A 144,179-nucleotide genomic window follows, 5' to 3' on the forward strand; every position below is an offset into this window, starting at 1 on the left:
GGTATGTATCTGTTTTTTAAAAATAAAATAAGAATCTACTGAAGATTTGATATGATAAGAAAGAATTTCAGTTAGATCCCAAATAATATAAAAGTAGGAAAAATTTGAAATTATAAGTGAAGGATTATTAGAAAAATATCAGCTGTCTATTTTAAACCATATCACAGTTTTAGGTATGTATCTATTTTTTAAAAATAAAATAAGAATCTACTGAAGATTTGATATGATAAGAAAGAATTTCAGTTAGATCCCAAATAATATAAAAGTAGGAAAAATTTGAAATTATAAGTGAAGGATTATTAGAAAAATATCAGCTGTCTATTTTAAACCATGACACAGTTTTAGGTATGTATCTATTTTTTAAAAATAAAATAAGAATCTACTGAAGATTTAATATGATAAGAAAGAATTTCAGTTAGATCCCAAATAATATAAAAGTAGGAAAAATTTGAAATTATAAGTGAAGGGTTATTAGAAAAATATCAGCTGTCTATTTTAAACCATGACACAATTATAGGTATGTCTATTATTTAAAAATAAAATAAAGAATCTACTGAAGATTTGATATGATAAGGAAGATTTTCAGTTAGATCTCAAATAATGTAAAAGTAGGAAAAATTTGAAATTATAAGTGAAGGATCATATTTTTACTAGTATATCAGCTATCTCTTATACCATAACACAATATTAGGTATGTATCTATTATTTAAAGATAAAAAAGAATCTAGAAGATTTGATATCATAAGCAATTCATAGAAGAATTTTAGTTAGATCCCAATTCACAAGATATTATATATTATTAATTTTTACTCATTTAATTTTATATATGCTTATTATTTGATTTGGGTATACGCATTGTTCAAAATCTTAATAAGAATTAAACTTTGATTGATTGCTTTTGATTGAAAATCCATCATTTCTCCTTTTATATTATGATGAATCTATGAGGGAGATTTTATGTTATCCTAAAGATTTGTTGATAGATAATAACGGTAATTCACAATCTTTTGAGGAATTCAAGGCATTATCTTATGATAAGTAAAAGACTTGTTTTTATTTAAAATGTTAATTTTATATGTAAAATTATTTCAATCAATTTTAGCCCTTAGAGGGTATTTGAGACCACTTAAAAAATATGATTTCATATGTAACAAACTTCTTATTTTTAGGTTAAATGAACAACTGGAGTTTCAAAATTTTGAAGATGCTTACAATAAATATCTTAACACTTGTATAGAAAAAATAGAAGAATTAAAAAATCCAACTGCACTTGTTAATATTATTAATAAAAATGTTCACGAATTTATACCACAATACATTAAAAATTCAGAAATTCAAAATAATTTTGAAAATTTTCTTAGAACCAAGCTCTTTACATTAAAAAACAACACAAATCAAGATTTTGAAAAAAAACAAATTATTGACTTATTCCTTAAAAATTTTAACATTGGAGCAAAAATTAAGTGAATAACTATTTCTTTTATATCATATATTTAAAAATTTATAAGTGATGCCATTAATCAAGTATGCAATGAGAGACAGAAAGAAATCACTGATGCAATACTGCTATCCACTCATATATTATCTCCCAAAGAATATCTAGATAAATATGAAGCCAGAGACAAAAGTGCATCTTTGTCTTTAATGTTAATTTTAAATAATAATTAAAGTTTTTTGAAAACTTTTAATACAAATAAACATGAGATGGAAATTTCCTGCTACCCTCATAAGCTAATGACTTACCTTCTTTAAAGTTTTTACCTCCCCTACCTTCCTCTAAAAATTAATCCCCTCCTATCAAATAAAAATTAGCAAGAAAAGGATCAAAATTACCAAAATAAAAATTCCTCATGCTAAAGGTCTACAAGCCTATCCCTTTATAATTTTTTAGAAAATAAAAGTGGTCCGGCTCATTAAAATTTTATGAAAAGGTCTGCCCCTAGCCATTAAAGTTTTTTATTGACTCACATGAATTAGATGCTGGGAAAATTGAACTTTTTTTTAACAAGCTGGTAAATTTGTATATAAAAAATTATTGAGCCAGGTTGGATAATTTTTATATAAAAAATCAGGCAGGGCCTAGCAATTTGATTTATCAATTTTAATAGGCTAGCACTAACATTAATTTTGAATTATAACTTAATATTTTGATGTTAATTATTACTGTTTGAAATAAATGCAATATGCTTATTTCTTTGTGTTTTAAGAGATATCTTACTAAAATACTAAATCTATTAGTAATATAATAAATTTATAAAAAATTTAACAAGTTATTTATCATATAATACAATTACAAATACAATATGTTATAAGACAGTTTTTATAGTCAGAAATAGATATTCAAAGAGGAGAGATATAGAAATGCTATATTAGACATAGAAATTGAAAATTAATTGCAGGAAAATTCATATAAGAAAATTTAATAGGCTGGGTGCACTTTTTATAAATTTTGTTGAGCCAACAACTTGTGCAAAAATTTTAACCAGGCTTTGCAGATCTCTAACTGCAATGCTTAAATTTTATCAAATTAGATTTTTTAAATCTGATAAAAGATCTTTTAATCTCTCTGTATTCCTTTTTTAATGCATAATTTATTTTATTAGTTTTGGGGCAAATGGATTCTGTCTCCAACGATTTAACTTGCCTCCGATATTTGTTGAATGAGAAACCTACACCTACAGTCAAACACTTTATGAATGATTAATAACTTTTATTATATTATTTTTTAATTTGGGAAATGAATATTTAAATAAAACAAAAGTAATATTGATAAATTGGGTTGATTTAATAAATGAAAGAAAGAATATAAGGAAATGAGGAAAAATAAAAGAAAGTAAAAAAAGGAAAGGATCAATTACAGCATTTTTCCATTTAAGAAATCAGTGGTCCAGAATTGCATTGCTTCATTCAAAATTTTGAATTACCAACAAATATTAAGTTATTTTAAGGCTACTAGAAATTTAGGAGAGGCATATTTAGGCTATTATCTATAAATCTTGTTTTTGGTTACAGTTTGAGTGCTAATCTTTTATTTTATATATAATTTGTTTAGAAAACATTTGTTCACTTTCAAAGTGGATAGTGTTGTTAAATGGAGCCGATTTTTTAAAAACGGCTAGCTTAATATTTTATTAGGAAAAATATTATGCAAGCCTCAAGATGCTCATAGATGGCACAAAGGTTTGAACATCTATTGAAAAAATTTCAAAGACAATATTTTGGCGAAAATATTGTGCTAGCCTTTTATTAAACGGCTCGTTTTTTAAAAATCGGCTCATATCGAGCCGTTTAATAAAATTAAAAGAGAATAATATCCTATAACATCATGCCTTATTGCATCTATCAATTATTTACCAAAACGCCTACTCTGGAATAATTTAATAATAGTCTCATATATTTAATAAACTTTAGAATTAATTATATACATGAGTGTTTAATTTTCTTCGCTTCCATTTTGTTTTTATTAAATAATTCTCTTATATAAATTTATTAACGTATATTTTTTCTCTATCTCTTTATTTGTAGGTATTTGCCGTTATCCCGTTTAAGGAAAACCTTCCAACTGACGACATTCATAAAAGACCTGGTATATTTTTTTTAAACTGGAATGTTCCTAATTAAATTTTACCTTTAAAATAATCGAGCATGAAACTTTGTTATTTTTATTACACCTTCTATAGAAACCGAAAGGAGTTAAGTTTAGAAAAATAGTTCAAGTAATTTTTTTACATGTTACAAGATTGAATGAATGAATGCAATGACGAAAAAATTACAAATCAACCAGTGTTTCGGACGACCATCTTAAAAATGAGTGGGGCATGTTAGCTATTTTTGTTGTAAATTTTAATTAAAATTTTAGAGCCCACCCAGATTTAAAGATATACGCCTTCAAAATCGAAAATCGCGTAATGTGTGATTTCATTAAATCTTGTTTTTTAAAGAATACTTACGATAGAGTTACAAATTATATATCATTTTATAGCCCTTAAAATTTTACATTGGAAAATATCAAAAAAAATCCATTTTCAGTAAAGATAAAAAAGTAGCTTTGTTGAGAAGGGAATTTTTGGGTGTTGATATTCTTTAGGAATGTTTATTACCTATAATAACTGTTTAATCAAAAAATCCATAGCGTTTTTATAATTTTAATTAAATTTTTATTATTTCTATGAAAAATATTATATAAATGGCTTTATATTTAAAAATCATATAATATAATATATATAAAAAAAAAATATGTAGTATTGGTTTTGGAATGAAAAATGCATTGATATAACCAATATGATGTCCTGGGGCATTTATATGATTATTATTAGTTTGCTATATTTTAAAATAAACATATTTAAATATACAAATTATTAGTTAAAAAAAACCTCTTGTTTTTATCGTATTCACATCATTCTTAAAATATTTTATAATAAATCTTAAATATAACAAACTATTAAACGTAATAATTTTTATTATAAAATTTTTTATATGGAGCAAATTTCATCTTGTTATTAAACTTCTAAAATTTCATTATCAGAAATATCTTTTTCATGCAATTAACAGGATTTATAATTTCATTGGTTGGCATTTCAGAATCCTAAAATATAAATTATTAGATAGTTCTAATTTCATGTTATAATACTTGTGGTGATGTTTGTTTATTATTAGCATCTTACATTCCAAACATAATGAAAGCAGATAATTCTAATAGTAATTAGTTCAATGATAGAAATACAGCAAAAGAAAAATCAATATGAAACATGATTCAGAATGCTTACAAATATCCTCCACATTATCTTTCAACCAGAAATAATCTTCCACAAATTTGAGATGTTTGCTATTGATCATAGCAGCACCAGACCAGAACTATTTATAAAAATAGATTCATAATATTTATATATACTATTAATATAAACCTGATTTCTTGAATAGAGCATAATATTTGTTGAATTTAGATTTAATAGCAACAAATTTTTTCTTAATTTATTCATAATTAAGATCAAAATTTTTCCCATATGACTTTACTAGCTGCTGTATCTATATAGTTTAGGTCGCTGTTGCATCACAAATATCTATGTGGTTTAATATTTTCTATTAATTGGTATTCATTCGCCATATTTGTTGCAATAATTACACAAATTACATAAGTTTAATGATAAAAAGGTTAAAGTTTTACGAATCGTTAAATTTTTAATAATCACGTCATATGCACGAAATAGAAAAAATCATTTAGGCCAACAGTTCAATTTTCCATTAAAATGACTTCTTTTTTTTCGCTAGATTCGAGCAAATTGCGCGATTTAATATTTTGATATTTAGGACATAGCCTATAAGAAATAATAAGAAAATGTACATTTATATAAAATAATTATAAAAAGGTTTTATACAAATAAGAATAAAAATAAATTAATTTATCCTTGTTTCTTTATTTGATGCAATATGTTTTATTTTCATAGCGTCTGATAATTTTTTCTTTGTATTTATGAATATTGTGAACATTTCCTTTTAAAATATTAAATTTTTAGGGCATTCTTTTTGAGTTTGAGTATGATAATGAAATTTAATAACCTAAATTTTTTTGAATTAACTATAAATCTTATTCTTTTTATTTGTTAAATTTGTTATTTGACTTGAATAAGTTTAAAAGGATGAATTTTATATTATACTATGAAACAAAAAACAACAAATGGCCACTTTATAGAGGTCTTATACAAATGGACAAAAAATTAAAAAATGCCCACTTTTGAAAGCAGACATTGCCTAATTTATCAAGATATTTTAAGAAGTGGAATTTGATTGGGACTAAAATTTTGTTCAAATTAGGAAGTTGCACGAATTATTCATAGCTCAAATTAGACAGGGTTACTGTATATTGTCAGACCTACGTGGAGGTCTCAATGATGATATTTTAGAAGATATTATAATATTTCGCTTAAATATAATTTTTAAAATAGACATATAATATTTTATAATAATTATTTTATCACTGAACCCTTTTTTTAGAGGGAGGGTTCACAGCTGATATATAGCTTAAATACATGATACAAAAATATTTAATAGGGGTTACCACTTTTTGGAGGCCGATCCGATATCCCGATATTAAATTGATATCGCCGATTACCGATCCGATATCATATCTAATTTTGTATTCTGTAAAGATACCAATGGTTTTAATTTTAATATAATTTTTATTAGTATAACATCTATAATTTAACTATACCATAACTTATGTCATTTAAATATATTATACAGTTATAGTTTATATTCAATTCAATTGCAATTCTAAAAGTATATAAAATATTTTTATTGTTAAATCACTTTTATATAATATGTAATAACATTAATCTACATACATAATAAGTAATAAACAAATATATTTTGAAATAAATATTTAAAATAATATTTAACATTAATACATCGAAGATTTCTTTTTAGAAATACCAAAATTTCCAATTTATCAGAGGTCAGCCTGTGGGGATGGTAACTGTCAATATCACCAGCTTCACTAAAAACAGATTCTGAAGAGATTATCACACACTTTTATAAATAGAATGCGCAAAAAAATCAATATGGCAGTTTGTTTATTAATTAATTATTATTTGGATTTCGATTTTATTTATAAAAATAAATGATTTTAGATATAACTTTTTTTAAATTTTATAACATTTTATTTGTTAAAGACGCCATTTTATATCGGATCGGCAAATTTTATAATATTGGCCGATTGCCGAATTTTAAAATGGGTGAAATATCGGCCCGATCCAATCCTAGTACATCTCTAATTTAAAAGATGCATGAAAATTAGAGTGAGTTAGGAAAATAGTAAATTCAAAGAATGTATTGATTTATAAGAATAATCCATCAATGATTTTTTTAATTTCTACTTTAAAAAATTATTCAGATTTAAACCAACTTAAGACTATCAATGCTACTGAAAAATCTTCAAAAAAGAAAAACGATAACCACTTGAGCATCATTTACGAAGAAAATTGTAATTATAAAAAACAAAAGAAAGGAATTTTTTTAAGAAAAATGGAAAGAATAAAATAATTGAAATAGGGATATTATAAAAGAAAAGGAAAAGATGAATAAGAATAGTAAGAAAGAACTAGATAAAAAAAAAAGTCTAATTAATGAATTCTAGATGATTTCAAAAATGGATAGTTAGAATGAATAATTGAGAAGATAGATATTAATAAATAAGAAAAATAACAGAGTGAATTAAACGATAAAGAATAAAAGAAAAGATAAATTATAATAAATTAAAAGAAGTGAAGAGATGATTAGAAAAGAAAGAAATACGGGAAAGTAAAATTGAAATTTTTTATTTGAAAAATATATAACCAAATAATTTTGAAAGTAATTAGGAAAATATTTATATAAATATACAAAAAAATTTTTAAATTTGTTTCTAAACCTTAAACATAAATATCTCAGTTTAAAAAAATGTGATATTCTACTCCAACCAATAAACTAATTACTTGTTTCTTGTATGATTGAAAAGGATAACAATTAAATGCTACCTACTAAATTATATCATAAAATAAAAAAAATTGATAATAACTATGTTAGATTTTATGCAAGTTTTATGATGTATCGTCAACATATTTTTTAAAATAGAGTTATTATATATAAAAATAAATCTTAATTATTTTTTATTTTGAAAATATTAAAAGCTTCGCACGGTAGCAATAATACAACTACTTTATTAGCCTCTTACAACAATAAATCATTGGCTAATACTCAAAACGAGGAAAGCTAAGAACAATTATAATTTTTATTATAAATGATGAGCGGGGATATTTATTATAACTTTATATATGTTCCTTATATATAAGTATTATATCAATAAAAATAAGAAATGTATAATTTCTTTCTTTTAACAATATGTGATATATTTTATTGGTTTGGAAACATTTTACACAACACTTTATCATGATATACTTAAAACTGAATTTATATGTTATATTTCGATAATATCTAACTTTTTGACTCCCTTTTAAATTTCAATATTTTAAAAAAATTTTAATTAATTTTTTGAAAATTTTTTTTATTGAAAAATAACGAATATTTTTATTTTCATAAGTATTATCTTTAGTGTTGATTTAATGTGAGTAATAGAACCTTTTGTATGAGAGCATTTATTGCAAGATGGCGCAAATGTCTGACTTTTGAGTATCTGCAATATAATGAATGGTGGCCTTAACTATCGACCTGAATCTTGCATAAACTGCAGATGTGTGGGGTGACTATATTTGTGTTGAAATATGGAGGCCAATTGAGATCCGTAGTTCTTCTAGGGAGATAAGTGCCCAGATTCTTACTTAATTATCATCTATCTAATAACAACCAATTAGACAATTTAATTTATACTCTTTATTAGATCAAACAGTATATCACAAATATAAAATATAGGCAATTACTTTTAAAAATGTGAAAAAATCTGAAATTCCATATTTATACACATCAATGACCTAGCATATTTCTCTGAGAGGTAATAGTTTTCCCCATTACGCCTTGGAAATATATAGTCTTATGCTTGTGCATGCCTTTATGACCCCCCTTTAAAAATTTATAAAACGTCAGGTGAGAACATTGTCATAGGGATTTAATTCCATAATGTCAACGCAATTTGTTGTTCTGGTGGCACCATTTAACGTATAATTGTGCTCCAAAATTTTGCATTATAAATGAGCTGCAAAATTATTTAGTTGCCTTATAATTTATAACAAAAAATATATTTCTTGTCTTCATATATAGGTCTTCTCAATAGGAAATAAGCTCAGAGAAGCCATTTTCTGCAAATATTTCTGTCAATGTTTTAAATGCATTTCCAGATCATCCGCTGGGACATATGCATGATTCGATAAGCACTTGCTTTACAATGAAGTTATCTTTAGTTTCAGAGACTTCTTTTAGTCCCAAATCATTTGTTATTATATTCACGCTTTACTTAAGATGGGAATTGTATTTTTCGGTACCTCTTCAAAATCCACCAATATCTTCCCCGGAAGTGGGGCTGGTGATAACTGTTTTGCCTCTCAAAATATTGAATTTTATCTAATAAAATATATTATATGTTTATGTTTATCATCCTTGCATATAACTCATTCGCTTATTCAAATCAACAAATCTTATCAATAAAGTCCGCCGCTACTTCGAATTAGGGATACACTGTTTATATTAAAAAAAATTAATTTGAAACATCTAATAAAAGGAAAATATTTTTTAAAATATAGCATCTTTAACACATATAAACTAATCCCTATCATTGTAATGCAACATAATTTTAAGCTAACTACTAATGAGATCCATAAGCTTTGTATATTTTACATATCTTGTCCAAAAATATCGTTATCCTGGCCGTATTTCGATTTCCATTTTAATTTCTTCGCGTATCCTTGTCTTTTTCTTTACATCTCGCATTCCTTTTTTAAAAAATCTTGTTCCATTTTTTTTAATATTCAGTTATTTTATTCCATTTTTTATAAAAAAAATCTACTTTTTCTTTTAATTTTTATTTTAATCCTATAATTTTGAGATTACAATATATATCATGTTAAGGACCATAATATACATAAGCAAAATCTAAGTAATACAAATTTTAAATTCTATTTTTATCTTTAAAAAAACTGTTGAATAATGTAATAATCATTCATGCCAAAAAATAATTTATGGTCACCGCCCAATAAAATAAAGCATTTAATATATTTTGACTTATAATGTATATATGTATTCAGTTACATCTTATATATCATCTTTATTAACGATTACTTTTACCAAATGTCAAAAATATTTCCTATCACAAATTACATTAAATAAACCTGTAATTCTTAATTCAAACAGGTATTTTATTAACCGGCAAAAATTTAAATATATAATTAAAGGAAACTTTATATCATCCACTTCCCAAAAGATTTACCAATTTCAAAATCACAAAAATCTTTATATAAAAATCAACCAATCCTTCATGTACAACTGTGCTGGATTTGTATATATTTTTGATACTGAATTTATATTTAGTTTTCTTTTGAGGTCAATAAGGTCCATGATGGTTTAGTATAAATTCTAAGTCTAAGATATTTTCTTTATCTTTATTCAGCAATCAAAGTTCTACAAAATATATTGGTTAATGATGCCTACTACCTTAAGGTATTACCTATCAAATTTGTATTTTGTTTATTTTTCATTTGGATAGGCACTACCAAATATATTTAGAATATATATTTGAAAAATCGTGATTTTTGGAAAGCGGCTATGGCCTAGTCGGCAAGAGCGTTTCTTACCAATCCGATGGTTATGGGTTCGAATCCCAGCAATGATCATTTTTTTTCTTCTTAAACTAGCTTGGTGGTTCCGTCCTTGGGGGGATCATATATAGGAGGCTGGACTCGACCACGTGTTTCCATTATAATATATATGTTAAATAATAAGCGTCTTATTACATTTTAATATATTTTGTTATTTGGCAGTATGTATCAAATAAAATTGTAAAATCACGATTTGCTTACTATTGCCTTTGGTAGTAAGCATCATTATCCAAATATATTCATATAAACATATGTTTTTTCTTTAACAAAAAATTGTTCTTTATACATCCATAAAAAGATAAATAATAACAATCAATCGCAAAATGAAAAAATAAAATGTTCATGGTTTGAAATAAATCTCACTTAAGTTATAACAAAAAATGTCAATTTTAACGAAAATATAAAACGATAATATAAATTGATTTTTTAAGTTAAGAAACAACAAAAAAGATTTAACAAAATATATGAATTTCAAAGATAAAAAAATAAAAAGATTTTGTTATTGCCTTTAACATTTTTAAACGATTATATCTAACATTCCACCCTCTAATAAACCCCGCCTAGGTTCTCCTCGGACATAAAAAAACGTTCTATTTTCTTGATCTTGTACACAAGTTGTTCTCTTTGCTTAGGGGTTTGCTTGCTTGTCCATTTTGTCCAAACGTTAACGTTGTCATTGTAGTCATCCTTCCATAGTAAGTATCCTATATGTTCTCGTTATATATTATTAATCTTTGTTATCGTATAAGCACAATTTGAAAGGGGGCATATTTTTCGAAAGTGGATTATTCAAACGCATATTTGCAATTGCGCATAATCGAAGATTGGAGGGGGTATCTCAGAGTATCCGGGAGAAGGGATTGCGAACAAGTAGAGAGAAAATTTACTGGGAGTAAGTTGTTATTCAGGACACGGAATAACTGAGTAGAAGTGCTGCCACTGGATAAGAATATATTGGATTTGAAAATATGGTGAAACCACAGCGGTGGTATAATCTTTTGTAGAGATCATCGTAAATTTTTACCATCAGTTTGTTGATAATCTTGCTGAAGTGGAGCGTCGTTGTGCAAGTTGTTGAAAACGGGAGTGAGATTTGAGGGGGAGACGATCAAGGTGCTACGTTTGAATGTCTGAAGAGGAAAATTGGGGAAGAATCAATTTTGGTATGTTTTAACAATGAGTTGGAAGTGGTCTTGGCGGTACCGGTGTTGTTTTCTCGAGATTATTCCGGAATGCTGAAACAAGGTATTCGGTGATCGAACAAGAGTCCTTGACGGTAATTTTTGGGTTGATTTAATGCAGAAAATATTTGATTGGGCGGCGGTTTGTGGTGTAAACGGATCACAAGCAATTGATATATTTGTTTAAAAAATATAACAGAGTTGATGATATCTCTGAGGTTACAGAGATGGTTGTTGGTAGGGAGTTTTGATTTAATATGAAATATCGAAGAGGGCCAGAGAATTATTTGCTGGACATATGGCGGACAAAGGTGTGCTGGTGAGGGAAGAGATGATTATGATGAGAGAAAAGGTAGCCCGGTGAACTGGGAAGAAATATGCGTGGCGATGATGAAAGATAGAGATTTGAATCAAATAAAGGAATGCATAATGGGGTGTCGGCCATGGTGAGATGAAAATAAAGGGTACAAGAGCGTGGGAAAACAATTAACTGTATTGGAAAATTGTGTAGTGCGGGGGAATAGAAAGGTAGTTCCTAATAGGCTGTGAGAATCTGTGATGGTCATGTTGCATGCTGAACATCAGGAAGTTGAACGGATAAAACAATATGACCGCTAATATGCGTAATGGCCGGGAATTAATGAAGAAATTGAGAGGCTGGCTTGGCAATGTGTATTGTGCAATACCTAGGCCAGTATACCAACGAAGATTTCAAAGAACTTGACCGAAAGCATCGGGGTCTTGGGTGAGAATACATGTGAACTTTTTTGAGTTTGAAAGGAAAGAATATTTTCTCATGGTAGATGCATACTTCAAATGGGTGGAGTTTGAAAATGTGGGTGTATTGACAATGAAAATTGTGGTCAGAAATTCGAAAAATTTATGAGCAAAATTCGGAGTGGCAAAGGTAATCGTATCCAATGGGGCGGCCTTTAATAGTGAAGGGTTCTAGAAGTTTGTGTGGAAAATGGGGCGAAACATGTGCTGGCGCCACCTTATCATCCGAGCTCCAATGGACAGGCAGAGCGGATGGTTGGATTGATGAAGAATTGGTTAAGGAAGGCCAGGTATGTAAAAGGAGAAATATGGGTGTCTGTGGCGTATTATAATGATAGGTGGGGAGAAAAAATGTCTCCATCATAAAATGAATTATGACGTAGATCTAGAATTGGATTGCCTTGAAGCCGGATAGTCAAGAAAAAGAACGAGTGGATAATGGTACTGTAAAGTTTAATGTGGGACAGATAGTGTGGGCAAGAGTGTATGGCGGAGAAAAGAAGTGGCAGTCGGGAGTGGTAATTAAAAGTATTTGGAAAAGATTGAGTAGAATACGGTTTCAAGATGGGAAGGTGGGTGAACGGCATGAAAATCAAGTGCGTAGAGGAGTAAACATGAGACAACAATGATGTTGGAGCAAGAAGGCAGGAGAACAACAGAAGACTTAAAATATTTTAATGAGGTCTAGGTCACGAGAATGGGCGTCCCAAAATGGGAAAAAAGAGTGTGTGGGTTTACATGAGAATTTTATCAAGTCCAATGTGGATCGGGTCAAAAAAAGGGGGAAGTTGAGTTTGAATTGTTTTTTTTAGTATAGTAAAATAAAAAGAAAAGTTATGTAAAATAAGTGGAAAAAAAATGGATGCAAAGAGGAAAATAATTTTACAGAGGAAGAATTTATCATTATACCGGTTCTGAAAGTAAAGCCACTGTGAAGTAGAAAGAAGGATGGAATGGTTTAAATACTGAATGGCGTATTATGAGGATGAGGGATACTGATGACCAAGATCGAGCTTGCGTTAGAATAGAAGAGTGTTGAAATTGAAAAGAATGTGCGTGGGAATGAATGAGATTTTTTTTAATCTTGTAGAAATGTTATAATATTATTGTTAAAAAAAATAAATGGTATGGTTGATATTTATAAAATAAAATAGTAGTAATAGAAATTTTAAAAAACAACTAAATGAGGTCAAGAAAAATTGTTGTTTTATTTTTGTTAAAAGTAAGTAATGAAATAAATCATAATGTTTTGGATAAATAAATATCATTAAGTTTTTGTAAGTAAACAGTAAAGTAAAAAAAGATGGAAAATAGAAATAGTGTCAAGAGTAACATGTAAGAAGCTGAATTAAAATCAAAACGATTAATGATATAACGGAAAGTTTTTGGTAGAAAGTGATAGAAGAAATAGGAATAAATAAGATATTTGTGTTATAAAAGTTTTGCATAAAGGAAAATTTTTATAATTAAATTGAATTCTAATGTCCATAGTTACCAAGTATGTATATTTTTTTTGTTTTTCTTGGTAGAATAATAACATGGGGAGAAGGAAGAAGGGTAAAAAAAAGAGATTATTGGAAGAAAATAGATATTTGATATTATCGTTTAAATCGTGCGCAGATATGTGGAGGAACGCATTTGACCCGGACCACCTTTATCAGTTGGTTTATGGAGCCGTTGGCTAGTGAGTGGAGATCGTTGGCCAGGAAGATGCTTTAGGGTTACTAGCAGTCCGAGTGCGGCAGCGATCTAAAAGTTAACACAAAGAAGCAAGAAGAGAGGCCCAGTATATAAATGTGTGTTATGGATGCGGGATGGAGGGACACTTTCGACGATGGTGTTCCAGGGAGCATTATGGAAGACCGACAATGCAAGCGCGGAATATGGAAGTGGAAACAACAAAAAGTAGAAGCCCTGATCCAGGAACCACTTCACCTTTCTTACGATCTTTGAGGGTGGGGAAGCAAAAGTATCAGAAGCTAGGCATCGGTTAAAGGGAGAAAATGTCGTGATTAAAGATGAATATTTTAGTGTAATCATTATTTGTAAGCATTTTTAAGTTATAGTTATATTTTTAGATTTATAAAATTTAGTTTTTATACAATAACGATGTTTTGCGATTTATGAGTTATTTTTATTTTATAATTATGATTTTTCAACTTATGCTGGGGGATTTGTAATTTAAAAAAAATGTATTTATAACTTATTATTTTTTTGGATAATTTTTTTACAATTAGTAGCTACTCTATATTAGAGAAGTGGATTGTAATGTAAAATAATTCATTTTATTTTATTTTCTCTTTAATTTTATTATTGAAATATTGTTAAATATAAGTATCAATTTTATTAATGGATTTTTTATTGTAGAAGACTTAAGGCTAGAAACGTTATACTATATTATATTTATAATATTAAATTGATGTTTGAAAAGTTATATACATTGATTTTTATTTAATATTAAATTGATGTTAATTTTGTATATATACCAAGATGATAATGATTATTTCCACCTTTTGTTTTTTTGATTTTAGTCGAAAATAAAATCATCATTCCTCCTTAATTATTCAATACAATCGCACACAATTTATTCTACCATTCTATATTATTTATAATAAAGGATTATTGAAATTATTGCGGCGCAACAATATGTTTGGGTCCAACTTCCGAAAATTGCCGTTTGCACATCTGATTTAAACTTTCTATTGATCGTATAAATATATTAAAAATATCACTACGCTTACAAAAAAATATATTATTTTATTTAGTGGGCAAGTGATATTTTCTTTTTATTTACAATAAAGCTGTGAATTTGACCAAGGAGGCTGGTTCTGCTATTAGGTTCTCTATCAACCCTGAGAAATCTGAATTCATCCCTATCAATTTAATCGAACCAAATTCAAACAACTTCAAACTGACCACCCTTGATGTACTATTTCATTTAGGTGCTCCCGTGGTGGTAACTTAGCAATATCTTCCTTCCTTCGGTCACACTTATTGAGTTGGCTAATTTATTTTTCCTTCTCCCCTACTATAGAGCCTTTTTCCTCTTGAAATATTTTTTCAATATTCCTCGTATCCTATAAGCGCTTCGATCAACTCCCATTTTTAAATTCCCCATTCCTCTTATGAAAATGGGATTCTAATCGAAAATATTCTAAACCTTAAATTCGATGAAATTGCATGGACACAAGCCTCTTTACCCACTAAGATGGGAAAACTTGGTATCAAATCTTCGTCCGATATTGCCTTAATAGCCTTCATATCCATTTGTCTTTTAACACAAAATATAGTAAATTCTCATTTGATAAAACCCGACTCTTCCTATAATAATGCTATCATAGAGGTGGAAAGCACGTATTGCTGATAACCCTCTTCTTGAAACGAATAAACAGAAGGACTGGGATAGGCCTATTATTGCAATCTGCGTTGAATCACTTCTTTCCAGAATGCAATTATCTGACCGTCCCTAATTCTCCTCACTGCTTAATGGTTCAGGGCATGTGTTCCTTGAAGCTATTCCCTCAGTTAATTTGCAATAACTAAATCAAAATGAGCTCACTCTCGCGATTGGTATTCGTTTAAAATGCCTAACTCTTCTCTTCTCTTCTCTTCTCTTCTCTCCACACATGTTCAGGATGAAGTTCAGTCGTTTGGGTAATGGACAGGGTTGCCATGTCTCCCCACATCAACGGGAGACTCCCGCAATTTTTTAGTTTACACGCAGACATCTCTCTTCCGTAAAACTACAACAATTGGAAATCTCCCGCAAAAATCTACCGCAATTTTTTAATTTCTCCCGCAATTTTTTTAATAGTATTTTAACGTTTTTAATATATAAATAATAATTTTGAGAGACATTAATTGATTATTTTTATATTTTTTAAATAAATTTTAAATTTTTATTCGAATAACATGTCTAGCTTTTAAATTTCTTTCTATCCTGTTTTATTTATATCCAACAATAAATCAACATCATTTCATTCATATAAGTCAGTACAGGGGAGTATAACAACATCGATTGCAATACAAAAATATTCTCAAAAATAATAAATAATACAGATGCGACTATCATGTAGTTCAACATTCACAGAGCTATATAATCACAATGTGGGTCGAATCTTTTTCTCGTGATATTTAACGACTCCAATACAAATGCAAACCTTACTTGTGGCAGAATAAAAATGAGCAAGGCTATCACAAGTGTTTTAGTACCTGAATCCTAGAGGTCAATTCTAGACCATTTGAAATATGGGCATCCATATTCAATTCTAACAGATGCATCTAATAAGGGAAATATTAAAACATTTCCCTTGATCCTCCGCTATTTCAACAAGAATAAGAACATTTCCATAAAACTGTTAAAATTTTTTCCTCGGATAGTGAAAAATCCAACGATGTAGCTAGCCAAATAATGGTAAATATAATTGATTCAGGGTTATCAATGATTTGCATGTCAGCTTTCTGCTCTGATAATGCCTCTGTAAATTTTGGCAAAAACCAAAGTTACCGAATTGAGGCAGCACAATAATGAATTAATACCAATTGGCTGTATATGCCAAATACTACATAATTCTTGCAAGAAGGCAATAAATGTACTATCTGTGGATGTTGAAATAATTGTGATGAAATGTTTTAACGAATTTAGTCATCAACTAAAAGAGTTAATGAATTAAAAGAGTTGGTGAAGTGGTCTGACTTGGAATGGTGTGAGTTGTTGCGATATATACCTATCAGGTTGTCATTAATACCTGCCATCGATAGAATTTTAAAATTTTACAAACCCTTAAAAAAAATACTTTTCTTAAATAAAGATTTTAAAAGCTGTCCTAAAATTTTGAAAAATTTTTTCGAGTATTAAATGGCAGAAGCATATTTGGGATTAGTTTCACATGTAGAAAATCTACTTCATGCAGTTAATATTCAGTTGCAATCAGAATATTCTTTATAAAAAAGATTAACAAAATCATGCTACAGCTCTGTTCATCTCTAGAGTTAAAAATTGATAATAAATTTTATGGCGCTATTGCTAAAAATATTATATTAAAATGTTCAAATAATACTTTAATTAATACATTTTTAAATGAAGCAGATATTTTTATTAAGACAATTTTAAAATATTAACAATCAAAATTTGATTTTAATAACTCTATTTACAAATGTATAAATATTATGACCTTGGAACAGAAACTATCAATTGATGGTTTTTATAATTTAATATTAAAAATACCGAAAGACATTGATGTCTTGTTTGAGGAGATTGTAATTCTCTCTATTTTTTATGATTAGCTTAAATACTTAGTTAGATGGTCGAAAAGCAGAAGAGAAATGGGTAGAATTTTTTCGTAATAAAGATAAATCCCCATGCTTGGAAAAAATATGCGAGTATGTCTTTTACCTCATTCTAATGCCTCATCTGAGCGCATTTTTAGCCCGATGAGGACTGCCTGGAAAAAGAAGAGAAATCGGATTGCTTTAACAACATTAGACGCCGAGTTAATGTTAAACAAATATATAATATGTCATGCCCAGGAATTTTATAAATATCTCAATAACAACGGTAAACATTTAGTTGTATTATTTAAATTTCAAATAAAATATAATAAATTTTAGCAATGGCGCCATAAAATTTATTATCAATTTTTAACTGTAAAGATGAACACATCTTCAGCATAATTTTGTGAATCTTTGTTAAGATTCTTCTGATTGCAACTACACATTAACAGCATGTAGTAGATTTCCTACATGTGAAATCATTCATAAATATACCTCTGCCCTTCATTATTGAAAAACTTTTCAAAATGTTAGGACCACTTTTTATAATCTTTATTTAAGAAATATTTTTTTAAAGGTTTATAAAATTTTAAGATTCAGATGGCGGGTATTAGGAACATATCGCAACCAACATTGCGCTGACTCAATTCTGTAAATACACTATGTTTTACCAAATTCACTGAGGCATTACCAGATCAGAAAGCTGACATGCAATTTATTGATAATCTCGAACCTGCTATATTTACCATTATATGGTTAGCTGTCTTTAAATTTTTCACTATTTGAGGGGAAAAAATTTAATAGTTTTATTGAAACGACCTTAATTTTGTTGAAATAGCGGAGGATCAAGGGAAATATTTTATAAATGCATCTGTTAGAATTGCATATGTATGCCCATCTTTCAAAACGTCAAGAATTGACCTCCTAGATTTAGGTCCTAAAACATTAGCCTTGCTCATTTTTGTTCTACAAGTATAGTTTTCATTTATATTAGAGTAGCACTATATTATGGGAAAAAGATTCTACCAACATTGTGATGTTAAGTATCTCTTTGAATGTTGTACTACAAGATAAGTGATTACAATTGCCGCAACTCTAGTTGCATCTATATTATTTCTTATTTTTGGAGTACCTTATAATGTATTTAAACGTGATACGTGATAATTAAGCGCCTATCCCTATAATGTTATACACACACACGGTAGATTTCCGTTTTTTTTATAAAATTTTTATCTTGTTTACATTCTTATATATTTAAAAAAGATCGTTGGTTTTTTTATAAATTAATATATTTTAATAAATAAAGATGTTATTTTATTTTGAAAAATAGTTGTCGACGTTGTATTTATATAAACTAATTATAAAAAATAATAGGCAGATGATTAAGTCAACAAAATCCCGGCCGAAGGCCCGCAAATAAAAAAATTTCAGCAATTTTCGTATTTCTCCCGCATAATACCAAATTTCTCCCGCAATTTGAAATATTTGACCTGACAACCCTGGTAATGGAAGACATAGCCTCCACTGCCATACATGTAAAGGTCGTATCGTTAGCCGTAATCTATGCATTCAATCATCCTTAGAGCTTTGAGATCTGCTCAAATTCCCTTTATTCTTGAACCTTCCAGTTTTTCAGATCCGATTGGAAAGATCCTGAAGAGATTTCTCAAATTCTTTGGAGGCGTAAATTCTTGGTCTTACTCGTGAATTGATCCACTTGCATTATCCAATTAAACCATTAATATTCTTGGGAAAAAGGAGTCACTTAAAATAGCTAAATATTTAGAAATTTCTCAAGAATACATATTCATTCCCATCATTTCCACAACCTTAAATCTTTTGGGAAATGTGCTTTATCTTTTTTTAAAAAATTGGCTCTCACATACGCAAACTTACGGATGAACTTCGCGAAGGCTTCTTCTTAAGACAAAGACTTGCCATAGCGATACACAAGGCTAATTACATAAGCTTCATAGGCAGCCTCATCTCATCCCACAAGATGATTAGTTTTAACTCCAATATTTTTTGTGCCCCTCCCCTACTTTTTTTTCTCTTTGTTTTTTCTTATTACTAATATATGTATATTGTTCATTGTATATTATATGTAATATTATATATATTTGTTTATATGATAATACTTACTGTTATTTTTTTTAAAAATTCCCTTTTTATATTACTAATTATTTAGATAAATCATGCTATTATTAGTTTTTATTGTATTTTTTTGTCAAAAAAGGCGAAATTTATTGTATTTTACTTATAATTAGGATTCTATAAAATATTCTTAAATTAAAAAAAACTATTCAGAAAAAAGGAATATTATATATAATTAATTGTTTTCCATAAGTTTTTATAGAAATTTCAATGATCACCTTAAATAGGAAAACATTTTATCGCAACCTTTCTATTGCAAAATATTAATTTTAATAAAATTACCTATTGGGTGGTGTGGGTGGCAGCAATATGGTTTTCATAGATGTCAACCATTTTATAACAGGTGAGATACATTGAAAGAACATATGCTTTTTCGCCATATTGTGTACAGCTTATTTCTTTACATTCCTCTCCTATCCCATAACATAATATAATTTTATTTTGTAATTAAGATGTAAATGATACTATTCTATTCCTTTTAATATTCCTCACTATTAATTCGCAAATGTCGCAATTCATAAAATTGATCAAACATAAATCCAATCTCTTAGAATTTGAAAGAAATAGAATTCAAAATGAGTTATTTTTATTTCCAAATGAGGGAAGTATAGGTTATTTATCTAAACCTTATATTATAGTTAGCGATCATATTTTAAATCTCATTGGGATTGGAACAAAATTTGGGAATATTCAAATGTATAAAATTTTCAATAATTAATATAAACGTTTTTATATGCACCATATATCTATCTTATTTTGACTCTTATAAATATATTTTTTTCAAATTAATTAACATTAGATGTGGTTCACCAGGTGTTGAATACAATGGTATGTTAACAAGTGAGAATGGTATAAACCATATGTTTTTCATTCCTGGAAAAGTATAAATCAATCAAATTATGTGATAATTTCTATAAATTATAGGGAAGAATTATTGTGATATCTGAAGATGAAGTCATAAATCTGTATGAGTTTTATCAAGACAATTTCATAGGCAAAATAAGGCTACTGAATTCATTTAACATAAAGAATAGCATGTATATAATTTTAAAATTTTCTAATATATAAAATTATCTCTTTAGCATGATAAATAAGAATTCTGCTACCATTATGAAAAATTATAAGAATTCTAACAATTTTATCATTTCTGCTATTGGTAAAACAGACGATTTGATTACATTAAAAGAAATCTTTTACATTGGAACTCCTTCAGGAGATTTACACTCTTTTAATATAGATACATTCCAAATTAACTCCAAAAATTTTATCATGTCAAAAAGTTCATTCCAAAAAATTTTAAAGTATTTTTTTTTAATATAATGATATCATAATAAAAAAAAATTTCCTAATATTAGCTCTCATAAAAATATAGATAAATCTTCTTCGAGTGTTATAAAAAATATTATTCCACTTAATCATCTTGATAATTCAAATCAAGCTTTATTATTAGTTGGGCTCAAGAAGTACTTTATTTTGGTATGTGACTTTGCACAGCAGAAGATTCTATTCTATTTTGAACATGAGAAGGTATACATATTTATTATTTTAATAAAATTCAAAATAAGAAAAAGAAAATATTAAATATATTTAAAGAACATGAAAATTAAATTGAAAATATTACATTTAGACATTAATATTCTGAATTTGACCAAAAAATTTTATTTGGGAAAGCCCTGTATTAGGCAAATTTTTAAACCAATTGGCTTGGTCATAACAGGCCTATATATATGTATTATAAGTTTTATAAGTAGAGCTGTGCCAATATTATCATAGAATTTAATTGGAGAAAATATTTACTGTTCTTCAAATAATATAATTGGGCATATTGTAATTTATTTTCAAATAGTATTCATCATAGCTTGAAATAAAAAATATAGCAAAATTTTAATGCCAAGATTGGCCCATTAAAATTTTATGAAAAATCAGAGATTTATAACACCCTGTCTGATTTTTTTTGTATAAATTGTCCAGTCTGGTCCATAAATTTTTTATATACAAATTTCCTAGCCCAAAATTATTTACAAATTGACTGGCCTGTTATTAAAAATTATTCAATCCACTAGCTGGTATGGATGAGCCATACTTTGCATACCTCTGTTATAGAGTAATTCCATGTCAAATACAGGGTTGCCAGGTCAAAATTTTGAAATTGCGGGAGAAATTTGGTATTATGTGGGAGAAATATAAAAATTGCAGTAGAAATATAAAAATTGCAGTAGAAATATAAAAATTGCTAAAAAAAAATTTTTGCGGGTTGGAGGCACGCAAAGTGCCGGCCTTCGGCCGGGATTTTGAATTGACTTAATTATCCGCGTATTATTTTTTATTTAGTTTATATAAATACAAAGTCCGTAACTAATTTTCAAAATAAAATAGCATCTTGATTTATTAAAATATATTAATTTATAAAAAAAACCAATGATATTTTTTAAATATAAAAGAATGTAAACAAGATAAAATTTTATAAAAAAAAACGATTTTAATTTTACAATTAAAAATATATTTTATGTGAATGTCCCGCAAAACGACCGCAATTGGAAATCTACCGTGTGTGTGTATAACATTATAGGGATAGGCGCTTAATTATCATGTATCACTTTAAATACATATTAAGGTACTCCAAAAATAAGAAATAATACAGATGAAACTACAGTTGTGGCAATTGTAATCACTTATCTTGTAGTACAACATTCACAGAGATACTTATCATCACAATGTTGTTAGAATCTTTTTCCCATAATATTTAAGGACTCTAATATAAATTAATACTATACTTGTAGAACAAAAATGAGCAAGGCTAATGTTTTAGGACCTAAATCTAGGAGGTCAATTCTTGACGTTTTGAAAGATGGGTATACATATGCAATTCTAACAGATTCATTTAATAAGGGAAATATTAATATTAAAATATTTCCCTTGATCCTCTGCTATTTCATCAAAATTAAGGTCGTTTCAATAAAACTATTAAATTTTTTCCCCTCAAATAGTGAAAAATCCAAAGACCTAGCTAACCATATAATGGTAAATATAACAGATTCGAGATTAACAATAAATTGCATGTCAGTTTTCTGATCTGATAATGCCTCAGTGAATTTGGTAAAAACAGAGTGTATTTACAGAATTGGGTCAGCACAATGTTGGTTGCGATATGTTCCTAATACCTGCCATCGGAATTTTAGAATTTTATAAACCTTTAAAAAAATATTTCTTAAATAAAGATTATAAAAGCTGTCCTAATATTTTGAAAATTTTTTCCAATAATGAATGGCAGAGGTATATTTAGGAATGATTTCACATGTAGGAAATCTACTACATGCTGTTAATGTGTAGTTGCAATCAGAAGAATCTTAACAAAGATTCACAAAATTATGCTGCAGATGTGTTCATCTTTACAGTTAAAAATTGACAATAAATTTTATGGGGCCATTGCTAAAACTTAATTATATTTTATTTGAGATTTAAATAATAGAACTAAATGTTTACTGTCGATATTGAGATAATTCATTATTGTGCTGCCTCAATTCGGTAACTTTGGTTTTTGCCAAAATTTACAGAGGCATTATCAGAGCAGAAAGCTGACATGCAAATCATTGATAACCCTGAATCAGTTATATTTACCATTATGTGGCTAGCTACATTGTTGGATTTTTCACTATCCGAGGAAAAAATTTTAACAGTTTTATGGAAATGTTCTTATTCTTGTTGAAATAGCGAAGGATCAAGGGAAATGTTTTAATATTTCCCTTATTAGATGCATCTGTTAGAATTGAATATGGATGCCCATATTTCAAATCGTCTAGAATTGACCTCTAGTATTCAGGTACTTAAAACACTTGTGATAGTCTTGCTCATTTTTGTTCTGCCACAAGTAAGGTTTGCATTTATATTGGAGTCGTTAAATATCATGAAAAAAAATATGACCCACATTGTGATGATATAGCTCTGTGAATGTTGAACTACAGATAGATATATACGATTTCCGCAAATGTAGTTGCATCTGTAATATTTATTATTTGAGAATATTTTTGTATTGCAATCGATGTTGATATACTCCCCTGTAGGGCTGGGAACCAATAGTAAAAACCCAATATTAACAAAATATTGTATTGGTATTGGTATTGGGTCTAAAATATTGGTATTGGTTTAAACAATATTTTCTATTTCTTGTATTGGTATTGGTTTATATTGGTAACTATTGGTATTGGTTTAAATTCAAATTACTAAAGAATAGAAATAGTGATTATAAAACCCTTAATTTCTAATTTTAAATAAACATGGGAAAAAAATCATGATACCATAAAATCAGGGCTAAGAACCAACTCTCAAAATTTTACTGAATTCAAATTCTTTTTTTAAACTAGGAATTTATTAGGTGATGTGAATATAAAAAATTTTGATTTAATCATGTATTTTTTGTATCAACAATAATAAACGTATTGATTTTGAACCATTTTATTTATCACAAAGAACATAGCAAAATAAGTAAACTAAAAATGTAACATAACTGTCTATTTATACAAAATATAATGCAAAAGAATGATATAATTTTAATATAAGAAGAGGAAATAATTTTATGTATTTAAGAAGAATCTTGCATGTGCATCCAACTTTTTAGGCACAGGCAAGCTTGTATAGTATGCTCATCTAGTGAACAACGTTGGTCTGTTATAACATACTATCCTTCTGGAAAAGCCCTTTCAGAACTAGATGAGGTGGCCGGAATTGCTAGATAATCTGACAATTTTTGATAATACTGGATATCTATTTTTATTTAATTTCCACCAATCTAATGGATTTGTATCATTAGAAATTGTGGCTTCATCTACGTATTTACTTATTTCTAAGTTGTTATTATTATGAGGTTTCACCTGATAAATTTTGTCATAAGAGGACAATTTTTTGTTATTTTGTGCTTCATTTGTAAGTTCCGCTGAATTGTTTTTATTTATTTTATAAATATTGTATTCATTAGTAAGATATCCAATAAGAGTTTCCATATTATTATGTTTTAATAAATGACTTGATAGTTTAAATCTTGGGTCAATCATTGTTGAAATAATAAAAAGGTGTTTATTATAATTATAGTATTTATTAAGTTTTGTTAAGGCAGCTAAAGAAGCTGTCTTTAAAATAGCATTAGGATTATTATTATAACTCTCTACATGCTCAAAAATACTGGAATATAAAGGAATAATTGTTGAAATTGTTGGAGTATTAGCACATGAGGTCATCTTTGTAGCAAAATTAAATGGTTCCAGAAATTCTCGGTATATTTCTATATTATTCCAGGCTAAGGCACTAATATAATTTTCTTGATTGGTATTTTGTAAATGATTGGTATATGTTGTCAAATAGGGTTTGAGCAATATTGCTCTTTCAAGCATTTGGTATGTTGAATTCCAACGTGTTGGTATATCCAAAATTGGGTGAGGAAATTTTAAGTGTGGATTTTTTTCAAGATATATTTTTTCGAGTTTATTAAATTTAGATATAGAAAGTTTAAAAATTTCTTATTTTTTTTAAAGTTGTATTTAAGGGTCCCAATGCAGCCATGACAGCCAAATGTATAATATGGCAAAAGCATTTGCACACATTATCAAAATTATCTTTTTGTTTTAAAATTTTTAGAAATGCTAAATTATTACTTGCATTGTCTAATGTAATGCAAAAAAAAATCAATTTCAAATTTTACTTTTAATACAGAATTAAAAATATTAAAAATATTAATAGAATTATGTGCTGATTTAAAAGGAATAAAATCTAATAAATGATTATTTAATTTAAAATCATTATCAATATAATGAATTGTTCTGCCCATAAAGGGTATTTTATTTGGAGAGGACCAAATGTCCATTGTTAAGGAAAATTTAGATGTAATGTTAGAAAGTACAGATTTTAAATTGATAAAAGAACTATGATAATGTTTCATAATTTCTATTTTTAGTGTTTTTCTAGAAACTAATGTTAGTGAAGGGTTACAATATGCTATTAAATTTTTAAAAGTGATATCCTCAACTATTGAAAAGGCTAAATTATTTTGAATGAAAAAGTTTATAATTAAATTATTTAAATTAGCTTTATTATTTATATTATTAAGTAAAAATGATTTTATTGTCTTAATTTTTTTACTGCCAATATTTATTTGCTCACATTTCTTATATAATATTGGGTGGATGGATTTAAGATGTGTCCATAATCCTGAGGTTCCAAAATTGGGAAGTGATATTTTTTTTTACATTTATTACAAATTGCCTTTTTTTTATTATCACAAGTAGTATAAAATTCCCAGATTTTTGCTGACTTTCATTTTTTATTAGATATTGATAATTTTTCTTGTTCCTTATCGCTATTATTATTAGTACCAATATCATCTATATTTATTAACTCTATTTGGTCTTCATTTATTATAATATCGTAAATAAATAGATAAAATTGATAGATATCATGTAAAAAATTTACTTCCACAATAAAAATAAACTATAATTATAAATAACAGAAATATTGATGTCACAGTAGTATTTGGAAGAAATAACAGATGTAATCAGTTTTTGCAATGAAAGTAAAAAAAATACCACGATATAATTATCCACGATAAACCCAAATAATTATGTTATTTTTAATATTGGTATTGGTATTGGTTAAAATTGTATTTAAACAATATATCAAAACCAATATATTTAGGTAATTGGTATTGGTTGTAAAAGCAATACCAATATTTAAATATATATTGGTTTATATTGGTATTGGTATTGTAAACCAATATTATATTGGTATTGGTCCCACCCCTACCCCTGTACTGACTTATATGAATGAAATGATGTTAATTTATTATTGGATAAAAATAAAACAGGATAGAAAGAAATTTACAAACTAGACATGTTTTTCGAATAAATATTTAAAATTATTTTAAAAATATAAAAATCAACTATTAATGTCTCTCAAAATTATTATTTATATATTAAAAATGTTAAAATACTTTAAAAAAAATGCGGGAGAAATTAAAAAATTGCAGGAGATTTCCAATTGCGGTAGTTTTGCGGGAGAGAAATGTCTGCGTGTACGGGAGTCTCCCGCTGATGGGGGAAGGCATGGCAACCTTGGTCAAATAAAAGAGGATTTTTGGCCCATTGATCTCAATGAAAATTTATATGATGGTTACATATGTTCTAATTAAATCAAACGAAGTTTCAACTTTTATATTTCTTAAGTAATAGGAGGTTCAAAGTGCAAAAATCGACTATATTTACTTTGCTTATCATATTAATCGTTATATATTAGTAAATTAATAAATTAAACTAAATATATTATTTACTAGTAGATAGGCCGTTAAGACTGATGGGAACTGAGAATTTTATCCTTAATTTTTATGATGGACGTTAACTTTTATTTGATACCCTTATAAATATTTTGTTATTAAAATATTCCTGACCTCCCAAGACCTATACCAGCTCACTTAGAGTGATAATTATCATTAATTAAAAAATATTTTAATTACCTTTTTTTTATTACCCATATTTATATTTTTTTATTTCCCCACCCACCCTCCCAGACCAATTATAACCCATTAAGACCAAGAGTGAATACTTTCAATCAAAAGAATTTAAAAATTTATCGATATTTTGTTTTGATTAAAGACAACTTTAAAAATAAATAAATAACAATAAAATTTGAGAACCCGTGAAGGCATAACGCTAAGCCTTTACGATGAAAATGTAACGAATGCTAAGCTGCTGCGATAAATGTTCAGTTATAGTATTTTGTCGTGAGTTCGATTCCAAATCCGGATATTATTGCACTTCGTCACAAAATATGACAAAAAATTGTAATAAAATATGTCAAGCTTTTTATTAAATAAAAGATAATTAAGCAAGTGATGACTCATTAAGATGAGGGAGAAAGAAATGAAAATGATTTCTTAATGTGTCCTTCAATAATTTGCATGACAAATAAAAAATATACGAATATGTCTAAAAATATTAAAGATTGCCAAGTAAATTATTAAAGGAAACATTAGGTAATCAGTTAATAAGCACAGAAAAATTTGCCGAACTTGGGAGTCTTAGTCACTAAAAAAATTATTTTTCAACCTCTTGGGGGTATAAAATGACCATGTTATAACAAACAATATTATTTTCGCTTTTTCACCTTAATTAACAATCTTTTACTTAGTAATTTTTGTTAAATTTAATATTCATAATTATTGAATATCCTTTAACACTTAATATCTTTTGGTAATATAGAAGCTACCGGATACAAATTTCTTTTCTAATCTTACTTTATCATTTAATCTTCATATTAATTTTTATCGAAATATAAAGAGTACTCAAGAATGCCTTTTTTTGTCAATTTGTCATGGAATGACTTATTGTCCATCTTTGAAAAGATTAATTTTTGTGGAATAAAAAAAATTAACCTAATCATTCACGATAATACCCCAATTTTCAAAGCGATTTCCGATCCTTCTAAACTTTTTATATTATTTTCAATATTGTTCGAAAGGAAATAGAAGATATCTCATTACATCATTCTACTCTTCACCAAAAAAAATTCCCTGAATTTGTTTCTTCGCATCAGGATGGCTCCCTCCTTATTTGGGAATATGATTCCGAATCTGCTAATCAGCTCTTGTCACATGTCAATCAAAAATTATTTCCTGAAAATTTAAATGAACGCAACGAGGAGTGTGAAGATTTGATAACATCCTTGCAAATTGACCAATCACCGATCAAAATTTGCTTCAACAAAAATGGCATCTACCCATTTGGTATAATTTGTAAAATATAAAAATACTAATATCTTTACAATTTTTGATTTGACTTATCATAATATGAAATGCAAATGATAGACAAGGCAAATTAACTAATATATCCAATTTTAATTAGGAAGCCGATTTTATTTATAGTCAAATGTTTTAAAACAATTATCCTAAAACGCAAAATATGGACTCGGTCCAAAAGTATTCAAGCCAATTAATTTTAATTTTGATATATTTTTAAATAAGGGTGATAGTGATGATTTATTTTAAACATCTTTTTTAGAACAATAGAGGAAAAGGAACGAGGTTACTTATAAAACTGTCCTCGCCGTCTCTATTTTTTTAATTAAAGTTTATTCCTCAAATATACATTATTATAAAATTAATTCAATATATTAATTGGAATATATAAATCATTTTAATTATCCTTTTGTAAACTATATATTATTAATGTAATTAATTGTTATGGCAATGGTTTTGAAAATGCGAATATATTGTAATTATGAATGAGCCGCCAGTCAATTGTTATCTTATTTTTAATATTCAATTTAAGATAATAATTGTCCACCCTCCATTTTTCCCTTTTCTTTTTTTTATATAGTTAATAATCATGATATTTTTTTTAAATGAATATAATATGTATAATCATTTATCATAGGGACCAAGAACAACAAACCGATAACTAAAGTATTATGGAAAGATTCAGGATTACTCAGGTATCGGATAATAGTTTTAAAATATTCATTTAACCAAAAAAGGATAAAGAAAAGGGAAAATATATAAAATAACCAGTAGAATTAAAATAATTTTTCGATTTAATTTTGTTTGTTAATCCACAGATTCATTTATAAATTGACGTGAATAAATATTTTTTTCTAATAAAAAAAAAGGGAATATGTTATGTGGAGGATTTAATAAGATTTCTTGGCGTCTATGTAAATTAATAGCGTTATAAAAGTAGGATTTTCAACCTCGACAAATTTTAGAAACGGCCGTTATGTAAAGCGTTATATTTTCCTTACCTTGCAAAAAAGGAACGCGTTGTTACTCCTTATTTTTTAAAAATAAAATAGATATAACGCCGAAAATTGGAGTTTACCCATTCTAATTTTAAAAATTCAATATGAAAGAATGCATTTTAAAAAAATACAACTTTATCTCCCATTATATGGGGATCAGATCGACATAAAGAGTAGATCCGATGTTAAAAAACACTGTATCCTTATTTTTTTTATAAACAAAAATTCTTATTGATTGTGATGTAATTTTTGAATTTAGTTAAGAAATCCATATTGATTGATAACGTTTTTAATAATAGGTATTCCTTCATAGGAAAAGAGTAATAAAACATAAAAAATTTATAAATTAAATTAACAAAAAATTTAGAAGTGGTTAGATCTAGTATTCATGTAACTTAAAGAAAAATTTAAAAATAAAAATGTAAATATGTGAATACAAATTTTAAACTAGGAACTTATAGTTTATAATAGTAATTTCATTTTTATAGCTTAATAAATAGTAATTTGAATTTATAATTTTTCTGGTTAAAGAATAATTATTTAATATTCCTATTTTAAATGGATAGCTTAATAGAAAACTATTTAAATTTATTAGTGTCTTTTAAACTTGATAACTACTAGAGCCCTTAAGATAAAAAAATTTTGATAGATCCGATTATTTTTTCTAAGATGTGTTTTAGTTCCAATCCGAACTCTTATTTTAGAAATAGCGAAAAATATTGGATTGAGATTTTAAAGTTCAAGAGAAAAAAATCCAAAATTTTGCTGAGATCAACCCAGCCCTGTCATTAAATTAAGATCCGGCCCGACCTAGTTCGAGATAATGTTTGACAGGTGTAGGGTTCTAATAATTTAACTTTATAAAACTGATATCAGCAGGCTATAAGTAATAAATAATTATTTATTTATTTTTCGATTGAAAAAAAAACGCGCCAAAGACCCAACGAATCGTTTTTAATTTTTTTGGGCGGAATGCCAAAAGATGGTGATCACGTTGATAAATACACTCTCACCATTTTGAAGGCGGAATCACCTGCTTCTAAAAAAGAGGCCGACGATTATATTAATATTGTTAATAATGATTGTAAGAAAATTACCACTTCCCTTCAAAACATTTTCGAAGTCACGAATAAAATAGAGGATTTCTTATTCTTGGATATTAATAACAAAGGTTAAATTAAATTACTTTTAAGATAGTTATATTTATTTAAGAAAGTAAATAAATATGAATGCTAGAAATTTAGGAAAGAACAATAGGTAGTTCGTTAGGAAAGTAGGAAATATAAGTGAGAGAAAAAAATATATGTTAACATATAAACGTCGTAGATTATATTGAAGTCTTTAAAAGTGATCATAAAAACTTATTTTATTAAATTGACGTGCGTAATAATACAATGGCACTAACCCCTGAGAACATTTAATGGGGTTCGAGTTTTAAATAATGTTATTACTTAAAATCGTAAGTATAAGATCTGGATTTTTCAATGATTTCATAATTTTGACTAAACAACTTGCATGCAAAATTTAGTTTATTTTTGACTACTGCTTTCTTTTTGAATTATCAAGGATTTTTAATCAATTTTGATCATCTCATTTTTTTAAAAAATACTATGATTTCTTTATAATTCTAAATTTTGGTCTCTACATTTTATGCTAAACTAATTTTTTAATATGGAAAATTAATTATTATTTTTTGATCTAATAATTAATATCATGACGAAAAATAAATTAATGACAGGGATATCACCCTTTAAAATTTGGGTACTATTCGCTCAACGAATTCTCTTGCATTATTTTTTATAAAGAATGTTCTCAAGGCTTATTAATGTTAGTCGACGATTCAGAAGTATACATACATTTAAGTCAGTTATTGTCGCTGCCATTAGCTGTATTAGATGCCATTGAAAGGCATTTCGTTTAAATGTCTAAATTTTATCTAAATGCCTTTAAATGGCAGACTTCAAAGTATGTTTCCCTTTAAATAAATGCCATTGATATATTTGGAAATTAAAAAATATTTATCTATATTCAAATTTACTCTATTCCATCTATGAAGTACATATCCTTTAATATACCTAGGTGAATATCTCTTTATATTGGCAGAAGAGGAGTGGATCGCTCTCGTAAATAAGATCTTGACAAACCCCGATTTACCAGAAAAGAAAAACGAAGAGATAAAATATTCATCCATATCGTTGAAAAATGAGAGCTCCGAAATCGCTAAGAGCGAAACTCACTTTCGACCTATACAGACTCCTTATATGACTTGTTTGCATCGTTCGGCTATAACTGCTTGCCATATGGTAGACGATCCACTATTTTGTAATAGGATTGCTAAAGAATTTGCTCATCTAGGCACAGAGCCTTTAAGCGAATGGCCTATATATGGCACCTATGATTTTTGTCATTCTATTTCTTTTTATAGCGATAAAGGTGGTAAAGACGGAATTAAAATACTAGATCCTATCAAAGGCCAACACGATTATCAAATTTGCATTACTGGGTAAATTATGATAAGATTTTTCTTTTTATGGTAAGTTGTAAGTTTAAGCCCCTTTTATCTGAGTTATTGCCCAAATTGAAACAAAATTTTGCCTGATTTAAAATGAATTATATCATTTTAAAATTGAAAAAAGTGAACTAAGGAATCGGTTGAAGACAGGGTTGTCAGGTTAACATTTTTTAATTATGATAGATATTTTAATTATATATTTTTATATGGGGGCGTCCCATTCTTTTGCGGTTAATTATTATATAAGGCTGTGCCGATATTGAATATCGGATCGGATTGGTACCGATATTTAGCGTTTTCCAAAAATATCGGAAGGGGCCAATACCTGTAAAAAACCGATCCGATCTTTTTACTTTTCTTTTTTTTTGTTATTTTATGTATATTTATTTTACATTAATAATTTCTAAATTATTTTTTTTAAACAATGCAAATGCACAACACCCCTTAAATTTATAGTATTTTTAAAGTTTTTTTATAAAAATAGAAAGGAACACCTTAAGTTTTATTTATTTTAAATCTTTTTAAACAATAACGCCAATTTTATTATTTATACTTTAAATAAAAGAATATTTTTAAGATGCGAATTATTGAAATATTTTACAAAAGACTAATAATTTTGCAAAATGCGTTATTTGCGGAATTCTAATTTCACGGGGAGGAATAATGAAAAATTCATTTAATACTACCAATATCCGTAAACTTTTTTTAATTATTGTAGAAATAAAAAATAAATTAAATGCATAATTCTATTTTTTGCATAAAAATATTGATTTCTTAATTACATTTGGTTCAAGGGGTGGGGGTTGAAAAATCAATAGAAATATCGGAATCGGATCAGTTTTGAACCAATATGGATCGGATCGGTGAAAAATATATGAATCGGCACAGCCCTACTATAAAATAACAAATTATAAGAAATAGTACAAAATTTTACATAAAAAAATTATTTTACGACACTTTTAAATCATAAAAAAATTATTTAATAAAATCTCTGTTTTGATATTATTCGTTGCAACTCATTTCCATTTATTTTTTAAAACTTTCTTGTGGAAATGCACAGATATTTATGGTGTAGTGACCGATAATTTAAATTTTAACCAATAATAGTGGCCAATAATTAAATTTGATAATTAACCTTCATGAAAAAAAATTTGTCAACATAATGCTATGAAATTATAGTAAATTGGAATATTTAGATAGTAAATAAATCTTCTAAAATGAATTACACAAAATTTTGAACAAGATTATATAAATTATTTGCACAATTGTTAGAGCCATTTCCTGGAAATTTCAAAATAGGTTCTGCTTCCAGTAAATTTTAGGTTACTAGATTTGTGATTCCGACTCCAAACTCTTATTTTAATTTCCTTTTATAATTCAAAAAAAAGTGAGATGGATAAGTGGCTGTTTATGCCTTAAACGTTTTAGAGAGAGACATTCAAGCAAACGATTTATATCCATTTAAAGATAGATTCATTGTTGGGATGAGGGGATAGATTCGAGGGATTATCATCTGGCGTCAAAGATTAAAGGGGTTTCAGGGGGTTTTATACATTTTAATTTCGTCTTTTTAACTCAAATGTTTTTTTATTACAAATAAAGTCATGAAGATGGAAGTGTGAGATTTTGGCTTCTCTTTACTACTCTTCCGAACGTCTCTCTCCTTATATCGACCCTCTACACTGCTCATTTCATCCCATCCTTCCCTGGTCCTTCTCACATACCTGAACCCGAAAAGCTATTATTCGAAAAATCGGAATTGAGAATCGATCCTATAGGTTTATTCGATCCATTTTCTGACGACCCCAGGTTGGCCATTCACAAGTTTGAGTTGCTGCCTAATAGTGAAAAAACAAAATGGTCCTTCGCTATCGGTGGAGCAGCTGGCCAATGTTTTGTTATATCCGATCTCTTCAAATTGCTCTCTCTGAACGCTGGAGCTCATTTTGGTATTCATTTATCAATAAAGAAATTAATTATTCAAACTACCTAGTTAAAATCAATGGTTCGATTTCAGCCTGCTCCACAAGCTAGAACCCTGCTTCGGACTTATTTTTTCAGGTTTGACCCTATCTTAGTAAAAATTTTGTCTTAAAGATCTGAAAATTGTTTTCTAAGATCCGATCCAACTTGAAATTTTATTTTAGAACTATAAGTCCGAGTCGATTTTTTTTTTAACTGTTGAAAAAAGTACAATATTTTAGCAAAATCAATTTTTTTAAAGGCTAAAGGATAATAGACAATTTTTTGGTTTTTCTTGAAAATAATATTCATAAAAAACATTAGTAAAACAAAGTAATTTAAAATTTTCTCGAAGTCCTAATGCGGTCCGAAATAAATTATAAAATCAAGGTCAGAATCAGAGAAAATGTTTGTTTATGACCTGTCCGTGCAGGGCTCCGTTATAAAATTTAGCTGACATTATAGCGAGATTCCAGTTGGTTTCTAAACTTGATCTGTAGTGCAGCCGACTTTTTTTGAAAAAGAAATTCGGTTTATGGAACGCACTTTTACTAAAACTATTAAATTTATTAATACAATTTGAAATAAATATCTGTTACCTAATGGCTCGTTTTGGAGAAGCCATCTTTAAAATCATAATTGATTAATGTATAGAATTACCAAATCGTAACCTAGGTAACCTCTTATCAGATGAACATTTAAGAGTTGCCATAGGCCGAAATGGTTACAACATAGTTCAACCACATACATGTATAAAATGTAAAATATTAGTTGATTCCAAAGGGAAATATGGTCTTAATTGTATATAGTGTCAAGGCAGATATGCAAGACAAGCAGGGCCCGAATTATAAACATCCTGGAACCTGCTAATTTATTATTAGGTGATGGCCTAAGACCAGATGGTTTAACTTTGCCTTGATCTTTAGGTAAATCCTTAATTGGGACTTCACATGCGTCTCTTCATTTCCAAAAAAATTTAAATGACCCGGTTGTTATAGCCAAAAATAATTAAATATTACAAATTAACAAATTATATTTTTTTACCAATCGTTATCTTTTCCTTGGACATATGTCAAGCGGAACTTTAAAAATTTTAAAAACTATAGGCGGTAAAATAAAAGCCCTTACATCAGAACCTAAAGAATATTATATTTTAAAACAAAATATACAAATGACAATTTTAAAATACAATTATTCATGTTTTTTGGGAACTTGTAGTCCCACATCCGTTTTTATATAATGAGTTTTTTTTTATATTAATATAGTTTTATATATTATGATATTTTTTTAAATATTTTTATTTTTTTAAACTATGTTAAGTATTTAATATATTAAAAATCGTTGTAATGATATCAAGATATGAATATATAAACAATATTTTTAATAAAAATAACTATAAATTATTAAATATATAATATTTGTAAGAAAACACCATAAAATAATAAAATATAATTTTAAACATTAATATGTAATCCAATTTTACACGCTTAAGTATATGAATAAATTTTGGTCTAAAAGAATAATAATGATTTATTTTATAAAAGAGTTTTAAAAATTATTATATCAATCGTATCACGTCAGTACCGTGAAACTTTTTGCGCGAAATGCATTACCGCGAATGTTAATTACCGCAAAAAGATATTATAGCGAATGCATTACCGCGAATGCATCATAGCGAAAACAGTATCGCGAATGCATTATCGTGAATGCATTACAGCGAATGTATGACCGCGAAAGCATCATAACGAATGTATTAGAGCGAAGATATTATCGCGAATACATTATAGCGAATGTATTAGCGCGAATGCATAGCGAAAACAGTATCGCGAATGCATTACAGCAAATGTATGACCGTGAATGCATTATCGCGAATGTATGACCGCGAATGCATTATCGCGAATGTATTAGAGCGAAGACATTATCGCGAATGCATCATAGCGAATGTATTAGAGCGAAGACATTATCGCGAATGCATTATCGCGAATGCATCATAGCGAAAACAGTATCGCGAATGCATTACAGCAAATGTATGACCGCGGAATGCATTATAGCGAATGTATTAACGCGAATGCAATACCGCGAAATTATTATCGCAAATGCATTACAGCGAATATATTATCGCGAATGCAATATCGCGAAAGCATTACAGCAAATTTATTATCGCGAATGTAATATCATGAATTAATTATCACGTATGCAATACTGATTTATATTTGACAAATGATCTATATAATTAATATAAAGTATTAAAATTCTTTACTACTTATCCAATTACTTCTTAATAAATAGTTTATCTTTATTATGTTTTTATATTTTAAATATATTGGGGACAATAAATTTGTCATCTTTTGGAAATTCCTAGCTGATAATATTTTTCCCGATCTCTATTTTTCTAAAGAAATTCTTTAAACTCACTAATTAATATTGTAACTCATTTAGCAAGTTGAGACTTTTTTCAAAAAACGAGAAAACCAGCCTAATTGACGTTTCTATATTTATTTAACGTAGCGTTTTTTAAATTTTTATAACTCTAAAACACGTCACTTGCTATTTATGAAGTTTCGTATCCTAAAATTTTTTTAATAATTAGATTAAATCGTTTTTTAAAAAATTTGAAATACTAATATTGGACAAAAAATAACTTAAGACCCTCATTTATTTTTATTTATTTAAATATAGGCTAGACATGTTCCCATTATATTGATCATAGCCGGACGCTCGCCTTTTTTTTCAAATTTTTTTCGTAATTATTAAACAAAGCATATTTTGAGATCCGTAAAAATATTAAAAATTTATGTAATTAATCTATCCTTTTTTTTCTTGCATGAACCTGACAATAAACGCCAATTTGATATTAAGGGCCATATTTTACCAATTTTTTTTTCAAGTTTATAAGATTCAAAAGGTTGTAGCTTATTACTTGATAGTTTTTCGATATATGGAACCCGTATCTTGAGGTCTCTTTAAGCTGTTGAACTGGACTAATATTCCACTTTCTTCTAGAAAATTTAGGAATTAAACTTCTTTCCAATTTTTCTTCTCATGGCATAATTTTATCATTATCAGATCTTCTCTTGATAAAATAATTAATTTACAAAATTACCGTATATGCTTATATTGTTAGTGGCATTTAATAATGAGATTTCTTTGATAATACCGAAATATTTTTATGTTATAGTTTATGATTTAGGAGAAATTTTAAAAAGATGAGTGTCCCGACTACATTTTTAAAATTTAAAATATTTTGAGATTATTAAGATACACAATAAAATAGATTTCATAAAAAGAACGATGACGCGTTTCAGAGTTATAAAGATTTAAAAACGTAACGTTTTTTAGTCAACCAGTAAATAATCTAAATTTTTGATCTCATGATCAACTTTCTTCCAATAGTAGGGACTAGGGATCGGCGTTTTTGTCAAAATCATCATAAGCCTAAAAATAATTGTTGTATTTGAATTTATAAAATACTATGAGATAGCCCAACAAACATTTACCTAAAGTTATACATTAATAAATATTTTTAATATTTTATTGATTCTAATAAAAGTTAAATTTTTCCCCAACAAGCCCCAAACCCGGGGCTTGTAGATTCCATTGGTTTATTAAGTCTCTTACATAGATGATTATAATTATTATTCTTCTATTTTTTATGGACTATGTTTTATTGATATAATACATCATTTGCTTCTAAATAATTCATATAAAAATGTCAAAATATGACATTTTATTAATTTTAAAAAATGTTTAAGTTTTTAATTATTTTTTAAATTTTTTTTTTAATTATAATAATTATCATATAAAATTAATTTAAAGCTATAATAGTAGCTAATGAATACTCATTATATCATATTTTTAAGCATAATTTAATTGATTTAGCTAGCCTTGATTCTAATAGCCTCTAGTTATTTATATGTTTAACCCTATCCAGCGCGAAAATAACATGTTGATAATTTTTTCATTTTATTATAGTAAAAAGTTTTTTTTATCTATAAATATAATATAATTTAAATTTTTCAAAAATATTTTTAAAAAATAAATTTCATATAGATACAACTACCCCCCCCCCCCCCCACCAGCCATATCTGGAGGCATATAAATTTTTAAATAAGATAAGATGAAGGGGAACATTGCATTGATTAGACCTCCATCTTATTAAATCTATTGTAATCGTCAAAATCATTAATTTTATAGCTTTAAGTTTAAAACAAATAATAAGCCAGGTGCCGTCATGTAAATTCTCGGAATACCCTTGAATAAAAAAATGGATAAAATAATCTTAAAAAAAATTATTCAACGCTGGGCGATAAAGTAATATGATAAAATCTAAAAAATAAAAAAAGATTTTTTCTTGTCCCAAAATATAAATCCTAATTTGTATTTGTTTATGATAGATAATTTTTTAGCTAATCTTGGACAACTTTAATTGACAAATTATATCTTAAAAGTTTCGCGAATTTAAAGTGATTTATAGCAGGGACCTGGAGAGCACTTTTTTTAAAAATATATTTTTTAAACAAAATTTTTATGAAACTAAATTCTAATTTTCTCGGCCAAAGCCTGTTTATGAATAATTATGATGATATTTTTGAGTTTCCGGTTGTTATTTTTTTAAAATATGATGGACAATTAGAAGTAGTAATGTTAAAATTATGAAAATGTTTCTTTCTTTATCAGTTCCTATTAGTGCTTTGCTTTAACTAGTAGAGTAGCCAGTTTAAAAAAAATATCAGCAACTAAGCCAGTCTTACGTCAATTTTTTAGAAATTTTTTCAATATTTAATACTTTGTGAGTTATTTTAATCTGCACTGCCCGGCCTGAATTTCTTTAAAATAAATATTAATTTACATAGATAATAATGGTAATTTAAAATATATGGTTTTAAAATATATAGCCCCTGCCAGTGTATTTAAAAAAAATAATTTTAGGCTGGGCTCGGGTATATTTGAAAAAAATAAAATACGGCCCAGGCCGGGTTTAAGGCTGGGCCTGTAGGTCTCTGATCTGCGCGTTTTTAATTTCCCTGATAAATCTGATTTTACCAAATCTATTCCGAAGAGAATCTATTCTCATATGATTTTGCTAAATATTTTTGTATTTAACAATTTATAATGAAAATCCATATATAAAATATAAAGTAAGAAAGTTTGATAGGTATTTTGTTGTATTATTTTTTGCATTTTAAATAATTATTGCGTTAAATTTTAAATCTGATTTTGCCGGAAATGCATTCCAATATGTGTAGAATACCCACCCTATAAATTTCAGAAGATTTTATATTGAACTTTTTAATATAAATTAAAGTTTATTCATGTCATAAGATTGCCAGAAATTTATAAGTAGCGTTATTAGCCTGAAAGATCGCTTGGCACTATTTAGACATAAAGTAGGCACTGGGAGCTCATAGCACGTCAAGGTTATGCAAAAATAAGCCTAGCCTTAATTATTATATATTCATATTTATTAAAATTTTTATTATATAATAATTTTATATATATTTATTATGTAACGATATATTATGCCTAATTTTTGTCTAATTATTTTTCTCCTATTTTTATGCTAAACCGTTTTTGAATTTTCTAAAATTAACAAATTACTAAAAATTCTACACTTATTGGTGTTTTTCTGGCAAAATCAGATTTTTAAATTTAATAAAACTCACTCAATTAATGATTTTAAATGTAAATAATAACAAAAAATAAAACAATACCTATCAAACCAAAATTAAGTTTAGTTAAAAGATCATTAGAATACTGTATAATATTCATAGAGTAGGCACCAGGCTGGCTAGATCAGTTTCTGTCGAAATCATAGGTTCGAAAATAATTATACCTTGGGAGGTGGGTAGCTTCTTAATAAAAAAAATTTCCCGATTAAAGCAATATTTCTATCCCAGCATAACATAAGGATTTTCATGACCTACGCTTCCTAAGAAAGATATTTGCTAATATATTTTTTTATAGGGCCTTGCTTTCGACTGTAGAAAGTGGAATCATAGATAATAAGCTCGCTTCTGTTAATTTAATTAATATAATATCCGTCTATGCTTGCTTTTAAAACTTTTTAATATGTTTCTATATCCATTTATAAAATTTTTGTTTTTAATCGCATAACTAGAAAAAAAACCCATCAGGAATCACAAGAATCAATAGGAAATCATTATTATATTGTTTTCCCAATTCCTTAGTCACAATACTCGCAATTTCATCATCAGAGATTAAATGAATTAAGTTCTAAGATGTGTAGCCATTCAATTCTACAATCTTATGATGCTGAATATTGTTTCATGTCTTGTGATAAACTTTGGCCTTATCTTTTTGATTAAGCAATAAGAAAACACTTTATAAAAATTTATTATCAAAAAATGCTTATCACAATACTAATCCCTCACTAATTAAAATATAAATGATTTTCGAGCTAATTATCTGTTTGGCTCAATGTTTTAAATAAGACTTTCCTTAGCACCTTGCAAATTTAATTTATTTCAGCAGAAGCTCCATAAAAAATTTTTATTTATTTTAAATTTTAGGTCTTCCTGTCCCAAAAATTTAATTGAAAAATATAACTAAACGCATATTTAAACAATAAATTAATATAAAAATAATTTCTTTACCCTAATCCTAATCTATTTATTGCTTAGAATTTTTTTTATATATTTTGAGTTAAAAAAATTAAAAGCCTTAGCCCTATTTTCAAAAAAATTAATTTCTAGGTTCAACCAAGTCTGTCTAAAGGCTGATAAATATAAAATTGTAATTTTCATCAAACTCCATTCTCGATATTGCAACTGATGTAATTCATTTAAAATAATGCATTCGCGATAATTCATTCGCTAGAATGCATTCGCGATAATGCTTTCGCGGTAATACATTCGCGATAATGCAATCGCGGTAAAGCTTTTGCTGCAATGCATTCGCGAAAATGCTTTCGCTATTATACATTCGCGATAACACTTTCGCGGTATTATATTAGTGCTAATGCATTCGCTTTAATATCGCTATAATGCATATTCGCTATAATGCATTCGCAATAATGTATCATTCGCGATACTGTTTTCGCTCTGATGCATTCGCGCTAATTCGTTCGCTATAATGCATTCGCGATAATCTCTTCGCTCTAATACATTCGCTATGATGCATTCGCTAGATAATGCATTCGCAATATTATATTCGTGATAATGCATTCGCTATTAGTGTTGTTAAACGGCTCATTTTGAGCCGATTTTTTAAAACGGCTAACTCAATATTTTAGCCAGGAAAATATTGCCTAAGCCTCGAGATTTCGATAATATATGCCTAGACCTTTGTTCCTTCTATGAGCAAAATCTTGAGGCTTGCGTAATATTTTTCTGGACGAAATATTGAGTTAGCCGTTTTTAAAAATCAGCTCAAAACGAGCCATTTAACAACACTATTCGCTATAATATCTTTTCGCGGTAATCAACATTCGCTGTAATGCATTCGCGATAATACATTTCGCGGTATTGACATGTAACCATGTATATTGATTATTAATTTTCTAAATTAAAATTTTTAAACTTGATCAAAGAACTGAAAGTTTAAAACTAAAATCACGTGATTATAAAAACATAAAGTATTATTTAAAAAAATATGAAGAAAAAGCTGGAAAAGAAAATATATACAATAATAATTGACCTTGCCTCAAGAATAGAACACTTTTTTGTGATCAAATATATCAATATTAAACTAATACTTATAGACGATTACTTTTATATAACCCATTTTCTAGCTTAATTTATAATATATTTTAATTGTACCATATGATATCACATAGTTTAGGATTTACCAATAACAAATCGGCTAGGCCACATAATAAACCCAGATTTATCTATAAGTAATATTTCTCAATTTTTTAATCCTTTTTGTCTTCTTAGCCCTATAATCCTATAATCTTTAAAAAAAAAAATTTTTTTAAATTATTTATTTTCACTGACTATTATATTCTTTTTCCTTTTTTAATATATCTCATTACAATTGCAGGAAATTAATTCATCTTTTCCCTGGTTATAAAAATATTAATTTGGTTCGGAATTTGTTTAATTTTTAAATCATCCTCGGATTTTAAAAAAAAATATCTATAAGCAAGTTCCAACTAGACTTCTGGGCCTGCAAATGTCTAGATTATATATAATAATTCATTTATAGTTTGGTATTGTAATTCAAGTTTATTTAATTTTAAAGTAATAATAAGATGAAGGGGAAAAGAATGGTTAAAAATGGCAAAAAATAACGAATTGAAGAAAGATGACAGAGAAAATAAACAAATTATTTAAAAAAGGATAATAAAAAATGGAAGAAGAAAATTGAGAAAATATGTCAAAGAATGGACTAGAAACAGAAAAAAATTATAGTAAATTGCCAAAAAATCCAGGGATCCAAACCGAACCTGAACCGAATTATTAAACCACTAAAAACGGGTATTTTTTATCGAACCTAAACCAAACCTAAACTGCTAAAAAAAATTCTAGCTGAACCTGAACCGAACCGCTAAAATGTTCTGAGCCGGTTCGAGCCTCATGATTTTATGCTTATAAAATAATGTGTAAGTTATTACTAATATATTGCATAAATTTTAATTATATTCGAATTGTTTTAAAGATTATTATCCACATTTGATTGATAAGTGTTCAGTCATAATTTTTTAAACTTTAGTATATTGCCATTTTATATCTTTTTTTAAATATTTTAAGTTTATAAATTATAATGCCTAGAGAAAATTAAATCCAATATATAAATTATTTCCATATAGTATTATAAATAACAGATCAAAATGTAATATTACTGATTGTCAAATAAATATGAAAGGCCATCATAAATCTTGAGCTTCACATAAAAAGAAATCACCATCTAGAATTCGATAAAATTAACAAAATATCACGACAAAAAGCCTAATAAAATAAAAAAGTGTAAAATGTCATCAAGCCAACAGACAATAGAAAAGGCATTAAAAGGACAAACAATATCAGTAAAACTAGATAAAAATAATAATAATCGATGCTTGTACTGAGTTGGCCTTTTTTAATTGCAGACCTATCATAAAGTGAACTTTATTTCAGCTTTGGGATGGGAAGCATTTATAGGGTTGATAAATATCCTAAAACCAATTAGTAGCTACCAAACTTGCAACTTGAGCAGCTAACTTTAGGAGATTTTTATGGCATATGGCTAAATTATAAATTTCTATTTTTACTTCACCCTTTGCTGGTTCAATGATATATGCTATGAATTTTAGAGAGGCACAACTTTTAAACAACAATGTCTATACCTAGATTTAAGGTATGTTTTAAAAATATTATATTATATCTTATATAAATTTAATTAATAATTTTATTTACCTTAATTAATATTTATTTTACTTATATATTTTTCTATCTATTTATAAAAAATAATAAGATTTTTTTAATTATATTTTTAATTTTCATTATATAAATATCAAGTACTTCTGACTAAAGAAGAAAGAACCAAGGCTAGAGAGCATATTATTAAATTATGGAATTAAACTTTGTTATAAGAGTGAAGGATTCTAGTGAAGGTGATTCAACGCCGGTTAATATATATTTATCTGTATGGAATTAAACTTTGTTATAAGAGTGAAGGATTCTAGTGAAGGTGAATCAACGCCGGTTAATATATATTTATCTGAAGAGGATTTGGTAGAAAGTCTTAAAAAAGATGGAAACAAACAAAATGTGTTACAAAAATCGGAGAATATTAGGAATATTTTAATTAAATTTTCTAAAGAACCTAGGTTAAATAAAAAGAATATATTTAGACTATTGGAGAAATCAGAGTAATTGATATTCAGAATTAAGTAAATTTTCTGATATCATATTGGCAGTGCTGGCTACCCAAGTTAGTGTGGAAAGATGTTTTTCAACAATTAAATTTATACTATCTCCTTATAGATGTAATATGAGTGAAAACAAATCTTGAAAATATATTAATAACTTAATTTAAAAAATTTAAGTAAATAAAGTTATATTGTTCTTATTAAAATTAATCACTGATATTTATTTGTTATATTTATAAATTAAAAATTAGTTTATAATGTGTAATTAATAAAAATATTTTAATGATGAAATAAAAAAAAGTATTCTTCCCTATACATAATTCGAATGTAGGTTTGACTAAAAAAAGGGTTCTAACCGGTTTTTAGAGGTTCGAACCGAACCGATAATTTTCTTTTTCACGAACCGAACCTGAACCTTGAACCGATATTTTAATCCTAACTTATATTCGTTTCGGTTTGGATCCCTGAAAAAAACCACAATTCAAGATTATTAAAATTATAAAAATATAATGGATAAAGAATTTCCTTTCTTGAATATTTGATTATGAATTTTATAATCTTAACCATATTTATTTAATATTTTTTTCTAGATGGAGAAGAAGTAAATGACGATAGAGCTCATATTGAATATCATTGGATTAAAGCAGACTTAGTTGATGAAAGGTTTACAAAAACATTTTGATTCAATTTTTTTACCTTTTTAAAAATGTTTACATTTATTCCTTTCCTTTTTTCCCTTTCTACTCTTTTCTTTAGGACTGTGACGAATATCGGATCGGAGCCGATATTGGATTTTTAAGAAAAAATATATATCGGTCGATATATTTTAAAAAATTTAACCGATACCGATTTTATGAATATTTTTATTATTTATTTTTGAATAATTTCCCTTTCACCTAATAAATCTTCACCCTAAAAAAATAAATATATTTAATGGTTTTTTTAAATTTTTTAACGATATCTATTGATAAACTTATATAAAGAAAATTATCGAAAATTTTTATATATTTTTATTTGCCTATTATTTATTCGTTTATATTAAGAAAGAACTTATAGTAAATAAAAATCATGCGAATAAAATTGTGATATATTAACAACGATATCAATATTTTATCTCCGATCGATTCTTGTTTATTGGAGGGTTAATGATCAAAAGTTTCCAACTTTGGCAAACACTGCACGTTAGTATTTGGCATCTCCTGCAACAGGTGTTCCATTGCTACCGCTCGATTTGAGCCGATTTTCAAAATGGGCTAACTCAATATACACAAAAAGATATTCCCTAAACCTCGAGATTTCGCAAATAGATGTCCAAACCTTTGTGCCAGCTATGAACAAAATCTTCAAGCTTGCGTAATATTTTTCTGGATAAAATATTGAGTTAATCGTTTTTAAAATCGGCTCCAATTGAGCCGTTTAACAACACAGACCTCATAGGAGAAACTTATTATCACATAAACTTGAGGCTCTAGAAAAATATCCATTATAATTTTAATTTCATTATTTTTTTATTTGTTTTTACTTTTATTCAAATAAAGATACATAGTTATACAAATAATCTATATCAGAGGAGGTACCATTTGCACGGCACGGTCCGGATTTTTTTAGGTTCGACCCGGGTTTTATATTTTCAGGCCCGGCCAGGATCTTTCTTAATTATTATTTTTAATTTTTATAGCTAATAATGGCGAGTTACATTATTTGATTTTAAAAAATCCGGCCAGGCCAAATGGTACCTCTGCAGGTCTCTGATATATCTTATGAATAAAACCTTTTTACAAATTTATAGAACATGCATATTTTTGGAATTTTAAAGCTTTGAGACTTTTTTGATTTTTAAGAACTGGAATAAGTGAATATTCTGATTAAAACGCGTTTTAAAAAAATTTATACACAGATTTTTATTACTCCATAAATATTATTAAAAATAATGACAAAATAAATCAATATTAAAATTAGTATTAATGCTTGAAATAAATAAAGGATTTGTGAAAAAATTATGATCGGTGCACCCTAGTTTTCCTTAACTTTTTTTAAAAAATCCACTCAATAATCCCAAAGATTTTTTACGTAGTCACTTCTATCAAACTGTGGAGGATAGAGTAAAGGGATTCGAAACGAACCCGAACCCGGAGAAAAAACCCGGGTTTTTGAAAAAAATCTGAACCGAACTTAAACCCTGTTTATAAAATTTTCAAAACCCTACCTGGGAATTTTGTTTAGACCCGGGTTCAACCGGGTTCAGTGTATTTTTTAAAATCATATATTAAGATATTTGTATAATTATAAATACAAATACAAATATTAATAATTTAATTGAGATTTTATAATATTTTCACATTTCCAATAAAGTGAAGTGTTAATATATTTTAAACAACTTAATTCATTCACGCCATTTTTAAATTTTTTAAAATTTATTCTCAAAAATTCCTATAGGAATATTAATAAATTTTAAACAATTAAATTCATTTACGCCATTTATTTTTAATTTTTTACTTATTCTCAAAGATTATTAATTAGAGGAAAATGAAAGCGAACAAGTCAAAGTAAAAATTATTATATAAGATTTGTTAATTTAAAAAAATCTAACTTAAAAATTGTTAAACAAAGATATAGGGCAGTTTTTGTAAAATTTATGTCTAGTTTTTTAATTATTATTTAAATATAGAATTTTTTTTTATCAATTTAAAAATTCTTAAACCCGAGCTGAACCCGTGTTCAAAAATATTTACCTGAACCGAACCCACCTATTTTTTACTTTAAACCGAATCCGGCAAAAATTTTGCCGGGTTTGCATCTCTGGGTAAAACGTTAAATTTTAGCCTACCAATTATATTTACAAACTATTCCAAAATGGCTCATGATGGTTTGTTTTCATCTTATGAGGTATTATTTATATCTAATAGACCTCAATTTTTTAACCTTTTCATTCTTAATTCGATATCGCGATTCACTTTTTCAAGAGGACCATGCTCGATCTGAGAAATATTTTATGGCCATGGTACGAAGGAGTTGAGGAGTCCTTTCCCTCTAAGGAATTGATACTCGTAGCAACAATTTCCCAGATTTTTCCCATAATCCTTCTTTAGCTCGATAATGTAAGATTTCTACCAATAATTATATCAAGCTCTTTCACAATTATTGTCGAAAGAATGCAAAGTATTATTTTAAAGACAAAATTATAAAAGAAGGAAAAAACATAATTTGTACCATGATCTGCCGATAGATTACTTTGATAAGAAATGATCAAAGCTCCGTTTTATCTGTTATTTTTTTGTGTGAAATATTCAAAACTTTTTATATAATGCGTCCATAGTTTCGGTTATTTTACGGTAAATAACAATTTTAAATTCATTTTTCATGAATGAGTTTATGTTTTCTTGATAGCGTATTTCTCATCGTAAATAGCTCTCCAAATCAGCCTCAAAATTATATTTTTAAAAATTAAACACTTTCCCTTTTTCAGAGCCCAAAACTTTGTTTGGAAGGGTCACACGTCACTTTATCATATAAATATGACCGCGAAACCATTATTACCATCAATCGTCTCCGGAATTGTCGTATCCTGTTGTCAAATATGGCCACCAGCCGCTATTACTACTTTGAGCCTTTGTCCTTCCATGGGATTAATTTGTACCGGAACGGCACATGGATTCACTTGTTGGGATTATAACAACCCAACCGGGACGGCCCTTTTTTGTAGAACAACGCTGAGTCTTAGCAACGGTAAGGAAAGGGTGAAACGAGAGGAAATGAAAAAAAGGAAGGAAGGGAAAGGGAAAGAATTAATCATACAAATTTAGTCTTCGAATAAGCTTTCCAAATGTAATTGAATAAGCTTTCCAAATGTAATTTTTGGATTTTAAATTATAGGGTAGGAGAAAATAAATTATAAAGTGAGTAATGTTTGAGGACCGTATATATTCTTCTTTCTTTTTCATATAATGCCTTTTCACGTCTTGCTTAAATATTTAAAACTATGTCATATAAAGTATACTTTGTATAGGAATCTACAGTAATTTATAAATTGTTCAGTAAGAAATGGATATTGAATTAATGGATAAAATATTTTTGACATATAAAATTTGTGTTTTATAAGAAATATAGTAGGAAAATATAAGAAGTGTTTACATATGGGAAGTTCGATTTCATAAATAAATATATAAATTGTTCAATTTTTTTTAAACCAAATATAATTTAAAAAAAATTAAGTATAATATTATTTTTTAAAATATTTTCAGATATGATAACAGGGGGTGACAGTGCTTTATCCATGAAGAAATCCCTTAAAAAATCTCTAAGACAATCTTTCAGACGTCTTAGAAGACTGAGAAAAGAAATCCCTATTATCCCAAATGAACAAGATAAAATTGCCGATAAGTAATTTTTTTAAATAAAATAAACAAAGAGAGAAGAAAGAAACACAAACGAAAAAAAAATTGAAAAATCATTATCATTTTTTATAAATAAATATTTTAGTCCTAACTTGGCCCCTTTAACTCGCCAGTTCTCCGCCCGCAAAAGGATCAACAAAAATTCTTCGCTTAATAACACTTCAATTTCGAAAGTTGATTCCGAAAATTTATCCAGAAAGGGGAGCAAATGGCTAGATTCTGGCGAGGAACGATGTATTAAAGCTCGCCCTACCCTTTTCCTCCCTAAAAATGTTGTCGAAGATTTATCCAATATTGTCAAAACCCCAATAAAATCCAGCAAGATATTTAATGAAACCGAGAACGATAAGAAATCCGGAAATTTGGAACTTCCTATATTTGATAACAAATCAAGGGGTGTAATACCCCCATCTAACCTTAAAAACTCTTCTCCCAAATTTAATAGAGAAGTAAGTAACGATAATAAAGGGGAAAGTCTTTCTACCGCCAACTCGGGTCTCGTTAAATGCGCCCACTTTTGGAAAGGAGCAGTTGCAGCCCTGGCGAGTTTACCCAACTCTTCGAGACCTATCCAGCAAGTGACCACCTTGTGGGTCGGAACCAATTCTGGAAGAATTTTTGTTTATATGATCGAATCTTTATGGGACAATGATTCCTCTCAAGGTATTATAAATTTATCATATTTTAATTGATACTTTAAATCTTTTCAGCGGTATCTGATTTTATATATTTTTATAAAATTAAATTACAAGATCTTTTAACAAATTTATAGAATGTATTTTCAGCTGCCAATTACATTGTATTTAGGTTCACAAAATTTTTTAAAAACGGTGATTACCCGATTACGAATAATATAAGAAAATCATTCTTTTTCTACCCATATTTTATTTTATTAATCAATTAGAAAGATAATCATGTTTTTGGGATAAATGTAAATATTAGGAATTTTCTTTTTCTACCCACATTTTATTTTATTAATCAATTAGAAAGATAATCATGTTTTTGGGATAAATGTAAATATTAGGAATTGAAAAAAAAATTTTTATGCAAGTGAAAATAAATACCTGTAGGCGTTCTATTTGTTTGTATTGAGATTAAAAGTGCCTTTTTTTATCTTAAATTTAGTAGATACTATGACACTAATTAAAGCCATTTTCTCTATGTGTGAAATTTAAAAATTGTTACATTACAATAAGTATATTTCAATTTTTAAACCAATTGATATATAATGCACCTTTACTTGGTTATTCAAAAAAAAAAGTTAAAAGATACTTAATAGTTGCTATCATTATGCGAACTATAGTTGTTTTTAAAGAAAGAAGGATAGGATTGAAAATAGAAGAAAAAGAATCCTTCTTTTATTTAGATAGAACCATTTTATTTATAACTTTAAAACTAAGTTATTTATCTCAACATTTAAACTTATTATACATTTTTTTAAGGAAATAAAACCCTGACTTATAAAGCCTTGAAAGAGATTCAATTGAAGCACGGAGCTCCCGTGATTCATATTCGAGTCATAGAATCGAACTCTAATCACAATTCCCATCATCACAATGGCAGATCATTATCCAACAGCATGAACGAAGCAATGACCGAATATAGGCTGTTGGTCGCCAGCGAAGAACAGATCAAAGTGAATTATATTACTATCGAATATTTTAATTTCATTGGAAAGGTATGGGAAAAAAAATTTAAAAATAATATATTTTACTTATATATTTTTTCTCTGTTAATTCCTCTTTATTTTTCTAAATTCATTTATTAATTTTCCCGCAAAATCTTTTCTAATCGACTCAATCTTACTCCTCACAAATACTGTCACCAAGCTCGATTGATTGTGATTCTTTAAAAAAATTGTAATATGTTATTATAAATTGATTATTAGACTTTTTACTTACCAACGCTCAAACCATGTCACAAATACCGTTTAACAGCAATGGAAGGAAGTTTGATCCGCAGAATTTTTTCGTTTGTTGCCACTAAAACGCCGACAACTAATAATTCGCAAAATTTGGACAACCAATTAGATCGTTTCCAAGTAATCGCGGCTTTGACAAATCACGGAGAAATAGCTATTTTTGAATCAACCAATCTGAAGAGGCTATTTTTTAAAGGCTTATTGAGGAAAGAGGACATCAAGTGAATATATTATATCTACAAATAATATTATTGATAGTTTAGTTGTCTTGAATAAGAGGTACTTTGGCCATAAGGAAAGATGAGAAAAAGTGAATGATGAATGATAGGGTACCGATTATGAAATAGAAGAGGAACAAACCATATACTAAAAAAGTAAGTGATAAGAAGGGGCTCTTACAAAAGAAAGATTAATGAGAGAAAATGCATAGACAAGGTTTAAATGGAGCAAAGATTTGAAGTTCTGATCTCCAAGGCAAATATGGTTTTAATTTATTAATATGCCGCTTTATAGTAACAGTGTCCTTTTTCAGGAACATGTTGATTTTTTTTCTTAAGAAAGAGTCAATATATAAATAATTTTTAAGATATGATTCAAGTAATATAATTATTATACATTTTTGATTCTGGAAAATTTAAAGAATGGAGTCAAAATAAATAGTCAAAATGTTAAAATGGATATTATTTTTTATATTAGTATACAACTAGATAAAAAAAAAACTTGTCCGATCTGAATATTAAATGATTTAATTATATTCAATATTTGTTTTTAAAGAGAAACTTGATATGGACTTAAGACTTGATGTGAGCCAGAGTTAATTTATACGAGATGGCGAGAGTTAGATTAATATTTATTTCACAAAAACATTTAATAACTCCAACTCTTAAAGTTGTATGCTGGGGCATAGCAATTCCACATAGATCTTTAAAACGTTACCAATAAGCCTGTTTTTTCAAAAGAAATCTTACTAAATTAAAGAATAAAAATATTAAAAAATGGTCATTCTATAATAAAACAGTAGTGGGACTAGAAGTTCCCAAATAAACAAACATAATTTGATTTCCATATTGAATACTAATACTTAGAGATTATTTTATAAATCCGTTAAAAAATATTATTTACTCAACCAAAATTATAATTTCAAAAAGAAAATAAAGCCTAAGCTTGCTGTATACCTCTCCATATATATGGTCCAACAGTTTATCAAAAAATTTTAAACTGGATGTTCCAATTCTATTGCAAAAGTGATATAATTAGTTTAATCAATATTTTCGATAAACATTAAAAAAAGCGAGGAATATTTATATAAGCATATTATGTAACTTAATCTTTTATAACTCAAAATTTGTTCTCACCTAGTCTAGATCTGGATATTGATTTAAATATTAAAATAATTCTACTTCTTGCCCTATTGAAAATATAACAAGTAAATATATATAAATCTTACCTTTCTTGTAATGTTGAAAAAAATACATGGAACTGCAATCCTCAGCCTAGTGTTTTAAAAATAATTTTTTTTATTAACGTAAAAAGGCACTCTATACAATGTAAACCCTGCAAAAATATCACCCCTTATTAATTATAAATGGACTAAAAATATCCTTTCTTAGTTAGTATGTTTATAAGTTTTTTTTATTATATTTTTTGACGTATTTTGAATCGAAAGGTCACCTATAGTTCAATAATAAGTATTAGTTATAATATTTAGGGAAATATTTTTGAAAAAATTATTGTTTGGAGGTAATTCTAGCAGTAAAATTAGTTAAAAAATATTAAGTAACCTAGGTAGAGTGAAAAGAGTAAATCCAATATGATAGGGGAATTAAGTAAGAAAGAGAGAGAAAAAGAGATTGAAATAGACGAATAAGCCTAAATATGAAGATGGTATATGAATTTCGGAGAGTGAATAATTAAAACACCGGGCCAAAAAAGATAGAACTTTATTTTATTACATAAAAAATATATTTAAAATGATTTTTTCTGGTTTTGATGGAAGGGACCTCTAAGAATAATATTTTGGCCCTCACTCCCGACCAAATAAGGTCGTATGACCCCATGATAATCAAACAGAGATATGTTTTTATTGAATTAAATTTATATTCTACATTAATAACTATTTTTTTATAAGATCCGAACCCGGTCTAGTAAATGAAGAAGTTGGATCCGGTCCAATATTGGTGAGAAATTGGATCCGATATATCTCTAATAACCATATGTTATATTAAATCTAACAATGCATTACACTACACCTAATTATGGGGCAACTAAACAATGAATTTATCCATCATTATGACATTTAGAATAGGCAAATTTAAAAATTATACCCTATCAGTCTCATTTATAACTAAAAATCGAGATATGCCTGTTCGGACCGATAAAAACGAAATATATTAATATTATTTTTGTCTTGCTTTAAGATATTTGCTACCTTGTTTTTTCTTATCATACCCGATAATTAATCAATGTCCTAAATTTATTTTATATAATTATATCTTAAATTCTTTTGAAAAATATTATAAACTATAATCACAGAAAAAATTTTCAAAACTTTATTTTGTAATTATTTTCACGTGACAATCCAAAAATAACAATTATAATTTTTAGTGATTTAGATTTTTTTTATTGAATAGCGGAATTTATTCCTTATCTGTTCTCAACGCTGGCCAAGGCTTTTACCTTGATTCTTCAAAAGAATTGAGACGTTTTTGTCTCTCCAGGCATTATCACACTCGATGTATCGAAAGGAAGAAGAAATATTTTACGGCTCAAAATGTAGCGACAGAAGGAAAAGATGTGAGAGAAGAGAGGGATACGGTCGAGTTTGATTTTGCGGTTTTTTATGAAAGAGGTTATTGCGATAATTATCTAAGTATTATTTTATTTTAAAAAATAATCGAGAAAAGAATATTTTTCATTAATAATAGGTTTTTAAGATATCCAGAACCAAATTTAAAATTATGCAGTGTAAAATACTATTTCCATCAAAATGTTGTTTTATATCCAGGCCTGTAGACAGTTTTAGCAACATTTTTTTAAGCTTTTTACATACCTCTATACTTTATTTTTAATTTATTTATTTTATGACATTTGAACTATTAATTTAAAATTTGAGCAGGTAATTTTTTTTTGATAGACAGACTATACCTATATTATATAGTTATAGTAGCATGTTATAAAATATGTTTCATCTTTTAAGTAATAAACGCTAATATGTTAAATTAAAAATGTTGATTAAATTTTATAAATAACCTCTATTATCATAAAATCAAAAGACAATTTTGTCAAAAGGGTCTCTAATTAAGTTATAATCAGAGGCGTTATAGACACCCCCTTGGCTCGTTGGAAGGGATTACACACCCCCTTCAAATTATGGGAAAAGGGTCGATAGGATTTTTGCGGTACACCTCTAGTTATATACCATAAATATAATATATAGCTAAAATAAAATTATCATTTTTTAAGAGATGGATATTATAAACAAGACCAAAACGAGTAAAAGTTTATATTCCCAGTTTATGAAAGGAAGGAAACGGCAAGGCGTCGAAAAAAATGGAGTATGCGACAATTCTAATAATATTAATAAAATTGTGAACTCGGATAAAGAGCTAAAGAGGGCGGGCAGTTATAGCAAATTAGAAGCGACCACCGGTGATAATAACTTATTGGGTTAGATTTTAATTTTTATAAATATTTTTTTTCTTTACAATGATGGCCTAAAAGTATATTATTTTATCTACGATAAGAAATAGATTTCTAAATTTCATGAATTATGATGTCTGAAAGCTAACTATATTTTCAGAATAATAATAAAATGGCACTTTTTATAAATATACAATAAAAAATACCTTCAAATATATATCAGTGCTTATCTATTCTAAACTAGGTTTTTAGCATATGCTCAAAACTCAAGGGAAAAATAGACGACAGATATTTGGGAATTTTTTTTTATCGCTGCTTGATAATTATAGTCTTGTCCACTTTTGGTCAAAATTAAGTTAGGGCCTAAATATATTCTTAGGGGAACCGAAAAAGCATTATTTTTATCATATCAATTATAGAAAATATTTAATTTTTAAAAAATTAAAAGCTACAATATAATGAACGCTAAAAAAAGGTCGCTTGAGGGTTTTACCAGTTATAGTTAAGATAGGGAGAAAATGCTTAGTGAGTTAATAAAGCTGTTAGAAATATTCACCTTTTTTAATTAAATTAATGATTTTTTTCAAAATAATATTTTTATTTAATATTAGGACATATCGTCACCTGAGAATTATATTATACTCTCCACTTTTTCCAACTTTATAGGAGAGCAATTTAAAAATTCCTTATCTGTATTTTGAATTTTAGAAATGCTTTTCTAATTTTTTTTTTAATTTCACGGATTTGTATATTTAATTGCTCCTCGTCATTTAATTATTATATATATACACCTAAAACGAATTATTTGTTATTCGATATTCGAGTCGTATTATTCGAATAAAATTTTCGAATCGAATAATCATTTTATTATTCGTACGAATACGAATAATGCAATTATTCGATTCGTATTTTTGTAGGTATAATTATATAAAATACCATGATATATTTCTGAAAAAATCGTTAATTTATTATTTTAAAACTGGATATAGAATAAATACCAAATTTTATTTTTATCATTTTAAGAAATATTGATAATCTAATTCTCTGGCTACGATATGGCTGATTAAAAATAATTTTTATTTGAATTTCAAAACTTTTTTGTCTCCACCCTATTTAGTTAGACCTCCCACCTCTTGCTCTCCCCTTTTACCTGATCTTCATTTCCTTATAAATATAAATTTTATACCCCCTCCCCATTCCCAACTTCACCAAACTTTTGGGCCCTAATCTTCATTTAAACTCTTTTTCTCTCCTCTTTACCTATTATGTGCTTCCTTATAGATATTTTATTTTACTTTATTCCTTAGGCCATTTTACCCCAAACCTTCTTTCGAATTCACATACTATCCTCAAACTTTACCCCCAGCTTCATCTATCTTAGCTTTTTACTCTCTCCCTTTGTCTGAATTTTATCTCTTTATCAATATAACATTGGATTACCATAAAACCCCTTTTCATTCTACCCATACCCCACTTGGATATAAAAAATTTAACTAATTTTACTGTCAGAATTATTCCTTACATAATTATTTTGTCAATATAAGGTAATTTTTTATTCTAAATTCTTCAAACAAAATGTTACATTTTTGGCTAAAAAGAGCGACAACTAGAATACGAAGTATATTAGAGGACGATATTTTTCAGGTTTTAATTTTAAGGTGCTGCAGCATACATCTACAAACAGTATTATTTGGTATTTAAGGGTTAATAATATTTTTTTAACTATTGTACATGAACCTAAAACTTTTACTATAATTGACTATAAGGTTCTATCAATTTTTCAAAAATTACTTTTTCGCATTTGTAATAGTTTATGTATATCTAAAATTTTTGTCCAAATATCTTATTTTGCCAAAACTTATGGCATTTTTTTAAATCGCTTTCTTGATAAATGGATCTGAGAGAACAGAAACCCTTTATAATAATCAAACAGCGATATATTTTTAATTCAATAATTTTTTAAAGATTTTCTTATTTTAAGATGCTTTTTTATTATTTGTATATAAGCTCCTGTCTTATTCGAAGCAGAAGACGATTCTTTTTATAGAGACGCTCGTTCTATCTGCCAAAAGAGTTCTCTAGCCGAACTTAAAAAATCAATATTGTAAAAAATTTTATATTTCTTTTTTTTATGTGAATCGATAGGCGATTGGAGGCGACCCTCGAATTTTAATGAAACTCGGTATATGCAGTATACCATAGATGAGTATGAATTTTCCAAATTTTAAATTTTGATCCAGTCCTGTGGCGGAGATTTACCACCAAATTCAAAAAAATATGAAATATTGGTATTTTCATCCATGAGTCTTAAGTATTGACATAGATCATAGAAAACTACGAACATCATTAGACGTCCTATAATATTAACTTTCAAATAGTATCTTATCAATTCAGCTTTTATTAAATTAAAATTTCATTTACTAATTTATTTTAATTATTAATTACCTGATTTTTTGTTAAGTCCTAATGTCCACTCTTTAAAAGTTGATCTTTTCAGGACATGAGTAGCATGTATCTAAATAGCAACTATAATGTGGTGGATTACCCAAGCTTGGTACAATTAAATGTTTATAATCATATAATATAAATGCCCTGCAATAATCATTATTTTAACCCATTCTGGGGAATCCTGTAAACACAGATTTATCATGCATTTGAAAGGGATCGTAATGAAGAATTTACATCCTATTGAATTTCTATCCTCATTTTTATATTTATACAATTCTTTTAAATTGCTCAATATAAATGTTCCAGCGAATGGACAAGAATATCGATTTTATTATTATCTAAAAGACCGCATTTCAGGGATAATTCTCGAATTCTCTTATCTGTTATCTATATCAGCAAGTGACAAATTTATTCCTGAATTCATAATTGATGTGGATAAAATACCATTTTTAGATAGCATATAGCAGGAAAAGAATCCAAAAACAATTCGTATTACTAAAACAAGCTAGAAACATTTTTTCCCCTTCGAAATGAGTTTAATAATCTTATTTTGAGGTGTTTATAAAGTAAATATTAATAAATGTGAATTAATTTTTTAAGCCTCAAAATAGCATAAGATAATTTATATTTTAAAAAATTCAAAATTAAATATTTAAAATATCATTTGAAAGTTAATGAAACGTCAAGCGCTATTTGTAGTTTCTATGATCAATATTCATATTTGAGATATTGATTATTAAAACTGCCAATAATTCTTTTTTTTAATTGAGGGGTCAATATCTCCGTACACGGGCTGGATCAAAATCTAAAATTTGGGTAAATTAATACTCATCAATCATACACTGTATATCTGCGTTTCATTGAAATCCAAGGGTAGTCGCCAATAAAAACCAAAAATTTGTCGATTTGACATGGAATTGAACGTATATATTTTATATTAATATCTGTTACTTTTTGGTTTTGGAAACTTTTATATTTGGTCGCTCGATTATTTTATATGTTCTAACTTTACTTTTGGTCGTATTTGAGTTGTGGCTAAACAAAACTATCCCTTAAAATTAAAAATTTCCACTAATTTTAAACATAGTAATGGATGAATTTTTCGCTCTTCGATTAATATACACTTTTTATAAAAATCTTTTTGACAATAATTTAATGAAGCATATTTCTAGTATCATTTTTTTTTATTTAAGGAAAAATCATGTCAATTCCGCCATAAATAACGATTCACCAATCGCAGAAATCTCGAATCACGTTTCAGCGACTCATATTTGAGAGATCATTTTTATAATGTATCGTGAACAAATCGGATTGGTTGCTACTTTTTAATCGAGATATATATATAATATTTTAAAATCAATTAGCAGATAAAAACAAAAAAAAATGATATTTTTTGCTCATATATTATTTGTTTTCAATTATTTGATATTATACTGCAAAATTTTTTAGACCTATTGGTTATGGTGTATAACCTGACTGCATTTTAAAAAACTTTTTAAATCTTGATATTCTCTCTATTTTTATATCCATTCCATTTATGAATATTTTTTTTACAATTCCCTTTAAAGTCTAGTAATTACTGGTTCACTTTAAATTTTTAACTTCCGTCCCCTTATAATATTTTCCCTTTGCTAATTTTAGCCACTTTTTTAAAAAAATCTATTTAACTATTATATTTATATTATTTATACAATCATGATGAAATTATTTAAATTTTTATTTTAAAATATAATAAATATTTAAACATATTTGTTTTTTCATTCAATAATTTTTTTTCTTAAAATGCCTAATTTTGTTTAGTATTAAGCAAAAGTCATTTTTAAGTCAAATTAATAAAATTAAATTAAAAAAATATCCCCTCCTATCCAGAGGCAAAGTTATATTCGTTAAAAATTATGACCTGGCCAATTAGGGCTTGTCATAAAGGGAGGTAAATGTACCAGCCATGCAGCAAGTTACTCTAGATGATATAATATCCCTCATTTAATAAACTCGACATAAAAAATACATTAATTTAAATCGTAATTTTATAAATGATAGCTTTTTAGGAACGTATCCAGAATATATTTAAATTATATCCAGTACAGCTCTTGTACTCCAAGTCCAGCTATATTATGATATGGCAAATAAACTTTAACAAGGGGATATCCCCTGTTCTGCTTTGCAATAAACAGCATTCAAAATATAAAAATTAATTTAGACCTTAACGTATGGTATTGGAGGTCACATTATCATGGCATTTTAGTAAAATAAATAAAACTGTTTAAATTCCCAACAATTTAATTTATCTTTATAAAAAAATCAGGCCACGAATAGTAAACATCTTCTAACAAACAAGAAATTCAGATATGTATAGCTACTGGCACTCTGTGAGGTTATGGTTGATTCTAAAACTAGGCTTGATACAAATATATAAGGAACGTAAAAATAAATCATTGCACAGATAATGGTAGGCATATATATTGAGATTTAACTTGTATTCCATTTTTACGGCTCTCATAGCAATTTTGATCGGCTTGCAATCGGCAAATGAAAGAAAATATTTTCTTCAAAGAATCTGTTCTATAACTAGATTCTTATTTTAATATAAGTCCTTATAGAAATGAATTTTTATTAAGAGTAATATACGATATTAAAAAGCATCTATGGAATCAGAAATACATTCAATAAGATATGTATATCTATTGATTGTTTCCATTTTATTGGATTGTTGAAACCATTGATTTGTACAAACTGCTTTCCCCCATATTAATAGCGAAATATTAACGTTTACAAAGACCTTCCTTGCACCGATATTTAGCAAGATTTGCAATTACTTCTGACTAAATTTATATTTAAATGATTGCTCAACCTATGTAGGGTGGTGGAGGCAGTTGACACATCATGGATAGACAAGGTTTATCAAGATAACATGGATCTAAAGATTTGCTTGTTTTCAAGGTCATTTTTGTGTTTGAGTAGTTATAAATTTTAATTCTGGTACATCAGATAAATATATTTTTCCCTTGTCTGAGGAAGATAATTATATAGCTTAAGAAAGATATAATCTACAAACATAATCTCAAAATTGTGGATAAGTGTTTTAGCTCATTCGCCATTTGTAATGGCTAAATAAGTTTCATCTCATATTTTTTTATTACGGTCAACTTATAAAGAAGAAAATGGCAAAAACTGATTAAAAAATTAAAGTTTTATAACAGGAAATAATATTGATGTAATGACATGAGAGATAATGTTAAACCAGATATTATTCCACTAGGGAAAATTTATTTAAAATTTGGCTGAAGATAAAAATGATAACAGATAAAAAACGGCAAGAAAAATAAAAAGAAACTTCCATATATTATATTTATAAAAATTAAATATGGAATATTCCCAAAGTTATTTGCCTGGGAATTCCCATGATTTACCCTATGTTTACATTACTAGTCTAGTAAGATTTATAAATAATTCGTCTTTGTATTTGAGTAAAATTTCGAATGATATTTTGCGCACTGAACATCATATTTTCAATTCGATTTTCGCCAAATGTTTTTAATTGAATCATTACAAGCGATCCATTGATTCTTCATGTAGTTTAACTGCCTTCGAAAAATTATTCATATCGGAAAAACTTTATCATTCTAAACAAATTTTTCTTTTGGAAATAATAGGCATGACCATCAATATAGAGAATTAGAAAATTCACATCAAGTGAGCCACTCTATTTATCGATAGAAATATTACGAATCTAAGTTTTGATTTCAGGTTTGTAAAATTGGTTTTGGTTTTCTTTTTCCAATCAATTTCTTCACATCAACACTTCTTGAACTAAATTATTTTTAATAAATTTTTAACACATTTGCAATTATTAGATATTTTAAATTTTTTATTAAAAATAAAAATTTATTTTAAAAAAGTATTTTTTTTTATTTCATTCCTCCAACGCTTATGTAAAATGAAAAATGTATTAGCATGATTTTCTCTTTGTTTCAAAAAAAAGCAATTATATATTTTCTTTCACCATATAAATTTTTTTAACCTAAAAAAAATAGTATTTTAACGTAGCATAAAGATTTTATTAATTAAGAGAAACTAAACAAGAAAGCATGGGTGCTTTGTCACTGCTTAATACTTAGGATTGCGAGCGAACATCAAATTTTTGAAATTATAACTAGATTCAAAAATGAGATTTAAACTATTTTACTTCTATATCTTAAATATACCGAAAAGAACAAATAATATCTATCGGGGAAAAATAAGTGTATTAAGACGTAATTGATTTTTGATTAATGAATTATTAAGAACTAATCAGGCATTACCTAACTCACTCAGATATTCACTGCTACAATTTGTAAATTTTGGAATTTTTTGCCAATAATGCGTTTTTCCTTATACTATCTAACAAACGGGTTTAAGCACTAAAACTACTACTAACTACGCACTAATAATTTATATAAAATTTAGTTAATGGCTTCCAAAGTATGGCTGCACTTTAAGGTGTGATAGTTTTTAATTGGCCAGCAATTTGGTTACTTTTTTGTGGGTGGCAAAATTGATTGACGAATTTTTCTGGCATGATGTTAATTTTTTTATTATACAAATTTTTCCCCCCTTTAAACCATCTACCAAACAGAATAAATATAAATCTATAGTTTTAATATAAGTTTTTAGTGCTTCCAAAAGCTTGGCTTACGTCATGCTTACGGTGTGACGTCATTGTTTTTATTTTGTTTATAAGTCAGGTACTAAATATTAGCGCAAACCAAATATTTAGTTCTTCCATATTTTGCATTCTATTGGCAATAGAGATGATATAAAGATATTACATATTTTAAAAGCAAAATAAAAATAGCCATAGGAAAATCATTAATATTCAATCATTATTTTTCATAAGAAGGAGCCGGCCGAATTATTCAGTTAAATAAAATACTAGTATATTACATTAGAGAAAAATAAATCAACCAAATTAAAAATTATTTTTTAATTGTTCGTTATATGATGGGATGAGAACAGCATAAATTATAGTTTAAGGTTAACACTAGTTATAAAGTGAATTCTCTTATATACAGGATTTCTCATTCAAAAAACAAAAAAGGCCGATCGAAATAGGAAAAGTAACAAAGGTTTAAGAAAGTGAATCAAAGAAATTCTATTTTTTCAATAAATTTTTAAAATTAAAAAGGGTTTTGATATAATTTTTTAAAAATTTTCCCTCCTTAATTATTGCCAATTAGGATCACACTGCAGTTGTGATTTTTTTCCTAATTGTTTGTCATTTTTAATCGATTTTTGTCATTTTTCCTTGCTTATAATCTTCGATTTTATTTTTAAATAAATACTCGCCCTCTTTTTATTATCTTTTTTTAATCTTCTATTATTTATTCTTTTATGATGTTTATACAATTTAAGATTATGCATAAATATGTTTAAAATAAATTGATTAATTATAATTACTCACAAAATTTTAGTAATTTACAATTTTATTAGAATCCTGTTTTTAATTATACTCATTTTGAGTAATCATTATTCGCAAGATCTATTTACAAATTTTCAATATAAATTCTCCACATTAAAAAAATAACAAGAAAAATATTTAAAAAATTAAAAGGTTAAATGTGAGAAAAATATAAAAATGAAATGAGATTAAAAAAAAAATAAGTAGTAAAGGTAGAGGTAATATTAAAAACCAAAAGGGAAAGTAAAAAATTATTTAAAAGATAACAAATTAAAGAAAAAATTTTGAAAAGAGAAGACATGCAGGATGATCTAAAATTATAAGAAAAAAATTAAGAGAATATATCAAAAACCCTTATTAATATCATTTAAAAATATTTTTTTTTATTTTAAATTGACCATTTTCTTTTTTCGATAGGACATTTTCTCAAACCTTTGATACTTATTCTTTTCTTGATCAAATCTTTTTCAATCAACCCTTTTCCGTTATTAATAGGAAACTGTAAGATGATCAACCATTATGGAGATTTTTAACTCGAAACATAAATAATGAAGAGGGGTGATAAAAATCGTAATATACGACTTATTTATATAATCAATTTTATATAATTTTATAATAATCGTCATTTATCTTTTTGCAATATAAAAAAATGTTTTTCTTTATAATAATTTAATAACATGATTTTAAGAAGGCTATTTTACATTTTAAAAATATAAACGAGATAAATATTACACAGAATCGATTTTTGAAAAACTCATCGGAACATCCAAACGTTAGAAAAAATTGATATTGCTTCTTATCTATTCCTTTTAGATCTCAAAGAACGTGATTTACTTGTATCAATTTCAAGATTAGCAATAGGCTTACCATCACCCGTTCCTGCCATATTTTGGACACGCTTTTCTTTAGAAGACTCTTCCAAATCATAGCTATCATCTAATATTTCACCATCCTTTATTTTATCTTCGTCTCGTAAATATTTTTCAACAATATTTTTATTAAGTGAATTGTAAACTGTGACAGAATGATAAGTCTGTTGCAAGGAATCAACCCCCATATTCATATCAACAGAGGGAATACTTAGCGTTTCTGGTTTATCTGAAATATTTTCTTGTATTTCTTCATCACTATGATTATTTAGATAAATGTCCTCGTATAATTGTCCTTGATTCGTGGATTCGTACAAATACAAACATAATCTTTCAATCGGTCGAAGCTTCATCATATATTTTATTTGTAAAAGAAGCATGGTTATTTACGATTTTGAATTGTTCAAAAGAAAGGATAATTATATAGACAAATGAAGCTGGGGATTTGTAATATTTTTCAAAATAAAGTTAAAAAATATACCTTAATCATATCTAATTTTTTAAAATATATTGTCATAAAAATTCTCCGATCCAGACATAAGAAAAATGTGTATCGAGGAATATAATTACAATGTAACAATTTATTTTAGAACCCCAAATTACACGTTTACTTAAATTTAAACGGATAAAAAAAACCCTGAAAGATGATTCAGGATAATTAAATTTTATTCATGTCACAATATACCTCGTTTATAAAGGTCAAAAGCTCAGCCGATAAATATTTTTTCCATTCCTTGGTCTCCTCTTTATTTATTAATTCACAACTGTACAAATCGATACGTTCTTTGTGGAGTGACTTGATAACGTCAGCTGTTTCCAAGATTTCCTGCCTTTGATTAGCTGTCAATTCATTCTGCAAAGGCTCTTCATCGAATTCTCTAATATTGAAAAAATAACTTAAGTTAATATTATATATTTTTTTATTTCTGCCTCATAATCAATCTTCCAATGAAGGAAAAAAATGAAATTTAAAGAAAGAGAATAAAAATAATTGAAAATTTTAGATGTTAAAATCAGATATTTTCTATCACTTTTTGTATATAGTATAAGTTTTTTTAAACAGTACAATTTCTCGTTTTACATTTTATAAATTTTTTTTAAAAACAATACAATTTCTCGTTTTAACTTCAAGAAGCAACCATGCAATCAGATAAAAAATATTGAAGAAAAGAATAATATTTTTAAAATTGTATAAAAAACCTAGCTTCCTGAAAAATAATTTCTTGCTTTTCCTTGAGAGCAACTCTGGTAGCACTTGAATCCACATCGTCTTCTGTCATCGCTAAGGCCTTATTTAAAAAATATAAAATTTACAGAGAAATTTATTTAATCTTTTCGGCTGAAAGCATATATATATTTGTTTAATTTAGTGAGTAGACAAAATTCGACCCATGCAAGCCTCTGGTTGGTTTTTCTTTTTAATGCTTAACTATAAGTATCATTTTTTTTACTGAACTTTACCCATTTTACAGATTTCAAATATGGCTATTAAAAAATACTATTTAAAGTTAAAGATTTCAAACAATGTTGAATTTATAATTATCAAAAATTATAACTAAAAAATACTAATTCCCACCAAATAGACTTTAATAATAATATCTGCTAAAATTAACTTAATATGCGGAGTTTGATTTAAGGAAAATGAATAAAAATAGGAAAGCGAAGGGAGAATATGTAGTGTAAATTCTTTGAGAAGGAAGGGGGGGGGGATTCATTTATAAAAAAATCCCCAAAATTTTATATATTTTTTACTTCTTCGAATAAGTTTCTTTTCCTGACTTCGCCATCATCACTTGATCTTGGACCTTGTTCTTCATTATCCTTATCATAATAAGATAAACCCTTTTCTCCTAAACTATAAGCATTCGCAGCTTCAGAATAAGAATCATTGTGGCTATCGTTTTTAAATAGTTCTTTGAGACCCTCCTGTTTGAAAAAAGCGGTAGTGAAATTACCTTCTTCTATAGTTATGTCACCCAGGAGTTTTTTTTGACGAGCTTTTAACAATATGTTCTCTTCTACTGTGTATTGGCTTATCAATCTTCAAGGAATGAACATATCGATTTTTTTATTGTAATAAAACAATATATTTTTTAGGATTAAAGAAATTGTTCAATTTTATTTAATTTAGTGACCAGATAATAACTGTGGTCAAGTCTGAAGGATAAAAGTATAAGAAATATTTTTAAGGCTTACAGGATGTCTCTCTATATTAAAACTAGTTAGTACATATATTTTTTAAAAAAATTGTTCCCGTCTCCCGGTGGTAAAGCAGGTTTAAAAGGTTCCTTGTGGTCTGAGATAGATTATGATCACGGTTAATAAGAGTATCCGATCGTAAAAAGAACCGGCCCAAAACTTCGTATGAGCACAATCAATTCACTGTGTGACAAGAAAAATGGGAGAAAAAAATAAAAACAAGTTTTGGTGCAGAATTTGACGCTGAGTTCGAATCCGTTTTTCAAATTTTCCCTACACGTCAAGTTTTAAAAATATTACCGTATAAAGACAACTTTTCGAAATCTCAAAAATGGTAAAATTTAGGTCTTTATACGGATATATTTTAAAAAGTATCGAATAAAAATCCCTGAAAATTGATAATAGTGTTAAACTTATATTTCTTTATAAATTTACTAATTTTTATAATTTTTTATCGATTGGTTTTTGAGAAAAATGGTAAAGAATTTGATTTTGGGGGTCTTAAGTTTTCAATTTAATTTACTATCAAAATTATTAACTTTAGAAGATAAATTTTATATAATTTTGCTTCAAATAAACTCAATATTATATATTAATTCTAATTATGTTTCAAAAGTACTCTATGCCATGAAAATTCAACCAAAATCTATAAATTAAAAAAGTCGGTAGAGATATTTTCGAACTTTTTAATTTGTACACTTTTATTGAATTTTCTCTGCATAAAGCATTTTTAAATCAAAATTAAGGTAATATTTATCTTTTTTAGTTGTATTTAGTAATATTTTATGCATTTATGATCAATTTTATACCAAAATCAGATATATGTACCCACTTTTTTTAATTTGTACTCTTTTTGAATTGAGCATTTTTGAAGCAAAATTCATTTAAAATGCAATAATTGGTAATTTTTTCATATTTTTTATTAATATAATTTATCTTTTTTAGATGTATTTAAGAATATTTGTTTTTTAATCAATTTATATCAAAATATATGATTTTCCAATAGAGTATCTTGAACCCGTAGTATGGGCAATAAATAATAATGCCAAATAACGAGTAGGAAGAAAGGAGAAGAATTTTTTTTTTCGCGCTTAATTTCTCATAAACATTTAATTTCTTTTATTAATTTTTTTTTAAAATTGGATTTTAAATATTATTCAAATTCCCTCCTTATATAATATTCTACAAAAAATTAATGCCGAGGTCCCCTTGTTTAAAGTGTGTCTCTAAATTTTGAGCCCAAAAATGTCCAATTTCTCCAATCATTCAAAGGATTTATGAAATTTATTACAATATTTCACTCTGCGATTTGGATAAACCATTTGCCCCTAATTACATATGTAAAACATGTTATAATTCTTTTAATTCATGGGTAAATGGAAAACGGTCATATTTGCCTTATTCGAAACCTGCATTTTGGCACGTAGCAAGAAATTATTCGTAGGATTGTTATTTTTGCTCGATTAGTACATTTGGGTTTAACAAAAAAAATAAGAAGATCGGTTGTTTATCCGGTAAAATATAATATGCATACAACAGTTCCCTTTTTTAATAGTTCGCAGCTGGAAAAAATACGTTGCCAGACAATGACAATATTGATCTTGAGTATCATCCCGAAGAGGATTCGCCATTTATGTCGCAAGAGCAACTAAATGACATAACCAGAAATTTACAACTTTCAAAAAGAAAGTCCGAATTTTTAGCGTCAAGGCTTAATAATTTTAAAAAATGGAGCTCGAACTTCATACCGATTCCGTGGAACATCGTTTAAAAATTTACTCTCTTACGAAAATTTTTTATACTATTCCAACAATCTAGGTCAACTTTTTTTACAACTTAATATTGAATTGGTGCCCGATGAATTACCCTTGTTCATCGATTCAAGCAAAAACAGCTTGAAAGCAGTTTTGCTTCATAACGGAAATTCTAAGCCATCAATTCCCATCGCCTATTCCAACCAGTTAAATGAATCATATGAAAATATGAAATATTTTTTGTCAAAAATAAATTATTCCATTTACGAATTTAAGATATGCTGCGATCTCAAAATGATCGCAATCCTGACGGGCCTTCAGTTAGGCTACACCAAGCATTCGTGTTTTCTTTATCTCTATAATTCCAGAGACACTCGAAAACATTATACAGTATCTGAATGGGAGGATCGTCCCAACGTTTTTGAAAAAAATCGCGTAAATATCCCGCTTGTTTCTAAAAATAAGATTTTGTTGCCTCCGTTGCACATAAAATTAGAACTAATCAAAAATTTTATCAAAAAATTGTCCGAGGGCCCTACGATATACCTTAGAAATTTTTTCCCCAAGCTTTCTCAAGCAAAAATAAAAGAGGGGATTTTAGTGGGCCCCCAAATAAGAAAACTCATGAAGGACAATTTTTTTGAAGATGAATTGTTACTCATTGAATTAAAAGCATGGGAATCTTTTAAATGGATATGCAGATCGTTCATTGGCAATCATAAATCAGCCGACTATCGTGAGAAAATTGATGACCTATTAACAAATTATAAGGAAATGGGATGCCGAATGTCCCTCAAAATCCATTTTCTTAATTCCCATAAAGATTTTTTTCCTGAAAACTTATGTGTCAGAAGAAATGGGGGACGGTTCCATCAACAGATAGAAAATCTCGAAAAGTTTTATCACGGCAAGAATCGTATAAATATGTTGGCGGACTACTGCTGGAGTATCTTTTTTGAAGATAAATCATCAACTTCATATTCGCGGAAATATATTTCGATTTACCATTAAATGTTTTTAAATTCGATAAATTTTATGTTATTGTTTAATTTGTTTTAAATTCAATAAATTTATTGTATATTACAAGTTAAATCCTATATAATAATGAAGGAGGGGGTGGGACAACGGACCGATAAAAGGTATATTAAAAGTAAAATATGAGATAGGTTAGCTTAGCATAAAATATTTATTTAAATATGAGAAATATAACTATTTCATTTAAAATAAATTGTTTGGGAATCGTACCGTGTGCAGTGTAGCGAAGAGAACGAAAGCCACAATAAATAAATATATTAAATGTAAACTATATTAAAAAAGATTTTATAAATAAAGATAAATTTAAAAAATATAGGTTGTTTAAAAATTGAGTAAGGATTTTATAAAAAAAAAAATTATAATAATAATAAGGAAGGTTTGCTGCAAAAATTAAGATATTTTTTTAGTTGTAGGGATCATTAGAACCGAAGTTATAAACCTTTAAAAAGTGCTAAAAATAACCTTTTTGGCCACTTTAACCTAAAATAAATAAAAAACCTGACGTGCTAGAAAAAAAGTGACAGTGGATTTAGAATATGCATAAAAAACTGTCTTAAAACATGTTTATTTTATTTTCTCCCAAAAAATCAAGTCGAAATTTGTCACAGTGTTATAGGTGGGGGCGCCAAAATTACCCTACACCTGGGCCTCATCTTCCGCTTTAACAAAAAGAAAGATAACCGTAATTCGCGAAAACGAGACTTATGACAGCTAAAGGAACGACCCGACACCAAGTGGATAACCGCGATGGTATAAGTTGCAGAGTAAAATAAGAATAAGGGGTCGCGATGACGAGATAAGGGAAACGCTAAACAGATGGGTGTGTGTATACTGTGTGAGAGATGAGATGGAAAAGACAAGGTACAAGAGGGATTAGTGTGACTGCTAGAAAAATAGCAATTGGAGTGGTAATGAAAAAAAATAGACAGTGATGGTTTGGTTGGGTGAAAAACGAAGGATGATTTAGTGACGATATGCCCCTCGATGAAGGTAATGGAATCAGTAGTAGGACAATGTTAATGAATGTGATAACGAATGACATAAGAATAATGGGTCTTACAAATAATTACCAGGTTCAGGACCACAATAAGTGGAAAAGAGGGATCAGGTGGAGAAATAGCACACCCGAAGATAGACCTGGAGATCCGTCATTAGATGAAAAAGAAAAGTCTCATTCTTTAGATCTATGAAAATGAAGTGTTAATATTTAATGTGTAGCAACTACAATTATATATGAAATATATTTTAATCGATTGAAATGATTGATATTTGAATTAACCTTTTTAGCGGCTTTTAGATAAAATGGCGGATATATATCTCAATGCAAGGAAAATAACCTATAAATATGAACGGGTCTGGTCTGCCCAATGCGATGACACCTATCTTGGGCTTGGGCGTCCATAGTAGGGTTCCAATCAGAATCGTAAAATATAACAGTATCGGCTCCTGTTAAATTGATGCCTAACCCTCCTGAGCGGGTAGATAAGATAAAACAAAATATTCGAGAGTCGCTATTAAATCGGTCCGTTAAAATCTTTAGTAATTTTTTGTAAATTACAGTATTAATAAAATTTAATATAGTTTAGGGCTTCCAAAAAAAATATCCTTAATATTTTTAAAACAAAAAAGAAGGTAAGATGGTCGATAGACTAATTCGTTTTAATTTTTAAATAATTCTTTCGTTATTTGAAAAAAAGGTTCTGAAATTGCTTTATCAAAAGTAAGAGATAATATAAATAGAACGAATACCAGGAAAAAAAAAGATCAAAAAATAAAGCTGAAGAACACAAACCAAGAGTATTATAATTATTATTATAATATCATGGGACCTGTCTAAGTTCGATCTTGGTAGTGCCGTCCAGTCTTAAATATCTGTGGCCGTGATAATTGAGAAAAGATTCCAGTATGTCCAATACTTTTGTCATTTGAGTGAATATGAGGACCCTATGTTTTTGGGCCTTGAGTGTGGATAATAATTGTTTGAGTATTTGCAATTTGCCTTTTTTTTAAAAAAAAGTTCATGAAATACATTTTAACCAAAATTAATGTCTTTTTTTTATTTACAATTTTTGAAAACAAAATGGATACTTTTATTTATAAACTCTGTCAAGACGTATAAATTATAAATCTATACCGCAATCGTATTCGATGAGTCGAACCTCCGGAAACTTTAGCAAACGCCCGATATTGACATCGTGATAAATGTGAGGCAAGCAACGAATACCAGTGTTCAGAAATGTCCCGACCCGGTTTTCATATGACTGGTCTCGAGTGAAGGAACTCGGTGTAGGATGAGAACAATAAGAGTAGAACGGGGTAGAGAGAGTCGGGGGAACGAAAATCAAGAATCTAATAGTAAGGATGAGGGTTATTTAAATGATTTATGTTTCCCTTATTATTTATTCGTTTCATTTATATAATTAAAATATGTGAAGTCACCCATTGTTTCGAGCGATCATTTTTAAATACTTGAAACTTGTCATTAAGGTAATATAGATTTTTTTTATACAAACCAAAATTTTAAAGTTCTAACTAAAATGGCGAAGTTATGGACTTTGCCATATTGGTTTTAAGAATCTCAAATTTTTCAAAAATATTTAGTCATTTTGTAGTTTTCAAAATTCTCTTTAACCCTTGGGTATAACAATACTTAGTATTTCCAAATTGTTACTGCAAAAAAACTTGAGTATATTTTAACCTGGATTTTTCAGTACCCTTCTATTTAATGCTAAACTATAATCAACTTAATAAATGTCTAAAATATCAAAGCCTATTATAAAAAATTGTGTGAGATATATTTGAGGGTAGTTTAAAATTATTGTAATTTGAAAAAAAAATAGTTGGATTGTGGATATCGTTAGAATATCCTTAGGAGACACATTATAAGTATGTCCAATCGTTGTTACAAAATCCACTATCATTATTTGGTCGTAATAAATTTAACTCTTTAAAAAATATTCTATAATCAGCTAACATAATTTTTTTTAAATAGTTATTTTGTAATTTTTTTAAAAAATAGTTATTTTGTAATTATTTTTTCGCAATTTTTATAAGAATTTAAATAGTTATTCTCTCCATTTTTATGCTTATATATTTAAATATATAGGTAATAAATATATCTGGTGTCCATCCCCAAATGAAGGGCTAACTCAAAATATTTTTTATTTTACTAGAAATACAATATTAAATTTTTTACAAATGTGTTTTATTCAAACAGATATCTAATCTGGGATTTTATACTTAATATTTTTCGATTAATTTGATATTCGTTAAAAAAAAGAAAACGCGCGCAGCTTTAAAAGTCAATAATCTCGGATTATAGTTGTGTCATTATTATATTTTTAGCAGTTTAAGTCAATTTTTAGCCAACTAAAAAATTGGCCAATTCTAGTTTTTAGCCAAAAACTATCACTTTGGCTTCAAGTTTTTCTTAAAAAGATAGCAGCACAAATTTAGAATAAACTAATATAAATTAAAACGCCTTAATGTTGACGGCATATCTCCGGCAAGCGCCTGAAGATTTGGCTGAATTAGCCGACATTTAGCCATTACCTAATTATATTCCGGATATATTTGAGCAGGAGCTTTAGAATTTTGATTTGTATAAAATCCAGTACCATACCGAGTTGTTTATATTAAAAAGGGTGGCCCAAAAGTCGAATTTTTTTGGTCGATTTGTCAAACATTCAGGTAAGGTGGAGATCACTTTTATAGAAACTAAAGTATATTCACAGCTGTTATGTTATATTATCTATTTATTTTAACCTAGTTAAAACTGGTTCCAAAATCTCCAAAATGCTTTCAAGATTACGCCCCTTATAAAACACGGGGAAAATGTTAACCACTGAGAGTATTGAGGTCAAGCGAGGTGGAATATCAGAAATACGTTCAAAAAACGTCAAATAAGTGGAGTTAATATAATTATGGGAAGGTGTACCTTTTAAAATTTTGAAATCAAAATAATTATAAGTTTTTTTTAATATGATTAAAAAGTTTAAAAAGGAAAATATAGTATTTTAATATAACTGTATAAAGTTAATTGCGCACTCTTAAAGTCCTCCATATAATTAATAAACAATTTTTTTAAAAAATAGATCAGTTAGAATACTATAATTAAAGGTAAATGAGAACGCCTAAACAATTGTATATTCTTTAATAAAGAAATTCCGAGGGCCGTGTATAGAGCTTATAAATTTTAAAAAATCAGTCAAAATAACGATTAATAAATAATTATTTAACCTGGATTTCTAGGCATGGCGACATTGTTTGAATCCAATATAGTACTGGGTGATTTGATGAGGGTAGTGTTTAAATTAAATCGTATTTTTAAAATGTTTTTCAAGAAGAGATCTATATTATCTTTATTAGAGGCACTGGGGATTTCAGGAATTTCTAATCTTTCGATGTTATGAGAACGGTAACTAGAATTTAATATGGTTTTCTTGTAAAAAAAAATTTGAATATAATGTGCAATAAAAGAATCTTTAAATTTTTGCGTGTTTATAATGTGATGGAAGGAGGGGGGGGGGGGCAGCACATTTAAAGTGTTTCCAAATTGCGCGTTTTTTCGGAAATATTCTGAAAAACAATTTTTTAAATTTAATTTATAGATATAATATTTATAAATGGTTCATTCATAAATATTCGTTTTTCTTTCTTTAATTCAAGTTTGTTTCAAATAAATTTTATCTATTAATCATTTATAATTTTATTCTTAACTCCTGTAGAGACACTCTTATTTTTTATAACTTAAACTTCTTTATGAACATTTTATACATATTTTTGATTTTTTGAACCTTAATTTTATTGTTTTTTCTCACAAACAAATAAATCTATATCATAATTTATAGCGATCTTTTCATATTAAAAAAAATAAACAGTCCACAAACAAAATAAAATCCCACATTAAGTGTTTATAAAAATAATATAAGCTACATATAAAATATTATATTAAAAATTGTTTATCAAAGCATACAATCACGACAATAACAATATTATTTTACACATTATTAAGTATTATTATGTAATTTAAGATTAAAATAACATTTTTTTAACATCATATTTGAAAATAATTTTAAAAATTTCTAAAATTAATATTAAAAATTATAAAATAAAAAATTTTAAATATTAGTGGATAATTTTGTGCCAAGTTATCTTTGAGTTTTTTTTACCTTCAAATTTATATTATCAACGCTCAAATATAAATATAAATTTTTTGAGAATGTCTTATTAATATTCAAATCTAATAACTGATCTATATAATAAGGATCCTTAAATAAATATTGTATATTAATAAAATATTAATAATTAGATATTTTTTAGGGAAAGCATTAAAGAATGTTGAAAGAACACAATTTTTGATGATATGAACGGAATAGCAACGCAAAAATGTGCTTACTAAGTGTCCCTAGAAAAATTAAAATGGAAGAGAAGCAAATTAAACACTTTAATTTTTTCGCTAAAGAAGCTCCGTTTTTTTAGAAATTTATTAAATAATGCAAAATAAATATAATTAATTACTACAAATCGAAATTATATAATAAACAGTAAATATTTATTTAATTATAATTTCTTAGTTAGCACAGACAAAAATTGTAACTCCTTTTCTAACTTGCTCAACCCTCTCATATATCAAATACATTATATAATTTTTACTTATATAGTCTTTTTAAAATTAGATCTGACGAAAAAATATAATCCCGGATCAGGCCTTAAGATATAAAATAAAAAAAATAATAACTGAATTACGCCTTTAAATAGGTACCGTTTCTAGTTAATTACTGTATTTTAAAAAAGTGCGGAGGAAAATAGAAATAAAATGGTGATGTTTCAATAAAAAAATATAATAATAGCAAACTTTATTGATCAAATACTTTTCGTCATCATCGTCATTTAACATATCGCAGATAGCGGAGGGCAAATAATTTAAACGGCTCGATAAGGGATAGGGTAAAGTTACGCTGTGTAAAGAATCAAAAAAGGAGGAAAGGACCGGTCTAGGCTCGAATAGATCTGGATGATTGCAAACCTTATTGTAATTTTTTTTAATGGTTTGCTATTATGTAAAAATTATTTATAAAGAATGTGTTATAATTTCCTTTCCCTATTCTTATTTCCTTATATTCTTTCTACCCACTCACTCCTTCCTTAAACTCTTCGTATACAATACAGCAAAAAACTTTTTTTTCGTTTTATTTTTTCATCCTCCACAAAAAATGATTTGATTTTTTTTTAATAAAAGAAAAATATGAAATATAAAAATAAATTTTTAAATACCTTCCTAAGTTGCATAAGAACGTTGACAACTCCCAAAAAATTTCCGCTCTTCAAGATAGCGGTAGTAGCTGAGCGAGAAACGAAATCATGATACAAATACCGTTGGCGAGTGGATAACCTACAATGAATAACATGTTCAAGTTTTGGGGGCATCTGCTTTTCCACCTTTGTAAGTTGAGTGAGGTGCATAAAGGAAGAAATGTATAGCATTATGTAACCTAATAATTGGTGTCCCTTTTCATTAGTCGCATTTAAAATCAGGTTAAAAAGGACTAATTTGATTATAAAATCCTATATTAGTTTTCGTTGTGACATTTTTGTCAAAAAGAATTGCATTTTTTTAGCAATGTATTGCAAATTAAAAGATTATATATTTAAATTGTACCTCTTTCTTAAGTCTCCTGAGTATAAATGGCCTCAGAATTTTGTGGAGCTTTCCCACCAATAGGGAAGTTTCGTTGTTATTGATGATTAGTGATTGCTTGGAATTATCGATTATCGACTGATCCTTGTTCGTAGAGGAAGTATAGTTATCATCGAGACTGCCCAACATTATATCCCTAGCGTCACCCCTGGAAGGTAGCTCTTCGGCGCCTGTTGATTATATATATTATTATATAATCCCTACTTTTTTTCCTATATTTTTTTCTATCAAGTTTTATCTTAAAAATAAAAGCTACTTTCCATAACTCTTTCCTAATTCCTTATTTTTTTTTCCGCTTATCCTTTTCTAGGGTATAACAAAATAATATGTTTTATATTACCGGACACCACGTAACTTCCCAAAGGTCTAGCAAACCAATCCGAAAACTGGCCAGCCTCTTTAAATACGTGGGGCATTAGGAAATGCATGAGAGACCATAGTTCCATAAGATCGTTCTGAATGGGGGTGCCTGTTAGCAAGAGTCGAGCCCGACTCTTGAAGTTTAATAAGGTTAACCAGCGTTGGCTCTTAAAATTTTTGATGTTTTGAGCCTCGTCCAATATGAGGTAATGCCAAGCCTTGCGCCTAAAACACCTTTCGTCCTGCAATACTAAACGGTATGATGTTACGATCACGTTCGGGCAAGTAATGTTAGAATGTGAAGCTAAAGAATGATTATTGTGTATATCATTGATTGGATAAAAAGTATTTTGTTCCATGCCTTTTCTTATTTATCTTTTATTATTAATTTTGTATTTTTTTTCTTCGCCTATGCTTAATATTTAAATCCATTTACCAGGGTACCAATACTAAATTTAAGCTTGATAAAATGAATTTTCTTCTTAAATATCAGCCTATAATAGGAAAGATTCAATGTTACATTTTTTTAAGTTAGTAAATTTTAAAAAAGGAAGAGTATCTAAAAGAGAATATTTGAATTTATAAAAAAAAGTTAACATGAACAATCTAATTCTCAGCTGGAAATAATTTATGCAAAAATAAGTTGAATCAGGTCATATAGCAAATTATTTATTTTAATAAATTTATTTACATTTTTTTCCCCACCCTTTTCTTTTAGCCTTCCGTTCCTTGGGGGATCCATAGTAAGTGAGTATTTTGAAACCAGGGCACCATTTCTTGAACTCCATCTCCCAATTCAACATCACACTAGTCGGCACAATGACCAGGTGGGGTCCCCATATGCCTTCCAGTGATAAAAGAGAACACATAAAAAATCAATATAGTAATGTATAAAAATATCTAACTTTTATTTGATAAATAATTTTGTGATTATTACAGAAGAACGATTTTAAAACTGCATGTATACTAGTAAATATATAAGGATATAAGGACTACCTTTTTGGCAAGCCAAATGAGCCAGCAAACTGATGGTCTGTATAGTTTTACCGAGTCCCATCTCGTCAGCCAAGATTCCGTTCAACTTCTTCTCGTACATGGTAACGAGCCAATCTAATCCTATGTGCTGATATTCCCTAAGGGTGTGTTTGAGGAGAAAGGGAACGGGTGTTTTCACCTTTAAAAAGTTAGTTTTCATTAATTGTATTTTTATGTAGTTGTTACCTTTGTACGTTAATATAAACAGGAAATTAAGTTTTTGCTTATATCGACCTCAAATTATTTCTTTGTTCAATGAACGATTTTAAATATCTTGTTTATTTTAATGAAAAACAGTTTTTAGAGCATTCCATATTTTATAAGTCAGTTCGAACCCATAGGTATAATTTTTAATCAAAATATTAAAAATATAACAAAATCATGGTATAATCTAAGATGGATACGATATATATCGTATTCATAATTATGATGATAGGTATAAAAGTTCAAAAAGGAAAAAATAAATAAATTTTAGGATGGAAATAGAATAGAAATTTTATAATGATAGCCATCAAGTTTTGGCAAATTTTTCTAAAATTTTACAAATACTTTTCACTTGTATTGTTAAACGGCTCGATTTGAGGCGATTTTTGAAAACGGCTGACTCAACATTTTATCCAGAAGAACATAACGTACTGAAGATTTTGCTCATAGATGGCACAAAGGCTTGGACATCTATCAGCAAAATCTCAAGGCTTTGGCAATGTTTTTCTGGCTAAAATCTTGAGTTAGCCGTTTTTAAAAATCGGCTAATAGAGCCATTTAACAACATTACTTTTCACATTTTTGAGGATAATTGGTAAAAAAATTTTAAAAGGTGCAAGTTGCTTTAAAAAATATAACTTTTATTTATTTTTTATGAAATAGATATTTGGCAAAATTATATAAATAAATTAAGGTAGAAAATGAATAAAACTTTATTTTTTATAAAATAATACTGTAAATTAATCATAAAAACGATGGTTAAAAAATTAAATTCATCAAAACTGTCTAAATTAATTTAATGAACGCTCATTTTTCTTTTTAATTTCAGAAGAGATAAGTTCAATTATACTATTACAAATCTCATAGATTGAAAGATCTTAAATTTGTTTTAAATGGAATAGATGTGTGGTAGTACCTTTATATATTAAATTTTTCAGCATCAAGAAAATTTCTCGATAAATAAAAATCAATCCATTTATTAGATCGGCATCGGTTATCGGATTGGTTTAAAATGTTGACAAATATGGGATCAGTGAAAAATTTATGATCGGCTTAGGCATAATAAACATAAAACAATAAATTATAAGATTAATGGATCGAGGCTATCACTAACCACGATTCCTGTTTTAATTTGATCAAATTTGGCAATATGATATTTTTAATAAAGAAAGTTAAATAAATTAATATTACTTCGGTAGTTTCCAAAGTAAATCCTTTGGGTTGGAATTTCTGGGCTTGGGCGGCTATGTCGTTTATCTCCTCGGTCCCATCATCTTTAGTATCATCTTGCAGCTTGATAATAATAACAGATTAAAATAAAAAAATTTGTGCTTGTGTTTAGTCAGTTATAGCATGTTATTCATTTATTTATCGGCCATCCATTTATTAAGGAATAATTTAGGGAATCTAAAAATATCACAATTTTTTTTAAATTAAAAATATATATTCCACAATTTCTGAAAATATATTTATGGTAAATAATGACTAGACAGTGATGCATTCAAGATTATCCAGGAAGGGAAAAATACTAAAAAAATTTGTAAATTTCACCTCCAATTTACCATTTTCTCGGTCTTCGCCCGATAATTTAATAACATTAATTTTTTTAACATAAATTTTAATAAAATAATTTATTTTAGTAAACATTATCTTTTAACTGTAACAACTTAATTACTGTCTATTTTAAGTTAATATGAGACCTTAATAATGCATATTTCAAATTTCAAAGTTTGTATTTAAAACGGGTATAATAATTTATTATCACCATGCCTTAAATATTTCCTATTTCCTCCACAAAATTTCTTGAAGAATTTTTTAAAGCGCCTAAATAAAATTGACTTTTTAGCAGACCTATATGACACATGAAATTTATAAGCTTGCATATAAAAGTTACATGCATATATTCCATTATAGAGACACTTGTAATTTATAAAGGTAAACAAGTCTATAACATTCAAAGCGACGTAATACATTAATATATTTATACTTGATCGTAAGGTGATAATTTGGCAGAAGGCATATCTTTGGATTCGACCATTGGCGAGAGTTCTTCATCTAATTAATAGATAGATACTTATTTATTTCCCTTATGTAAATGGAAAAAATTCTATCAATATGATGGGTTAAGGTTTAAAAATTTAAACAAAAATTGAGAAGAGAGTGGCTGTCGGGTTATGATAGAAAATCCTCTCGACACATTTTTTTTATCTAAAAATACTAATTTTTGATAATTTTTTATATATTAAAATTATGTTTATAAAATTAAATACTCCATTACCCTCAAGTGCTAATATTGAGCAATAGGGCAAAACTTATAAATTTTAATCGCCGCTCTAGACTTGGGGATGATAATATAAAAATTATATTATTAATAAAATGTAACAAAATAGCGTATATTTTACAATTTGTAATATTTTTATATTTTTAGAATTTAAAATGTTAATTTTATGAGCATAGATTAGATATATGCAGTTGGGCAGGTCCTCCGGAAAAAGAATCTAGATACAGATACAGATTCTTTTTAAAAAAATGAATCTTAGTTACAGATACTAGTATCTTTTTCAAAATATCAAAAAGATACAAGATAAAAGATACTTGTATCTTTTACTAAATTAAAGTATCTTAAATACAAGATACTTTTAAATTATCATAACCAATTAAATTAGAATAGTTTATAAAATATAGTTTTTATTATTTATTTGTGAAGAACATAGCATACACATATAAGAATGAATATTTGCAATAATTAATAAAATATTTATTGATGAATAAATTATAATAACCAGGTATTATTAATATTAATTTTTGCCCATTAATAGCTTAAACAGGGAAGGGAGAGTAGTATATTTAATGGGAGTTAAAAATGTGCAAATAAGAAAAAAAATTAAATCAAATGATTTATTAGAATTTGCAGGTTATTTTCTGTGTTGTTTTAAATATAGCTTATATTCGGAGTATATGGATAAATGGAATCTTTAAAAAAATATACTAGTTTTATTTTATTCATTATCTTTAAAAAGTATCTATCATTACTTGTTTGTGATATTTATGTATTTTTTAATTAGTTTTATTTTCTAATATGACTTATTAATTCTTGCATTTGTAATATCATATATAGTATATAAATATCATTTAAATCTTTTTTCATATTTTTTTTATATATTTCTTGCAAAATTATTAATTATATATAAAAAATATGAAAATAATGTACAACATTATATTATTTAATTGTTAATTACATAGCAATTTTCTTTAATGCATTTTAAATTAATTAAATTTCGTAAATAAATACTGTAATGTAATTTTATTTATATCATAAATAATAAAAGTAACTAATAAAGTTAAATTCTACCTTATTATAATTATTTTTTATTAAGAGCCTTTTAAAATTATCTAATATTATATATCAATTGTAGCTTAAATATTTCCTTTAATAAGAACTTGCTAAAATAATTAAATATAAAATATATTAGGGATGTGCAGATATTTTTTATCGGATCGGACCGATATTTTACCCATTTTAAAATATAGGTTATAGGTCAATATTATAAAATTTGATCCGATATAAAAATGGCTTCTTTAACAAAAATAAAATGTTATAAAATGAAAAAAAATAGTTATATCTAAAATCATTTATTTTTATAAATAAAATCGAAATCCATTTTTATGTATATTTTTTTAGTAATAATAATTAATTAATAAACCCTATCATATTGTTATTTTTTTTGCGCATTCTGTTTATAAAAGTGTGCGATAATCACTACAGAATCTGTTATTAGTGAAGCTGGTGATATTGACAGTTACTATCGCCGCAAGCTGACCTCTGATAAATCGGAAATATTGGTATTTCTAAAAAGAAATCTTCCCTAAATATAATTTTAAATATTTATTTCAAATTTCATAATATAATTGTTTATTACTTAATATGTATATAGATTAATGTTATTACTTATTATATAAAAGTGATTTTACAATGAAATATTTTATATACTTTTAGAATTGTAATTGAATTGAATATAAACTAAAACTGATCATTATAAATATATTTATATGACATAAGTTATGGTATAGTTAAATTATAGATGTTATACTAATAAAAAGTATATTAAAAATTAAAACCATTGTTATCTTTACAGAATACAAAATTAGATATGATATCGGATCGGTAATCGGCAGATATCAATTTAATATCGGGAATATCGGATCGGATAGACCTCTAAAAAGTCGTATCGGTACACCCCTAAAAAATATATATCCAAAATGATTTTAATTTGATAATAAACTATCTTCTATAAAAAATTTTAATAACAATTATCTAAGAAGGACTTAAGTATTATAGGTATAGGTATTATTATGTTAATAATTATAAAATAAAAATGTATATTATACTTTAATATGTTTAACAACGTTTGTGAGGAGTATGTTCAATCTTTAATAACTTTTTTACTTGTGTAATTTTAATATTCGGCTTGCACCCTGTCCTTTTTCACATGAATTACTATATAAAATTTTCCATCTATAATTTCAAGATTCAGATTTGACTCAGGAGAACCTATCTCCATAATTTCATCTTCACTACTATAAATGTTAAACATTCTACAAATTAAAAAATATTACATATAAAATATAACCTTTGCTTATTTAGTTTTGGTGTTGCTATTTTTAATCTATCTATCTTTGTGATCTGTAAAATTTCCAACTGATTTTGGTTATCAAATATATTTAAAATATAGCAGGAAAAAATAAAGAAAATAATACAAGATTTCACGTAGAAAATAAAGTAACATTGTGTGTATGTAAATGTTTTAAACATGAATATTAAAAAGAATCTGTATCTGTATCTTTTTAAAGAAAATGAAAAAGATACAAGATTCTTTTCAAAATAAAGGATCTTAGATACAGATACTAGTATCTTATTAAAAATGTCAATAAGATACTGAGTACAAGATACAAAAGGATCTTGTATCTTGTATTTTAGATACAAGTATTCGCGGTACTGCCCAACTCTGGATATACGTTATAGTCAAATCGCCTAATTAATAAATACACGTATTGTTCTAGTCAAAATTATATGAAATCTATAAGATAGGTAATCTACAGATATTGAAATACATTTCAAAAAAAAAATTAGGTTATTTAAATTTTAAAAACGCGCTAAATAAAGGATATAATAGGTATATAGCACAATCATTTGTTTGACGCTTTTTTTTCATTTTACTAATCTTCTTGCCAAAGAAGTATTTTAGTAATATCTATACGCGAATTGACTACGTAATTTGTAACTAACTTATATAAAAAAATAAATTTTTATACATGGTAGAGTAAAAGTAGCTAAAAGCGGTTTACTTTTTTCAAAAGAGAGCGTTAGCGAATTACTTTTTTTAGACATTTTAAACTAATGATGGTAATAATATGCAATGTTAAAAATCTGCTTATATTCCAAAATCTTTTATAATCTGAGAAAATCAAACAAATCGGCCAATAAGAAGGAATATTTTTTTTCTAACCCCGAATAAAATTCCATATTTGCTCATATTTAAAATATATATATTTGAAGTAAGAAAAGATTAGAACCAGAGTAAATAAATATTTAGTACTAGGGTATTATACAAATACAATATATTGTTATAATTTTAATTTAACCATTGTATAGTAGTATCTTATTTTATCAATTAATGTCTTTATTCCTTATTTGTAGTTAATCGGTTTCCTAAGTGCTGATTAGAAAATTGATAAAATACACAACTTATTAATCAATATTATTTAACAGTAATACTTTGTTGGATATCTATTTCATCCATCTTCGCAACTTCCTTATGTGATGTTAAGGCTATATTTATTTCGTTGTAGTCTGAAGAACTGGGTGAATGAATGAATACTTTGACTACCTTATTATTCCTTAATACCCTGACATTCTCTGAGTCAGCGATTCCTTTCCCAAATTTACTCCCTCTTGTACTACGCATAGTTCGATTAATTTCTTCATTCTTTACCATTTCCCGTTGTTTGTTACTTTGGCTGCCTTCTTTAGAGATCGCTTCATTTTCACACTGTTCGACAAAATGTGTATCTTTTAATTTTAGGTCCTCTTCGTAAATCCCATTTGGAATTGCACCTTTTGAATTTAACATTAAAATTGATTACAATATTTTTTTTTGTGTAATGGTTATTTTTTATTTATTCATATTCAAAATATGTATATTTATAAATTATTTCCATAACATTGATAGAATACATTAATAAAACCTTGGTCAAATTTAATGTGTTCCGTATTTTCTAATTTAATAATCCTGCTATTCCTAGTCAATCTCGATATATTTTTATCTCTTTCGAACCCGGTTTCGGATTTAAACGTTTTGGGTTCATGATGATCATTAGTAGTCGATAAAGGTTGTGGCAGAATATTTTTCCTGATCTTTCCGTTTCTCAAAACCGTTTCATCATTTTGATTAGTAATAAATTTTGAGGTGAGTGATAGATTTTTTTTTGATGGCATCATGGTTGTTTTGAAAAGTTCTTGTTTATGTGACCTATATTGTGTTTGTGTCACGTGAGGAGTATGACGTTGGGCGAAAGAAAGGTTGGGAGTAGGAGGTGGTGAGACTATTTTTCATTATTGACATAAGTCATGTAAAAATATAATGTGGTCATTATTCTAATTTCTTAAGCGATTATGGATATCCATTAATTATAAAACTTATAAAATCCAAAAATGAATGTTATATTTGATTATTATACTTCTTGTACAATTAAATAATAACTTAAATCTCGTATTAAAGCTAGTAAATTTTTAAAAAATGCTAAATTAAGTCTATTCATAAAAAATTATTTGATATCGTTATTAAAATATATGAGTATCATTAATGCAAATACAATATGAAAAAAAGAAGCCAGAACGAAATATTCATATTTAACAAATTAATTGATGCTTATATCAGTAGAATATCTGTAAACATTAGGGTTAAAATTTGAAAACGATTAATATTATGTTTAATCTACTTTCTTGAGTAGATCGATTGGAATGATTGGACAATGAGCTATCCGAATGGCAAGGTACATTTTTTATAGCGTTATGCTCGCTAGATGGCGTTTTGTATACTATTATATTTACAAAAATAAAAAAAAATAAAATTAGATATAAGCAGGGCCAGATAACAATTTTTATGAACCAAACATTTTCCCCATAATATTTTATTTTTACCCGTCAACGACATTTCATCTTCGGTATTATGAAGGAATTGCTTTGTTATGGCGTGAGAATACTTTTCGGTTTCACCGACTATGGCATTAAGTTGTTTGTCCAACCTTCTTTGGTACTTGGTTTGGCTTATGGATTCGGCTTTGGCTTGAGCCACCTATAAATTATTTATTTGAGATTATTTATGTCACGCTCATATAATATTATATCGGTTGTTTTAATTTTATATTCTATATAACAACATTTTTAAATCGTGTTGAAAAAAGAATAGAATCCTTGTTAACAATATCTTTTTCCAAAGTAAATTAATGGCTCAATTAAAATTTAACAGGTACACTTTCTGTATTAGTGCTACAGAGAATGGCAGACGAAGTATACAGCAAACTAAATCTGTTAAAAATACGTCATTATTAAAAAAATTCTTACTTTGGCTATATTTCTCCAGAATCTGGAAACGAATTTAGAAACCCTAGAGGCTATCTTTCTTATTTTGTTGATCTCCTCTTGATCTAATTTTTGCTGCCGGATTAAAGTTTCTTCGAAATATTTCTGCATGAACCGACTCACCTAAAACATATGAATATAACATCACGATTATAAGAAATAAACGAAAGAAAAAAGAATAGAAATATAAAAAGAAATAAAGGGAATTAGGTGTAGATTAAAAAAGAAATTATACCTTTCTTGCCGCAGAAATTTTCCACCTGTGTTCTTGAGCAAAATCCGATGCAAGCCATTTTAATTCCTCGCCAAGGTAGAGCCAATGACATTTAACTTCTCCAGGCTTCGATGAATCAACGGATGGTAAATCCATGATTTGATTGATGTCCGAAATATTTAATTGGCAAGAGATGAAGTCTGAATCGGGATTATTACTATCATCTAGAACGATGGAACTATTAATTTTTTTTCCCCAAAATTTTATACTTTTTTATCTCTTAAATATTCCATGAATTCCACTTGGATTCACATTTTTCTTCGAGGAATTAAATTTCCATTCTAAAACTTAAATTTATTTGCATTTTTTTCCTATGATCTTTTTCTTTAATAATTCTTTCATTCTTTTATTATATTTTACTTTCGTATTTTATTAAGGGTATCTTTAAATGACCATTGTAAAAAAATAAAGAAAATTCTTTTTAAAAAATAGTAACATTAAGTTATCAAGTGTTTAATTTTAAAATTCATATGATTGGCATTGAACTAGTTTATTGTTGGTTGAAGAGGCTATTCATAAAGCACATTTTCTGGCATTTCTTATTCATCTCATATTATCAGTTAATACTGCTTCCCTACCTTAATTATTTGAGAAAAAAAATTAAGTATATCTAGAAATTCGCTTTAGTTAAAATTTATTCTAATTATCTGGATAATTTTTCTTGATATCATTTCCTCTCAAAATTTGGGGATAACGTAACTAATAAAATAATATTTTGGTCCACAACTTCTAACAGGGGCTGAGTGAGATATGGACATATAAAGTTCAAAAATAAGAAAATTTCTAAAAATTGATATAACTAACTTTAAACATCTTAGAATATTTAAATAGTTTCATGATTGATCTTTAAAATGACATTATTCAATAGGGTAAAATATGGTTATTGTCAAAAATTTGAAATGACCATTTTATCTTTCCTTTTTATATAAGTATGTAAATTTTAATAGGAGAGGCTTAAGTATGGAGCCAGACAAGAAAGGAATGGTTGGCTGAAGTGGTTTTTGCTATTTATGCTTATAATTCTACACCAGCATGCCAGGTTTCAACTGTATACTAAACATAATTTAAAAATGGGTCCAAGTATATTTAAAAAGATATTCGATTTATGTTCTCTAAGGGTCAAATCACATATTGACGAACCGAATCGTAATTGGTATATTTCTCTGAGCCGATATTCTTTACAATTTGTATCGCTGCTTAATTAGAATTTCGTAGGTAAAAAGCGGACCCAACCAAATGCAAAACAAAAGCGGGCCGAAGGTCAGTAAACGGAAGTGTGGGGGCACAAACTCATATATAATTTTATCCCAAAATTTTGACCTGACAACCTTGAGCGTTAACCAACATTCTTAAAAAAAATTATTACTAAATATAAAATATTTCATAATTTTTTACTAAATTATATTGTTTATTAAATATATAAAAGACTACTGAAATCGTCTTAACTTCTATACCTGTATTTGATCCAACTTAAAAATTTTTATATATTTATATATATAAAAATTGAAGGAGAAAAAAAATACCGATTGGGGTTTCTATGAATTTCCGTTTTTCAACTACGGGTTTTCGACGGTAATGTTATTTTTTTTACCCTATTGAATGAATATGTCATTTTAAAGATCTACATTAAAGCCATATGTTAAAATTATCATATTAGCTCAGATATATTGTTAAATGGACAAATTAACTGGGCTTATTTCAGCTTTAGGTGGAAGTTGAAGGCCAAAATATTTTTTTCTTGGTTATGATGTATAATCCTTAGAAAGAGTCGGGTTAAAAGTGTAGGCGATTTAGCCTGGAATTCATCATCATAACTTTATCATAGTACCTATTTAAGTCTACCTCCGTTTCATTATTGATCGTGGGTAACCCATCACTTATTTGTAATCGGCTTTGACTCTTTAGGAAATTTTGAGGCGAGGTATTCAACTTATCTTGACTTTGGCTTGCCAGATTTTCGGAATTTCGATTTTGAAGATTCTCTTTCGCGTTTTGGTGGTTATAATTAATTATATTCTGACCCGAGTTTTCGGAATTATAGGATATCAAGGAATGCAGGGGTTGATGAAATGCGTAAGTTGGGAGGAAGGAGGTTACTTCTTGGTCCGAAGTCCATAGGCCTCGATCGACCATGTCCCCTGTTCGCTTTATGGCATTTATTTCCTAAAAATAATAAGTGAATAATAGCATTTCGATCTTAAATTAGTTATGGGCATTGGTCAATGATAGGTATTTTATTAAATTAAGATGTTACAAATAAAATATTAAAATTTAAAAGAGTAGAGGTTCACACCTGTTCAATAATTATTCTAATCTTCTTTTCTTCGTCATCCTTATTTCCCATTATTGAGCCTCCATCTAGTTTCGATGTTTTAAACTCTTCCCCGTCATTGTTCGTTATTTTATCGTAGAGGTCTGGGGTAATGTCGTCCTCCCATGCCTCGTAAAGAGAGAGCGGAATAGGCGAAGATGGTGGCGATGGAAGTGGCAAATAATCTTTTTAAAATATGTGTTTTTAGGAGTTAAATCGCATTTTTTATTTTGAAAATACTATTAAAAAATTATGAGTTATCTATTAAAAAAAATCAAATCTACACACCTTGTACATTATTTCCAACCAAAAAAAAAGAATTAAAAATTTGAATAGATAAAAAATAATAATAGCAAAGAATGACTCTAAAAAGATAGTTTTATTACCTAAATCAAATTTTTCCAAAACATCGTCCCTTTCTCCATCTTCTACTTCATTCGTGTGAAAAGTATTACTCTTCCAGTCAACATTATCGCGGGATAATGAAGAATTATTCAAAGACCGTCGTCCTCCTCTAACCTTGACGCCACTTATGGTTGATTTTTTCCGCCCTAAAAGTAAAAATGCAATAATTGGTGAAGGGAGAAAGAAATTGGAAAAAGGAAATCACGTTAGAAACTAGAGCTGTGCCGATCCACATATTTTTTACCGATCCGATATGTTCCGATATTAGCTCAAACCCGATCCGATACCGATCCGATATTTTTAATGATTTTTCACCACCCCTTTGAACCAAGTGTAATTAAGAAATAAAAATTTTTTATGCAAAAATTCAAATTATGCATTTAATTTAATTTTTTTTATTTCTACAATAATTTAAAAAATGTTTACGGATATTGATAGTATTAAATGAATTTTCCATTATTCCTCCCCGTAAAATTAGAATTCCGCAGATAACGTATCTTGCAAAATTATCTTTGTCTTTTCTAAAATATTTCCATAATTCAGATACCATATTTTAAAAAATTCTTTTATTTAAGGTATAAATAATAAAATTGGCTTTATTATTTAAAAAGATTTAAAATAAATAAAACTTTGAGTGTTCCTTTCTATTTTTATAAAAAAAACTTTTAAAATCTATTTAAAAAAATAAATCACATTTGCATTGTTTAAAAAAAATTATTTAGAAGATATTATTAATGTAAAAAATAAATATACATAAAATAATTTTTAAAAAAAGTAAAAATATCGGATCGGGTTTTTACAGATATTGGCCCGATCCGATATTTTGGGAAAACGCTAAATATCGTTTCCGATCCGATACGATATTTAATATCGGCACAGCCCTATTAGAAACTACGATTTGGTCGATTTTTAAACAACGGCTAAAGAGGCAAAAAAACTAAAAGCCTAGCGATTTTGCCAAAAGAGCCCTAACCCTTTTTCGTAAAGAAATGAAGGAAGTAACAAAGAAAAAAATGAAAACAAATTTTTATCGAAACAAACTTTATATAAAAACAATTAAACCAATAGTAGTGATGTCGCATTCTTCCAATAAATATTTACGATTTCTGATTCTCTGGCGACCGGAGCCTGAAACCGAATCGGAAATTTTTGTAGGAAATGAGTGGAGAAAATTTTGGCGCTGAGAAGCATCTCGATCGGCCAACAAAATGGTGGTTGAATCGCGGCGATTTTTGCGAGACTTAATTTTGTAAAAAATAATTCATAAAGTAAAGGCAATATAGTAAAATATAAATTTAATCAAATGGATTGTAGAAACAATATAAAATGGATAGTAATACTGAAGGAGCTTACCACCCGGAAAAGATGAAAGTAAAAATAGAAAAAAGAATTATTCATTATAATTATAATATGTTTAAAACAAGGTTTAAAAAAAAGATAAGTCCATTTCAAAAATGAAAAGATGTTAAAATTACATAATCGATTTAATCTAATATTTAGAAATTATAATGTAGATTAACATTAACAAAAATTTGAGGCGACAGCGTGGGGATTTTTTAAAAAGATTGGACATATTTAGTTAAATCACCTCAAAATAAGTTAAGGGGCTTTGGGTTCTTTAATTTTCAATTTGATAGTTCTCAATGTATATCATTGTAGGATATACTATCAAATTGATCGATTTTTATAATGTAATGAAAAATAAAGAATAATGATAAAATTTATATCGTCTATCATGATTGTCTATCATGTAAGCAAAGATCAGAACATTAAAAAACAAAACCCACATAAAACCTAATTAAGAAGGGAACCAGAACACTCGCGTTTTGCTTAGCATATTATCTATATTTTAAATTTATCTACAAATTTGCAAGCATAGAAATAATAATTTATTTTATGTTTTAAATATAAAAAATTAAAAATAATTATGCAAATTTAAAATTGGCCTTTAAAAATATTTTGTACTAATAGTAAAGCCCGAAAATTTTTATGGGCAAGTGGCTGTATAAAATAAGAAAATGGTTACGATCCCTACCTGTTATTATATATAGGCCAAACATTGAGGACGATTAATTTATGGAATAAGGAACACAAAGCTCCATAAACTTCGATTACATCTAAATCTGTGTTAAACAGATCATGCAATCAATTTAAGTCACATCATTAAAAGGGATCATACCAAAAATGTTACCAAACTGTTGCATAATAAATTTAAATGATAATACTGGTATATGCAGATTGTATCTATATGTAATACATTATTATAAAAGTATATGTATCTAAATACATTGTGCGATATATTTTACTTTTTTATTATATTAAAAAAATTTTTTAACTATATTTTATTTTTGCATTAAATTTATTAAATATCTGTAAGTTTATTTCTTTCCAAATCAAGACAAGTTTTATTTTACAAAATAATGAATGATGAAAATATTGTAAATATGGTATTTATATAATAATTAATCTTTATAAATATAATAAATTTTTAAAGATTAATGCTGTTAAACGGCTCGATTTGTATTTAAAAAACGGCTAACTCAATATTTTAGCCAGTAAGATATTGCTTAAGCCTCGAGATTTCGCTAATATATGTCATAACCTTTGTGCCATCTCTGAGCAAAGTCCTCAAGTTTGCATAACATTTTTTGGGATAAAATATTGAGTTAGTTAAAGAATTATTAATATTAAGTGATACTGATGAAGAAGAGGAAGCAATAAAGCATCAAAAAAATTTAAGCTTGATTGGACTTGCTTTAAATGCCAGAAAATTGAAAAAAAGAATTGACAGAGATTATAATGAAAATATAAAATTCAAGATTGATAAGATATGTATGAAGATATAAATTAACACCCATCAAACTTTAACCGATTATTAAAAAGTGTGGTTTATGGCATCCTATTTTATATTTTAATAATGCTATTATATAGATTGGATGCTTGATTCCATTTTTTTTAAAATATTTAAAATTTGGTTTCATATTTTGTGAATAAATATCAAGCTGTTATTCATATATCTATGATTATAAAATAAATTTCAAAATATTTTATATTATTTATTTATCAATTAATTCTTAAAATCTAGCATTATAATTTTTATATAAGGTCTCATAGAAAGAACATTATAAAATAGATATAAACTTTCAATTCTTCTCCGAAGGATTCTCCCCCCCTCATGATCTCCAGATTACTAGCTGCATCATTATCGTCATCATAGTCTATAATAAGGTCTACTTCCTTTTTTAAACTTGGACCTTTAGCATTCATTCCATCTAGTGTTGTAGCCATGTCTTGAAAGTGTTCATTTATAAAACTAACCAAAGCGGCGTCCGGTTTTTCCCTTTATTTTAAATTATGTGGAGTAAATATGGCAAATAATATTAAACCGAGCGGCATTGATTAACTCTTTTGACTGATACTAATTCGATATTTATAGATCAGGAAAAAACCCGATTGGATACCGATTTCACATTCATTTAACATTTTTACTTAAATTTTTATCCATATCTCACTTATTTTTGCATTAAAGTCAAGAAATAATAATATATCTACTAGTTTATATAAATCTTACATAATAAAAAAAGTTTGATTATGGTGTTCATGTGAATCTCAGCTCCAGATAATTGTTATTTTATATTTTTTTTTAAATCTGCGCAAATCTTTTTTTAGACAACGCGTCATTAAGAGAAATATTGTCGAGTTAGAATTTGATAGGGATACAGATGATTTCTTAATCTCATGGAGCTTATATCTCAAACTAATGAAACGGTTGATTATCAAAATCAATTATTTCGGAAATGTATTTGATATTTTTTTTTCGGTATTTTTCCAGGATTGGTTTTTAATAAATAGGTTTGTTATTAATTGCCTATTGTTTTTGATAATTTTAGTCTGAGTTTACTCATTTCTTCGGATTTAGTGTTATTTTCTTTAAATTGTAACTCTTCATTTTTTTTTAATACTGGGATAGATAAAAAGAATTTGTAACCCCCACTCTTTGAAATAAATATATTGCATTGTAAATGCAGTTTTTGAATTAAAAAATTTTATATTTTAATCAGGCGCGTTAGAAATTTGAATTTTTTGAGCCTTTAAAATTTATATATAAAGTAAAAAAATTTAATGTTGGAAATATAAATATTAATACACAAAAAGTTTCTTAGGAATAATTGTATTTTGTATTATATTTACAATGTAAAATCCAATCTTCGTTGGGATTGAGCCCTTGCTTGGCGTCAAATGCTTATAAATATTTAAAAGATCCAAACCATTCAATCCACTTTCAGAAGTTGTACTTCTTAGGTATGTTTTCAGAGAACTGTAGGCCCGGTTCCCGGGTCGGATCGTATTTTAATTTTTTAAATACATCCGGGCAGGGCCCGAAATTTTTTTAAAAAAAACAGCCGGGCCAGGCCTGATTTTTTTTTAAAAAAATTATCCGGGCTCGGTTATATATTTTAAAACCAAATATTTGAAATTAGCTATAAAAATCAAAAATAAATATAATTTCTTTAAAAAAAAACCCCGGGCCGGGCCGAAAAAAAATTTTGAAAAAAAATCCAGGCCGTGCCCTGCAAATTATATCTCTGCAGGGCTCTGTTATTCTTCTTAAAAAAGAGAATGTTCTCTCATTAGTTTACTAATGGGAAGAGTTGCTAATATATATAATATATATAATCATTTTAATACATTGGGAATAAAATATAAAATGTGTTTGAAATTATACAAAGCATCCATAGCATTTTTTGGGACTATATCTTAGTTAATCTCTTAAACATAGTTATTCAGCTAATAAGGCATCAAACAAATATTATTTTTTTTCAATCACCATCTCAAAAAGGTTGAGAAGGTTTTGTGGAAGTAATACCTGCAGATTGGTAAGTGCTGCATGATGAATTAAAAACCATTCATTTATTTGATTATAGTTTTATAATACTTTTCTACTGATCTTATACTAATGTTTCGACGATGAGCTTGCCTTGCTGCAAATCGAGTGAGACAAATATTAAACACGTATAGCTCTCCTTTTGACTCAACGATAACATATAAAATTGAAATTCTTCATCAACATTAGCCCTAATTTCCTTGAGTTCTAATAAAATGCTCTCCGCTATTCTCATCTTCTTAATCAAGTCAATGTCATGTTTTTGAAAAGTATTACATAAAATAGTTGTATAATTAAATAATACATTCTAATGAGAAAAAAAAATTGAAATAAGTATTGAATCCAATAATTTTCTTGCTTCTGAGGAAATATTTCTTTCAGGCCATTGTGATATTTCAGAATCGGTTCTTCTAACTCCATAAAAGCTGTTACTGCTTGATATCTTGTTGGACAAGCTTGCACTTTCCTTCTCCCTGTTGGACAAAGAGTTTCAGAAAAATTATTATTTGACTAGAAATATGAAAATGGTAGATAAATAATACGCCACTAGAAATTTGAAAATAATAGGTAAATATTACGCCAATGAAAACTTGAAATCGAAATTAATTGATAAATAACTTAATAGATGAATGTGATAAATAAATGTAATTAAATATATATTTAATATGAGATAGGAATAAATATTAACAAATATAAATTAATATAAACATTAATATTTTTGAAAATCCGGCATCTGCATTTTTTGCCCCCCCCCCGCTGCGTACGCCAATGATTTTAATTTGATAAAATTTAAGTTATAATAAACATTTATAAAATTTGAACAAGTATAACGATTGTTATTTTTCAAAAAATGTTTTAGTAATCCATTTTACTATTGATTCTCTCAATTGTTTCAATGATTTTGGATGAAATTAGGTCTTTTTTTGAAAAGTCAATGTATCTGATAATAAAAAACATCATGTGAGTTTCTTAAAAATTTATATAATTATCATGCTAAATATTGAAATTGTACAAAGTTTTTTTTAAATATTATTTTATTTCATAATAATGGCTATTCAAATATTTTCTATTAGGGATGTACCGATATTTCATCATAGAATCGGGTCGGGCCGATATTTCATCATATTTTTATATTTAAAATTTTAATATAAGTTTTCCTGGCTCCTGAGGGGTGGCCTAAGACCAGATCACTTTAGTGCGATCCCCTGAAGTCAGGGAAAATTTTAATATGGGATTATAGGCTAGTGTTGATAAACAGCTTGATTTTTAAATATGGCTAACCCAATATTTTAGCTAAAAGATATTATGCAATTCTGGAAATTTTGCTCATAGATGGCAGATATATTTGGGCATTTAAGAAAGAAATCTCGAGGCTTGCATAATATTATTTGGGATAAAATCTTAATTTAAGTAAGCGTGTGGTATTCCCTTCAAATATCAACTCTAATTTTCATTATAGCCGAAACAAAAAAATTATCATACATAAAAATCTTAATAATTTTATTTTATGCCCTATAGTAATATCAACAAATGACCATTTTTCAATTACATTTAAATTATTAAAAACAGTATCCTCAAAATTAAACACTTTACAAGCGAAGCCCGTGAATTTTTTTATATCAAAAAATGAAATTGAATTTTTAGATATAATAATTATAATTACATGTCAATACCGCAAAAATTTTAGCGCAAAATATATTATCGCGAATGCATTAACGCGAATGTCGATTATCGCGAAATAATATTATAGAGAATGGATTAGCGCGAAAGTATTATCGCGAATGTATTATAGCGAATAAATTACAGCGAATAAATTACAGCGATTAAATTACAGCGAATAAATTACAGCGAATAAATTACAGCGAATAAATTACAGCGAATAAATTACAGCGAATAAATTACAGCGAATAAATTACAGCGAATAAATTACAGCGAATAAATTACAGCGAATAAATTACAGCGAATGAATTATCGCGAATGCATTGCAGAAATGCTTTACCGCGAATGCATTATAGCGAATGACGTATCGCGAATTTATGCGTAATTAACACGAATGCATAATCGCTAAGCATTAACTTATATGAATTACATCAAGTGCATATCGCGATGAAGTTTGATGAAAATTACAATTTTATATTTATCGGCCTTTAGGCAGACTTAGTTAAAGTCGGGCTTGGGTCTAAAATGTTTGAAAATAGGGCTAAGGCTTTGGATTAAAAAAGATTCTAAGCAATAAAATAGATTTCTCTAGGATTAGGGTAAAGAAATTATATTTTTTATTAATTGATTGTTTAAATATACATTTAGTTATATTTTCAATTAAATTTGGGGGACAGGCTCAGGCCTAAAATTTAAAATAATGGTCTGGCTCGGGCCTAAAAATAAATATTGGATGGTGCTTTGGCTGAAATAAATTAAATTTGCAAGACACTAAGAAAAGTCTTATTTAAAACATTGAGCCAAACAGATAATTAGTCCTCGGAAAAAATTTATATTTTAACAAAACATGCTTTAATTAGTGAGGGATTTAGTATTGACTTGATAAGCATATTTTAATATTAATTTGTATAAAGTTCTCTTATTGCTTAATCAAAAAGACAAGGTCACAGCTTATCACAACAAGACATGAAACAATATTCAGCATCATAGGTAGATAGTCGAATTTATTAAGAGAAGATCTGATAATGATAAAGTTATGCGATTGGAAGAAAAATTGGAATGAAGTTTAATACCTGAATTCTCTAGGAAAAGATGGAATATTCGCCCAGTTCAACAAGCTTTAAAGACCTTAAAATATGGGTCAATATACCGAAAAATTATCAAATAATAGGCTACAACCTTTTGAATCTTACAAAATTGAAAGAAAAATTGGTAAAATCCTTCATTTCGCAAGAAATAATCAAATTTGATTAATTGTTAGGTGCGATACAAGAAAAAAAGGATAGATTTATCACATTAATTATATTTATTATTTTAATAATTTTATGGATTTTTGCATCATAAAAATAAATGAGGGTCCTAAGTAATTTTTTGTCAAATATTAGTATTTCAAATTTTCTAAAAAATGACTTAATCTAATTATTAAAAAAATTGAGAATACTCTATTTTATATATTTTTTAATAAAATACGTAATTTCATAAATAGCAAGTGACGTGTTTTAGAGTTATAAAATTTAAAAACGCTACGTTAAATAAATAAGGTTCTCTTGTTTTCTGAAAAATGTCTGAACTTGCTAAATGAGTTACAATATAATTAGAGAGTCTAAAGATTTCCTTAGAGAAATAAAGATCCGGTGGAAAAATTTTATCAGCAAAAGGTAACAAATTTGTGGTTTCCACTATATTTAAAAAATAAAAACATATTAATGATGAACTCCTTATTAGAAAGTAAGTAGATAAGTAGCAAAGAATTTTAATACTTTATATTAATTATATCAACCGCGATAATGCATTCGCGATTTACATTCCCGATAATGCATTGGCAATAATGCATTCGCGATATTGCATTCGCTATAATACATTCGCGATATTGCATTCACTATAATACATTCGCTGTAATGCATTCGTGATAATAATTTCGAGGTAATGCATTCGTGCTAATACATTTGCTATGATGCATTCGCGATAATGCATTCGATGTAATACATTTGCTCTAATGTATTCGCGATACTGTTTCACTATGATGCATTCGCTATAATATCTTTTCGCGGTAATCAACATTCGCGATAATGCATTTCGCGAAAAAAGTTTCGCGGTATTGATGTGATACGAATAATTATAGGTCCTTTTTGGGGAGCACAATTAGTCATTATATAATTTTTCTTTTTTTTTATATTAGTATTTCTAGAGTTAATAATTATTTTATAACTTTTTTAAATATTTTAATCAGATATTTTATAAATTTTATAAATATTTTAACATAATAAAAATTGTTCATAAAAGAAAAAAAATTAGAACCAAGAGTAATAAATTATAATTTAACTTAAATTTAGAATTCTCCAAATTAAATATAAAAAATTTAATCAATTAACTCAGTTCTTTCTTTCTTTATTTCTTCCCTTCCCTTTCTTTCATTTTTTTTCAAACAAACCCGCTTTTGTCATAAGAGCAAGCAAAAATAGCGGATGTCCCGGAACTTAGGTAATACAATTCCGCGAGGAGAGCTTTCAGTTCGTCCGTCAAGACTGAGCAATCAATTGATTTATGACCGATAATATCGCGTTTTATGTCGAGTGATTTGTTAATATTGATTTGATTTGCCCATTTATTTTCTGTTCATTTTCGTATATAAAATAAAATTTAGAAAATTATTAGGTTTTAAAATTATTTTTGAACTTAATTAGTATTTTTAAGTTAGATTTATTAAAATTCTTAATATTTTATAAATAATTCTCATATTCATCGAATTTTTTATACAAAGGAATGATGAAATAATGATTTTTTAGAAGAGAAAATTTGTCAATAGAAATCAAATAAATGATAAAACAATGTTTCTATTCATTAAGTATTATAACCAAAAAATATAATAAAATAATATGGCATTTTATTTCATCCAAAATTTATATACTGCTAAAAAAATTATATGACTATCAATTTAAAAGCAGTAATGGGCCAAATTAATTAAAATAGGTTAATGTATCTATAAGGAACAATGATATCTATACCACTTCCCAGCCTATGAAGCAAAATACCCCCTTAAAATGATACCACCCCCCTTCTCAAAAATAAACAAATATTTATAAAATGTGTTCAGTCACCCTCCCCCCTCCTTTAATTACATACTTAAAAATAATTTTAAAAGGTAGTATTTATTATAATTTATAATAAAATATAACTATAAAATATAATCTTTCAATTTAAAGTTAATATAATATTTCAGCTAATATATTCCAAATAAATTGATACATTTAGGATATGTCCAAACGCAAAAAATCAATAAAGATTTAAGAATTTTATCCCTAACTGCCCAATGTACGGATGATGTTAAAATGCGTATATCTTTTATTATTTTTTGAGTTTGGACGTACCCTTAAAATGGTATTTAAAAAATTTTTTTATTTTCATCGTGCTTTTGAAGTCGAGATCTAATCAGCTTGATTTTGCTAGTACTCTTTTTTATTATTATGAATGACATCAACTTTAGAAGATATATGGATTTATTTTTTAGAAAAAGTAACGAGGACAAATTTATTCGGGCAGTTTCTTATTAATAAATTGGCAGGAAAATAAATCAAAAAGGGTAGTACTTTAATTAAATGGGCAGTTTAAAAAACAATTGTTAGCTATTTTAAATTTTTGGGTAGTTAATATTCAATTTTCAAGTTTTTTTATTGATTCTGGCAGTATTTAAAATAGGTAATTTTAAAATAATTTGGCAGATATTTTAAATTTTTGGTCAGTTAATAAATAATTTACCAGTGTTTTATTTACTTGGGGAGTTTTAATTTTTCCCTAATACCAAAATAACATCAAGCCGAGATTATAGATGATATCAATAAATCATAATAGCGCAAACCCAAATCATTTTTGCTAGAGCCTCTATATTAAAAAATAGGAATCAGCAGTTCCTGACTTTGTTAAATATTTTGAAATGGAAAGGCTAGATTCAAACAACACATGGTATGAAAGTTTTAACCCCTTTACACCTAGCACCAACAATGCACTAGAAGCAAGCAATAGTAATTAAAGATGAAAATACTCTTAGAGAACGTTTAACTCTTAGCCTATACCACTTCTCAAAAAGAGTTTATGACATATCCAACAATTACTTTCGAAATATTACATCAGGTTATAACTGGGCTAAATTTAAAATAATATCTATCAATTGACAGGGATGATTATATTGAGTACTATATTTCTGCTAATAAATTGCAAGTAATTAATCAGGATAAAATAAATTTTGTGAAAAATCTAGAATAAAGTTTTTTTAATCAATATAAGCATCAAGCATTTGGTTTGTAAGACTACTCAAACAAAGATGATTAGAACAAAGGAATTTGTAATTGTCACATATTTAATAAATTATTTGTGTGTAAGCACGTTGTTGGTTTGGCTATAATATTAAATACTGTAAACCTCCTCCAGCAGCCAAGATAACATGTAGTTTTAATTATTATAAACATTTATTTATTATTTTCTACTTTTTAGATTTGCTCAAATGACACAATGTAAAACTGTGATATATTTATTAATTTACTAATTATGTTAATTTTCATAAAATATTCTTGATACTTATAATAAGGCTCTTGTTATAAAATAACATGAAAGTTTTAACTAAATATTTAGATATAAAATTTATTTTCATTAACTGTATTCTATAAAATTTTTGATATTTTATTTAATTCACTAACTTTTTCATATTTGATATATTAATAATACTAAACATCTTTCAAATAAATACTGTACAATATAATTATAATTTTAGTTACAATTCAACTTAATTTTTTTTAATGCAATATTATATAAATACTGCCGAAATTGTTTATTTTTTGATAAAAGAATACTGCCCATTTTGATAAATTTTACTGCCCAAAAATTTAAAAATACTGCCCAAAAATTTAAAAATACTGCCCAAAAGATTAATTTGTTGATAATAAAAATACTGCCTATTTTGATTAATTATTGCCCATAAAAATTATACCCAAAATTAATTAAGATAATTCATAACTCATTCATTTATACAACCATGTTCATTCATAAGGCCGGATGTAATATACAGAAGTTTCTAAATTGCAATGATGTTAGGCAGTTAAAACCCATCATGGGGTAGTGTTGTTAAACGGCTCGATTCAAGCCGATTTAAAACGATTAACTCAATATTTTCGGCGGAAAAATATTGTCTAAACCTCGAGTTTCGCTAAGAAATATCCAAACTTTTGTGACATCTGTGAGAAAAATCAAGCAAGCATAATATTTCTCTGGATAAAATATTGAATTCGCCGTTTTTTAAAAGGTTCAAATTGAGCCGTTTAATAACACTATATGGGGTATAATCAATTGGTTCAAAGTACTCCCCAAATTTTACTAATCAATGTTTGATATCCTCCCCACTCCCCATTGTAGGGGCCATTGATAAAGGAGTTTTTAACATGTATCGTTTTAAACTCCAAAACTAACATTCAATGTCATCCCACCCCCACTGTAGGAGCTATTGATAAGGGAGTCCTTAACATGTATCGTTTTAAACTCCAAAACTAACAACATTCAATGTCATCTAGCACATTGAAGATAAAATATTTCCCAAAAATTTGCAATGTTATGTTCCTATCTTTCAGTTATAAAAAAAATTTAAAATAATTTTACCTCATTAAAATAAAATATAATGTTTCATTGTAAATAACAACTGTTGTAGATATGCAGCGTTGACTATTAAATAGGATTCAAAAATGCATGCTCAATTAATAACTTTGCCTCAGAAGTTGTTTCTCTCCAGGTGATAGAGGATTGTTATTATGAAAGCTTTTTGGTGCTGAAAAAATGTTCTTTAAACTGCAAAACTCTTCACTGCGTCTTTGTGCGCCATTTTTAAGGCTATAATTGTCTTATTATCGAATATTAATTTCACGATTTTTTAAACCAAACAGCCTTTTTGGCTACTATTTAACATCCAGATTCTAGGCTTAGATGGGTTGAATCAATATCTTAACAAAATTATTTAAAATCATTAATAATATCTGATGTTTCAATAAACATTACTTATATTTAAGTCCTGAGATTGACAAAAACAAACATGATAATTTCAAATTTGTAAGTTTTACTTCTACTCCAAATTCAATCAAATGACATTGAACTTGAGGTGCTTTAAGATGATAGAGATCGAATTAACATGTTAAAAAGTTTTCATAAAAAAGTGTTTTCAATGTATAACACTTTGTCTTCATCAGCACGTGTAGAATTAGCTTTAAAACTTTGCTAATATGTATAATAGAACAGCTTTAAATAACGATCTGTTTAAATAATAAGCCTTTACCTTTTTTAAATATAAGAAACAAATTGTAAAAATAAAATATTAATTATATTATACACCAATTTATATTTTATCACTTTATATGATTTTTAATCAAATCCTATTTTAATTTTTATCTTAATAATTGAAATAAAAAGGAATTGTAAATAATTATTCTATAAAAATGATTACATGTAATTTATAATTAATTAATTACCGCTTTTAGAAAATATTAGTAATTATAATTAAATACAAATTTTTTTAGGGGTTATATTTTGTGAGTGAATAAGCCCATCCCTACTATTTACACTAAGCAATAAAATTTAAAAATAAATATATATTACTGAAACGAGATCTCTTTTGAACACTATTCTTTTGTCGTATTTCGGTATTTGGGCTACCAATACTTTTTTGCTTTTTTGTATTATTATGTATGTATAAAATGGATAGAAATTAAAATGGTTATGTAAATAAAATTAATATTTATATATTTGTATATTTTCTACCTTGACCTGTGAAAATTTATAAATAGTATGAGTCATAAAGAGGGACCCAGAATATTTGCTAAATAGCTTACTATTGGGAAGGGCATGGAGTAGGAAAAATATTTTAAAAATATCAACTCTATAACATGTTCCAAAATTTTTCATATGTTCTGTAAAATATTATAGCATCATAAAATTCAGTGGCCCTTTTAATGGAGGGGGTAAGAAGCAACTGCTTCTTTGCAAGGGGGGAAGGGATATTTTTTTTAATTTTTTTTAAAAATAAATGGAGTTACTTTATTTTTTTAGAAATTTCTACAAAATGTTCTCAAATTATATATACAAAAAAATGAAGAAAAAGAAGGGATGTAAAGCAAAATGGATTAAAATCCAAACTATATTCCAAATCCAATCTTCATGAAAAACATGGTTATGAAAAAAATTCAAAAAGAAATTGAAACTAACAAATGCTTTTCAATCAGGGTTGCCATGTCTCCCCCCATCAGCTGGAGACTCCCGCAATTATTTAATTTACACGCAGACATCTCTCTCCCGCTAAACTACCGCAATTGGAAATCTCCCGCAAAAATCTACCGCAATTTATTAATTTCTCCCGTAATTTTTTTTTAAAGTATTTTAACGTTTTTAATATATAAATAATAATTTTGAGAGACATTAATTGATTATTTTTATATTTTTAAAATAATTTTAAATATTTATTCGAAAAACATGTCTAGTTTGTAAATTTCTTTCTATCCTGGTTTATTTTTATCCAATAATAAATCAACATCATTTCATTCATATAAGTCAGTACAGGGGAGTATATCAACATTGATTGCAATACAAAAATATTCTCAAAAATAATAAATAATACAGATGCAACTACATTTGCGGAAATGGTATACATCTATCATGTAGTTCAACATTAGCAGAGCTATATCATCCCAATGTGGGTCGAGTCTTTTTCTCATGATATTTAACTACTCCTATATAAGTGCAAATCTTACTTGTGGCAGAACAAAAATGAGCAAGGTTATCACAAGTGTTTTAGTACCTGAATCCTAGAGATCAATTCTAGACGATTTGAAAGATAGGCATCATGTGCAATTCTAACAGATGCATCTAATAAGGGAAATATTAAAACATTTCCCTCGATCCTTCGCTATTTCAACAAGAATAAGAACATTCCAATAAAACTGTTAAAAAATTTTCCACGGATAGTGAAAAATCCAACGATGTAGCTAGCCACATAATGGTAAATATAGCTGATTCAGGGTTATCAATGATTTGAATGTCAGCTTTCTGCGCTGTTAATGCCTCTGTAGATTTTGGCAAAAACCAAAGTTACCGAATTGAGGCAGAACAATAATGAATTAATACCAATTGGCTGTATATGCCATATCATACTACATAATTCTTACAAGGCAATAAATGTACTATCTGTGGATGTCGAAATAATTGTGATGAAATGTTTTAACGAATTTAGTCATCAACTAAAAGATTTAATGAATTAAAAGAGTTGGTGAAGTGGTTTGACTTGGAATGGTGTGAGTTGTTGCGATATATACCTATCAGGTGGTTGTCATTAATACCTGCCATCGATAGAATATTAAAATTTTACAAACCCTTAAAAAAATACTTCTTAAATAAAGATTTTAAAAGCTGTCCGAAAATTTTGAAAAATTTTTTCGAGTATGAAATGGCAGAAGCATATTTGGGATTCATTTCACATGTAGGAAATCTTCTTCATGCAGTTAATATTCAGTTGCAATCAGAATATTCTTTATAAAAAAAATTCATAAAAATCATGCTATAGCTCTGTTCATCTCTACAGTTAAAAATTGATAATAAATTTTATGGAGCTATTGCTAAAAATATTATATTAAAATGTTCAAATAATACTCTAATTAATACATTTTTAAATAAAGCAGATATTTTTATTATGACAATTTTAGAATATTTACAATCAAAATTTGATTTTAATAACTCTATTTACAAATGTATAACCTTGGAAGAGAAACCATCAATGGATGGTTTTTATGATTTAATAAATATATTAAAAATACCGAAAGACATTGATTTCTTGTTTGAGGAAATTGAATTCTCTCTATTTTTTATGATTCGCCAAAATACTTAAAGTTAGATAGTCTAAAAGCAGAGGAGAAATGGGTAGAATATTTTCGTAATAACGATAAATCCCCATGCTTGGAAAAAATATGCGAGTATTTATTTTCCTTACCTCATTCTAATGCCTCATCCGAGCGCATTTTAGCCTGATGAGGACTGCCGGGAAAAAGGAGAGAAATCGAATTGCTTTAACATTAGAGGCCGAGCTAATGGTTATACAAATGTATATGTCATGCCAGGAATTTTATAAATATCTCAATAACGACGGTAAACATTTAGTTCTATTATTTAAATCTCAAATAAAATATAATTAAGTTTTAGCAAAGGCGCCATAAAATTTATTGTCAATTTTTAACTGTAAAGATGAACACATCTGCAGCATAATTTTGTGAATCTTTGTTAAGATTATTCTGATTGCAACTACACATTAACAGCATGTAGTAGATTTCCTACATGTGAAATCATTTCTAAATATACCTCTGCCATTCATTATTGAAAAAAATTTTCAAAATATTAGGACAGATTTTATAATATTAAATATTTATTTAAGAAATATATTTTTAAAGGTTTACAAAATTTTAAAATTCTATCGATGGCGGGTATTAGGAACATATCGTAACCAACATTGTGCTGACTCAATTCTGTAAATACACTCTGTTTTTACCAAATACACTGAGGCATTATCAGATATGAAAACTGACATGCAATTTATTGATAATCTCGAATCTGCTATATTTACCATTATATGGTTAGCTATGTCTTTTGATTTTTCACTATTTGAGGGGAAAAAATTTAATAGTTTTATTGAAAAGACCTTAATTTAGATGAAATAGCGGAGCTTATTAGATGCATCTGTTAGAATTGCATATGTATGCCCATTTTTCAAATAGTCAAGAATTGACCTCCTGGATTTAGGTCCTAAAACATTGATGATAGCCTTGCTCATTTTTGTTCTATAAGTATAGTTTTCATTACTATTAGAGTCGTTAAATATTATGGGGAAAAGATTCTACCAACATTGTGATGATAAGTATCTCTGTGAATGTTGTACTACAAGATAAGTGATACAATTGCCGCAATTGTAGTTTCATCTGTATTATTTCTTATTTTAGGAGTACCTTAAACGTGATAATTAAGCCACACACACGGTAGATTTCAAATTGCGGTCGTTTTGCGGGACATTCGCATAAAATATATTTTTAATTGTAAAATTAAAATCGTTTTTTTTTATTTTATCTTATTTATATTCTTTTATATTTAAAAATGATCGTTGGTTTTTTTATAAATTAATATATTTTAATAAATCAAGATGTTTTTTTTTAATTTGAAAAATAGTTACCAACTTTGTATTTATATAAACTAAATAAAAAATAATAGGCGGATAATTAAGTCAATTCAAAATCCAGGCCGATGGCCCGCAAATAATTTTTTTTTAGCAATTATTATATTTCTCCCGCAATTTTTATATTTCTCCCGCATAATACCAAATTTCTACCGCAATTTGAAAATTTTCACCTGGCAACCCTGTTTTTAATTATAGTTGATGGTACATAACATATGATATTTCGAGATCATAACAATAGCTTTGTTAGTAAAATATAGGGATGTGCCGATATTAAATATCGGATGGAATCGGCACCGATATTTAACGTTTTCCAAAAATATCGGATCGGGCCGATACCTGTATAAACCCGATCCTATCCTTTTACTAAAAATGCAATTCTTAAAACTTTTGAGTATTGAAACTTTGAATTATTATTACATCATATTTATTATTTTTTTAATAAAAAAATTTTTTTCAAAATATTTTCAAAAAATAAATAAAAGAAAAATATTTTAAAAAATAATAAATTTTTCCGAGTTTCAGTGAGTTTCTATTTTACATTAATAATATTTTCTATTTTACATTAATAATATTTTCTATATAATTTTTTTTTAAACAATGCAAATGTAATTTATTTTTTTAAATAGATGTTTTTTTATAAAAATCAAAGACCTCTAGAGGTACCATTTACACGGCCCGGCCCGGCCCGGATTTAAAAATTTAAGGCCCGGCCCGGATATTTTTTAAAAAATTTTTTACGGCCCGGCCCGGATTTAAAAATTTTAGGCCCGGCTTGGAATTTTTTAAAATTATATTCGACCTGGTATATATAAAAATTCACCTATGAGGTATTTTACCATATTTTTCAGTGAGTATTATCGCTTATTATTTAAAAAATACATGTAAAAAGCTAATATTTTGAGAATATTATATTGAATTTATAAAAATTATAAAACTGTTATTTATAAAAATGGATATTTTGAGCATATACTATATTTTATATTGCATTTATAAAAATAAAACTAATATTTAATTTATAAAAATGGAAAATATTTTGAGAATATAATATATTGTATTTAATTTACTATTTAATTTATAAAATAAAAATAAATCGCTATTTAAAAAAATGCATGTATAATAAATAGTATTTTGAAAATATAATCTAATTGCACAATATTAATATAATTTATTTTATAATATAAATTTTTAACAAAAGAAGATAATTGTATTATATAATATTGTAAAAAAAAATAATGAAAAATGTTGGATTAAAAACTTTCATGACTCAAGGTAGATATAATAAATGCAATAAATATTTGACAGTTTGCAAAGTAAAAAACCAGCATGATTGACGAAACCCTATACTCAAGAAAGATATTAAAAATTCACAAATTATCATGAAGAAAGAGAAGCATATCTACCTTTTCAGGTTGAAAATTACTTCTTCTTTCTTCAAGAATTCTCCCAGTAGTGGAAAAATTCCACTCACAGCTTGCACTTGAAGTAGGAATTGCCAATACCCGTTTTGCCAATTTTGCTAAAATTGGAAATTCGCTTTGATGAGCCGCCCACCACTCTAACAAATTATCCACCTTAAATGTTTCATCTATTTTTTTATTTATGTAATTATAATATTCATCATCGGGTATTGACATATTACCAGAATTACCATCGCCCCATTTGTCATAAAACGGTTCAGTTTGTTTAACAACAGTCGTAATTTGACTGGTCGATGGTATTTATTTACTTCCTGAGCCTCTTGTAATTTAATATAATCTTTTATATAGTTTTCCGTCATCTTGCGATCTGTCCCTGACAACATACGTAATTGCTTGAATTTGGGACAGAGAAAAAGAGAAATAAGATGATACTTGTGTAAAACAAATTTTTCAATTAAAAAATGCTTTATATTAAGTAAAATCAATTTTATTTCTCCTTTTTCGCTTTGAAAGGTATTACAAACTTCAAGAAGTGATATTCCTTTATTTGATTGTTTTGGTAAAATATATTCTAAAAATTTAGATATGAATTATAAAAAAATATATTAATAATATTTGAATATTGGGGCGTATTTAAGATATTTTTTTATTTGATTGTTTTGGTAAAATATGTTGTAAAAATTTAGATATGAATTATAAAAAAGTATATTAATACTTTGAATAAATTTGCAGGAAATTAATAATTAGATCGATCAGTGGGTGTTAGGTAGTGTTAACCATCACCCAATATTATATTAATCATAACTATAATATAATCTTATAACCATTAACTCATAATGTAAAAATTTTTATAAAAAATATTAAGGCCCGGCCCGGGTTTAACAATCTTAGGCCCGGCCTGGCCCGGATATATTTTTAAAAAAAATTTCTAAGCCCGGCCCGGATATGTTTAAAAAAAAATTTTCTAGGCCCGGCCCGAGTATATTTAAAAAATTTAAAATACGGCCCGGGCCGGGTTTAGGGCCGGGCCTGCACGTCTCTGATAAAAATAGAAAACACCTAAAGTTTTATTATTTTTAATTTTTTAAAAAATAACACCAATTTTATTATTTATACTTTAAATAAATGAATTATTTTAAATATGGTTTCTGAATTATGGGAGTGGATCTATCGCTCGGCTGAAAATATCGCTCGGCTAGGAATTATCGCTCGGCTAACCACATAACAAATCATTTTATTACTAAATATCGCTCGGCTGAGAAATTTCGCTCGGCTAACCACGTAATATATCATTTATTACTAAATATCGCCCGGCTGAAAAATGTTGCTCGGCTAACCGCATAATAAATCATTTATTAATAAATATCGCTCGGCTGAAAAATGTTGCTCGGCTAACCGCATAATAAATCCTTTATTACTAAATATCGCTCGGCTGAGAAATGTCTCTCGACTAATGACATAATAAATCATTTATTACTAATTATCGCTCGGCTGAGAAATATCGCTCGGCTGAGAAATATCGCTCGGCTGAGAAATATAGCTCGGCTATAAATAATTCTTTATTTATATATTATATTTACGATCATATTCTACGTGAGCTTTCATTTTCTTAATATTAATTGAGAATTACTAATTTTTATAAATAAAATAAGTGTTTGCACAGGTATAAAAAATTTTCTATTAGATATTTTAGCTTCAATACTTTTATAAAATTAAATTTAATCAGCGTCAATATTATTAATTTTTACCAAATATATTAAAATAATGAATGCGTTTATTAAATTTTTTTAATGAGATAAATTCTAAATACTAATATAAATATTAAAATTTAATTGAAATTTTATAATATTTTCAAAATTCCATAATAAATTTTAAATAACTTAATTCATTTATGCCATTTTTAAAATTTTTTTAATTTATTCTCAGAGATTCCTTTTTTTAAATTAAACAAAAATTATTTTTAAAAAAAGTTTGGACCCATACCTAAATTTAAAATAGGTTTTTTCCGCGAAATATCAAGTTGTTTTTAAATAAAAAAAATAATAAAAATTGATTTCAGGAAATAAAGCTAATTCTCGGAATGAGATAAATTATTTTCAGAAAAACTTAATAAAATATGTCAATTGAAATAACAGAGATAAATAATTTTCAGAAACTTAAAATAAAATATATCAATAGAAATAACGACAAATGCGGTCTTATGTTTTAGCTATTCTATAAAATTATTCATAATTTAATAATAATTATATTTCTATTTTTAACTATTATTTACTAATTCTTGCTTATGGATATTACAAGCCTATTTTTTAATATTTCAAGTTAGGTATATAATATTTATTAAAGTTTTTTTAAATGTAAAAATGAAATAAAGTGTAATGTCATTTTTTTTGTAAAATTTGCTTTAAAAACTAGCCTCAGCTTAAATTCTCATACAATATAAGTAGAATATAATTTTTTTTATTGAAAATACTAATAGTAGTGTGTATAAAATATTGACTAGAAAATAATTAAATTAACAAGTTTTTTTTAACTTCTTATCAAATACAATATTATACAAAATATTTTCTATAATTATAATGTGATTTTTAATTTTCGTGGGATGCTGTCAATTCATCAAGAATTTCGATTGTGGTTGGAACCAAATCTCTGTGGATATTTAACAAAGCTAACCCATTTAGCCGAGATTCAGTACTTCGTAAATATGTTTTCAACCTTCTCAAGTTGGAAAAAGTCCTTTCATTCGTACATGTTGTAATAGGCAAACATGCAAGAATATAAAACAACTTCAAAATATTAAGAAATTGAGCCAAAGTTTCTTTACACCGATTGAGCGCATCAATAGCTTGCTCAGGTAAAATAGCTAAACATAGTAAATATTTATACCCCACAATTCGAATTCAGTGATTAAATTTATTTCAGTATCAATCTCATAGGAATAAAATTTTGCTAAATATTTAATTTTACCAATAGTGGCATTAGAAAACGAAGAAGGATCTTTGGGTAATATAACTTGAAGATTGCTAAATACTTGATTTTTTATCTAAAAACTGTACTTTTATTTGCGATAAAAAAGTATCTAAGAATGGGATGAAAATGGATATTTTATAATATTCTTCAGTTGAGCCAATATTTATTTTACATCTCAATAATGGCCTAGGTGCTAGACGAGGTTTAATTAGTGTTATATCATAAAATTTAGCCTTCGATTCAACGTCTACATTCATTCTTATTGTATCTACCTGTTCATATATATTTTCCGCCAAATCAATAACCTGAACCAAATCTAAATTTGGTTTTTGTAAATTTCTAAGTAGTGAGCTAAAAATAATTTATTGATGCAACTAACAGCAATGATAAACTCTGATTGATCTTCTGACGACACATTACTTTTTTTCATGCTCAGCCTTATTTAACTTTTGTATTTATATTTCTTCTGTTCTACAAAATGGAAGTAAAAATGAAAAATATTTAAAAAGTTATAGATATTTATTAATAATTAAAATATTATTAAAAATACTTATTAATTCTAACTCACTAATAATTTTGAATTTAATAAAATAAATATATATAATAATAAAATAAATTATTGTTTGATTTAAATCTCTTTGACTAAATATTTTTCCATTTATTAATATTTTTGAATAATATGTTGGAAAATTGATATTCAAATATTTGTAAAATTTTGATTGTGGGGGAAGGGGGTAATGGGGGGGGTAATAGGGGGTAAAATTTTTATTAGCTTAAAATGATATTTATGAAAACACAGTCAAATTTGCGATGGGGGGAATTTCCCCCTTTCCCCCCCCATTGATTACAAGCCTGGGAGTTTGGTTCCGAGTTCAGCTCGGGTTTAGGAATTTTTGAATTGATAAAAAAAAATTTAATATTTAAATCATAATTAATAGACATAAATTTGGTATAAAAAATAAAATTACAATATCCAATATAATCATTTTTACTTTGACTTCTTCACTTTTATTTCCTCTAATTAATAATCTTTAAGAATTAGTTAAAGATTTTAAAAAAATGGCATAAATAAATTTAATTGTTTAAAATTTATTAACATTCCAATAGGAATCTTTGAGAATAAATTAAAAAATTTTAAAAATGGCATAAATAACTTAAAATTTCATTTCATTAATTGGAAATTTGAAAATATTATAAAATCCCTTAAATTATTAATATTTGTATAAATACAAATATCTTAATATATGATTTTAAAGAATATACTCGATTGAACCCGGGTTCAAATAAAATTTCCGGATTCTTTTCGGGGTTTTTTAAATTTTTTAAACGGGATCAGGTTCGGTTCATTAGATTTTATTCTAAAAACCCGGGTTTTACTATCTGGGTTCGGGTTCAATTCGAATCCCTGGATTTAGAATTATCATCAATCTTTTTATTTACTCAAGATTCTATAAAAGAAATTATTTTTTTCTTTTTTTGCAAATTAAAAAGGGATCCAGCTATGGCCTTAAGAGAAAAAAATAAATTAAGAGAACCCCAACCAATGACGCTAAAGAAAATATCAAAAGATCTTATAAGTGAAAAAATAATACGAATGGCACAATCACCAATCTTAAAGAATTATATTCCACAGGAAATAGAATCTGACGGTAATTGCTTTTACCGGGCGATTTCAATGTCGTTATATAAAACACAAATGCATTATATTTTTTTACGACTAATAACGGCTATCGAAATAATTTTGAGCCCATAATATTATGATAAAAATGATTCGGATTTTTTCAATATCTATAAAATTAATCCAAATATATGGGTTAGTGATTATCATGAGTTACTCGATTCGGCACTGAGTATAAATGTCATATATGTGCATTAAGTGCAGCTCTTGCCGAACCAATTCATGTATTTTGCCCATCAAAATCATTAAAAGCTTTTAACGATATCCTTTATGGCAGGGGAGTAAGCCAGAGAAAGCCTCATATTTTAATCATGTGGGCATCTACCATATGTCCAAATGATATAATTAATTTGAGAATCAATCACTTTGTATCTCTTATACCAAATAATTATAATAATACATTAACTATAAAACCCCAATCCAACAATACTATAAAAGATTTATCATTTTCGATAGAAAATATTCTAAAAAAACCATGTAGCAAAGATATCCGAATAAAATCTTTACCATTTTTTTCAAACAATATTATAGCCGAAGGAGGTCATCCAAACTATGATTTTTTTTAAACATTGTAAAATCCATAAATATTTTGCTTTCTCCTAATAATATTTTGTACGAAATGCCTTTAGGTATAAAATATATGTGTATTTTTTAATTTCTAATAAGAATTTTAAAAATTATAAGAATAAAAAATTATATATAGATGATCGTGGACCATGGACGGGTTCACAATCAAGCTCAAAAAAATTATTATAATATATATAACGATAATGTTCAAGGTCCATATATTTTTAAAGATGGCCTATTTAGGCAGGACACTCACCTAGGTGGTTCTAGAATTTTTAAAAAAAATAGAACCTCAACCTTTAACCAAAAATATTATTGTCCTTTATAAATACTATAGTATTTTAAAGAGAAGTAAAGAGTATAAAAGCCGCATTTTAAAAATTAATTTTATTGAAAACCCTAATCATGATGTTAAAGATATATATTTAGTAGAATATGTAGGACAATGGCCTGGTCCCGCTTGCCATGGGAATTCAAAAAGATTGTAAATCCTTATGTACGGATATCAAATCAGTTATTATCGAATATTAAAAATCAAATAAAGGACAATCAAACATGTCGCAATATAATAATTATATATTTCAAAAAGACCCTATTAAACCAAAAAATTTAAAACAAATTTATAACTTAAATTATAAGCTTAAAAAAGATACAAAAGTACCTCTAAATTTAGCGGATAATATTTTACACATTACTAATGATCTACATATTTCGCCATTTATCCAATCAATCATTCATATCAAAGACAAAACACTATCGATAATTTGCTATACTCATTTTATTATTAAAACTATAAAGTTTTTGTCAAACCAAGCTGACTTCTGTATATTAGGCGTTGTTAAAATATTTAATTTGGGTGATCTATACCTTACTGCTATACTATTTAAACATATAGCAGTTAAGAGATATAAAACAGACGAATCCCCAATATTTTTAGGACCAATATATTTGCATGGGGATTCTAATATGACCACATATCATACTTTTTTTTCTCATTTACATTCTGTATTTTTAAAAAATAAAATAAATATTAAAATATCATATTTGGTAGTGACCAAGAAAAGGCTATAGCAAAACCGATTCGGGAAATATTTAAATTTAATACTCATTTAATATGAAGAAAATATTTGTCGGAAAAACAAGATGTAAATGCTGTTATGTCTAAAAAAAATTATACAGGATATTTTTTCTTTTAATGGGCTTGTATTTTCTCGGAACGACCAAATATATAATGAAAAATTAAATGATTTATATAATTATTGTAATAATCAAAATTTAAATATAATTTTGCCATATTAAAAAATAAATTTCAAACAGTAATTTATGAACATGTTTACATTCCCCTAAAAAATAAAATAATAAATTGTTTATGGACAAATAACAACTGTAAATTTAAATCATATATAAACTGGAAACAACGTCCTTTAAAAGAATTAATCGAAAAAATTAAGGTATAACAATGTTATAAGAAAAAGAATTTGAAAGATCCTTCTCAGGAACAGGAGAATATTTTTTAAATAATGAGTATCATAACTATTTAATTCCAGAATCTATAGATTGTCATGATACATTAAATAATTTACTTAATAGTAAAAACAAAGATAAATTACATTCATTAGATAAAACTTTATCTGTTTTAAAACCAAAAGGCTCAAAAAAACCACATCAGGGACGTAGAATTAAAGCAGAAAGGACTCGAAAAAATAATATCAACTAAATTATATTTATCTAAGGGAATTAATGTTCTAGCTTTTTAGTTGTACAATGATAACGTTTTATCTTTACATGATTATTAAGTGAAGTATTATATGTATCATAACAATCTACTGATTCGGGTATTAGAAATTAGGATAATAATTATTTAATAAATATTCTTCTCACTCTCTGAGATTTATCTTTCAAATTCATTCTCTTAGATCATTGTAATATCTTTAATTTTGTCGTTTAATTTCTTAGGGTTTTTAAGTAAATATATTATATATAGAGAAAAATTTTAATTCATATTTACAATAGTTGCATAAATCACGTAAATTTTTTATTATGGCCATCCATTAAAATATAAATTATGTTGTGTAATTTTTTTAGACATAATAGCATTTATAATTTTTTTTATTGGAATATTTCTCGAATCGGGTTTACTCGCTTAGGGGTCCTACACTTATATGTTTAATGCTTTATTTCTTATCGTTAATTTATTTTATTATTTCACTTCATTAATATATTTAGAATGCATTTATGAACTCACTACTTAATATTTTTTAAATTTCGTAATTATGAAAATATTTATTATAAATTTTAATTTCCCTATTTTTCCCTGATTTTCGCATGCCCTTCGCCTATATAATTATCATATATTTCATCAATATACATAATTAGGTTTATAATATAGTGAAGTGAACTTGTTGTTTATTTTTCCCGACCTTCGCCTACCACTTTCTTATATTTCTATAGAATAACTAATATTATTTATTTCGTCAATATATATTATTATATTATCTTAAATTTATATTTTAATCCTCTCTTCACCGATGCCGAGTAGATTATATTTTATGTAAATAATCACTTATATTATAACAGCATTATTATTATATATATATATATATATATCGTGAAATTATGATTTATAATTATGCATCAATAAAAAAAATTACTCTCGTTATTAATTACTCTGATCAATAGAAATGGTAAAATTTAAAAAAGACTACTAATTAATTTACTAAAATATAGAAAAGAATACAATAAAAAAACACCGTTAGACATTTTAGTGCATCTTGGTAGAATAAGTGAAAATAGACCAGTCCAAAATTTTTGTTTTCTAAATTTGAATGATAAAAAATATTTCATCTAGAGGATAGAAAAATATTTATTTACTATCATGAATGTAAAAAAATGAGTAAATTTTATTTTATAAAAATATTGAAGCTATAATATCTGAAACAGAATCCGATTATACTTACTATTTCACTTTTGATAGGGAGGATCAGTCTCAAACTTAGTACAATGGAAGAAGGTTGCGTACATGACGTAGATTGGGTCATGTTACTCAGTGGGTGTGTTGATTTAGGAGGCCAACGTGGTAGTATTTAGAATTTTAAAAAAAATATATTAAACCCATTCATTATTTTTATATTTTTGGTAAAAATTAATAATATTGACGCCATCTAGCGGATAGAATATTATCTTCTTTACTTCTATAAAAAATAAGGATAATGATTAAATTTAATTTTATAAGTATTGATGCTAAAATATCTAATAGAAAATTTTTTATACCTATCCAAACACTTATTTTATTTATAAAAATTAATAATTCTCAATTAATATTAAGAAAATGAAAGCTCAATTAGAATATGATCGTAAATATAATATATAAATAAAGGATTGTTTATAGCCGAGCTATATTTCTCAGCCGCGCGATATTTAGTAATAAATGATTTATTATGTCATTAGTCGAGAGACATTTTATTTATTATGTGGTTAGCCGAGCAACATTTTTCAGCCGAGCGATATTTAGTATTAAATGATTTATTGTGTGGTTAGCCGAGCGATAAATAGACCCACCGTTTATTTATACTTTAAATAAAAGATATATTTTAAATATGGTTTCTGAATTATGGAAATATTTTGAGAAATAAAAAAATTAAATGCATAATTCTTTTGCATATAAAATATTGATTTCTTAATTACATTTGGTTCAAAGAGGGGTGGTGAAAAATCAATATAAATATCGGATCGGTATCTGATCGGTTTTGAACCAATATCGGAAAATATCGAATCGGTGAAAAATATTTGGATCGGCACAGCCAGCCCTAGCTAAAATATATTAAAGATTGTAAAATGCCTATGACAATTGAAAGATTAATAGATATATATTTTACCGATAACATGACTTAGCTTGATATTAAAAATAAATAACATGCAAAATTAGTTCCATGAATCTACCCCTCAAATTCTTAGTTGGGCAAGTGGTGCTTCAAACACAAGCGAAAGGATCAATGGAGTACAGGCTTTGACTAGATCTGAAGCCTCAAAGGCAGCTTTTATTTGGTGCTATTGCCATCAATTAAGTTTAATCATTGTTCAATTATGCCAATCTAAAGAACTAAGAAATGTTTTAGGGATCTTAGACTAGATTTATGTGTATTTCAATGCTGCTAAAAGATATGTAGTGCTCAAAGAATGTCAGAATGATGTACTGACAAAATAGCAACGATTTGTAAACATCAATAAAAATCGTTAATATTATCTTATTTATTTAGATTTAAAATGTTTATTCTGTATTTAAAGAATCTGGCTAGTATCATATAAAGTTATTGTAACGTGATACCTTAAGGGCAGCTTTGGCAAATCTAAGGGATTCTGAATATCCTGCCACTTCTATCAAGGCTAGTGCTATGGCTTTTAGAATACAAAAAATTAAATTTTATCACTTTATTTGTTGTTTATAACAAGTTTGGCTTGTACCAAATTGTAAGCTATGTTAAATAGGGTTGGTAACAAGATTGGCTTGTAAATTGCAAACCAAGTCAAATAGGGTTTGCAATGAACTAAATTCAATAGGCAAAAGATTGCCTCATTAATTTGAGAAGAATAATTAAAATTCCTGTCTTGTATTATTTTTTAATCTTATTAGATAATGACACTGAATTTTTGAATGTTTTTTTGAAGACATTTTATGGAGGAGAGAAAACTTTGATTTTGAAAGTTCTAGGCTTCACACATTACAATCCAAAAAGGAAATATATATATACTTTCATTATTAAATATAATATTTTACTTATGCTTTAAAACCAATAAGTTTTATGCTGCAGTTGATTTGAGTCCAATTAAAGATTTAATGTTAATCAATGATATTTAAATCAAATAATTTTTTAACTAAAAGGAATGATGGAAAAGGCATTTGTTAACAATGCTATTGAGGATAGGTCTGCATTGGACGGGTTTTTTGTCCGTCCACCCAATCCCACTTATACTTTGAGTGGGCATGGTAGGATTTTCTAAAATATTTTCAAAATTAGGCTGCAAGTGGCGAGCGGGTCAAAAAAAATTTAAATTAATGGGCGAGCGTGGATGGGTGAATTTTTGATATTTTTCAGGAGAAATATGTAAACAGACTTCAATTTATTAAAAATTATAGTTTTATATAATAAATATATGTTTAAAAATACATTATAAAATAAATAAATAAATAGCCAAACCAGCCATCAAAATAATTTTATTAGGGGGATGGACGGGTTAAACAGATAGATAAAAAGGTGGGCAGGAGGGTAAATTTTTTTTAAAAAATATGAGTGGGCAGGCTAGTGTTGTTAATAGGCTCGTTTTTAGCCGATTTTTAAAAACGGTTAACTCAATATTTCATCTAGAATAATATTACGCAAGCCAGAAGATTTTGTTTGTAGAAAAAGGTTTGTACATCTATTAGCGACATCTCGAGGTAGGCACTTTTTTTCTGGCTAAAATATTTAGTTCACATTTTTAAAAATCGGTTCAAAACGAGCCGTTTAACAACACTAGGGCAGGCGGGCGAGTTGAATAAATTTCAAAATAACGAGTGGACAGGATTTTTGGCTAAAAACTTGCCCATTGCAGACCTCTAATTGAGGATATCTGTGATTTTTCCATTTGAATTCAAGTCAAATTTAAGAAATGCCTAAGTTTCGAAATATTTATACGAAGAATAAGAAGGAGAATGAAATCATTACATATTACTTGGAGGTTAAAGAATCCATAAACTAGTCATATTCCGAGAATTTTAAATTTATTTTATTAAAATATTTATATTAATACAATATTTAGCTTCTTCTTGTGATTATGACTTAGGGAGGAAGAGCTATTTGTTTATTTTACCTTATCATTTACTTTATAATTTTTCTTCTTTCCCTAATTTATCAATTTTATATAAATATTTATTAGCTAATCCTACTACCTAAAATTAAATAATTAACCCTTCAATACTCCGGTGAAAAAAAAATATGTAAGTGCTCTAGTAGGGTTTAATAAACCTTTAAATAAAACAAGATTTACACTAACACTTTCAAACATAAAAAAAAATATAGGACATTGAAGTTAATTTTGACATGTAAAACATTTCACATAGGGCTTATATGCTTCAAACATAATTTTTTTTCCCATCTTTAGAAAAATTTTAATTTTCTTACCCTTACTTCTAGGACACATATTATACCTTCCTTTTGAGTGGATAAAATTTCTATTTTGTTCTTTGCCTAATATATTACAACTAAATTCCTTCAAAAGTCAAGGCAATTTGAGAATTTTCGTTGTATATGGCTTAATAAGTTCCATTCATAATTTTTTATATGAAATTACTTCTTGTAGTTGATATTTTTGTGTTTGCTATATTATGTGAATTAATTGATATTATGTTTAGAAGTGTGTAAAAGATTGCTAGGCATCGATCTGACCTTAAAATGGAATAATTTTTTGTCATTCAATCAACCATATCTAACCTACCTTTAGTCATATTATATAATGTTATAATTTCAGGTATGCTTGAGCCATTTGTATCAACATTTTTACTATGGTGGAAAATTGATAGCATTATCCATTTCTTCTTTAGATAGGATAATAATATTATTTTTTCATAAATATGAAAAATGATATTAAATTTTAAATAATTTTAATATATTTACTTTTAGAATCTGCAAAAATTATAATAAATGGTAAAAATAATATGAAAAATAAAATAATTATAATTTTTCAAAAAAAATTTTTCAAAAAATCATGTATCTACTCTGTTGGGGTCTCATAAACCTCAAAAAGTCATAAAATACTTATATCTTAAAAACTACTCAACAAAAATAAATGAAATTTGAAATATAGATTCTAAGATATATTTGATGAAGCTACTGAAGATTCCCAGATCAATAATTAAGCGTTTTTATGTAATATCAACTCTAGACTGGGGTCTCATATACTCCACCAGAGTACTGAAGGGTTAAAATATGAATTTATTATTTTTTTAAAGTTGATGATATAAGTGATAATAGACTGTGTTATATAAATGTATTATTTGATAGACAATTTAATTCAAGTATGATAATATCAAACAACTAACTAAATCTAAGCAAAGAAAATAATAATAAAAGTTATATTTAATATTGAGCATCACATTTTTGCTATCTGTTTCTTTTTACAACCTTTTATATATGATATTTATTTAATGTTAATATAAAATAATAAAAACAATCATTTATCAACGTTTTCAAATTTAAGTTAATGGATCAAAGTATTAACAAAATAATAAAAGAAACTATTAAGTTAATAGATAATATTATAATGTAATAAATATAAATAACAAAAATCAATTGGCAAAGTAAAAGGTTACTTTACAGTAAAAATTAATTTAAAAACAATATATTTTTTATACATTTTTATTTATATTATATATTAAATAAAAATTATTGTAATTTGGCTGGGAGTTAAAAAATATGGAAGGGAATATTATTTTTTTTTTTTGGGGGGGGGGTCATTTCTATTGCTCAGAAAGTGTAGGGGCAACTGGAAACACTATGTATACATAAAGATGCAAATGGAACTGAACATTATAATCTTTACTGAAATAGGATATATATATATCAATATGCAAAAATTCTTTAGTTTTAAAGGGCCTGAATGAAATAGAACAAGAAAACCTTATTTCAAGTTCCAAGTTATAAATATTGACTTAAAACAATCTGAAGCTTAAATTCATAAATATATTCAAAAATTATATAAATTAATATATAATACTTACAATTACATCATGGTATGGTATCTTTTGAGAAATTGAAGTCAAATTTTGCTCCATAAGGTTAATGCAAGACATATTTTTGTAAGATTGTTGGTTTTTTGGTGCATCAAATGTAACTGATTGTGATGATTTATATAAATTTTGATCAGTGGCCCTAATTTGATTTGAATTATAAATGTATGAGCTACTGTGATTGATTTGATTTTTTACACCATAATTAACATTTTGCCAATTATTAAATGTGTTATTAATGGGAGAATAATTAAGTGAATTTAACTGTGCATCTGGCAACAGTATGATATTTCCATTTTGATCAATGATGTAATTATTATTAAATAAAGAGACACTATCTCCTCCTAACAAATAACAATTGTTATTAATATTTAAAGCTTGATTATTGTAAAATATAGGTGAATTGTACAATGGCTGGTTATTTAATAAATATGAATTGTTAATTTGGGATTGATTGTAGCTAAAGATGTTATTTGTGTTTAATAGAGTGATATTTTGTTGATTTTTAATATCATCTTCTGGCATTATAAGGCAAGATAAGGTATCGAATGGATGAGGCCCTACCTCTGAAATATCCATGTTTGGTTTTTTTGAAGACATCTCAATTTAAGTTATAAATGAATTCCATTGTTGAATCCATAAGTATCAATCTATAAATATACATTATATATATATAAGTTTAAGGAATCTATATTAGACCCAATTTAATTGTCTTATACCACCAATAAAAATCAAATTATTTCACAATTCAAGAAAAATTGATATATCCCCAGAATAAAGAAAAATCTCTGATTGGTTATTGACTTTTCTCATTGGTAAATTTATTTATTCATTTATGTTATTTTTTTTACTTTAAAGATTTTTGAACGCTATTTTTTCAATTTAAAACCCTGATCTTATCAGAAATTTATTCTTTCATGTTTAAAATATATATACCCTTTGAATTTTTGACAATTTTACCGTTAATTTTTAAGTCATTTATAATTTATGGACAGATGCCCTGTCAAGAGCAGATTATAGAAGGAGAATCTTCATTCTTATGATATTCTTGTTGTAGCAAATATCATTTTAAGCTAATAACCCTACCCCTATAAACCCTCTACCCCCATCTCCTTCAAACATGTATACAATATATCATTATATACAAAAAACTAGCAAAAGTTAATTATTTTTTAATAACCACTAATTTAAATTTTTTAGACAAAAAGTGAAAAATGAATAAATTTTTATAAAAATCTAATATAGCCAAAGCCCAATTACCTACAATAAGTGGACCGAAAAACCTCCAATACAATTTATAGGGAAAACCTAAGTTAATAGTGCCTCCTATTTTTAGCAAAATCTTACGTAATAGATGCACTTCGCTTGTTGGCGGATGAACATAATTTTACCCTTTATATAATAATGGGTGAATCAGATGTTTCCTTTTATTTTATGAGGTATGAATAAGAACAATTCAGGTTGGAGAGAAAGAATTGTTTGAGCAATATAAAAGTATTGAATATTTCATGAAATTAATATGGATTAAGATAAAATTGTGAATCCGAATTAAGTCAATGGAATTAATTATGGAGTGGTTGATAATAAACTTAATTTGGAAAATATAGTTTCTGATATTGAATGAATTATTATAATTGCTGACAAAGAAAAATTGGGTGATGAATGAATTTGCAAAAGAAAGAAAATCATAAAATCATTTATTTTTAGAATGAAGATGTTCATACTGATTATATTGAATGAAATTCAATGATATATTTGCCGGTCCGGGCCGATATATCATTGATGAAATTGCAGAAGAATGAAGTATACAATACAATTATTAAAAATGAGAAAATGATTTGTTTAAATTTGGGAATAATTCTATGTTTGAATATTTGTGATTATATGAAAAATATTGGGAAATGTGAATATTTGGAAATCTGTTGATAATAATTTAACAATCATTTGGATGTATATGAAAAATAAGGTATAATCTATTATTTATATAAATATGGTTATTGATAGAAATTGATTATTTTAGTGAAATGAACATTATTGGAACAAATAGTGACAATTATATAGAGATTGGTTTATGGATCTATGGCTAATTTGAACATTGGCAGAGTTGGGCACTACCGCAAATACATGTATCTAAGATACAAGATCCTTTTGACTTTTTTTGATATTTTTAATAAAATACTAGTAAATATCTGTATCTAAGATCCATTCTTCTAAAAAGAATCTTGTATCTTTTTTATTTTCTTGACAAAAGATACAGAAACAGATTCTTTTTAATATTCATGTTTAAAAAATTTACATATCGCAGAATATAACCTTAGTTTCTTCGTGGAATCTTATATTAATTTCTTTATTTTCTTTCCGCCATATTTTAAATATTTTGACAACCAAAATTAGCTGAAAAATTTTAAAAATGATGGTTTGGGAAAAAGTTTTGAGAAAATTTTTTCCTATAATGATAAATCTAATGAGGCCTTTTTGGCATCATTATCACATCTATATTTTTAGAACTTATGGCTTGAGTCAGATGATAAAAAAATAATTTCAGATATATTATTAAAAAAAGCCATAAATGTAGTACATATAGTATATAATCAAGCTCAAGCTATATCACCAATAAATTTAACAATTAAAAAAGAAGATTATGATTATTTTTCTTTTGGTAAAACAAATGTTACTGAGTTCAATAATACAAATAACATTAAGCTGGAGGTTTTAAACTATATTATAGACTGTTGAAATACATAAGAAATGCTTAATTAATATCCTTCCATTAAGAAATTTTTTTAATAATATAATAATGCTATACCTTTGTCAGCTTTAGTTCTAAGGTTATTCAGTACTGTGTTAAATTCGCTGAAAAGTCTTTAATTTATTTTAAATACTCTTTTGCAAATTAATATTTCAATTCCCATTAAAAACCTAGTTTCCTTGTCTATTACATGAATGAACTACAATTATTAAGAGGCCTGATTATTATAATTAACTCGTCATTAAATATTTTATTAATTATTGTAAATATTCATTCTTATTAATTGCGTATGTTAAGTTCTTCACAAATAAATAATAATTGTATTTTATAAACTATTCTAATTTAATTGGTAATGATAATTTTATAAAAGTATCTTATATTTAAGATACTCTCCTTTAACAAAAGATACAAGAATCTTTTATCTTGCATCTTTTTGATATTTTGAATAAGATGCTAGAATCTATATCTAAAATTCATTTTTTAAAAATAATTATATCTAGATTTATTTTCCTGAGGACCTGCTCAACTCTGGACATTGGGAAAAAGGTTACCGATAAAAGAACCTAGCTAATTTGGACATTAAGAAAATGGATACTGATAAAGATACCTGACAAGATTTAAGACGTTGGGCTCTCAAATCACGTGATCTATGTAAATACTAATGAGCCTTCCTTGAGCGAGGTGTAGTAGTAATTGGGTTAACGGATTAATGTGACTTCTACGATGTAAGAATATAGATTATCTCATAGGTCATTCAAAAATGATAGTGATCTCTTGGCAAGTTCTAAATCGTGCCGTTCAAGCACAATGTCGGCCAATAAATAATGGACTCGGTAGTGTTAGTCCGGTGAGAGATTAAGATAAAGCTTAATTGCCTCCATAACGATACTCCAGTGGCGTCACTAAGTGAGGGCGAGCAGGGTCTCGAGCCCCCTAAAAATTTTGAATAGCCCCCTGAAGCAAAAAAAAAAATTTTTAATAGCTCCTTAATATCCCCTTGAACTAAAAATAAATTTTTTGATTGCCCCCTGAGCGATTTTTTTATAATTCTATAAAGTAATATATAAATTTATTTAAAAATTAATAAGATTATAATTTTTATTAAATAAATACTATTTTAATTATTAAATTAGATATATACATATAAATTTTATTTTCACTATGTCAGCTTTTCAATCAAATTCTGTATTAAAAATAGAATATCAATATCACTAACTAAATATATATTTAGCATTAACAGTTGAAGCTTAATTGACTTTTATTATTTAAATTATTATATAACCCTAATTAAATAAATATAATCATTTATTAATTGAAAAAATTTTTATATTGTAATTAACCGTTCAAAATTACTAATCAACTATATTATTCATTTTAAATTTAATTACCATGCCTCTTCCTTCCTAAAAATATTTTCAAGATCCAAATAAGTATAAAAGATTTATTTATAGAAAGTAAGTAGTCATATCAGTGGCGTCGCTAGGAGGGGGCACGCAGGGGCTCGAGCCCACTGAAAAATTTGAATATCCCCCTGAAGCAAAAAAATTGTTTTTTAATTGCTCCTTAATATACCCTTGAACTAAAAATAAATTTTTTTAATTGCCCCCTGAACGATTTCTTTTATAATTCTATTGAGTAATATATAGATTTATTATTTGAAAATTAATAAAACTATCTAAATTTTTATTAAATGAATACTAATTTAATTATTAGATTATATTATATGTTCACTCTGTCAGCTTGCAATCAAATTCTCTGTTAAAAATATATCAATATCACTCATTAAATATTAATTTAGCATTAATAGTTAAAGCTTATTGACTTTTATTATTTAAATTATTATATAACCTTAATTAAATAAATATAATTATTTATTAATTGAAAATTAACAAATTAAATAAGCCGAGTTCAAAATCACTAATCAACTATATTTTGATTTTAAATTTAATTATCATGTCTCTTCCTAAAATTATTTTCAAGGTCCAAATACAAATGAGTATAAGATATTTATTTAAAGTAAGTAGATAAATAGTTTATAATCCTTTATAATATATAATTATTTATAAAATATAAAATGCCACTTTTAAAGACATATTTGACAGTTATATAATGTTAATAATTTTAAAATTTTAATAATAAATGTTTTTGATAATAAATATAAGTAACAATTTGCATTCAATTATTTAACGACATCTATTTATTAAAGACTAGTAGAAAGCCAGTTAAAAATGACGGGGAATGAGATTTTTATTCATTTTTTACGATAGATGTCATACCAGGTTCAAGGTCACGATATTAGGAAGCATCTAAGATCTTATAATTTTAAAAAAGTTTATCAAGCCCAGCTCAACCCTTGATAATTTGTAAAAGATATTCCCAAGTCAGGTACAAGCTAATATTAATTTTGAGGTTCCAAGCACAGTCCTACCCATTACAATTTTAAAATTTTTTCCCGCCTCGGAGATAGTTAAATTTTTAATATCATCACATGAACGGGAAATACCTGATTTACCAATTAATCTAATATGAAAAAGAAACATGTAAATTCCGTATTAAGGGAAACTGGGAAGGCCTGGGCCACCACTTATTAGAGAATCATGACAAATAAAATAAAAACTAACAGGAGAATTTTTTTAAAAAATAATGAGGATTATTTATTATGTATTTAATAAAATTAAGAGCAAATCCTTGTTGACATTTTAATTTTTGATGGAAAAAGCGATAAAATAAATCTGGGCGGTCATCTGGAGAGGAAATAATTAATATATCATTTTATATCATTTAGGGTTATAGATGAAAGTGATGACGGATTAACAAAGCAGTGTAAAAAACACATTAAGTCCTGATAAAGATGATATACCTATGCCTTGGGATACTGGTAAAAGAAGAACGCAAAACGATATTTCTGTCAATGTCAGCATTGGTATCCCTCTAAAATAGAATCATGAACGACAATGTTAACTCAACCATAAAACGGTCGTAAGTATTGTTATAAAGGCCACGACAGAACTACTGCATATATTTCCATTAATAAAGTTGATGAAATTGGCCGTACAGTACATTCAAGTTTAAACACGCAAAACGATATTTCAGTCAATGTCAGCATTGGTACCCTTCTAAAATAGAATCATGAACGACAAACTCAACAATAAAGCGGTCGTAAGTATTGTTTAAAGGCCACGACACAACTACTGCATATTTTTCCATTAATAAAGTTGATGAAATTGGCCTACTGTACATTCAAGTTTGAACATTCCTCTAAATATTCATGAAAGTTTCTCAGAGAATCGTATAAAGTAATAATTTATATTAATCCTAGTGAAGTGAATGATAATACAGAATTAAATGTTTATATTTGTCAAAAAATATGCGGAGATGACATAGGGATTGTGGTATTGGCGATAGAAATATCATTTTGAGAACTGGGTGAAAATAAAATAAACATAGATATAAAACATAAGATAAAAAAATCAAAATAAACCTCCAGATGAGTTCATTTCAAGCGTAGTTCTTTATTATTTTGTCTACCAGTAACTCTAGAACGGGTAAGGCGTTTGTTTAATCGTCATATTTTCTTTGCTTATCTTTAATAATAGATTCATCATGTTTTGTAGCAATGTGAGGGATTAGGGTTAGCCTTGACAAATAAAGAAATCAGGTAAAAATATAAATAAACTATTGTTGAAATTAAACAAACATTAAAATAATGTAAACCAGTAGATGGGTCAATACTGTTAAAAATTTTTCCTAGGATAGTGTAAAATTCAACAGTATAGCTACCACATAATGGTAAATATAGCAAATTTAGGGTTAGCAATGATTTGCATATCAGCTTTATGCGCTGATAATGCCTCTGTAAAATTTGGCGAAAACCAAAGTTACCGAATTGAGGCAGCACTAATGAATTAATATCAATTGGCTGTATATGCCAGATACTACATAATTCTTACAAGAAGGCAATGAATGTACTATCTGTGGATGTCGAAATAATTGTGATGAAATATTTTAACGAATTTAGTTCATCAACTAAAAAAGTTATTGAATTAAAAGATTTGGTGAGTGGTCTGACTTGAAATGGTGTGAGTTGTTGCGATATATACCTATCAGGTGGTTATCATGAATACCTGCCATCGATAGAATTTTAAAATTTTACAAACCCTTAAAAAAATACTTCTTAAATAAAGATTTTAAAAGCTGTCCTAAAATTTTGAAAAATCAGAAGCATATTTGGAATTCGTTTTACATGTAGGAAATCTACTTCATGCAGTTAATATTCAGTTGCACAAAATATTCTAAAAAAGATTCTTAAAATCACGCTACAGCTCTGTTCATCTCTACAGTTAAAAATTGATAATAAATTTTATGGCGCTATTGCTAAAAATATTATATTAAAATATTCAAATAATACTCTAATTAGTACATTTTTAAATGAAGCACAATCAAAATTTGATTTTAATAACTCTATTTACAAATGTATAAATATTATGACCTTGAAACAGAAACCATCAATTCATGGTTTTTATAATTTAATAAATATATTAAAAAAACCGAAAGATATTGATGTCTTGTTTGAGGAGATTGTAATTCTCTCTATTTTTTTATTATTCGCAAAAATACTTAAAGTTAAATGGTCTAAAAGCAGAGGAGAAATGGGTAGAATTTTTTCGTAATAATGATAAATCCGTATGCTTGGATAAAATATGCTAGTATGTCTTCTCCTTACCTCATTCTAATGCCTCATCCGAGCGCATTTTTAGACTAATGAAGACTACCTGGAAAAATGAGAGAAATCGTTGCTTTAACAACATTAGAGGCTGAGCTAATGATTAAACAAATAATATGTCATGCCAGGAATTTTATAAATATCTCAATAACGACGGTAAACATTTAGTTCTATTATTTAAATCTCAAATAAAATATAATTAAGTTTTAGCAATGGCTCTATAAAATTTATTGTCAATTATTAACTGTAAAGATGAACACATCTTCAGCATAATTTTGTGAATCTTTGTTAAGATTATTCTGATTGCAACTACACATTAACAGCATGTAGTAGATTTCCTACATGTGAAATCATTCCTAAATATACCTCTGCCATTCATTATTAAAAATTTTCAAAATGTTAGGACAGCTTTTATAATCTTAATTTAAGAAATATTTTTTTAAAGGTTTATAAAATTTTAAAATTCTATCGATGGCGGGTAATAGGAACATTGTGCTTACTCAATTCTGTAAATACGATCTGTTTTTACAAAATTCACTGAGGCATTATCAGATCAGAAAACTGACATGCAATTTATTAATAATCTCGAATCTGCTATATTTACCATTATATGGTTAGCTATGTCTTTGGATTTTGCACTATCTGAGGGGAAAAAAATTAATTGTTTTATTGAAACGACCTTAATTTTGTTGAAATAGCGGAGGATCAAGGGATATATTTTAATATTTCCCTTATTAGATGCATCTGTTAGAATTGCATATGTATGACCATCTTTCAAATCGTCAATAATTGACCTCCTGGATTTAGGTCTTAAAACATTGATGATAGCCTTGCTCATTTTTGTTCTACAAGTATAGTTGTCATTTATATTAGAGTTTGTTAAATATTATGGGAAAAAGATTCTACCAACATTGTGATGATAAGTATCTCTGTGATTGTACTACAAGATAAGTGATTACAATTGCTGCAACTGTAGTTGCATCTGTATTATTTCTTATTTTTAGAGTACCTTATTATGTATTTAAATATGATACGTGATCATTAAGCGCATATCCCTATAATGTTATACACACACACGCTAGATTTCTAATTGCGGTCGTTTTGCAGGACATTCGCATAAAATATATTTTTAATTGTAAAATTAAAATAGTTTTTTTTATAAAATTTTATCTTATTTACATTCTTTTATATTTAAAAAAGATCATTGGTTTTTTTTAAATTAATAAATTTTAATTAATCAAGATGTTATTTTATTTTGAAAAATAGTTACCGACTTTGTATTTATATAAACTAATTATAAAAAATAATAAGCGGATAATTAAGTCAATTCAAAATCCCGGGCCCGCAAAAAAATTTATTTTAGCAATTTTTATATTTCTACCGCAATTTTCATATTTCTCCCGCATAATACTAAATTTCTCCCGCAATTTAAAGATTTTGACTTGGCAACCCCTATTTCGTGCCGTTCCTATCTCCCAGCCTGCATTCTCTTTGCTTTGCCATTATACAGTCACTTTTTTTCACAATCCCTCCCCCAATGCTTTTATTTCCGACATTTAAAACGTACAATTTCACTCTCATTAACTACTCCAAAGTCGCTGCACCCCTGCCTTCGTTTTCAATCTCTGCCATCTCATATTAATTAGGCCCGATGCTTCTCCCCTCTGCAGGAACCCTCCTCTCATACTGACATTTCCCACATTTCAATTTTCCTTCCTATTTCCAAATCTACCACATCCAGCGCATCTCACTCTGTCCTGCTTACTGGGACAAAACGTCGAAATGTGACCACTGTAGTCACACTCAAAATATTTAAATGTCCCTACAGTTAATCGCGATGTGCCCTTTTACACCACATTTAAAACACACAATATTCCTATTCCTCTGACCCTCCGTCCTAAACGACCTTGTCAACTCTCAACGACCTCTATATATTCGTTTTCTTCCATCTCCATCTCTTTTACCATCCTCGCTCCATTTCAAATCCTCATTACTCGCCCATCCCTGCAACATCTCTTGCACAGGCAACCTCGTAACTCTTCCATACCTATCCTCCTTCCCGTTGTGCGCTTCAATTAATAACGTTTGCCCCAGTATTTTAATACTCCTATTTCGGCGTTCTCTCCTGCCAAAATATAAACTTCTCAACCAAATCAGTAATATCATCACTACCCCCAGTATATTATACTGTACCTCTACTTATTTAGTTAATTTAAAACCCATCATTTAACTAACAAAATAATTATTTAAATAACTGAAAAATAATTTGCTTTATTTTATTTATAAATTAATTAATCTATATTAAATATTCTAACAAAAAAATATAATTAAAATATTGCCTATAAAAAATTAATAATTAAATTAACTAAAAATATTTACCTATTTGCAAAGTTAAACAATATAATATAATAAATGAGATCTACACTGAAACGACACAATAGTACAAAACCCCATTTAACCAACTTTTAATAACCATTGTAACCCCCTTTACAATTTTTCACTATATTCTCTTTCAATAACCACGATACTTCACCGTATTTCCGCAAAAAAAAATACTTCACAAAACCCCTATTTAATAATTTTTCTCTTCAATACCACAGCTAACTTACTGATATTAACAAACGATAAGTTTGTTTTAACCTAAATAATTACAAATATGAGAATAAAATTTTACCTTGTTCGGTTATGGCTCCAAACTATTGGTTTTGTGTGCCACAGGAATTCTATTAAACAATTAAAGCAAGTAAATATAATCTTTTTTATTAAAATAAAGTATATTAAATAATGATCACATCAGGGGCGTCGCTAACCTTCACAATCTCAGGGGGCTCAACTAGAAAAGTTTGTATGGGGGGCTTCGCCCCCATACCCCCCAATTTGCGGGCCTTCGGCCCGCTTTTGCCCGGTCTTCGGGGGTTTTATATTAATATATTATACTTTTTTAAAATTTGATAACTCTGAACAATTATTCTGATTTTCATATTTTGTCATTTATTATATTATGCATACAAAATAAACTGGCATATAAAAAACGACATAATGCAATAATATAATTCTTAGCAACTTACATTGAAAAAAGGTTATCAAACTAGTATAGCTCTCTTTTACAATTTTAGACAATGTTTTATAGAATTGACTAATAAGGAAAAATTTATCGGCCTAAACCCAATCAACAATTTTTGAAGGAGAGAGTATAAACGACCAATCCAAATCATAAAACTATATGGTGGTTAGAGCTTCCTCTTAGATGACATGATGGAAGCTAGATAAGCAATCGAGAAAATTATTGTGAGATATTAAGTTTCTAAAAGATTATCTTCCATTTTCAATGATATATAAGTTGACCATTTTTGTTTATCTAAAATATGCAATTATATGCTCTCAGCCGCATAGTAATAATCTTAAATTACATAAACACAAATAATAGATGGTGGTTAATTTGCAGTAATAGCCATGACACTCATGATGTAAACTAATATCAGAATTTATTATGTTGGATAAATTGATAAAATAAAAACATTAAAAATCTTTGGAAGAAATAATTATGCAAATATATTGAAGTCTGGAGTTATTTATACGGCAATACCATATTAGAAATGAAACGTTTTCTAATAAAATAAGGACCAGAATGATATGATGAAACAATTAAGATTTTACATATTGTCCCACCATCTTGATATATTATATCATAAAATAATAGTAGTTTGTAATAATATCAAAAATATACTTGTATTAAAAATTTAACTCAAGGCTGTTTTTCGAAAAAGAAAAAAATAGATTTCCTAAAAACACGTAAAAAAAGAGAAGAAAAGATAACAAATTTATTACATCTATTGCAAGATGAATACGTGATACGTGATATTAAGCGCACTAGCCCTAAAACGTCGTACATATAGCAAAAGTTATATATACAACAGAGCAACGCTTGGTTCTCTTATGAAAAAACCCATCAAACTGGGATAAATAATGGGAAAATAATTAAGAGGACCATCCACGATTTTTGGGCACCGCAGTTACCTGTGCACGTAAGTGGCAAAGCCACTCACTTAAACGCCCATGGGAAGTAAAAGGGACAGATAAAAGCCCATGCCCGATTAAGTAAGTTTTGATTATGGAAGGGTCATATTGGCGATGTTACAATTTACAATTTAAGTCTTAGGAGTAGCTATAATGTTCATATAACCTGTAAATAAATATGATTAAAATAAAATAATATTTACCGTTCTCACTTCATAGATGAAGTGATGATGGGGACAGGGAGGAAGTGTCACAACATATTATCGTGGGGGGAGGTTAGGGGTCAATAAGGTAATTGGCCTTTATTTTTAACAATTTATTTATCGCGTTTTTATTATTATTTATCTGGGTGAATTGCATTAGGCTAATATTCATCTTTACGATATCTGTTAGGGTTTTGTTTAGCCAGTACGTTTTGTATTTGTAGTAGCTCTTGTTTTTGTATATCGGGAGCCAACTAAGGGCCTCAAATGCTAAATTATTATCCGCGTTCCTCATAATATGAGCAAACAGTTGAACTCTTCTCTTTTTGAGTTGAACCGCTACCGGAGTATGTTTGGATAAACTCCATAGACTTACATTTGAAATGACTCTAGGATATATATATCCATTAATAAGTCTCAGACATCTATTTACAAACACCTGAAGCTTCTTTATCTGGGTCTTGTTGACATCCCACGTATCGCTTCCATATAGAAGAATAGGAATGATCATAGAGTTGAAAACTTGTAGTCTGCTCTTAACCGAGATCTCCCTGGTCATCCATAATTTAATATATTTGTAGAACACTGCTTTCGCATGTTTCAATCTTAATTCTACCTCATTCTTTATGTGTCCTTTATTATCCAGATTTACTCCAAGGTACTTAAACTCCTTAACCGATCTAATCCCCAATAATTCCGTTGTCCGTACCAGGTTTATCTCTGCCCATGGAAAGGGCATAACGACTGTTTTATTCATGTTTATAGTTAATCCTATCTCTCCACTATACGCTTTAAGTATATCAAGAATACAAGAGGCCTCATCTAGGGATTTAGTAATTATTACTATGTCGTCGGCATAGGAGATTATACGATGTTTCAAGTTTAGGTTGTCGCGACTGGATAAAGTTAAAAGATTAAACGCTCACAGCGTATCCGCAATTATTTTGTTCATAATGATGTTGAATAGAATTGGAGATAAGACGCATCCTTGCTTAACTCCTTTCCGCACCATAAAGGATGGAGATTGAATATTTTCTACTTTAAAGGTAGCCATCAATGAACTATAGTGGTTACTCAGGATTCTTACTATATTTACATCCACACCACTATCTGTTAGGATTTTCCACAGAACCTCGTGTTTTATGCAATCGAAAGCTTTCCTAAAATTCACGAAGATGAATAGAAAAGGGAGCTTATATCTATAGCATTTCTGTAGAGTGATTTTTAATGCTAGTATGGGTTGCAGCAGGATATTTCTGCCTGGTCTATATGCACAAATATAGTTTGATAACAGGTGATTTGTAGAATTTAATATACGGTTCCTTAGAAGTACCATGAATACCTTAGAGGCGATAGATGTCAGCGCAATCGCTCTATAGTCGTCAAAAGTAGAAGGATTAGGAACCTTAGGGAAGTTTCAAATGAAGGATAAGTTCCATTCTCTAGGAGTGACACCAGAAGCCCAAATCTTGTTGAAGACCATAAGTAAAAACACAGAAATTTAATCAGGAGAGACTTTTAAGTGCTCCGCTTTAATGTTATCCAGTCCCGCCGCTTTGTTGTTCCTTAGTTTAAGGATAGCCCTCTTAATCTCCCCAGTTGTAAAATTTGAACTAGGAGGAATTTGGTCGCATTCTGTAAATGAGACTAGATGTTCAGAGTTAAACATATACGAATAATGGTCCAACCAGAGCTTCATCTGCTCCTCAGGGTCACATATAATATTGTTATTTATCTTCAGTTTCGGGAGACTTCTAAAGTTTGAAGATTTGCAGAAAAGCTTTAATTTCTTGTATGCATCGTACAATTTATTGCACTTCATGTCTACCTAGATCTCCTTAGCCTTCTCAGCAACATATTTACGTCTATCTGATCTTAGGAGTCTTTGAATTTGTTTCCATAAATCCTTGTCCCTGTGACTCTTTGATTTAAATTCAGCAATCTTAGATGCCGTAAGCGGGGAAACCCAATCACTGACGGGAGGACCTCTAATATTCGTGGAGTCCTTACAAGTAGACAGCAAGATACATTTAAAATCACTCCAACATTTTTCTAAAGTTGAATTTTGATTGCTTTGCAAGAATTGCTGAATATTCAATGAGAGTCTGGTAGAAATCGCGTCCTTGACTAGGGGGAGTTTTAGATGGTTAAAATTATCTTTAAAATCTAATTGTCTAGGTAACCTATCAGTGGCATTACACCTTGTGTTTTTGTTCCTCCATAGGTCGCTTTTAATCATTAAGCAACCTACCACCATTTTGTGGTCAGAAATATTAATGGTGGTTATTACTTTAACACCAAAGAACCAACTGTGAATATTTGATAAGATAAAATCGATCTGTGAGGAATAATTATTCTTATAAAAGGTATAAATGTGTTGATTTTTGTGTTTGAAGAAAGTATTTTCAATCTTCAGACCATTATTTTTACATAATTCGAGTAGGGAAAGGCTGTCCGACCTATTTGGGCTGATCATCGTAAAATTTCCAATAGTTTTGTTTTTTATATACATCTCATCTTTTCCTATCTTGGTATTAAAATCACCTAGGATTATCATATTGTATCTTTTTGGGAGTGTATCGATGACGTTTACTAGTTCATCGAAGAAATGTATTCTTTCCCTTAAGTTTGTGGGTGCGTAAATATTCAGAGGCTTAAAGGCCGTATTTAAGTAAAGGGCCGCCATCCTTTCAGAAATTGGGACAAATTTTATGATATATTTAAATAGTATGTTTTTTACTAGAAAGGCGGTACCCGACCATTTATTTATGGTAATACCCGAGTTTAGCAGAGAAAAATCCCTAAACACTGCTTTCATATCGTTTCTTAGGTGAGTTTCCTGTAACGCGATTATGTCAATATTCTCGTTCGAGAGTAGTTTGATAAAAATGGATATTTTATTATGTAAGCCGTTTATATTATACGTAGATATATTTAAGGGACCTTTAATTTCTAACATGTTTGGGGAATAAGTTTGTTTATGGAAATGGGAGCTAATATATCTGGGACTAAAACCTTAAGAAAAAAAATATATTACCACACAAATTATAGTAAACATTCATAATAATTCAAATGTATATTCATATCGTGAGTTAGTTTAGAAAAATATGTAAATATATAGCCTTCATAATAATTCATATGTATATTTATATTGTGAGTTAGTTTAGACAATATGTATATATATAGCCTTAGACATTTACTAATAAGAGCCATATAGGTAGTGATAGGTATATTTAGTTTAGAAAATATGTAAGACTCTAGATATTTCTTAATAAAACCCAAATAGGTTGTGATAGGTATATTTATAAGATACCAAGTGAGGAAGAAACTTCTTGAAAGAGATACATTTCAAAGGTTCCTTGACTTTAAAATTATATAAAGTTACTTGGCGTTAAAATTTCCTATATTTAGAGAGGAGGAATTTTTGAGATATTACCCATTATTAAGGTGAAACTAGATAAAATATAGAAATCCTACAGAAGAACATAATCAAGTAAAAGTGAGATTAGCACAGAAAAGAAAAAAGGACATTAAATCAAATTACCTCTATTCCGACAATACGCTAGAATTCGGGTAAGTACGTTAAAAAAAATAGAGGAAAAATGTTTGGTTGTTAAATACAAAAAGAACTTTATATAAAAACAAATTTTAAATTTAAGAATAAAATTTTACTCAAGTATAAAATAAAAGGGAAAATGAAATAACTATTTATTCGGAAACGAGAGAAAAAGGTAATATGACAATTCTGGGTAGGATTATCAGAGGGAGAAAGGGGAAATAATACAAGGAGCTAATCTATAAGAGAATTCGGGTAATAAACAAGGATAACAATCGTTAAGAATGTTAAACATAAATAAAACACAGATTGCAAAAACTTTCCTAGTCAAAAGAAAAAAAGTAAAAGTCGAAGGAAAAGTATTACATCAACATAAAACAAAACATCGGCGCCTTAAAGAAAATTTAAATAATAAATAAAATTTTGAAGGAAACATATCAGCGCCTAAAAGAAAATATAATAGCATGAAATTTATGATTATAAAATTTTGAAGGAAGAACAACGGCGCCTACAAAGTAAGAAACTATAATTACACGATATTTATGATTGATTAATTTCCCATTTCTAAAGGTCTATATTTAAAGTTATTAACGATAAAAAATTTATTTTTAATATTTTTATTTATGTTGTTTTTATGATTTTAGAAATTGTTTTTTATTTTAATATTTTTATTTTTGCTATTTTATTATTCTTGTACATTTATAATATGTAGATATCCAATAAAATAAAATAAACAGGAAATTATTATTTCTATTATAACATATGTTTACATTATTATTTTTAACATTAATTATATCTAATAATGTTCACTAAAATATCAATAAGAAAGAAAGAAAATAAATAAATAAAATATTAACAACTTTCTTAAAACAAAATTATTTAACTTGCTATATTTAAAAAAAAAAAATATAATCAATATGTTATATGTACACTAATTATGGCAGGTCAAACAATATAAAGTTGTTACAAATATATGGAAACAACAAATCATACACACTATTATAAACATGATTTAAAGCCAAAGTGTAAAATTAGAGGTGACAAAAATAAATGGGGGAAAAATTAAGCCTAAGAAAGAAAAGTCTATAAAAGACATCTAAGAAAACTCCAAAATTAGTTCAAGTGAATCTGTAAAAGTTTTTAATTGATTAATGTAAACCAAATATACTAGAGCAAATAAGTGTTAAAATGGAGGCAACCAAAATAAGTGGGGGATAAAGCCTAAGAGTAAAGAGGGAAGCAAATTAAAATAGTTAAAATGGGGAGATTAAGTCTAAAAAGTAAATTACAAAAAATGGAAAGTTAAGCCTAAGAGTAAAGAAGGAAGTAACTTATAGGGGGAAAATTAAGTCTAAAAGTACATTAACAAAATGGAGGGAAAAATAAATGGGGAGAAAAATTTAAGTCTGAGAAAGAAAATATCTTGAGAAAGAAAATGTCTATAAATAAGACATCTAGAAAAACACTACAAAATTAATTCAAGTGAATGCTCTGTTAAAGTTTTAGATTAATGATGTAAGTTAAATAAATTAATTTAGTGAATGCTCTGTAAAAGTTTTAAATTAATTAATGTAAGTTAAAATAAACCAAAGTAAATAAGTGTTAAAATGTAAGTTAAAATAGACCAAAGTAAATAAGTGTTAAAATGGGGCAACCAAAATGGTGGGGGAATAAATAAGCCAAAAACTCCTAATTAAATACAGGTGAATGTTCAGTACAAGTTTTAATGTAAGTAATTCTAGTGAATTAATTAATGTAAATTAAATAGACCAGAGTTTAACATATAGTAAAACTAGTTGATAACCCATCAAAAATGACAGGGATGAGAATTTTATTCGTTCTTTTACGATAATTCTTTTTACCCCTCCCCCTCCTCCTTCAGGCCAATTCCAACCCATTAAGACTAAGAGAGAGGAATTGTCTTTTTTATTCAATGATTGACGAATAATATATTTTACCTTTATTTGATGATGGATGAATCAGACATTTTCCTTTTTATGAGATGTGATTTCGAAATTTATATTTTAAATTACAAAAATGAAACAATATCTCTTATTAGCACCCTAAATACTAATATTATTTACCAGAGCTCCTGTTAGTCAGAATTACTACACTCCCCACCGCGTGAAGGTAGGAGATGGATTTTAGGGGAGCAAAGAAATGAAAAAAAGAATGAAAATAAGAAGGAAGAAATAGAAAAAAAAGAGACAAAGATATGAATTATAAGAAAATATAATAAATATTTATACTTCAAGAGTTGATGATTATCGGGAAAAATATAATATAATAAATTTTATAATATAGAAAATTTTACCTAAAAAAGGAGATTTCAATCTCTTTTCTTTGCTCAAGGTGGTCTCGTTTTTGAAGATGATGTTGTGATTTCCTTGCTCGTAGTTTGTCGTAAATAACCTGAAATAAAACGTGTAAATTGAAATTATAAAATAGAATATACTGTTGTTGGTGAGGAAGATAGTTTAGCGATGGTGAAGAAGTTCTCTTTTCTTTGCTCAAGGTGGTTTCGTTTTTGAAGATGATGTTGTGATTTCCTTGCTCGTAGTTTGCCGTAAATAACCTGAAATAAAACGTGTAAATTGAAATTAAATAGAATATACTGTTGTTGGTGAGGAAGATAGTTTAGCGATGGTGAAGAAGTTCTCTTTTCTTTGCTCAAGGTGGTTTCGTTTTTGAAGATGATGTTGTGATTTCCTTGTTCGTAGTTTGCCGTAAATAACCTGAAATAAAACGTGTAAATTGAAATTATAAAATAGAATATACTGTTGTTGGTGAGGAAGATGGTTTAGCGATGGTGAAGAAGTTCTCTTTTCTTTGCTCAAGGTGGTTTCGTTTTTGAAGATGATGTTGTGATTTCCTTGCTCGTAGTTTGCCGTAAATAACCTGAAATAAAACGTGTAAATTGAAATTATAAAATAGAATATACTGTTGTTGGTGAGGAAGATGGTTTAGCGATGGTGAAGAAGTTCTCTTTTTTTGCTCAATGTAGTTTCGTTTTTGAAGATGATGTTGTGATTTCCTTGTTCGTAGTTTGCCGTAAATAACCTGAAATAAAACGTGTAAATTGAAATTATAAAATAGAATATACTGTTGTTGGTGAGGAAGATGGTTTAGCGATGGTGAAGAAGTTCTCTTTTTTTTGCTCAATGTAGTTTCGTTTTTGAAGATGATGTTGTGATTTTCTTGCTCGTAGTTTGTTGTAAATAACCTGAAATAAAACGTGTAAATTGAAATTATAAAATAGAATATACTGTTGTTGGTGAGGAAGATAGTTTAGCGATGGTGAAGAAGTTCTCTTTTCTTTGCTCAAGGTGGTTTCGTTTTTGAAGATGATGTTGTGATTTCCTTGCTCGTAGTTTGCCGTAAATAACCTGAAATAAAACGTGTAAATTGAAATTAAATAGAATATACTGTTGTTGGTGAGGAAGATGGTTTAGCGATGGTGAAGAAGTTCTTTTTTCTTTGCTCAAGGTGGTTTCGTTTTTGAAGATGATGTTGTGATTTCCTTGTTCGTAGTTTGCCGTAAATAACCTGAAATAAAACGTGTAAATTGAAATTATAAAATAGAATATACTGTTTTTGGTGAGGAAGATGGTTTAGCGATGGTGAAGAAGTTCTCTTTTCTTTGCTCAAGGTGGTTTAGTTTTTGAAGATGATGTAAAGTTGGTGATTTGATGGTGAATAACAAAGTTGGTGACTTTTTTAAATTTCTTACAAATTATGAATTTAAGATTTCATTATATACGATATTTTGTGTGAATGTTTTATCATTTTTTAAAATTTTTCCTTGTAATTCTGATGGCAAAATCATAATTTTCATATTATTTTGAGATTTACATCTAGTAAGAGCCACATATAGTTGTCCATGGGCAAAGACGGGCTCAGGAAGGAATAAGCCTACATGATCCAAAGTTTGTCCTTGACTTTTATTTATTGTAATCACAAAAGCGGGAATTATAGGAAACTGTCGTCTTTTTAAAGTAAATGGTAACTGAGAGTCACTTGGAGCTAGATCTATTCGTGGGAGAAAAACTCGATAACCCTTATTAGTGCCTGTCAATACCTCAGCGTCGATAAAATTAATATGTAAATGTCGTATGATTAAACGGGTACCATTACAAAGTCCTTTCTTTGGGCTCAAGTTGCGTAATAGCATAACAATTGTACCAACCTTAAGTGTTAGCTTGTGAGGTGGCATACCGGATGGAGTTTGTGAATGTAAAAATTCTAGTGGAAAATTCATTATATCATCCTTATTATCGCTTTCAATGGAATCTGCACTATAATAATGTTTGATAGGGCCTGAAATTATATTAATGATATCGTTGTTGAGGGTAAGTGCAATTTTATTTTTGGTGGTTAATATTATTTTAGTAGAAAGACTATCTATATCAGCAATTTCTATAGAATTACCATACACACATTTTATTAATGAATCATTTTCAAGCAAATAAGGTGGGATTTCAACACTATTTGTAGGAAGATCAAAATTGCTGCGTGATAGCCCATCTCCAATTTTAAGTAACCAAGCATTGTAATCAACTTATATTATCAATCAAATGTATTATTTTAAAATGACTCCATAAATATGAACTTTTTATACAGGACTCTATAATATCGACTTTGGAGCCTTTAGGCACTACTGGTAAAGTCTGTCTAAAATCACCACCTAATAAAATTACTTTTCCGCCAAATGGGTGGGAATTTTTCATAATGTCTTTAAGTAATCGGTCAATGCATCGCAAAGCGTGTGAAGTCATCATTGTGGCCTCATCAATAATAATCAATTTGCTATTTTTAATATCTAGAGCTAGCGAACTATGTAAATTCATATGGGATGTAGAAGTTTCAAAGATAGGCACAGGTAATTTAAATCCGCTATGGATGGTTCTTCCCCCTTTAAAAGAATAGAGGATATGCCGGTGGTTGCAAAAGGCAATACAATTTGATTTTTTGCTCTTATATAACACATTAAGGTATTGTAAAGATACGTTTTACCTGAACCTCCAGGGCCATCCACGAAGAAATATCTTTCTGGAATATTTTCTAATTCAATCGTTTGTATAATTAAATCAAAAGCATATTTTTGTAATCGGTTTAATTTAGATATACGCTCGATTGAATCGGCAGCTTCAACATGGGCATCATAATGTTGTTTTGGGGGGATTTTTGTAGGTGAAGGAAGATCAAAACTTTGACAGCATAAACCATGATCAAGAAAAACGTTTTCAATGTCCATTAAAGCCATGTTTATTGCAATTACTTCTGAATATTGACGCAAATAATCTTCAATCATCATAAATCTGAACCTATTCCATAGATATGCAGGATTTTCAGGCTGACAAAAAATGCAGATAAAGGCAAAAGTACTCCGAAGTTGTGACAGCATTTGATATATTGATCCCTCTTCTAAGCATGATTCCCACTCTTTATCATCTGATAACAAATTTCTTTTAATAGCTGCCTCTTTAAAAGTACTCATTAAAATTCCATTAATAGTTTTTAAATAATCAAAACTTGTAGCCCCGCAAACATGAAGTAATAATAATCGAAGGAAGAATCGTTCACCAGAATTAGGATTAACGGAATACATTCTCGAAATTACATTTAATCGTTTTTTTCTTAGTTTCCAATGGTAATTTGTAAACACATAATGATAAGGTATTTCCCCATAAAGATATTGTCTAGCATTTAGATCTGTCTTATTTAACTCAAACCATGCCGTTAAAGTAGTATGTTTATTTTCTGATCTCAATAAAGCATCTCTTTCATGTCCAGCAGTGAAATATACTGGCTGTTGTAAAGGTAAATGAATTCCTAAGCGAATAACAGCGTGCGAGATGTCATGCATATTATTTTCTAATAATCTCCACATTGATTCACATGCACTCACATATCGCGCATTTAAATGTGATTTAATTTCGTCATGAATATTTATATTTGAAGCAACATTAATGTCAACATTAGTACAGTCATAGCCCTTATAAATATACTTAAAGATATATTTTACCGATTTAATAGATGTACAAATTTCCACGTTAATATGAGCATTGAATTTTAACATTAGATATCGATTATATGGAATAACATAACGATTATCCGTAGGTTTACCGGAAGGAATTGTAATACCATTATCTCGCCTTTTATAATATGGATACCCATCAATATTTGGTCTTGTTTCCATTTGAAAATCCTTCGGAAATTTTTTGGTACATATGCCATTTTCCATGCAAGGCGATTTGGGGTTAAATATCCCGCAAGGACCATGTATCATAAAATGGGTAACAATCTGAAAAAGTTTAGGATCGAGAATTTTATCTGGCATTTTGGCACAAACAAATTTACCTATAGCTTGAGATGTTTCAATTTTGCTATCATCGTTTAAAATAATAAGTATATGGGCATGAGGCAAACCTCTTTTTTGGAACTCGATTGTATATATAAAAGCCATAGATTTACCAAATAAATTTTTTTTATTTATATCGAACAATAATTCATTTAATTTCAATTTAAAAACACGGGCTATTAAATCTGGTCTATCTGTAGGACTTTGCCCGGGAAATAGATTTTCCTTAATTTCACGCCAATTAGGATTGCATGTAAAAGTAATAAACAAATCAGGTTTGCCAAAATTTGAGCACAATGGCCATTGCATCGTGATAGCGTTCTCGTATATTTCTTTGAGAACCTTGAAAAGATGATGGTAATATTACTGCTTTGCCGGGAATTATATTGTTTGACTTTGTTTCCAAGTAGTCCATTAATCCAGAATATTCATCTACTCGTAATTTTGGCTGATTTTGTCTAATAAAATTTAAATTATTCGCCTCGACCTGTAAATAGGAATCAACAATATATTGTTGTGATAATTTCCCAGCAAAAAGGATTGGGTTGAATTCATTTTCACGAATTGCTAATCTAAATATTTTAAACTGTAGTAGTGCGATATTTGCCCTTGTACGCCCTGTATCTTCACCCTTTAAATCTGGTTTCCAACCAGGGTCACCAAAAGGAAATAATAGAGGATATACCATTGGATCAAGATTAGGGCTTAATATATTTATATTTATCAGATCACTACCATCAACTTGAGGATAGACCTTGATATCCCGTTTAAATGGGGGTTCACCATCATCATTTGTAAAAATCATAGCTACTTCATCTATATTAGGAATGTTATATCTTCGCTTGTCACTTGAGCGATCTGCACGAAAAATCATATTGATTTTTTGAACTGGTCGATTTTCTTGAATAGCCCTATTTTTTTCTTCTTTCTCAATTTCTCCCAAGGTTTTAAAACTAATAGAAAATGGGTTATTCTGTCTTATTAAAATATCTAATCTTTTTAAGAGATCCTCATTGCAACCAGAATTTTCTTTCATGTGTAACCTGCCATTAACAGCCTGGGTGGTCTCAAGGACATATAGTTGTGCAAATTTAGGAGGCATCCCAGTGGAAGGATATAAATGAGATGTTCGGTAATAAATTTGCCCATGAACTCTAAAACAATATGGGACTGGGTTTAAACTATTAGAAATCTGTGCTCCCATGGATGCGAACGCAAGTGAACTATTATAAGATCTTATATATTTCATAAAGTTTGAATGAAATTCATTGTTAGGATTAGATAAAAGGTCTTGTAAAAAAGGAATATATCGGATTGATGGTATCTTAACTTTACCCTTATGACAGCAATTCTTAAATTTGCCATCTGTGGGTTTTTCCAATAAAAAATTTAGAGAATCGCAATAATCGCACTTAGTGTTGAGTAATCCACAATAATGTTCTTGTACTAATGATTGTTGTGCAGAAATATTTATCTAAAATAAATAAAATAAATTTGAGGCCTGCTAAAAATTATACATATAATTTAATATTTTTGTGATTATTCAGAGACCTGCAGACCCGGTGTAATTGTAAAATCTATACCATCAAAAATCAATACGTTATTGATTTTTATAAATCTTTGATTCGACATTTATATATGAATCACAAAATTTTATAAACTCAATCAATAAGGTCCATTTAATTTATTTGAATTCATAATATTATTTATAAAACTTTGAATCAACAATTATATAGCACTTCACAAATTACAAATAATGAGTAAACAAATATAAAATATATAGGATATCATTGTAAAATAAATAAATTCCCTGATAAATTATATAAAAGAATAGAAAATCATATTTATCATTTTAATATATTTAAAACTATTAAATCTATTTTAAATAAAATTTTTACAAATCGAAAATGGCCGCCAATATTTATAAAGCGATGAAAAAATATATAATAAATAAATATTTTATAATTTTAATGGTCGCCAATATATTTGAAGCGATGCAAACATCTTAAAAATCTATACGGTATTGATTCTACAATAGCAATATATCACTACGGTATTGAATCTATAATTATATCAATACGGTATTGAAGTTACAATGAGTATTGATTTCACAATCAATACACCGGCTCTGATGTAAACATATGCCAGGCTTATAATAATTTTTTCTAAAATATTCCATGGGTAATTACGATTATGTAGCACATACTTATTTTATCTTATATTTTGCCCGTCAAGATGATAGTGAAATAAGAATTTTCTTTTTTATTAGTTGATGAAATATATTTTTTATTGTGGACATAAATTAAAATTAATAACCATATACTTCATAAATAAATAATAAATTTTGAATAACCCCTGATGATGGATAAATTAAAAATTTTCTTATCTATCTTATGAGATGTGATTCAGAAATTTATATTTATTAAAATATTTGTTATACATAAATTAAAATTTTTAACTTGGTTTGTTTTTATTGATTTGGGTAGATTAAGATTTTGGTGAATAGTAGATTTTGGTAGTGTCTAATTTAAAAAAATTTATTTGTTAACATAAATTAAAATTTTTAACTTCGTTTGTTTCTATTGATTTGGGTAGATTAAGATTCTGTTGAATGGTACATTTCGGTAATATGATTCGTAGAATCTAATTTAAATAAATTTATTTGTTAACATAAATTAAAATTTTTAACTTGGTTTATTTTGATTGATTTTGGTAGATTAAGATTCTGCTGAATGGTACATTTCGGTAATATATATCGTGGAATCTAATTTTAAAAAAATCTATTTGATAACATAAATTAAATTTTTTAACTTCGTTTGTTTTTATTGATTTGGGTAGATTAAGAGTCCGTTGAATGGCACATTTCGGCAATATGATCCGTGGAATCTAATTTAAATAAATTTATTTATTGTCATAAATTAAAATTTTTAACTTGATTTGTTTTTATTGATATAGGATCACTGAAAAAATTATACTTAGATATTGCACCAAAGGTATCTTGTGTAGGAATCTAAAAAAAAATAATAAAATAGATTTTAATGGCCCACAGTAATGTTCAACTTGTTCTTGATTTTCAGTATCTTCAAGATTATTGGATGTTGAAGCAAATTGTTTATTTCCAGTATCTTCAAGAGGTTGGATGTTGTAGGAATAAGACTTTGCTCGTTCCTTTTCTTGATACGACAAAGTGCCTGTCTCTTTCTAGCTTTCTCCTTATGTTGATTTATTATTAAAATTTAAAAATATAAGAATTACTCAATTTTATAAAAATAAGTTTAGTTTAAAATATTTATTATTGTGGACATAAAATAAAATTACTAAATATATACTTCATAAACATATTTATAAAAAATAATGGAAAATATTAGAATAGCCCCTCACCTAATAAATATATATTTCGGAATCACATCTTAAAAATATAAAATTTACTCTTGTTGAAGCAATAATGCCTTCTTTAGATTTTGGTAGTATGAAACGTTCCATTGTTTGGTTTTGTTGAATGGTATCTTGTGTAAAAATCTAAAAAAAATAATAAAATAGTATTTATAAAAATTTTAACTTACATTGCCTATGAGATAACCTTAAAAAACTTATTTAATATTATATGTATTTATTATGTAAGTTTGTATTTGTGCAGGAATCTAAAAAAATAGTATTTATAAAAATTTTAAATTACATTGCCTATGAGATAACCTTAAAAAACTTATTTAATATATGTATTTATTATGTAAGTTTGTTTTTTGTACAGGAATCTAAAAAAATAGTATTTATAAAAATTTTAACTTACATTGCCTATGAGATAACCTTAAAAAACTTATTTAATATTATATGTATTTATTATGTATGTTTGTTTTTTGTGCAGGAATCTAAAAAAATAGTATTTATAAAAATTTTAACTTACATTGCCTATGAGATAACCTTAAAAAACTTATCTAATATTATATGTATTTATTATGTAAGTTTGTTTTTTGTGCAGGAATCTAAAAAATAGTATTTATAAAAATTTTAACTTCCCTAAATCTGCCACTTAACGTGGGTAAAATAGAAGAGATAAATGAATTTTCAAATATAAAATAAGATGCTCAGATAAAACGTAAGTATATGTAATGTTCAACTTGTTCTTGATTTTCAGTATCTTCAAGATTAAGATGTGTAAATTGAAAGTATATGGTTTTGCTCGATGTGGTGTCTGTTAAAAAATATAATTATTTACTGATTATTGAAGGTTTTGCTCGATGTTGTGTCTGTTAAAAAAAATATCAATTATTGTAATTATTATATTATTATATGTTTTGTAATTGTTTTTTGTATTGAAATTCTTTTTTTGAAAATGGCGGTTCGATTTGGTTTATGAATGCGTGTTTGATATGTTTAAGCTATGATGATTTTTATTGAATATATATATTATAGATTTGAATTCCTTAGCTCTTGTAGGATTATCTGCAAACATTTTTTTCATACTAATGTTCCTTCCTGCCTATTGCCTCAAAATACTTCTGAAATGCTTTCCATGATTTATAGGAGATTAAATCCATTTTGCTAATATGATCTAAATTGGCTTAAAATTGCTATGATAGATAGATAGATAAATTATAGATATATAGAAAGAACAATATATTTGACATCAATTAAGACAAAATATTTACATTTCAACTTAGAAATATAATGCTATTTAAAATAAAATATAATTATATAGATGGCGCTAAATATCATGGAGATTAAAACTACAATTTAACATAACTTAAATACTTCAGAATTTGTTAATATTAATTAAATATTATTAAGAATCACTCCCTATTTAAGTAGGACAAACGTCCAATAATTAATAAAGAAGTTGAATATTACATAATATATTAACAAAATTATAATTGACTATTATCAGGTAAAATAATTGACTATATAATGTCACAGTTGTGACTGTGACTGCTATAATCATTTTGATTGGACAAATAATATTTAAAAGAAAACTATTGGCTAAATTTGATTGACATTTTTTGAGGATTATATATATAGATAGATAAGTT

General features: G+C 27.3%; 5 protein-coding genes across 5 annotated transcripts; 2 read left to right on the forward strand and 3 right to left on the reverse strand.

The window, feature by feature from the left end:
- Positions 1–907: 907 nt before the first annotated feature.
- On the forward strand, positions 908–7,825 carry LOC135926379 (uncharacterized). The gene is made up of 7 exons (XM_065462235.1): positions 908–1,038; positions 1,170–1,463; positions 1,509–1,627; positions 2,604–2,680; positions 3,526–3,586; positions 6,890–6,979; positions 7,665–7,825. Exons 1-7 carry the CDS (start codon positions 944–946, stop codon positions 7,748–7,750), a joined length of 822 nt encoding a protein of 273 aa, XP_065318307.1. The 5' UTR covers positions 908–943; the 3' UTR covers positions 7,751–7,825.
- Positions 7,826–20,186: 12,361 nt separating this feature from the next.
- On the forward strand, positions 20,187–57,835 carry LOC135926919 (LLGL scribble cell polarity complex component 2-like). Its single transcript, XM_065462851.1, has 20 exons — positions 20,187–20,377; positions 20,481–20,562; positions 20,606–20,718; positions 20,764–20,982; positions 21,037–21,208; positions 28,181–28,445; positions 29,095–29,152; positions 30,394–30,626; positions 31,535–31,958; positions 33,570–33,916; positions 44,331–44,403; positions 47,207–47,466; positions 47,982–48,120; positions 48,220–48,797; positions 49,577–49,770; positions 50,023–50,276; positions 52,686–52,903; positions 53,518–53,721; positions 55,702–55,798; positions 57,336–57,835. The coding sequence occupies exons 1-20, from the start codon at positions 20,187–20,189 to the stop codon at positions 57,415–57,417; spliced, it is 4,203 nt and encodes a 1,400-aa protein (XP_065318923.1). The 3' UTR covers positions 57,418–57,835.
- A 4,412-nt stretch (positions 57,836–62,247) lies between these two features.
- Positions 62,248–118,311, reverse strand: LOC135927561 (helicase SRCAP-like). The gene is made up of 32 exons (XM_065463620.1): positions 118,246–118,311; positions 117,538–118,196; positions 99,542–99,611; positions 95,343–95,523; positions 89,509–89,707; positions 87,430–87,607; positions 86,349–86,513; positions 85,945–86,147; positions 85,480–85,814; positions 83,613–83,829; positions 83,360–83,500; positions 82,937–83,090; positions 82,735–82,833; positions 81,982–82,338; positions 81,512–81,850; positions 77,723–77,790; positions 76,927–77,028; positions 75,493–75,670; positions 75,188–75,340; positions 74,477–74,800; positions 74,098–74,306; positions 73,713–73,877; positions 73,294–73,464; positions 71,676–71,877; positions 71,202–71,373; positions 69,571–69,785; positions 69,266–69,435; positions 68,774–68,970; positions 64,201–64,489; positions 63,649–63,737; positions 63,134–63,326; positions 62,248–62,795 (listed from the first exon to the last, which is right to left on the reverse strand). The coding sequence occupies exons 2-32, from the start codon at positions 118,144–118,146 to the stop codon at positions 62,376–62,378; spliced, it is 6,564 nt and encodes a 2,187-aa protein (XP_065319692.1). The 5' UTR covers positions 118,147–118,196; positions 118,246–118,311; the 3' UTR covers positions 62,248–62,375.
- Positions 118,312–137,637: 19,326 nt separating this feature from the next.
- LOC135926921 (uncharacterized) lies at positions 137,638–139,260 on the reverse strand. Its single transcript, XM_065462852.1, has one exon. The coding sequence runs from the start codon at positions 139,258–139,260 to the stop codon at positions 137,638–137,640; it is 1,623 nt and encodes a 540-aa protein (XP_065318924.1).
- A 166-nt stretch (positions 139,261–139,426) lies between these two features.
- LOC135926922 (uncharacterized) lies at positions 139,427–140,359 on the reverse strand. Its single transcript, XM_065462853.1, has one exon. It carries the CDS (start codon positions 140,357–140,359, stop codon positions 139,427–139,429), a length of 933 nt encoding a protein of 310 aa, XP_065318925.1.
- Between the last annotated feature and the right edge of the window lie 3,820 nt (positions 140,360–144,179).

This window comes from Gordionus sp. m RMFG-2023, chromosome 3 (assembly GCF_954871325.1).
Source record: "Gordionus sp. m RMFG-2023 chromosome 3, tfGorSpeb1-WG-v2, whole genome shotgun sequence".
NCBI classification, from domain to species: domain Eukaryota; kingdom Metazoa; phylum Nematomorpha; class Gordioida; order Chordodea; family Parachordodidae; genus Gordionus; species Gordionus sp. m RMFG-2023.

Excerpts from the sequence above, each read along its gene's own strand:
- LOC135926379 (XM_065462235.1), top strand. The coding sequence starts at position 944 with ATGAGGGAGATTTTATGTTATCCTAAAGATTTGTTGATAGATAATAAC. Across the intron at positions 1,039-1,169 it reads AAGGCATTATCTTATGATAA|GTTAAATGAACAACTGGAGT; the intron begins GTAAAAGACTTG and ends TCTTATTTTTAG. Across the intron at positions 2,681-3,525 it reads ATGAGAAACCTACACCTACA|GTATTTGCCGTTATCCCGTT; the intron begins GTCAAACACTTT and ends CTTTATTTGTAG.
- LOC135927561 (XM_065463620.1), bottom strand. The coding sequence starts at position 118,146 with ATGTCTTCAAAAAAACCAAACATGGATATTTCAGAGGTAGGGCCTCAT. Across the intron at positions 82,834-82,936 it reads AGATGAAATGTCGTTGACGG|TATACAAAACGCCATCTAGC; the intron begins GTAAAAATAAAA and ends TAAATATAATAG. Across the intron at positions 82,339-82,734 it reads CAATCGATCTACTCAAGAAA|TCTCACCACCTCCTACTCCC; the intron begins GTAGATTAAACA and ends AATGAAAAATAG.
- LOC135926919 (XM_065462851.1), top strand. The coding sequence starts at position 20,187 with ATGTCGCAATTCATAAAATTGATCAAACATAAATCCAATCTCTTAGAA. Across the intron at positions 20,983-21,036 it reads TCATTCCAAAAAATTTTAAA|CTCTCATAAAAATATAGATA; the intron begins GTATTTTTTTTT and ends TCCTAATATTAG. Across the intron at positions 33,917-44,330 it reads GAACGCTGGAGCTCATTTTG|ATGGAGAAGAAGTAAATGAC; the intron begins GTATTCATTTAT and ends ATTTTTTTCTAG.
- LOC135926921 (XM_065462852.1), bottom strand. The coding sequence starts at position 139,260 with ATGGCTTTTATATATACAATCGAGTTCCAAAAAAGAGGTTTGCCTCAT.
- LOC135926922 (XM_065462853.1), bottom strand. The coding sequence starts at position 140,359 with ATGGGAGCACAGATTTCTAATAGTTTAAACCCAGTCCCATATTGTTTT.